The sequence below is a fragment of the Leptodactylus fuscus genome, chromosome 8 (genome assembly GCF_031893055.1).
Source record: "Leptodactylus fuscus isolate aLepFus1 chromosome 8, aLepFus1.hap2, whole genome shotgun sequence".
NCBI classification, from domain to species: Eukaryota; Metazoa; Chordata; class Amphibia; order Anura; family Leptodactylidae; genus Leptodactylus; species Leptodactylus fuscus.
In genome coordinates this window covers 7,935,471-8,079,649 of record NC_134272.1, presented here as the reverse complement: position 1 = coordinate 8,079,649, position 144,179 = coordinate 7,935,471, and the positions used below count along the sequence as shown (strand labels likewise).

Here is a 144,179-nt window from a genome sequence, read left to right as displayed (position 1 = left end):
ATCCCCCTAGTGCCCCACACAGTATAATGATATCCATAGTGCCCCACACAGTATAATGATCCCCATAGTGCCCCACACAGTATAATGATCCCCTTAGTGCCCCACACAGTATAATGATCCCCATAGTGCCCCACACAGTATAATGATCCCCATAGTGCCCCACACAGTATAATGATCCCCATAGTGCCCCACACAGTATAATGATCCCCATAGTGCCCCACACAGTATAATGATCCCCATAGTGCCCCATACAGTATAATGATCCCCTAGTGCCCCACACAGTATAATGATCCCCATAGTGCCCCACACAGTATAATGATCCCCTAGTGCCCCACACAGTATAATGATCCCCCTAGTGCCCCACACAGTATAATGATCCCCATAGTGCCCCATACAGTATAATGATATCCATAGAGCCCCACACAGTATAATGATCCCCATAGAGCCCCACACAGTATAATGATCCCCATAGTACACCACACAGTATAATGATCCCCATAGTGCCCCACACAGTATAATGATCCCCATAGTGCCCCACACAGTATAATGATCCCCATAGTACACCACACAGTATAATGATCCCCATAGTGCCCCACACAGTATAATGATCCCCATAGTGCCCCACACAGTAAAATGATCCCCTAGTGCCCCACACAGTATAATGATCCCCCTAGTGCCCCACACAGTATAATGATCCCCCTAGTGCCCCACACAGTATAATGATCCCCATAGTACACCACACAGTATAATGATCCCCATAGAGCCCCACACAGTATAATGATCCCCTTAGTGCCCCACACAGTATAATGATCCCCCTAGTGCCCCACACAGTATAATGATATCCATAGTGCCCCACACAGTATAATGATCCCCATAGTGCCCCACACAGTATAATGATCCCCTTAGTGCCCCACACAGTATAATGATCCCCATAGTGCCCCACACAGTATAATGATCCCCATAGTGCCCCACACAGTATAATGATCCCCATAGTGCCCCACACAGTATAATGATCCCCATAGTGCCCCACACAGTATAATGATCCCCATAGTGCCCCACACAGTATAATGATCCCCATAGTGCCCCATACAGTATAATGATCCCCTAGTGCCCCACACAGTATAATGATCCCCATAGTGCCCCACACAGTATAATGATCCCCTAGTGCCCCACACAGTATAATGATCCCCCTAGTGCCCCACACAGTATAATGATCCCCATAGTGCCCCATACAGTATAATGATATCCATAGAGCCCCACACAGTATAATGATCCCCATAGAGCCCCACACAGTATAATGATCCCCATAGTACACCACACAGTATAATGATCCCCATAGAGCCCCACACAGTATAATGATCCCCATAGAGCCCCACACAGTATAATCATCCCCATAGTGCCCCATACAGTATAATGATCCCCATAGTGCCCCACACAGTATAATGATTCCCATAGTGCCCCACACAGTATAATGATCCCTTAGTGCCCCATACAGTATAATGATCCCTTAGTGCCCCATACAGTATAATGATCCTCATAGTGCCCCACACAGTATAATGATCCCCATAGTGCCCCACACAGTATAATGATCCCTTAGTGCCCCATACAGTATAATGATCCTCATAGTGCCCCACACAGTATAATGATCCCCATAGTGCCCCACACAGTATAATGATCCCCATAGTGCCCCACACAGTATAATGATCCCCATAGAGCCCCACACAGTATAATGATTCCCATAGTGCCTCACACAGTATAATGATCCCTTAGTGACTTCATGCAGCATAATGCCCCCATATTGTGCCGCAGAATATAATGTGCCCCACACAGTATAATGTCCCCCAGTGCAGTAACACAACATAATGATGTCATTACATCGCACCTTTCTGCGTCCAAGATGCCGTCAAAAATGGGCAGTGATGATGGAGCAGCGAGCCGATGTCGCCTTGATTCACCAACATATTTAACTCTATCTGCAGCCTGAGGAAACAGATAGAGTTGAAGTCGGGAACCACTGGACAGCACCCGAAATCGGGGACTGTCCCCCTGAATCCAGGACAGTTATCACTATAGCCTACAATATAATATATGGGATTGAGCTTGCATAAGATGAAATTCACAGCAGAAAAAGTTCCCCGAACGTGGACTCCTCCTAATATCTGCATAGAAACCAGGCTTGTGTGTGATCCCTTGTGAGTCGACCGTCTTCGCTGCTTCCCAGTAATGGCTGATATCTTGTACAACAAAGATTCATTCTTCTGGAAAACTTCCCTTCAGCAACAGCATGAGACAGCGGTACAATGTACGAGAGGGACGCAGACTCTGCCGATGGCCATATTTATCATGTAGACGCAGATGCTGGAGAAGATAATTCAAGTGGAAAAGTGGAGTAATCTGTGTTCCAGCTTCGCCTCCATTACTATTCATGATGGAACCGGCGAGAATTCACCTACTTCTGGAGAGAAATCTTAACTTTCCTGTGTCTTGCATTCATTCTTACCGATAATTACCGGGATAATCTATTCTTTAGTGAATGTTGTTAAAGGGATTGTCCAGGATTAGAATAATTGGACTGTTTATGCAAATAAACAGCGCCACTAAAATCGCACAGGTTGTGCCTGGTATTGCGGTGTATACTTTCAATGGGGTCTGTTAGGTCCAGAATGTCTCCCAAACCAAGAATCGTTCCACAAACCAGTGAAGTAATAGAGAACGTTGTCTAGTAGTGGCCCCCCGAGGAGAAATGCAGGGAAGGGGGTTGGTCATCGTTGGGCTCACTGTGGCTGTAGTTGGGTCAACCAACTCTCTAGGCAAGGGGGCCTGCAGTGTGGGACGTAGTCAGAGTCGTATCCAGTGCTTTCCTGAGCCTGATGGTGGTTGGAATGTCCTTGATGGTGAGGACTCGAGACCAGGTGGACTGGAATAACAACTGGTGTAACAACTCAGGTTACTTGCAATAAGTCGGGCAACGTAGTAGCAAATCTCCTGATACATGAAGGCACGGCTCTTAGGAACCACAAGTCTCCCTCTTCTCCAAAAAGTGTGGTCTAATCTCATGAAAACGCCAAAAAGCACCCTCAATGCTCTAGCTATGGGATGCAGATTCCGAAAAGGATGTCCAACCATAGATAGCTATGAAGTCCACCCAAAATATTGGGCAGGGTGTCAGCCCATCTCCTGGCTGTACTATGACGTCTCTCTTGTCAGCCTAACCAGACCCTCCACTTTACTCCTCCCTAGCTGGGGATGAAGAGGACAACCAGGTCCCCTCACCCTAACAAGAATACCCTAAGTAACTATAGCCAGAATGGATGGTCCCAACCAACGCTAACCAACTCGATATGGTCGGTATAGAGTCCACCATAGATCTTTCTAAACGTTTGGCTGCCTGTTGTGATGTCATGACGGTGGGTCTGATTACATCATTAAAAGGTCAGATGATGGGACATTTTTTTAGGGGAAGGGGGCATTTTCACCATATCTACCTGTCCATTAAAGGAGTTAGGAAATAGAGAAAGCGTCTTCATAAAGGGCAACTCATCCCCATGCACTTGAATGTGGCTGATCTGTGATACTATGCACAGCTGATGGAGAGTGCTGCTTTTTCCAAAAAAAAACCCCTCTCCTTTCACCACCTCTACACACTTTACTAGGCGCCCCTCCACTGATTCCGGCGTAGTTGGAATTTTTTCTCTAGCCCCCAGCATTCCTGAGTTATCAGTGCTGTTATTCTCAGCAGCCAATATGCAAATTAGGCTCTCTACTGTCAGTTGGGCGGTCCTTGGTCGACATAGAGAACATATTATGTGCTGTAACTAACAACACTGATTACTCAGGAATGGTGGGGGCTAGAGAAAAAATTCCAACAGTGCAGGAATCACTGGATAAGCAAATATTAGAAGGATACGTGGAGGTGGTGAAGGGTCCTGCCAGCTATCCCAGCGTGAACATCATTTTCTCTGAACACTGCATTGCGTAATTCCTCTGTTATTCCGAATCGACAATTGGGTGTTACCAGTTGCTGTTGTGTCCCTGCACATTCTGACACTGTCCTATCCAAACCAGATTGTGCAGGGACACACCCCATGGAGAAGAAAGTGGTAGCACCCAGTTGTCAATCTATTCATTCATTTCCAGGAGCAATAACAGAGGAAAAGCACAAAGCGGAATCATGAGAACAGAATTGTTATTACATGGGGAATACAAGCATTTACTAAAAGAGTCATCGGAAGAGGCGACAGGTTGTCTTTAAAGTGAATGAGCGTTATCTAACCCCATAGACAACACATACATAGGTCTCAGTTGGATCGATTTCAGTTGTATTTGATGGAGAGACGGTTGCATGTGCGTGGTCATGTGTGGAATAACTCTTTAATGACCGCAATCACAGGCCGATAGGAAGCAGCGCCCATGAGATTTATGTCTAGGAGTCGGATTATTACAGCACACACTTCACAGTCCACTGGATCTGAGCCATTAATAGTCTGACAGTCCCGAGTAATTATGGCACCACATGGAAGTATATCATGTCGGTGCATTGACAGACTGGTCCATGGCGTTCCTGTAGTGGCTGCTTAGGCTTGGCACACAGCGGAGGGATGGATCACTCATTTACTGCTTTGGATTAGTTATTTGCACCAGGACACATGCAAAAATTCACCATCAGTCATTTGCACCCCCATTCACCCAGGTTAAAGGGAGTCTGTCTGTACAACCGAGGATATCAACCAGCCATCTGCAGATAGATAGGTTAGGGCTACCTGAATCAAATGGTGTTTTTCTCTTGTGAATCACTGACTCTGCTGCCGAGATATTACTGTCCTCATTGCTTCAAAGATCTCACTTAACACTGACAGGAACAGTGATATCCCGGCAAAGGAGACACCGATTCACAAGGGAAGAACACTGAGTGAGGTGACAGTAACCTATCTATCTGCATGGCTGGTGTGATATGCTGGGTCTGGTGACAGTAACCTATCTATCTGCAGGGCTGGGGTGATATGCTGGTTCTGGTGACAGTAACCTATCTATCTGCAGGGCTGGGGTGATATGCTGGTTCTGGTGTCAGTAACCTATCTATCTGCAGGACTGGGGTGATATGCTGGGTCTGGTGACAGTAACCTATCTATCTGCAGGGCTGGGGTGATATGCTGGTTCTGGTGACACTAACCTATCTATCTGCAGGACTGGGGTGATATGCTGGGCCGGTGACAGTAACCTATCTATCTGCAGGGCTGGGGTAATATGCTGGTTCTGGTGACAGTAACCTATCTATCTGCAGGGCTGGGGTGATATGCTGGGTCTGGTGACAGTAACCTATCTATCTGCAGGGCTGGGGTGATATGCTGGGTCTGGTGACAGTAACCTATCTATCTGCAGGGCTGGGGTGATATGCTGGTTCTGGTGACACTAACCTATCTATCTGCAGGACTGGGGTGATATGCTGGGTCTGGTGACAGTAACCTATCTATCTGCAGGGCTGGGGTGATATGCTGGGTCTGGTGACAGTAACCTATCTATCTGCAGGGCTGGGGTGATATGCTGGTTCTGGTGACAGTAACCTATCTATCTGCAGGGCTGGGGTGATATGCTGGTTCTGGTGACAGTAACCTATCTATCTGCAGGGCTGGGGTGATATGCTGGTTCTGGTGACAGTAATCTATCTATCTGCAGGGCTGGGGTGATATGCTGGTTCTGGTGACAGTAACCTATCTATCTGCAGGGCTGGGGTGATATGCTGGATCTGGTGACAGTAACCTATCTATCTGCAGGGCTGGGGTGATATGCTGGTTCTGGTGACAGTAACCTATCTATCTGCAGGACTGGGGTGATATGCTGGTTCTGGTGACAGTAACCTATCTATCTGCAGGGCTGGGGTGATATGCTGGTTCTGGTGACAGTAACCTATCTATCTGCAGAGCAGTGTTGATATGCTGATATGTGCAAAAACAACAAAGTGGTGCACCATTGGTCCAAATCGTGTGACAAAGACGTACCACATTTTTGCCCATCTACTCCAGCTTTCCATAAATTCCCCCATTAAATTGCGCTTCCATTTACAAACCAATATGTCATAAATGAATATAAGAAACTTTGTAATATATCTTGTTTCCTCCTCATCTCGTTGTCAATTTGTTTATCCAGTTCACACACAGAGACCTATTGAGAGGGGAGGGGAGAGAAGGAACCTGTAAACCGATTTATTGTCTCATTTTTGCACTGGTAGACTCTATTCTTAAAATATAACAGTGTCAAAAGAGCTCATTGAGACATATTTTTTGCAGATTGTAGCAGCTGCAGTTATTTGCGTGTATTTCCCAGCTGCTTCCTCCCCCTTCCCCTCTCCATAGATTAATATGTAAAAAGTAAATCAGCTTGATAAATAGAGAAGGAAATAGATTTCTTAAATATGTTTTATTACAAAGTTTTTTATATTCATCTGTAATATTGTTAGGGAATTGCTAAGACGACAATTCCCCAGTAGCTGCTGAACCCTGGAGGAAGGGGCACAAGAGACAATGAGCCCTGGTCTGAAGCCCCCCACTATCCCTTCCTGCTTGCCTAGTCCTATCCTATGTAATAGGCGGCAACTTGGAGACGGGCCTTTCCTATATACGTGAAAAACAAAACGCAGACAAGACAAACCACAACCAAGGGAGGTCAGCTAGCCAGGGGTCAGTAACAGTCGAGCAATGCAGTGTCAAAATCGATATCCAAAAGAGTAGTCAATAGGGAAAGCCAGAGGTCAAGAATCAGAATACACGACTAAACAGCAAGAGAAAGCCAGCACGCACAAAGCAATAGCAAGCACCAATGTGAATGTGAGCCAAGCATAAATAGGGAGGAAGAACGCGCCCTGGAGTTAATAGGTGGAGCGGCTGTCAATCACAGGGCAAGACCAGAATTGACCACTTAATGAACAGAGGCAAACAAGGGCAGAAGACGGGTGTGGTAGAAATAAAATCACAGAACTAGAGCCGTGTTCACACAATGCAAGGAACCAAACTGCACACGCCTCCTGCATGTGAGCAGAGGGTGGCGCAGCGACCCGAACAGGCAGAAACGTTAATAAATATTCATATATGAAAAATTATTTTATAGTTTGGGGTTCGCTTTCCCATTTCCTCTACACTTTTTGTGTCAGCGCCCCCTGTAGGACGTCGTAGTCTTGTGACAGAACCTCCATAACCCAATCGTTTGGATCACATCTCAGAGAGGACTTAAAATTCACGTCCCGTCACCTTCTAAGTCCCTTCACCATTCGCTTCTATCATCCTATTCCTGTCGATTAGAAACTCATTTTTGCAGGTCTCCTCTGCCCCTTGTATCGTGTTTGTTTAAACTATTTAATTAATGATGTAATTATAATAATTACCCGAGTAATCCCGAGTCTGAACGGCTCTGCAGGAGACGCCGCGATATCAATTCAGAGTGAGTCCAATGTCTGCAATAATGTCCTTCAGACAAAAACTTCGAATAAAACAAATATATCCATAGTAATGAGTATTTCAGCTCGGGTGTTTTCTAGGAGGGGGGTGGCAGGTTTGTAAATAGTTGGGTCCCCTATTCTATCTATTGGATACAGCATGTATCAGCATCTCCTGCCCTGGAGGACCGGCAATCCTCTGATTATAATGAGAGCTGTGTAATACTTCATTTGTCCTGCAGAGGTGCTGTAGGAAAACTAAACACTTGCTACCAGGTTTGCCAGATGTTTTCTGGGGACCATTTGATTGAGGACACGTTTTCGGCCAATATTCTTAATATATTATGGAATTGTATTAGGTTCTGGGAATAATGTTACTCCCTAAAGAGAGACCACCTTCTCAGGCGTATGGAGTCTTACAAAAAGCTATTTTAGCTTCACTGGAGGGGATTATGGGAAAAATATTATGAATTATGTATTATGAATAATTCCCAAATATAATATTATCAGAATCAATGATGACTGTCACAGGCCCAAAACTGTAGATGTTGGGGATTGACGACCATGCTGTCCATGGATGAAATGACAATAATCCAAACGATCTTATCCAGGGTATTTATACACTAGTCTAGGGCAGCATTTGCAATCTTTTTTTCAGGTGGAGGAAGCACTTTGATGTCTTCAGCATCCCAGCAGAAGCCATGGGTCTATTCATCCACAGAGGATCAGTTACACCTATTCTCATGATCGGTTGGAGTCCCAGTGGTCAGACAGCTATTCCCTATCCTGTGAAGACGGGATAAATGTCTATAGTAGGACAACCGCTTCAGTGGCGTAAATAGGAATGGCGTTGTGTGTCCCCCCCCCCCCCCGACCTCGACCGACGACTTTGACCGACCCCCTCCTACGCATTCCTGCGTGCTCTATTTTCCCCCATAGTGGCCCCTGCACACAGTATTATCCCCCATAGTGGCCCCTGCACACAGTATTATGCCCCATAGTGGCCCCTGCACACAGTAGTATGCCCCATAGTGGCCCCTGCACACAGTAGTATGCCCCATAGTGGCCCCTGCACACAGTAGTATGCCCCATAGTGGCCCCTGCACACAGTATTATGCCCCATAGTGGCCCCTGCACACAGTATTATGTCCCACTGTGGACACCCATAAACAATTATTATACTCTATATATCTTTTCTGACCCCAGAGTATAATAATCGGATTCCCAGGGGGAGAAAACATTTTTATAAAACTCTGTTACTCACCTATCTCTCGTCTCCTACGCTGTCGGCCTCCGAAGTAGTCCATCTTCAATGATGTCAGACGTCACATGACCCGGGACGCAGGCCGGGGACATGAGATGTCACACGACTAGGCCGAAGCCTGCCCGGATCGTGGAGAGGTAAGTAACAGTGTTTTTTATGTTTCTTACCTCTCCCAGGCTGCTGATCATTATACTCGGGGTCTGAAAAGTATTATTCCCCGAAAAGACCCCCTGAGTATAATGATAGCAGCGGTAGCGGCTGTTGCTGGGCCCCTAATGTCCCGGGCCCTGTTGCAGCTGCCTCTGCTGCTACGGCAGTAGTTACGCCACTGAACCGCTTGTTGCGTCATCCAGACAATTTTGGTGGACTGGTTCATTGCCTAATGGGGGGCCTTTGAGCATTTCCCCGACGGCACAAAACAAGGATCACGTTGTTGGATTTCAATATCGATACCGATCCTTTTGTCCCAAGGCACCACCAACATCCAGCTCTCACACAAGTTTCACAGCTAAGACTCGGCCGTGTGAATCCATCCTTACAATGAGGACAATTCGAAGGCTTGTTATGGACATCAGTCCTATCCGGAAACTAGCGATTCTAGTAGATAAATCTGGAGGCAGCCCCCTATACAGTATATAGTGTCACGTGCCTCTATGCTGAAGCTTTCCTCCACATTCTTATTATGCCGCCACGTTTGAAGACTTGCATTCCTTTTTCAACTCCTTTCAAGATAAAAACAATATAGAAAAGTATAGATTTCTCCATAGAACAAGAAGCCATAGTCTTGGCTGCCGCCCAAGCTCGGTTGTAATGAACAGGGAAGGGAGGGCACCCGAGGACTTGGACTCGTATGAGTTATAACATGGCAGGTGAACTCTCCGTCTCCGAGTCATAGCAATTTTTTTCCTATAATGGGGTAGTTCTGAAAGGTTATCCCTTAATTACCACCAGGGGCATCACTGGAGTTCAAAGGGCCCCATAACAATCACAGAACGGGACCCCATAATGGAATACAACAGAACTGTGTTGGTTTAAAAGCTCATTGTCAGCGCTCTAAATAATATACGTATCATAGAAACTGGACACAGGACTACTATAAAAGGACTCTAAACTGCCCCTCCTAATAGTGTGCTACCTACACCCACCAATAGGGGGAGGCATACCGCTCCCACTCACTACAATATTATCTGTATAATTTCATATACAGTTAGCTCCCCCTAGGGGTCATGTGTCTTGTGTATTTATCCAAAATTATATAATTTATCAAGTGGTAGACAGCGCCAGGTGGAGATGAAGCCAGGGAGGAGATCCAAGATGGAAGCTACTCACTACTTCTTGTGTCATGGTGGCTTTGGTGCCAAATTCTATTACAGACCTCAGGGAGAATTGAGTGGGTCACACTTGGTTGATGGTGAAAGTGTCCCCTAAGATACTCCCAGCAATGAATCTCCTAAGTGCTGACAAATTGGAGTTCCTTTGATGGTGGGTGTGAATGAGCCACAGGAGTTATGGTGGCAGTTGAACAAGTGAGACTCACAGCACAGTTTACTAAGATTTTTCCGTCACAAGTAACCTATCTATCTGCAGGGCTGGGGTGATATGCTGGTTCTGGTGACAGTAACCTATCTATCTGCAGGGCTGGGGTGATATGCTGGTTCTGGTGACAGTAACCTATCTATCTGCAGGACTGGGTGATATGCTGGTTCTGGTGACAGTAACCTATCTATCTGCAGGGCTGGGGTGATATGCTGGTTCTGGTGACAGTAACCTATCTATCTGCAGGGCTGGGGTGATATGCTGGTTCTGGTGACAGTAACCTATCTATCTGCAGGGTTGGGGTACTATTCTGGGTTCTGCTCACCGACTCCCTTTAAACCCAACAAGTGCACTTTCTTTTCTCTAGTTGAAGACAGGGGTTGATCAGTAACAAAATTAAAAGTAAAGAAACAGATCCATCCGGCCGGTAATTAATAGACTGTCCTTCGAGCGGATCAATATTTCTGATCAGAGTTATAATGGGAAAATCTATGGCAGCCTGTGATGAGATTCTGGCAGCAGCGAGGATTTCTCTGACTCCCACCATTGGCTTTGATTTATCTCCTGGATGTGGCAGGTAGGTGCTCGGCAGGCCTAGGAGCTATACGGAATGGGTCAGCAGGGAGCTGCATCAGCCAAGATCCCGCTACTTGAAAGCTACTCGTAGCGGGGGAATACGCTGACTTAGGCCACTGAAGAGCAGCATATTAGCATAGCCATGGGAGAGTACACTGCCAGCACTGGAGCTGATTTGTGCTGTCCTAAGGCTTCCTGACTAATGTGCTAGTGATTAATATCTGCGCAGCGCTCAGGATACTCCTGCCAAATGCTCCTTCCAGGACTCTGGCGCCATCAGTAGGTGACACACTTGTACCGACGGCCATAGTGCTTAACGACCTGGAACAAATTAAGTGTCTCATAATGGAGATTATAAATGCAGGGGGAAATGGGAATAGTTTTTCTTATTAGCAAGGAGTAAAACTTTGCAAATTCACTTTGCTGGTGTTTGGGTAGATCCAGAAGCGTTCTTACTTGTAATGTCATTTCATTTTTTTGGGTAGTTCTAATAATAGGAAGGGGCTTCATGACTTGGGTACAGATGTAGCAAACTTTAACTTGACATAGACTTTGTTAAAGGGATTTCACACACATTTCTATGTAATTGGGGAACAAGTGTCTGGTAGTTGGGACCATGAGAAGTGAGGCGTCTGTGCAGGGATTCCAGGGCCCCTTATACAGGAGATCTTGGGTTTGAGACCCCGGACAGACCTTGTGAAAGCAGTAACATTAGACAGCAACTCCATTGATCTGTGACAGTGCCCCTGATGGTGGTACCTCCAATACTGTCCTGTTTCTGTTCACCCCTCTCTGAATAGAGTTGCACAGACAATCTACTGCTTCATTTAGGACTATGGGACTGTCAAAGGAAAGCCAAGTACAGAACTCGATGCACCTGCACAACCATCACTCCCTTCCAATAGGAATAGGCAGGACCCGTTTTCTTCTGGATCAGTAAGGATCCCTATTCTATATAAGTGATGGCACATTGGTAAGGAATGCGATCACTTGCTGATTGATCGGGATCTGACTGCTGGACCCCCTTGTTCCTCAGATTTAAGGGGCTACAGTACCAGTTGAGTTGTTCCTCCATTGCTGATTTCCACTACATGGCGTATTCCTGGCCACCGGAAATACAGCACAGCCCCGCTCACACAGCGCACCTTGACCATCACACGTTGGCAAATGCCTAAAGGACCTGACTTTATCCTCCAGGTCTGTACTGTGCCCACAAGTCAGTCCTTTACATAGTGTTGAGTTATGGCATTAACCAGTAATACAGGGGTCTAGGTGGGGGGTTAAATTGGGTCATGAGCTCTAGGCACAGCTAGGAAACCTATTGCTGCCCAGCCTGAGCTACATGAATCTGGTAGGACCCCCTTCTGATAGGGATTGAAGCTACGAATGGGGAACCCTTAGGTTTGTGGCTTAATGGAGCCCTATGGGTAAAGTAACATTGATGCTACCAGAAGGGAATATGCAAGATCTCATTATAATGGAGTCAGCCAGGAGCCATAGACTAGACCCTTGTCCTGTAGGGTCTCCACTTGGCTATGATCCCAGATCTGAAGGGTTTGCAGGTTCTTATGAATTTCTGCCTCTCCTAACCTAAATTTATAGCACAGAGACAAGCCTGATATATTCACATTGTTGGATGCTTTGGGCTACAGATGAGTTTACTTCGTTCCACTTATTCCATCGTCCTTAAGACATCGTACTGATCTACCTAACGCTTTTACAAACATTGCTGCTCTTTGCAGGCGAGACCGCACAAGCAGGCGCGATAACCTTTGCCGCCTCTTGCCGATGTGTGCATGCATGTTATGTCTGCGAGCTGCTTCTGTAATCCTGCACGCTTGTTGTGCCAGCCAAAGCTTTGTCCGGGAGGATGGTTGTAAGCATCGGCTGACGGGCCTTATTGAAGATGTAATCTGCAAATTTCAAGGTCTCCGTGGCACGTCACTCACGTATCCTAGATATGATGTAGCTCCTAAATAATTAAATAAAAGCCCGAGCGGTCCACAAGGGACTTCACTTTCCTTCGAAGATGATTCATTCCTCGGCGTTTTCTTATAGGTCTGTCAGGGAATCTAAAGGATAATGACGTTGTTTCTTCGGCAGGCGGTTTGTTAAAGGAATTTTCCAGTTATGTAAAGATTATCTTCTCGTACACATGAATTGTGCGGGGTCTGAGTAGTAATATTCTCTCATGACAGTCCATTTGCTGTTCTTATGGCTTTATATAGAAGTTTTAGTGACTCTCAAAGTCCCCAACACCATCAGATTGGAGTCTTGTATGCTGGTTCTGGTGACAGTAACCTATCTATCTGCTGGGCTGGGGTGATATACTGGTTCTGGTGACAGTAACCTATCTATCTGCAGGGCTGGGGTGATATGCTGGTCCTGTTGACAGTAACCTATATATCTGCGGGACTGGGGTGATATGCTGGTTCTGGTGACAGTAACCTATCTATCTGCGGTGATATGCTGGTTCTGGTGACAGTAACCTATCTATCTGTAGGGCTGGGGTGATATGCTGGTTCTGGTGACAGTAACCTATCTATCTGCAGGGCTGGGGTGATATGCTGGTTCTGGTGACAGTAACCTATCTATCTGCAGGGCTGGGGTGATATGCTGGTTCTGGTGACAGTAACCTATCTATCTGCAGGGCTGGGGTGATATACTGGTTCTGGTGACAGTAATCTATCTATCTGCAGGGCTGGGGTGATATGCTGGTTCTGGTGACAGTAACCTATCTATCTGCAGGGCTGGGGTGATATGCTGGTTCTGGTGACAGTAACCTATCTATCTGCAGGGCTGGGGTGATATGCTGGTTCTGGTGACAGTAACCTATCTATCTGCAGGGCTGGGGGGATATGCTGGGTCTGGCGACAGTAACCTATCTATCTGCAGTGCTGGGGTGATATGCTGGTTCTGGTGACAGTAACCTATCTATCTGCAGGGCTGGGGTGATATGCTGGTTCTGGTGACAGTAGTCTATCTATCTGCAGGGCTGGGGTGATATGCTGGTTCTGGTGACAGTAACCTATCTATCTGCAGTGCTGGGGTGATATGCTGGTTCTGGTGACAGTAACCTATCTATCTGCAGGGCTGGGGGGATATGCTGGGTCTGGCGACAGTAACCTATCTATCTGCAGGGCTGGGGTGATATGCTGGTTCTGGTGACCGTAGTCTATCTATCTGCAGGGCTGGGGTGATATGCTGGTTCTGGTGACAGTAACCTATCTATCTGCAGGGCTGAGGTGATATGCTGGTTCTGGTGACAGTAACCTATCTATCTGCAGGGCTGGGGTGATATGCTGGTTCTGGTGACCGTAGTCTATCTATCTGCAGGGCTGGGGTGATATGCTGGTTCTGGTGACAGTAACCTATCTATCTGCAGGGCTGAGGTGATATGCTGGTTCTGGTGACAGTAACCTATCTATCTGCAGGGCTGGGGTGATCTGTTCCCAAACCAAGACACCTGCATAGGTGAGAAGACAAGTTATTGCAGACTATATTACTTGACCACCCAGGACAATATACCACCAGTGGAGATACTTCTGTTCTTTACCAACCTCAGGAATGGACATCTTACCCAGCAGACTGTTGGTGTGTCCTTGTGCTAGGAGAAGCTCTGATGCTGTTCAGTTGGGAACAGATGCTGAGAGTCTTAGCAAAAGAGACCTTGGTAGACGATGCTCGGGAGAGTCTTAACCCATTTATGCCGGAGGTTGAGTTGTATGCTATGAGGCTGCCGTTCCAATAATGGAACTGTAGGCACAAACCGGTCAATACGAATGACCCGGGAAGAGGACTCTCATGAGTCTTTTGGTCTTTGTAGAGGATCAGTCTTGTGATACACAACAGATACTAATGGCAGATCCAGTCCATCTTGGTGGGATCTACCAGGAAGCTACCAACGACATTCCACCCTAGAAATTAGATTATCTACAGATTCCAAGATACAGCGAAATCTCATGGAGATGGCCACCAGTGGTGGTAGTGATGGCCGTCTTCTCCGAGAAGATAGTCAGTATACATAATATAATCTGTTGGAATAATTACTGGAATGTATAGGTAGGTGTCACCTCCGAGAGAGATTATAACGTTATTTACCAGTTACATCTCCTGTCTGTGGCCACGGTAAGGAATTAGTAAGGTCCAAGTAACGTCCAAGTCCTTGCTTTATATTCCTCATTCCTTTTCTCTTTCTCAATCCTCTCTTATATGAAGAGAGTTAATATCCGGCTGCGTTGAGTTGATTGGATGAAGCCAATGTATACGTGTGGCCTGTTAGCATCGGGGACGGTCCCTTGGGTCATCCAGTCGTTGCCTCATTTACAGTAACAATGTGGTTTGTACTATTATAAGACCCATCGCTGAGGCTCCTCTATTCCCCAAGGCTCCTCCATACCGTGTTATGTAAGAGCCTTATCAGATGTATATACAGAAACATACGGATCTTCCAAGGAATGAGACGAGCTTGAAGCAGATGCAATAATATTGTGCAATGTTTTTGGCGTTTCTTCCTCCAGCTTCTTTAAAGGAGTTGTCAAGAATTTGGAGAAACCTCAGGAGATGGGCGTAAAGGAAAAACAGACATTCCCCGTTAACCCCAGCACTCCATTGTCCCCTTTCCTTTACATGCCAGGACCATTAAAGGCGTCCACATATATGAGGCCACTGATTGGTCAGGATAGGCCATTGTTTTTGTTCCTGAGAAATAACCCTATATCAGATCATGTGTCCCCCCCCCCCCTCCCCTTCCCCATGCTGTATCTGGAAATTACAGTCCTCTCTGAGCTGGGATAAACTGCTCACAGGAAGTAGAGGAGAATCTGCTCCCTGACTCTCTTAGAAACAGCCACAGGATCATGCAGGACATATATAGAGAAGTACCAACCTGTACAGATGTGAGGATGTAAGAGTTGTGATAAGATGTTTAAGTTTAATGTTGGGTTTTCTCTCTCTCTCTCTCTCTCTTTCCTGCTTTCACTTTTCCTTTCTTTCCTCTCCATAAACTTCTATAGAGATGTGTCATCTGAGTCATGTGACCTGCAGTCCATCCTGAGATCGTGCAGTGATTTTCACAGTGAAAGTCATTTTAGCAGAGGAGGGGGAGCAGGGAAACAGACAGAGGCATTTCTCTCTTATAATATAGGTTACAAAATTTCTTACAATCACCTGTACTCTTCATTTATGTTATGTTTGATAGGCAAAAACTGCAATTCCAGACGCAGCCTGAGTCCAAGAGTGTCACTGTTTCTGAAAAAAAGCAGATCCAATTTCTAATACTGAACAACTCCTTTAGGTCAGAGAGGACAACTAGCACACACGTTATTTGGATATATCTATTTTTTATGTTATGTTGAGACAGTTTTCCTTTCTTCTGTAGGAGAGATTTTGCATATTTTACCCAGAAAGCATTGCCTAAAATCTGCTTACTCTCCATTCATATGCAAAGGCAGAACATAAATTCTGCTTGTTGTTACTTGGAATACATCTGTGGTTTATCTACATTGTCGCACACAGTTAACTGACCTAACAGCTTAGCTCCAAGTATATAACACTCATCTCAGCTCCCACAATGCACTGCGCTCCTCTAACAGAAAACATGTAGCATGTAAACAGAGAAGAAAACCTCATGAAATTCCCAGGATACAAATTATCTGTTGTCAATAAAGGGAGTCTGTCAGCAGAACCAGCGTATCACCCCAGTCCTGCAGATAGATAGGTTACTGTCACCAGAACCAGCATATCACCCCAGCCCTGCATATAGATAGGTTACTGTCACCAGAACCAGCATATCACCCCAGTCCTGCAGATAGATAGGTTACTGTCACCAGAACCAGCATATCACCCCAGCCCTGCAGATAGATAGGTTAGTGTCACCAGACCCAGCATATCACCCCAGCCCTGCAGATAGGTTAGTGTCACCAGAACCTGTATATCACTCCAGCCCTGCAGATAGATAGGTTACTGTCACTAGAACCAGCATATCACCCCAGCCCTGCAGATAGATAGGTTACTGTCACCAGTACCAGCATATCACCCCAGCCCTGCAGATAGATAGGTTACTGTCACCAGAACCAGTATATAACCCCCGCCCTGCAGATAGATAGGTTACTGTCACCAGACCCAGCATATCACCCCAGCCCTGCAGATAGATAGGTTACTGTCACCAGACCCAGCATATCACCCCAGCCCTGCAGATAGGTTACTGTCACCAGAACCAGTATATCACCCCAGCCCTGCAGATAGATAGGTTACTGTCACCAGAACCAGTATATCACCCCAGCCCTGCAGATAGATAGGTTACTGTCACCAGAACCAGCATATCACCCCAGCCCTGCAGATAGATAGGTTACTATCACCAGACCCAGCATATCACCCCAGCCCTGCAGATAGATAGGTTACTGTCACCAGAACCAGCATATCACCCCAGCCCTGCAGATAGATAGGTTACTATCACCAGACCCAGCATATCACCCCAGCCCTGCAGATAGATAGGTTACTGTCACCAGAACCAGCATATCACCCCAGCCCTGCAGATAGATAGGTTACTGTCACCAGACCCAGCATATCACCCCAGTCCTGCAGATAGATAGGTTACTGTCACCAGGACCAGCATATCACCCCAGCCCTGCAGATAGATAGGTTACTGTCACCAGAACCAGCATATCACCCCAGCCCTGCAGATAGATAGGTTACTGTCACCAGAACCAGCATATCACCCCAGCCCTGCAGATAGATAGGTTACTGTCACCAGAACCAGCATATCACCCCAGCCCTGCAGATAGATAGGTTAGTGTCACCAGAACCAGCATATCACCCCAGCCCTGCAGACAGATAGGTTACTGTCACCAGAACCAGCATATCACCCCAGCCCTGCAGATAGATAGGTTACTGTCACCAGAACCAGCATATCACCCCAGCCCTGCAGATAGATAGGTTACTGTCACCAGACCCAGCATATCACCCCAGCCCTGCAGATAGATAGGTTACTGTCACCAGACCCAGCATATCACCCCAGCCCTGCAGATAGATAGGTTACTGTCACCAGAACCAGCATATCACCCCAGCCCTGCAGATAGATAGGTTACTGTCACCAGAACCAGCATATCACCCCAGCCCAGCAGATAGATAGGTTAAGGTCTTGTGAATCACTGCCTCCATTGCCAAGAAATTGCCGTATTTGTCAATATACAAATCAGCTCATTGGAGCAACAAGGTATTTGCTCCTTAGCTGTTTGAAGCAATGACAGTGCCCTTATTGCTCCAAAGAGTTTATTTACATATTGACAAAATAGCAGTATCTCTACGACAGAGGCAGCAATTCACAAGGGAAGACACCATTTGATTCAGGTGACCATAACCTCTCTACCTTGCAGGTTCATATGCATAGACTCTCTTTAAATATATATTTAATGTCAAAACATATCTAATGTGAACTACACATAATTCATCTTTTACATTGGGAACTCAGTTTATGCTGGAATCTCCTGCTGTGCTAGAGAGAGATAGAGCTGCCTTAGTTAATGTTTAGAAACAAACTTACATATCTGCTGTTGAAAATGTACAGTTAAGTTATAAGGGAACCTATGATTTTGCAAGGGGCTGAACAGAGACTGCGAGAGTGCCGGGAGCATCACCTCTCACTACTGAAAGCATTACCATTGGGCCTGATGGGATGGAACTTGCACCCACATTCTAACTGTAGTGTTAATTGGGCATGGTCTCATTGTTTTATTAAAGAAGCACTCCCTTTTATTTAATTTTTTGTTTTGTTTTAGTGCACATAAGCATGAAAAAAAAACATTACTCCCTTCTATATACAGGTTCCCCACGGGTGATGTCCCATTTGTGCAAGGGGACCATTGCAGCCAATCACAGGCCTGAACAGTGACCTCATCACAAATCTCATGTCATAACAGTCATGTCCTATTTGTGAAGGCCTCACTACTGGGGCCTGTGATTGGCTGCAATGGTCCTCTAGCAGCAGTGGGACGTCGCTAATGACTTGATCCGGGGGAACAGTATACAGAAGACCCGAACTCTAGGACTTAGAACAGTTGCAAGATCTATAGGAAACATCCTGCACGGAAATTTTTTCTATTCCATTGACTTGAATCACTTGAGTTTTATTGCAGTCCAGTGAATATACAGGAGAGGGCCGGTAATCCACAGGGAAGGAGTCAGGGTCTCACCGGCTTATATAGCCGACCCCCTAATTGGAGCCTGAAGAAGGGTCGGCTGTAACCCTGTTTTTAGTGGCGCTCAAGCAGAGAAAGCAGATCTGGCCCTATCTGATGGCTGCACACGAGCGGCCGCAGTAATTTCCAGGCTCCTCTCACTGCACAGTGCGGATGCGCCATACACGGATAAATCTTCATCCCGACAAGCTTTTGATTAGGAAATAATTGCAGCAGCTGTAGCTTATTATGAGGGGTTTTAATGAATGGAGCTTTGCTTTATCTAGGTTGGAATTTCACCTCAGATTAATTACTTTCAGACAAATTAACTGCACATAAATGCCTGTCTAAGTAAGGCAGAGACGGGGCGAGGAGATGGCAGCCCGCGCACATCCACCGTGGATACTCTGTCGGTTTTAATGATTTCTAGCTCCGGCGGGTGCTAAGAGGGCTTCATGTGTTTAGATTCTGCAGACTGGCGGGGTTTGATTAATTAGGCCTAGGCCGAGTCACGGGTGCGAGCAGCTGTCACCGCCGCCAACAATAGCGCCGGCCGGTCCTAAGGTTGAGTAGCGCAAGGATCTGGACCCTTTAACATCACCTGCGGAGCTTTGGATGAAGTTTCCGATGAACCCTTTAAGGGCTGTGGAATCGGTAGACCAAACCACCGACTCCGCCATTTTTGCAAAGCTCGATTCGGACCGAGCCCTGGCCATTCAGAAGCCGTAAAGATCCTCAAATTCATTAGATATCTAGTGATTCAAATCCTATGAAAGTAAATCTGTAGCAAACTGTACATCAAATTAATTAGACATTATTTATTGCACATTTATTGAACATGCAATATACTACATACATGTGAGCACGCAGCCAATGGTGAATGCAATGTGTAGCTATCATGAGCAGCGATGGAGACTGGTCATGTGATTGGAAAAACCAAAACTGAGACCAAACTGTCGGAGCCACGTTGGCCGTGATGTTGACACTATAAGGACACAAGCATATCCGTACTAAGGTGTATTTGTGTACTGAGTTCTAACTATGAGGTCACAGCTGTATCCGGACCTGGAAGCTAAGGGGCCCCCATACGTCATCCTCACTGCTCTAGGGCTGGTTAAACATCTTTGATCTTCTTTCTGTGAATTGTAAATGTATTACCTCTGTCCTCTGGTGCACTGGAGTGAGAAGATTTATGATACACAGCCTGCCACTGTCAGAGAGGAGAAATGTATCCCTTTCATGGCAAAAATATCAGTGGATTTGCAGCATACAGTCAAGGAGGGACTCCGGGGGAAGGGGGGGTGCATGAAAGTGGGCATGTTTGCTATATGGGGGGCACCAACAGGGGATGGGAAGTTTGTGTGTACAGACATGTTGTGAACAAGTGTTCATGGTGGTCTGGGCTAGATCGAGAAGAAAAGGGAATGTAAATGTTGCAAAAATATGCGGATGGGACACGGAGACTTTGTATAGGAAGCCCAAGCTAAGATTTTGCATCAGGGCCCATGAGCGTTTAGTTACACTGGTGATTGTAATAGTGGTGTGTGTGTCTCCTCTAGATTCTCAAGAATGAGTTTAAGGCCCCATTCACACGGGGCGCGGAATGGTGTGTTTTGGTCCCGATTCTTACATGGGAAGCCACTTCAGTTTAGGGCCAAAATGCACCTGCCACGACTATTGCGGCTTCTGACAGTCGCGGCTTCCCGCTCCGGAGTAGGCCCAAATGAATGGGCCTAGACTGGAGAGTGCTGCTGCGAGGCAGACGCCGGGGATGAATCAGCTGCAGAATCCGCCTAAAGGAAGGGCAGCTCGCTTCCTTCTCGCAACATGCCGCTCACAGAAAAAAGTAAGCTAGCGGTCTACATAGACCTCTATTGTGAGGGGGCGGATTATGACGCAGATTCAGCGCCAAAATACGCCCCCTCTTGCCCCGTGTGAACGAGCCTTTATTGTTGTTCTACAAAGGTTCTAATCTGAGAAAGACCATTTGTCAAGATTTTATAAAAATTTCAATTTTCTTCTCTTCAAATACAGAAACCTGATGCCTCGATCCGTGGACCGCCAAATTACAGTAGAGAAGACCCCCAGCTACTTTGTGACACGGGAAGCCCCTCGTCGGATCTCACACATGTCCCCTAGAGTCAAACTCATTGTGGTAGTCCGGAATCCAGTGACGCGGGCCATCTCTGACTATACTCAGACTCTCTCCAAGAAACCGGACATCCCCAGCTTCAGCGAACTGGCCTTCCGTAATAGGACAAGTGGGGAGGTGGACACTTCCTGGAACGCCATCCGGATCGGACTGTATGCTTTACATCTGCAACCCTGGCTTAGCCATTTCCCAATATCCCAAATGCACTTTGTAAGCGGAGAAAGGCTGATCACTGATCCAGCCGGGGAGATGGCGAGAGTACAGGACTTCCTTGGCCTCAAACGTCTGGTGACGGAGAAACATTTCTACTTCAACAAGACTAAGGGGTTTCCTTGCCTCAAAAAACCTGGTGGTGGAGGGGCGCCACGTTGTTTGGGTAAATCTAAGGGTCGGGCTCATGTACAGATCAACACAGAGGATATAGAACAGTTACGGGAATTCTATAGGCCTCATAACATAAAGTTTTACGAGACCGTTGGGCAGGACTTTCACTGGGAATAGGGGACCAACGAAAACCCAGGGGACAAAGTCTGTCAAGAAGGAGAAAGACACAGGGTAACGACAAAAAATAAGTGGGCAAACCAAGAGACTTGAGTCTTATGAGATACTTGGAATTTTTTGAAAGAAGGGTGGATCAAGATAAGAGGAACGAATGGTAGGAGGTCTTCACAGAAAGGCTAAAAATCTTCACATCCCAAAAATCTTAAACCACCATGGACGGACTAATCCCACATGTCAACGAGACATGAAGCACGATGCACTTTGCTCTTCCACTGCAAGTACCAGACAACATGATCCATAGATGAAGCCAATAGCATTGGAACTAGAAGGTCCCGGCACCCGAGGCACAATAAACAAGTCATCCATTATGAGATCTGGTCATTCCACGTTGTTCTCCCAAAAACTAGGAAGGTTCTAATCATTGAGAAAATCTCAGCTAAAAAAAAAAAAAGTTTTATGTAAAAGATTGTAAATGATAATATAAAAGGCATTATTAAAGAATCAAATTCTAATACAATGAATGACTAAGAGTTGGGGTTGCCATCAATATCGACAATTGCCGGGAATACATGTTGAATGTTGATGGAATTTTTGCTTATGTGAATGCTTAAAGGGGTTGTCCAGGATTCCCCGGTTTCCAGATATTTTTTTTAAACATCCTGGACAATCCCTTTAAGTCTGACTTGAATAAAGTGAAGTGGAGTTCTGACCCAGAACACGAGGACGCACTTTAAATACCAATGTCTCATGCTTTAGATGCTGTGCTCTTACATTGAGATTGTAAGTTGTCCATAGAAGGGTCCTCTGCATTTCGTGACCCTAAAGACTATTAATAGGCATCATCAACAACTTCTGTGTCGCCACCTTTAAGTGGACCTGTTATTTCGTAGTGAAGTGGTTCCATGCGAGCTTGAAAATAGGTCCAAGAAATGCCCCTTTTAGCATCAGATATGCAAGGAAGAAGCAAAGGCCATTATGGTCTCAAAACAAAAAGTTGCGTGGGAGTCTTCATTGTTATTTTTGGTACAAAGAAAATGTTGACGCTTAAAGAGAGTCTGTCACTCCCTATCTATCTGCAGGGCTGGGGTGATATGCTGGTTCTGGTGACAGTAACCTATCTATCTGCAGGGCTGGGGTGATATGCTGGGTCTGGTGACAGTAACCTATCTATCTGCAGGGCTGGGGTGATATGCTGGTTCTGGTGACAGTAACCTATCTATCTGCAGGGCTGGGGTGATATGCTGGTTCTGGTGACAGTAACCTATCTATCTGCAGGGCTGGGGTGATATGCTGGGTCTGGTGACAGTAACCTATCTATCTGCAGGACTGGGGTGATATGCTGGTTCCGGTGACAGTAACCTATCTATCTGCAGGACTGGGGTGATATGCTGGTTCCGGTGACAGTAACCTATCTATCTGCAGGGCTGGGGTGATATGCTGGTTCCGGTGACAGTAACCTATCTATCTGCAGGACTGGGGTGATATGCTGGTTCCGGTGACAGTAACCTATCTATCTGCAGGACTGGGGTGATATGCTGGTTCCGGTGACAGTAACCTATCTATCTGCAGGACTGGGGTGATATGCTGGTTCCGGTGACAGTAACCTATCTATCTGCAGGGCTGGGGTGATATGCTGGTTCTGGTGACAGTAACCTATCTATCTGCAGGACTGGGGTGATATGCTGGTTCCGGTGACAGTAACCTATCTATCTGCAGGGCTGGGGTGATATGCTGGTTCCGGTGACAGTAACCTATCTATCTGCAGGACTGGGGTGATATGCTGGTTCTGGTGACAGTAACCTATCTATCTGCAGGGCTGGGGCATGTTCTACCTCATTCATGTTGCCACCACGTATCTGCCTCCAGTAGAAGAGACATACGGTACTTTTTGCAGCGAGCTGGTTTTTCTCCTTTCCCTAGGTTAATATCTTGCGCCGTTGCTGTGGTCTGGGGGATTACAGCGATTATTCGGAGATAAGACTTGTTTGCGGCACGGTTCCAGATCATTTATACCAATCCTTCCTAGTCTCAAAAATCTTCACTCAGAAGAAATTAAACTTTGGGAGTAAGGAGCCTTGTCTGTCAGGAGGCTACGGCACATTACGAAACAAGTAAATCCAATAAAACCCGCCTGCGATGCGCTGTAGATGTGTGGCATTTAATCTCTTCCTGTCTCTACTTACCCAGCATGCATCGCACCACTAAGACGTTGCACCAAGGGTTCTTTTTTTGGTCAGCATTGATTCCACAAATTGTATGGTGTCTGCCAGGTAGTAGACCGCACGGCGCAGGATAAAAGGTTCGCTCTTCTTCACACCTGGTTATTAGAGGAGGTCTCTAACCCCCGGGAAAACCACAGGACATCACATAAAATGTTAACTGTGTGTACAAACATCGTAAAATCTACAGACGGTGACCTCTGTATATGACATTAACTCTACGACATGACGCCTATTTCCTACAGTCCACCCAAATGGGGTTGTCTAGTTCAAAAATCGAATTTCACATACCCTACGAGGGTGGGATTCTCATCGGTTAGCCACAATAGAGAGTAGTTGTAAAGAGTGTCTCCTGCGCTGGAGGAACCCACACGTCCATACATGGTGCAGACAGGTTATTGATTTGAATATAGACTGTGTAATGCTTTATTTAACCTGTGGAGGTGCTGCAGGGGAATTTAACTCCTCCCTTCTAGAGGTTTTTATGGTCTCCCTGGTATTCACCCTTTAACTTCCAGACAAGGATCTGAAATTTGCTAAAAGAAGACAATCAGGTTGCAGACTTTTCGGAGCAGTGGTGGTGGCTGACCAAAGGCCAGAGAGTATCTGGTGTCTAGAAAGTCGTCTTAATATGGGCCGAGTCTGTGGACAGGCGCATACCGAGCAGAGTCGTAGACAGGCTGAAGGTCAGGGTGGGTGGCACAGGTTCGGTAGTCAAAGGCAAGTCAAGGTCAGGAACAGGAGCCAGGCATATCAGGAAGAACAGATACATATGGAGCCGGATACAGAACAAAACCAGGACAAAGCTGCAGATACCCTCGCGGGAACAAGCTAAGGCGGAACGTGGACAAGGCTGGCGAGGAAAGGTAATTCTGTATCTGTACCCGCTGGAGGAGACAGTGTTCTTGTGGGCACAGAGTAATGGTTTAAGGGTTGGGCAGGGTGATGGTTGCCATGTGAAATACCCCAGTGGCGGGAACCAATGCCGGCTTTACACCTATGTTCTAATTACAACGCATAAGAAGAATAAAGTAGAACCACTTTGTAAGTATCACATGACTTATTCTGCACCCCGGAGCTGTATTCACAATGTTCTGTCAACAAATTTGTCCATAGACGCGTACCTAAAAGCTAACCTGAGTTCCTATAAAGCAGGGAGGGGTGAGCAGACAGGTTTTCCTTCACCATCTGGTGTGAAGATGACAATTCTCAGCATGAAAATCACCGGAGCGACTTCTTCATGAGCCAACGAAGAATCAGTACTAAGGAGTGCAGCTCTGGAGAATAATACAGGTCGTAGCTGAGGATTACTAGAAAGTAGCCAATGTGATATGTTTCCAAAGTAAACTCTCGGGGCTCCTGGTAAAAAAAAGTTGATATAGCAAGTAGAAGAAGAGTCCATGGCCCAGTGACTCTACAGGAGAAATGTGGTATTACATGGTGGCCATTCAGATGTAATGTCAGATTGAGATTATTTGGGCCCACCAGATGAAATTATTTTAAAGGACCACTCTCCAACGACTGACAAGAAATAGATTTATAGTACTCTTCACAATTGGCTGTCTTCTACCAGACCATTATTGAGTTAGGGCCTGGGCCCACCAATCTAGTGGGCAAGTCCAACACTTGCCAGTTTGGGTTATTTTGGAGCGTCCAGAATAGGAAACATCTCCCCCTTCCTATGATGTTCATGCACCCTAAGAGGGCATACACAGAGGGGTCTACCTGATGGGACATCTTCTTTGAAGACTTGAACCTGATGTCTGGATGTTACGACTCTAGTGGTTACCTAAGGGGACCATGTAGGCTGGTCTCCAACGGGTGTGCTCGGTAGCTTTTGAGAGACGCCAACTCTCCGTATGCCCTAATATCCTGTGGCTGTCGGTGCATGTTGGGATTTGGGGTTTCCCAACACTTGGAAAGTCACAGCAAATTACTAAGATTGGAGTCTCCATCCAGGGCAGGGTACAGTCACGAAAGCCCAACTTTTACGTCTACTGAGGACATCTGACGGCCCCCGTTCTAGTCAATGGGATCCATTGCTGTTATTGACCATCTTTACGTTCTCTGGTCTGTTGCAGAAGACAACAGCGTAGATGTGAGCAAGTCCTAATATAGATAAATTGACCGTCTCGGCCATATTTTTGTCTGTCTTTCAGTCCAATGGTATGATGGATGCCTAATGGGACGGACGTGCCCTATCGATATCTCTAACCGTAGACTTTATGCATAGTTTCCACCTAAAGAAGTCTGTAAGATGCGGAGTTTGGAGTGGTAAGATCTATGTGCGGTAAAGAAGAGGTAATAGATGGATTTAATATTATACGTGACAAGAGACCCGTTCAGCAACCTCCAATACAACCGTCAGCTCGCTGTTCTGTCAGCTCATCGGCGGCAGATTAGAAGGTGATTGTTGTATCTTTTTTTCGCCACATGAACGTTTATTAATCATAGTTCCTTCTGGTTGATCTTGAGATCTGGCGCGGGAGAAGGTTGGCTCTATATTAGCCATTACCATTTACAATATATGTGTCTAGCATCTGCGGGGAGAGATACCGGAGCAGAGTCACTTGTGCATTGTAAATAATAGTCTTCCCCGGATAATGAGTTCTGCCTGTGTTCCGGATAAAATCTGCGCACCCCTGAAATGTAATGCAGGTAGGCGTGAAATGACTTACTGTACGCGTCTTATGACTTCACTTATCATGAGGCAAGTCGGAGAGGAACTCAGGCTGAATTTGGAGAACAGTCCTTCACTTCGGGTCGTGCTAGCTGCAGAACAACTCTGCCGCATCGGCTGTGTTCGTGACAGAGCAGTATGGGGTGAACGATTGGAAGACGGAAGTTTCATTGCACATTTGGAAACCAGGGGGAGTAAAGGTGAAGTTGTATAAGGCGCTGCGGGTTCATATGTTAAATAAACCACCATCCTGACTGCACCTGTACCTGTGATGAGTAGCAGAGTGACTAGTGATAGTGTCACTCTACCCACTGGCTAACACGGTACGGTATAGTACGAGAACAAACATTTTCCTTATAGTGATAGTGTTAGTTAGTGTTAGTGTTAATAGAGTTAGCACAAGATGGCGCAGGGTGGTTTATTACTTACATTACGTGTTATGATATACTTGTCCTAAGTTATATGCAAATGACTCTGTAATTGGTGGAAGTTGCATCACATGGTGACTCCATAGAGGCGAAACATAGTTGTGCTTGTGAGATGTATCGTAGGAGTCGTTGTTTCTTGCTCCCCATTATGCTACTCCCTGGGGTCAGACATTATCCAGGTTGGGAATGGCTCCCTTTTTAAGGCCCGTTCCTGAGTTCTCACCAATGAGTTGGAATGGAGAATAGCTTGGAGCATGCCCAGCTTGAGCCTGAATCGGACAGCTTAAGAAAGGAAGCCTCTTCATGGACCAAGAGTGTCATCTGGTTCTGCAAACTGGACAATCTGGGATACCTATGAGTAAGAGAATGGGTCCTCCAGTGATGCCTGTTTCCATCATTGCTAGTGGGCAACCTCAGGTGATCTGCAGGGGTCAGTGCCAGGGTACCAGCTGGGAGGAAATGGGCCAGACGCAGTGGTGCACAGGCCGTAGCCATATTGTCACTGTCCTGGTACTGGTAGTTGCTGGCACTTGACTATATCTGGAGGAACGCGCCCATTTTATTGGGAATGGTCATCCATCTTATGTGTATGGCAACTCTCCCCAACAGATTCTATCCAAAAACACATGGATCAGGCATGTTGAATGTAAACACGCCCAATCCCTTGTACATAAAGGAAATCAGTGTATGAGAACCGGATGCCAGAAATAACTATTATCACTTTGTCCTCAAAGTAATAATAGACACCAGACTATAACAACAATTTGTAGGGGGTGGGCTCCCAAAATTTTGAGTCTGGCCGAACCTGAAATTTTCGGAAGATTTGTAAAACAAATCTGGTTTGCTACGAGCCATCTCTTGAAATAACATTTGTGTCACTACAGTCACCGGCTGCTACAATGTCGATACGATAATGCAACACTACAGAGAGGGTACAAAGCTTAAAGGGGAACACTAACACAATTTACCATTAAAATGCTATTTTAAGTAAGTTTTCAAGTATCATTTGATGAAAGGGTTAACCAATACAGGTTTACTACCAATACAACCGCCAATATAGAGTATTTTGGGGTAAACGCTGGTAGATGTATCACATGGACATGGATAGGGATTTGGTTCCAGAGATGGATCACCAGAGACCTTGGCTCTGACTGCGCTTCTAGTTCTGTTCTGGTGACTCCTTTCATGTTTTGGGGGATTTTTATCCTGTTTTTAGACGTCTTGTACATTTGCGTCGCCAGATATCGCTCCCGCCACCCTCCATGTTTTATCATGGTTTCTTCCCGATCACTGGTGTTCGGTATAGAATTGTGTTATATCTAATTACATTGTAGAAATTATATTTATTAAAACGGTTCTATTGCGGGGCTGATAATCCTTATTATATTCATTCCCTTCCCTGGAGGATCTAGAGGAGAGCGCCAGCGAGCCTTCATATATAATGATTGACCCATATTCTACTGTCAGACTAATGGGATTGTAGTCTAAGCTAGTCCTGGTATCGAGGATGAGCTCGTGTGAGCCTTGGGTCCCCATAATATTGTAAAACACTTTTAAAGGGAGTCTTTGGCCAGAACCAGCATATCACCCCAGCCCTGCAGATAGATAGGTTACTGTCACCAGACCCAGCATATCACCCCAGCCCTGCAGATAGATAGGTTACCGTCACCAGAACCAGCATATCCCCCAGCCCTGCAGATAGATAGGTTACTGTCACCAGATCCAGCATATCACCCCAGCCCTGCAGATAGATAGGTTACTGTCACCAGTACCAGCATATCACCCCAGCCCTGCAGATAGATAGGTTACTGTCACCAGAACCAGCATATCACCCCAGCCCTGCAGATAGATAGGTTACTGTCACCAGAACCAGCATATCACCCCAGCCCTGCAGATAGATAGGTTACTGTCACCAGAACCAGCATATCACCCCAGCCCTGCAGATAGATAGGTTACTGTCACCAGACCCAGCATATCACCCCAGTCCTGCAGATAGATAGATTACTGTCACCAGAACCAGCATATCACCCCAGCCCTGCAGATAGATAGGTTAGTGTCACCGGAACCAGCATGTCACCCCAGCCCTGCAGATAGATAGGTTACTGTCACCAGACCCAGAATATCACACCAGCCCTGCAGATAGATAGGTTACCGTCACCAGAACCAGCATATCACCCTAGTCCTGCAGATAGATAGGTTACTGTCACCAGAACCAGCATATCACCCCAGCCCTGCAGATAGGTTACTGTCACCAGACCCAGCATATAAAATAATCCTTTAATAGTCCCACAGTGGGGAAATTTCAGTATATCACCCCAGCCCTGCAGATAGATAGGTTAGTGTCACCAGATCCAGCATATCACCCCAGCCCTGCAGATAGATAGGTTACTGTCACCAGACCCAGTATATCACCCCAGCCCTGCAGATAGATAGGTTAGTGTCACCAGATCCAGCATATCACCCCAGCCCTGCAGATAGATAGGTTACTGTCACCAGACCCAGCATATCACCCCAGCCCTGCAGATAGATAGGTTACTGTCACCAGTACCAGTATATCACCCCAGCCCTGCAGATAGATCGGTTACTGTCACCAGTACCAGCATATCACCCCAGCCCTGCAGATAGATAGGTTACTGTCACCAGTACCAGCATATCACCCCAGCCCTGCAGATAGATAGGTTAGTGTCACCAGACCCAGCATATCACCCCAGCCCTGCAGATAGATAGGTTACTGTCACCAGAACCAGCATATCACCCCAGCCCTGCAGATAGATAGGTTAGTGTCACCAGAACCAGCATATCACCCCAGTCCTGCAGATAGATAGGTTACTGTCACCAGTACCAGCATATCACCCCAGCCCTGCAGATATATAGGTTACTGTCACCAGATCCAGCATATCACCCCAGCCCTGCAGATAGATAGGTTACTGTCACCAGTACCAGCATATCACCCCAGCCCTGCAGATATATAGGTTACTGTCACCAGACCCAGCATATCACCCCAGTCCTGCAGATAGATAGGTTACTGTCACCAGAACCAGCATATCACCCCAGTCCTGCAGATAGATAGGTTACTGTCACCAGAACCAGCATATCACCCCAGTCCTGCAAAAGAAAGGTATCACTTTATTATTCTGCCCCTCCCCTGGGCCTCCAGTTATTATACTCGGAGTTCTGAAGAGACCCTAGAGTGTAATATTGATTTTTGATGGCAAGCTCCAAAAATTTCAGGTTCAACCAGGATTAAATTTTTTGAGAAAATTCATAACAAACTCAGCTTGTTGCAATGGACCCAGGTTTGCTCATCTCTAATCCTAATATGGTTTTCCAACACCCACAAAGAAGAGACGTACTGAGCCTATCCATCATGTACCTCCAGTCAGTATGTAAGTATGTGCCCCTCACCTAGATGTTACCTCTGTTCTCTCTTTGTGTCTAAATTATTAGAACCTTCTATATCTTTGAGATAAATGTAATTAAATTCTCGGCTTTGATTTATTAATATCTGATTGGATTAAAGATTTAGTTGTGTCGCCCGCAGCCGGATGGGATTATGTTAATATGATTTCTCTCCTGGTTGGCAGCCCTAATAATCTCTAACATTAAGAAAGACAATTCCCGTATATAGTACCGTATGATCTGCATATACCTGGCTGGCAAATCCGTCCCTGGATATTTCATTATCTGTATGGTAAATGTAGAACATTGTTCTTTGGCCACCATAACGCAGTCTTCATGATCCATTTGGCTTCATATATCAGGATCTGAACATGACAACATGGGATTAAAGGATTAACTTTTACTTATTTAGCTTCAATGCTCCCCAGCCATGATGTCCTTATTGAGGACAGGTTATCAGGAGGACACTACATGTATGAGAAGATAACCCGACCATAATAAGGACATCATGGCTGGTTATCAGGAGGACACTACATGTATGAGAAGATAACCTGACCACAATAAGGACATCATGGCTGGTTATCAGGAGGACACTACATGTATGAGAAGATAACCCGACCACAATAAGGACATCATGGCTGGTTATCAGGAGGACACTACATGTATGAGAAGATAACCCGACCACAATAAGGACATCATGGCTGGTTATCAGGAGGACACTACATGTATGAGAAGATAACCCGACCACAATAAGGACATCATGGCTGGTTATCAGGAGAGGACACTACATATATGAGAAGATAACCCGACCACAATAAGGACATCATGGCTGGTTATCAGGAGGACACTAAATGTATGAGAAGATAACCTGACCACAATAAGGACATCATGGCTGGTTATCAGGAGGACACTACATGTATGAGAAGATAACCTGACCACAATAAGGACATCATGGCTGGTTATCAGGAGGACACTACATGTATGAGAAGATAACCCGACCACAATAAGGACATCATGGCTGGTTATCAGGAGGACACTACATGTATGAGAAGATAACCTGACCACAATAAGGACATCATGGCTGGTTATCAGGAGGACACTACATGTATGAGAAGATAACCCGACCACAATAAGGACATCATGGCTGGTTATCAGGAGGACACTACATGTATGAGAAGATAACCTGACCACAATAAGGACATCATGGCTGGTTATCAGGAGGACACTACATGTATGAGAAGATAACCCGACCACAATAAGGACATCATGGCTGGTTATCAGGAGGACACTACATGTATGAGAAGATAACCCGACCACAATAAGGACATCATGGCTGGTTATCAGGAGGACACTACATGTATGAGAAGATAACCCGACCACAATAAGGACATCATGGCTGGTTATTAGGAGAGGACACTACATGTATGAGAAGATAACCTGACCACAATAAGGACATCATGGCTGGTTATCAGGAGGACACTACATGTATGAGAAGATAACCCGACCACAATAAGGACATCATGGCTGGTTATTAGGAGGACACTACATGTATGAGAAGATAACCTGACCACAATAAGCACATCATTGCTGGTTATCAGGAGGACACTACATGTATGAGAAGATAACCTGACCACAATAAGGACATCATGGCTGGTTATCAGGAAGACACTACATATATGAGAAGATAACCCGACCACAATAAGGACATCATGGCTGGTTATCAGGAGGACACTAAATGTATGAGAAGATAACCTGACCACAATAAGGACATCATGGCTGGTTATCAGGAGGACACTACATGTATGAGAAGGTAACCTGACCACAATAAGGACATCATGGCTGGTTATCAGGATGGGACACTACATGTATGAGAAAATAACCCAACCACAATAAGGACATCATGGCTGGTTATCAGGAGGACACTACATGTATGAGAAGATAACCCGACCACAATAAGGACATCATGGCTGGTTATTAGGAGGACACTACATGTATGAGAAGATATCCTGACCACAATAAGGACATCATGGCTGGTTATCAGGAGGACACTACAAGTATGAGTACAAGTCACGGTCCCAGTACTTCTCCCAACACTGCAGTCTCTTCTCTGCAGGGGTCCCGGTTTTCGGACCCTTCTGATCATCATTTGATGACTTATCCTAAGAATAGTTTATCATTTGATAACTCCTTTAAAGGGATTGTCTTATCTGTGCTCCTTGAAGCCCCTCATTGGTCATGTTGAGTCCACCGCCCGCAGTAGGGTCACCTCTTTGCAGTGTCTTTCCACTATGGCTCATAGCGGCAGATCCATATCCCCTAATGGGGCCCATAGAAAGGGGTAATTCAGACGATCGCACCTCCATCTTGGGTATTGTTACGGTTTCCTTTTGATCGTTGATGCTTGTCGACCTCTTCTCCGAGCAGAGATGTTCTCGCTATCTGAAGTGCTTCACGTGACTATGATTGCGGTATTTTTCGGAGACGTATACCTTCACCCCCAGCTTCATTGTACCTGCTTTTTCCATGCACCTCTCTTCTGGCCTTTGAATCAAATGTTTTTCGCAACCTCTAAACGAGATTATTAAACGCGCTCCCCAGGTCCTCGGCAAAATCAATTCTTATTGATCCACTTCCTGAGTTTCCAGATGCCTCCGAACAGCAGCTGAAAGAATCCTCAGAAACCGTCCTCGCCAACCAATAAAAGTATATCTGTTTAACAAGAGACAAGTCCGCTACGTGCGTGATCCGCGGCCCACAGAGGAGCGCCGCTCTGCACACGGCGGCACATGAAAGTCTACAACCGAACCAACGCACAAGGAAAATCGGTTCTATTTGTTCTATGGAGTCAGAGAGACGCGCAAGGTCACAAGGTCAAAATCCTAAAGAGCGAAGAATAAGACTAAGCGTTCATGGCGGTAGAGATGTAAGGAAAACGGTGCGTGCACCGGAAACGCGCCATATTCTTGACCACTTCAGTACCGGGACAATGTCCTTTCTTCAGGACCAGACATATTACAGGGTTAGTATTTGGACCCAGGAGTTTCAGGTTCCACATCTGAGACCAATATCTATAAGAGGCGCAAGAGCCGTAAAGCGAGACCTGGCGATCACCCAAATAGTGCTGTAATGATCACAGATAGGTCACATTAACAATAAGTACTTGATGCGTTTCGGCCAGGAGATCAGTGACAGGACCCAGAGGACACAGCTAATAAATATTCCCCCGCTAACATGTCATGAGAGGGAACGTTACAGTGACAGCGACTCTCCGGGGGCCGCCACTCATGTCTGTACTAGATGCCGCTAAATCCTGATTATATTAAAGTGATTAATAAAATTATCATCATTAATGGACCCGACCTGACACCTGTTTACTGGCTGAGCGGAGGAGTATACATTACCTATGTACAGTATATATACACACACACTCAGATTTGAAATTGCAACATCAAGGGAAAGTCTTGGAATCCGGGAAATCCGAAGATGGATAATAATATGCAAAATGATACAAATTGGAAACAAAATATTCCAATGATCAGGATTTATTCAGTATGGAGTATGAGCGCCACGTGCAGAGATCCTCGCGCTTACACACCTTGTTTTCAATACGGTTACTAATGGTTGTCCTGGGAATGTACCATGCAGAATACGCCGGGGCCATGAAGCATCAAGATTGGCTCCTGGAATCTGCTTTTGCAATTGCAGACCAACGACATCCAAGATCTGCTCTATGGGAGACAAGTCTATGGTAGCACGTTTAGGTTGAACAAGGTGCTCATGGTAACACGAACCTGGCATTGAAGAAATGGCCATCCAACTGGTTCCACGATCCCATCAATACAATGCCGAGCTGTTGGTGTAACTGAAATGAAGACTTGAAGGGTCCACCAACCATAGCTTAAATCACTTCACACTATAATCCCAGGACTGGGGTGATCCTCTCTTGTGAAGGCATCTTCATGGCTTTGCCTACGTGGTCTCCAAACCACTCTCTGACTATCTTTGTGTGCTAGATAAAAGCATCTACATCTGGCCCAATGACGCCCAAACGTCTTCTGATGGTTGTGTCCATACAGCTTGTCACCCTGGGTTTGCGATGTGACGTCCAGTTTCACTTGCACTACAGATTGGATCACCACTCGCCAATAAGATCTGTCCATGTCTTGGTTCATCTCTTGTGGCCAAGCACCAGGACACGTAACGTTGACCAGCACTGACATCCCGGCCTAGGCATGTTGTGATCTACGCGAGGTATAAACCAAAGTCTCTCAAGCTCAAGGATTGAGTCCCTCTTGATAAGTGGCGATACCTGGCACATCGATGGAGGAGACATCTTACTATCAGTCCACACACAGGATATAGAACTGTCAATCTGGCTTTTATGCCCCTCCTATATGACACAGATTGAGAATTTGACCATTTGCAGATCTTAGCTTCTTCCTCCTTACATCTTGTCCTCGGTGCTGCAGTTTCAATGTTGCGGACTGGATATTAGAGTTGCAGAACTTTGCACTAGACAATGATTTAGGATTGTGCAATTTGTACAAAATGTTTGGGGCTGAATTCACGTGAAGGGGGATAAGCTGCAATACCAGACACAGCCAGCTGACAAGTGTGGCGCTGTCCATACTTTATATCAATACGATTCCGATAGTTATATGCCATCTGTATACACACATTATATACTTTCCTATACACCTTCATGTAGTTTAGCGCTTACACTGGGGATCTGTCAGGCAATGTCTCCGACTACGGCTTCATCCTACAAGCTGTCGGCCTTACTTGCTGTGTAGGAGAGCGGCTCAGCTTGGCAGAGTCTCTTCTAAGGAACCGCAGGGTCTTATAGTTGTACATGGATGACTGACTCACATAGTAACCTTGCCTTCAGCCATACATCCTTCTATAGGAAACCCCCAATCCCCCACCGAGAAGGATCGCGAGATAATAACAACAATGTAGAGCTGGATATGAATTATTAAATGGCCGGAACAGCGTCAGGAACTATACGGCAGCATTTCTTTACTGCTGGGGAATGTCCATGAAGCACTCGCTGTATAAGACGGGGTGTCTTAGTGTCACTTTATGGGGCACCTGACACTATATATGAGGGGTCCTCTTCCTATCACAGTTATGGGGTTCCCATGTCTGACACTATATATTAGGGATCCTCTAGCTATCGCAGTTATGGGGTTCCCATGTCTGACACTATATATTAGGGATCCTCTAGCTATCGCAGTTATGGGGTTCCCATGTCTGACACCATATATGAGGGGTCCTCTTCCTATCACAGTTATGGGGCTCCTGTCCCTGATACTGTATATGAGGTTCCCATGTCTGACACTATCTATGAGGGGTCCTCTTCCTATCACAGTTATGGGGCTCCTGTCCCTGACACTGTATATGAGGGTTCCTCTTCCTATCACAGTTATGGGGCTCCCATGTCTGACACTGTATATGAGGGGTCCTCTTCCTATCACAGTTATGGGGTTCCCATGTCTGACACTGTATATGAGGGGTCCTCTTCCTATCAGTTATGGGGTTCCCATGTCTGACACTGTATATAAGGGGTCCTCTGTTGCAGTTATGGGGTTCCCATGTCTGACACTGTATATGAGGGGTCCTCTTCCTATCAGTTATGGGGTTCCCATGTCTGACACTGTATATAAGGGGTCCTCTTCCTATCACAGTTATGGGGCTCCTGTCCCTGACACTATATATTAGGGGTCCTCTTGCTATCACTGTTGTCGGGATCCTTCGTCGAGCCCCCTTTATAGGCAATGTCCATTATTACCAACAACAGCGCCACTCTTGCTATAGGTCTGGTATAGGGTTGAGCCGATCTTGAGATTTCAGGATCGATTTTAAAATCCGATTTCCGATCATTTTCCAGCCGATCCCGATCATGAAATTTGCTCGATTGCCGATCGGGATCCGATCTTTCCTGATCCCAATCGCCCAACCCTAGTCTGCTATTATAACTCAGCTCCCTTCACTTTGATTTTTGGGGAGACAGAAGCCTCACCAAGTACCCCATGGGGGGTATCTACGTTGTAAATGCCCAGCAGCAGGGGCCGAGGATTTTATCAATTTTAGGTTATCCAGAAGTGATTTCACAAGCGACATAAAGAGACTATGGTGGGGTTGATGTGTCGGCGCAGCCTCCGCTTTTACGTCTATGACCCTTCTTTCCGAAGTTCGAGCCTCCCGCCGCCTTTACTGCCTCCCTTTATTAGATTGGGCGCATTTCTCCATTTCCCGTAGTTTGCCGATTAACCGAGCATCGCCTTCTTGTGTGCAGGCCTTCTCCGCAGTCCGGGCGGATGATCCATTCCTTCCAGTGATCTGGCATGGCTCCACTCTCCCAGCACTCCATTAATGTATTATTACCAGCCGTGTGAGCGGGGGTCTGCCCGAGTGCGGAGCGCTCCCAGCTTTGTCACAAGTAATTCATGCTTGCAGTTGTTAATCAGATTGGTGTTCATGGGACAGTAATTCCTTTCTCCGGAGATTATCCGTCTGATCGGCTGCAGCTTGCAGGGGGAGGCTCGGAGCGGAGAAGAGATTTGTTGTTTTCTAATTTCTTCTAACGTGTTGTGTTTACAGGGATGAGGACGCTCAAGACGACAGGACGCGGCGCTTTATAGACCCCACAAAATCCTCCCCAGCCGGAATATTCCCCAAAGCGCGGCAGAAATAGGATGAACGAGCTTAGCGGCCGTATTGAGTACAGTGACATTTACTCAGCCATTCTGTATCGCAGGAAAACGCCGTTTATCGCCTTTTCTTTTCCTTGACGGCGCACAATTCTCGCTGCATAATTCGTGCAGACGCCGCGCGGAAACACACCGACCCCATTATAGTCTATGGGATCCATGTGGTTTCTTAGCTCCAAGCAGACTCCCCGAACGGAATACCGAACGCAGATGTAAACTAGGCCCGAGAAATTTTCTGCAATGTGTGATTCCTCTGATATTCCTCCTGGAAATTTATGAACAGCATAGTGTGACCCTACATTGCCACTGCCCATTGGCTTTGTATTGCCTCCCTCATTGTCAAGGGCAATGGTAACACCTAAAATTTCCAGGAGGAATAAAAGAGGAACAATTATGTAGAATCCTAAACAAAAACAAATGCTCCAGTTGGTTAAAGGGCAACATAAATATATACTAAAACTGACATGTCAGGGGGGATGACAGGGACTCGAACAAAACATCGAGGGCATCTCCATCAACCCCAACTCTTTGCGTCCTTCAATAGGCGCCGTTTCACCGATTCCGGCGCAGGTGGAATTTTTTTGTCTAGACTAGAGATGATTTGAATACTTCGCTCCCATAGGAATGCAACAGCGAGGGGTTAAACACCAGCAGCCGGCCACTTCCTATGGAGCGAGGTATTCGAAACTGCAGTTTCGAATACTATTGGATCATCTCTAGTCTAGACCCCACTATCCCCGAGCAATCAATATGCTAATTTGGCCCTTCTATGTCAGGTGGGTGGGATCAGACCACCTGCTCTATTCTAGGCCCGCCCATCTGACGGTAGATAGACTAATTAGCATATTGGGTGCTGAAACCAACGGAAATGATTGCTTGCGGATGGTAGGGGCTAGAGAAAAAAATTTCAACTGTGCCGGAATGAGCGGAGCGGCACCTATTAACAGAGAGGGATCTGGTGGAAGCGGAAAGAGGTAGAAATGGACAATGTTATATAAAACATCCAGGGAATGTCGACATTTACTTACATAGAATGGCGCCACCTGTTGGAGGTGCTTAGCAATGTGCACGTCCACATAATAAGCGGAGTGCTGGTGGACGCACATGCTCAATCACTCTCATTCTCTTTCTCTTCGTAGTCATCCTCTGCTCAGTGAACAGCAAACCAATCGCTCCTAATCTGCTTGTCAGGGAAGAAACAGAGCAATAGACAGCAAAATTCTGAGGACTGACTTGTGAGCAAAGGTTTATAGTCACTGATAATCGCTATGGTGCAATTATTATCCAGCTATTTGCAGAAGGAATTACTGGGGAATAGTCATAGCTGCCAGAAGATGAAGAAGACTGATTGGGGAATTTTCTAGGAATTACATTTGCAAGCGCCAGAGGGGGAAGGAGACTGACTGAGTGATTATCGTGGACTATATATACAGGCGTCTAAGAGGGAAGGAGATTGACTGAGAATTTACTGAGGATTATAGTCATAGCTGCCAGTGCAGGAAGAAGACTGACTGGGGTGCTCATGGAGGACCATATTTATAGCTGCCAAAGAGAGAAGGAGACTGACTAAGGCTTTACCTTTGACTATATTTACAGCTGCCAGAATGGGAAGGAGACTGACAGAGTACTAGATCTACAGGTGCGAAAGAGGGAAGAAGACTGAGTACTTACTAAGGGCTATATTTCCACCTGCTTTACTGGAAAAGAGAAGGACTGGGGTGCTTATGGAGAACTATACAGGTGCCAGAGGAAGGAGGAGACTGACTGGGGTGCTATGGAGGACTATACAGGTCCCAGAGGAAGCAGGAGACAGACTGGGGTGCTATGGAGGACTATACAGGTGCCAGAGGAAGGAGGAGACTGACCGGAGTGCTATGGAGGACTATACAGGTGCCAGAAGAAGGAGGAGACTGACTGGGGTGCTATGGAGGACTATACAGGTGCCAGAGGAAGGAGGAGACTGACTGGGGTAGTGATAGAGGACTATATTTACCAATGCCAGGAGGGAAGGAGACTGATTAAAACCTCACTGAAGACTATATTTACAGCTGCCAGAGTGGGAAGGAGACTAACAGGTGGTGATAGGAGAAGAGGAAAGTGAAAGATATGCCAGGTGTTTTGGGAGTTGCAGGCAGAAATCAGAAAAATGAGTCATGTGACTCTGAAAAGCACAGATTATTATTAATTATTATTTGCTGTGGTTGATAAAAGCAATAATTTCTAATAATAGAAATAAATAACAATAATAAAGCATAATAAATAATAATATTAATTCCTTTCCATTCTGGATCGTAGCAGGCGGGGCTGTGGCGTCGTAGTCAGAAAAAAGTTCCCAACTCCAAAATTGTATAATTAATTCAATGCATAGTTTGTTACATATTTACCTTCATAGGAATCAATTACCGGCATGGTCCGTCTGACCAGGACCGTCAGCCATTAATGAAGGAGTCGGAGTCAGGCGGTGGAAAAATAGAGGAGTCGTATTCGGTGGTTTGGCCTACGAACTCCACAGGCCTGAGGCCAGGGCTGGAGTTGCCCTTTAAGCAATTCCCTGATTTGGAACCTCACATCCCTATTTTATTATGCGATCCCACAACCAGCCGGCGATGGGAAATCACAGAGAGTTTTCCGAGATTACTTCACCCGGCTTTAATCTCGACTTTCCTTCATTATAAAACTTCATTTAATTCCATCAGTTAATGCGTTTGAGGAAGAAATAAAAGGTAGAAGTGCAGCGGCGCGGGGGGGGGGGGGGGGGCGTAATATTGCTTATCTGTAACCGTGCGAGCGCCAAAGAAAAAGCTTGTGTTTGATTCGTCTCTCGAGCATTAGATTAGGTTCGAGGCAGCACAAAAGGGGAGAGAGGAGAAGGCGCGCTGCAGTCTATCATATTTCTGGAATTAGTCTGATAAAAGCTTTCAAAAATAATTTTAGGTTATAAAGCACATTCTAAAAATGGAACCTGCGGTGTCAGATCCAGGACCTTAATGAAAATCAAATAAACTCCATGAAGCAAGCTCTGCGCCTTAAAGGGATGGGGATTAACACAAGATGTCGCCGCGCGGCCGCAAGGATTATAGCCGAGTACTCGATACATTCATAAGAACAAGGCAGGAGGACTAATGGGGTGTCAGACTGGTCAGCACAGGACACGGTCTCTTATCTGACAAGGGGAATGGAAACTACCAATGGTCCATAGTATGCCGCCCCCTGGTGGTCACCGTGTATAAGTAATGTGCACGTCCACCTAATGAGCCGAGTGATGGACGACACACAAGCAAAAAAAATTGATGGAAAACCAAAAAAGTACATTTTGTAATAGAAACCCCCCAAACCCCAGAGAGCAGGGATTAGGGTATGAAATAATTCACAGTTTTTTTGGAGGAGACTTAAATGGTCAAGGGGGACAAATTCTTACATCGGAAGAGATGGAATCGCTCATTGCCTTGTGTGGGGAGTAAGAGATGGTACAGTCATCATGATCACTGGCTGAAGGGGCAATGGAGTCTGGGGAGCTACATCTGTAACTCAACTCTCTACCTGGGGCCCCGCCAACAGAGAAGAAGAGGCCATTATACTGTGTATGGGGACATAATGGAGTCACTATACAATACAAGTGGTCAAATGGGGATGTCTTTACAGTGAGGGAGCAGGAGGGTTTACACTGCGTATGAGGGAGAATGGTAGGCATTTTACAGAGTTTGGGGGAAAAAGGTGCCCAATAAACAGGATGAGGGGGTCATAAGGAGGACATTATACTGTGTGGGGATCATAAGGAGAACATTATACTATGTGGGGATCATAAGGAGGATACTATACTGTGTGGGGATCATAAGGAGGACATTATACTATGTGGGGATCATAAGGAGGATACTATACTGTGTGGGGATCATAAGGAGGACATTATACTGTGTGGGGATCATAAGGAGGACATTATACTATGTGCGGATCATAAGGAGGACATTATACTATGTGCGGATCATAAGGAGGACATTATACTATGTGCGGATCATAAGGAGGACATTATACTATGTGCGGATCATAAGGAGGACATTATACTATGTGCGGATCATAAGGAGGACATTATACTATGTGCGGATCATAAGGAGGACATTATACTATGTGCGGATCATAAGGAGGACATTATACTATGAGGGGTCATAAGGAGGACATTATACCGTGTGCGGACCATAAGGAGGACATTATACCGTGTGGAGAACATAAGGAGGCCATTATACTGTGTGGGGATCGTAAGGAGGACATTATACTGTGTGGGGATCGTAAGGAGGACATTATACCGTGTGGGGATCACAAGGAGGACATTATACTGTGTGGGGATCACAAGGAGGACATTATACCATGTGGGGATCGTAAGGAGGACATTATACTATATGGGGAACATAAGGAGGACATTATACTGTGTGGGGGTCATAAGGAGGACATTATACCGTGTGGGGATCATAAGGAGAACATTATACTATGTGGGGATCATAAGGAGGATACTATACTGTGTGGGGATCATAAGGAGGACATTATACTTTGTGGGGATCATAAGGAGGACATTATACTTTGTGGGGATCATAAGGAGGACATTATACTGTGTGGGGATCATAAGGAGGACATTATACTGTGTGCGGATCATAAGGAGGACATTATACCGTGTGGGGATCGTAAGGAGGACATTATACCGTGTGGGGATCACAAGGAGGACATTATACCATGTGGGGATCGTAAGGAGGACATTATACTATATGGGGAACATAAGGAGGACATTATACTGTGTGGGGATCGTAAGGAGGACATTATACTGTGTGGGGGTCATAAGGAGGACATTATACCGTGTGGGGATCATAAGGAGGACATTATACTGTGTGCGGATCATAAGGAGGACATTATACCGTGTGGGGATCGTAAGGAGGACATTATACCGTGTGGGGATCACAAGGAGGACATTATACCGTGTGGGGATCGTAAGGAGGACATTATACTATATGGGGAACATAAGGAGGACATTATACTGTGTGGGGATCACAAGGAGGACATTATACCATGTGGGGATCGTAAGGAGGACATTATACTATATGGGGAACATAAGGAGGACATTATACTGTGTGGGGGTCATAAGGAGGACATTATACTGTGTGGGGGTCATAAGGAGGACATTATACTGTGTGGGGATCATAAGGAGGACATTATACCGTGTGGGGATCATAAGGAGGACATTATACTGTGTGGGGATCGTAAGGAGGACATTATACTGTGTGGGGATCGTAAGGAGGACATTATACCGTGTGGGGAACGTAAGGAGGACATTATACTATATGGGGAACATAAGGAGGACATTATACTGTGTGGGGGTCATAAGGAGGACATTATACTGTGTGCGGATCATAAGGAGGACATTATACCGTGTGGGGATCACAAGGAGGACATTATACCATGTGGGGATCGTAAGGAGGACATTATACTATATGGGGAACATAAGGAGGACATTATACTGTGTGGGGGTCATAAGGAGGACATTATACTGTGTGGGGATCGTAAGGAGGACATTATACCGTGTGGGGATCATAAGGAGGACATTATACTGTGTGGGGATCATAAGGAGGACATTATACTGTGTGGGGATCGTAAGGAGGACATTATACTGTGTGGGGATCGTAAGGAGGACATTATACCGTGTGGGGAACGTAAGGAGGACATTATACTATATGGGGAACATAAGGAGGACATTATACTGTGTGGGGGTCATAAGGAGGACATTATACTGTGTGGGGATCGTAAGGAGGACATTATACCGTGTGGGGAACGTAAGGAGGACATTATACTATATGGGGATCATAAGGAGGACATTATACTGTGTGGGGGTCATAAGGAGGACATACTGTGTGGGGATCGTAAGGAGGACATTATACTGTGTGGGGATCATAAGGAGGACATTATACCGTGTGGGGAACGTAAGGAGGACATTATACTATATGGGGAACATAAGGAGGACATTATACTGTGTGGGGGTCATAAGGAGGACATTATACTGTGTGGGGATCGTAAGGAGGACATTATACTGTGTGCGGATCATAAGGAGGACATTATACCGTGTGGGGATTATAAGGAGGACATTATACCGAGTGGGGATCATAAGGAGGACATTCTACCGAGTGGGGATCATAAGGAGGACATTATACCGTGTGGGGAACATAAGGAGGACATTATACCATACGGGGAACATAAGGAGGACATTATACCGTGTGGGGAACATAAGGAGGACATTATACTGTATTATGCAAAATCCTACACTACTTCCAGGCGGGATTGTCACAGCAAAACTACCCAATTACAGAGGATTTTTGCAGCTGCAGTTTTGAGAACAACACATGGTCACTGCATGAGTAGCCAAGCAAGGGGCCCACTGAGGTTCTATTGCTGAAGGACCCCCACAACCCTGGAGCTGGTCCTGCTGACACTCTCCTATCACAGCCAGCAATAAGTTTTACAGTCTTCGTTCTACTGTGACATCGGACCAGACAGCGTCGCCTTTGCTGTTATGGATGAGGAGTCTGCACATAGATCAATCTCTCGCCTTTGCACACCCTTTCTTGACCATGATCGAACCACGAAAACGAAAACTGGAGCAAACAAGACTTTCACCCAACGATGAATCAATATTAAAACGTCTCCGCTGCTCCATTACAACTCATTACCGCCCTCTAGGGGGTGAATAAGGCAACACACAACGTAAAAAAAATTTACAAAAACTCTCAGGAGCCGGTGTGAATTTTTGTCCATTTTGATGCTTTAATTTTGGCATTATAATATTTCTCAACTACAGGTTATCAAACGTGTCTCCCACAAAGAAGCATTCTTGAACGTAAAAAATATAAATTCTGCATATTAAAAGTGCATACACCTGGCATAATAAAACATAAAAATAAATAAAAAGGCAATTGTTACACCGTCATGCACCAGGCCCGACATATTAGAACCAGTGTTCCCAAAGAGCAGAGTAGGAGAGGTCCGGGAAGGCGAGCGACCCCGTGTCCGTCACACTCCCCTCCCCCCACCCACAAACCCGCAGGTAGCAATTTATTCAGATATCTACAATGCAAAAATAAAAAATAAAATAAAAAAAAAACAACATTGGAATATACTGCATAAATGAGAAGGCAAATCGGTAATGACAATGTAACAAGGAAAATATAGGAATCAAGTTGGTCACAGCCAATATACAGATCCAGTGTAGAAAGAGGGGTACACGTTGTTCTCGAAAGTGGAAGGTTGGAAGGCCCATGGCACAATATCTTCACCCTCGGGTTGGAGGTATGAGAACTTGTAGTCCTCCAAGACCACGAGGGCCGATCCTGTAGTGTATATAGAAAAGGTTCCAACCTCGGTTTTGTCTTTGTTTTCCAAGCAGGGGCGTAAAAACCATTGGGAACACTCGAATCGGTCAATGCCGGCCCATGCTGGACAATGGAGGCAAGCTAGACCAGAAAGTTGTGCTATGAGGCCACCGTGAGAGACCACGCCGTCCAGCACATGATGTCCCCCATAGGGATCAATGGCGGAACGGCTCCTGCCCCGAAAACACGACTGAACAGAGGCAACGAATGAGAGAACATAAAAGGGAATGTCAATCTTTATCATTAGCAGCAACAGTTACAAAAGGAGTATAAAGGAACGTAACATAACACTTGGCAGCCGGGTATCGGAAGGGGTCCACATGCCCACCATGGAATTAAAAAAATAGGCTATCCCGCACAACTCGAGTAGTATCAGTTTTCTAATAAACAGCACCATTTTGTCCACGAGGGATACCTGGTATTGCGGTATATCGGACTGAGGTGCAGTACCAGACCCAGCCTTGTGGAGAAGAGTGGCGCAGTTTCAGGTTTACAAAAAAATAAAAGCAGTGGCTGCAGAGAGCGAGCCCAGGTCTGACAGCAACTTCTAAATCATTACCGACATGCAAAGCAAATATAGGATGGAGGAACCCAAGAGAAAACGTGATGTGAAGAGCATATCCACAGATATAGGGGAACTCTACCTGCAGCAGGCCAAGCATGGAGACCGGGATCCCCCTGCACTTTAGATCAGTGCCACAATGATGCAAAACACAATAGAAATGTATGCATGGTCCGGGACTTTAGGGCACCAGGTGTGGTCAGCACGTGCACCCACATTTAGTATTGGTTTCCACATAACACTTGTACCCTACCCATAGGATAAGGGTTAGTGCACAGGCATGGCCGCTACTCCATTCACTTCTGTTTGGACGTCTCCAGTAGTCTCATAGAAGTGAATGGAGCGGTGGCGACACGTCCACTACCACGGGATGTAGGGAACAATGCCTAGTCCAGGGCTCAGTAACCTTGTGACACCAGCGCGCTTCGTTCATTCACTTCTATGGGAGGTTTGAGTAGAGCTGAGAAAGCGTGCATGCTGGGAGTTGTAGTCTCCCAACCGTTTGGAGTACTGTAGGTTGCGTCCCCTGTGGTATGGAGGCCGCTGCCGTGTCCCACCTTGTAATCGCTCTTGTAAGGCCTTATACAAAACGCACATCAAATAAATTTAAACCCATTAACAAGAAGAGAAAAAAAAAAACTTTATAGAAAGGTTTAAAGCCGAAAGTGAACGTCCCACTGTCAGACACCATTATGTCCAGGGCTCCGAGTCTCCTGCATTACTAGAGAGTTAAACCCTATCATGGAGACTAACAGAAGCCACCACTAGAGGGAGCTCTTGAGCTCACCGCATACTGGACCAATGTATAAACTGTAGACAACCCTCTCTTAAAGGCTTTGTCCATATTTTATTATATTTAATTTAAAGGGTCTATCGCTAGTAAAGGCCATGAACATCGAATAGTGGGGGGGGGGGCCGACGCAGATCAGCTGTCTGGGGGTGCACAGATGGCTCTGTATCCTGTTTAGTGGCCAAGGTTCTGGTTCAGGCCACTATATGGGGCGTGGAGACAACTACACCCGACTGTGCACTGTCTAGTACAGAGACCACAGCTGATCCATGCAGGCGCCATAAAAAGGAAAGATAAAAAATCATGAACGTTCCCTTTAAGCTCCCCCTAGTGGTGGATCAGACAGAGGATTTGGAGCTCTGTATCACAATAATCGGACATGATTTTGGACCCTGACAATGACAATGAAGGTGGAGATTCACTCAGACACCGCCGAATAAGCGGCACAAATCCAGTCTGAACTTCCCATGGAATAAAACCGCTGGACAATAAAAATGACCCGGGGACGCAATAAACCTGAACGGTGAGAAGGAAGGTTACACTCCGCTTCACATCCACAAGTTTCTGCCGCCAGACATTTGATCAATAAGGTCTTGGAAAGTGCGACCTTGTACAGCTGGCACAACACATTGACTTGGAAAGCCTGGGGCAGCGCAACGATAGCGAGCCAAAAAAACAAAAGAAAAAAAAATAAAAATTGCAGGCACCGGCGCCGAGCTGCCAACGTGAGGAAGTGCAATGCAAATGAGGCTGGATAACATTTGGCGGCGCCTATTACGAGGCGAGATTCTCTTTAACCTTTAGCACCGGCTCTTTAGTGTTGCACATTTTAGGCCGTTTTCTAGATTGGCTCTCATTTGCATAATATTTGCATTTGGCGGCTCTGAGCTCCTCCAGCCTTTTAAGCTAAGCTACCAGTCTTTAGTGTACGCGCCGGATAGGGGAAAAAAAACAAAACAATGATCTCTGCTACGAGGCCAGACGAGGAAAACGTAACGGTGCGGAGAGAGCGAGCGACATCATCAAACCCCAGGGAAGAGACGGAGAAACTTCTAGATTAGCGGATAAAAGAGTCACTTATTTGCTAAAGGGGTTTTCTAGGCTTATTAATGGATAGGTCATCAAATGAGGATCAGTGGGGATCGGACACCCAGCGTTTGGATGAGGACTGTGATCTCCACACTGGAAACCAAGCAGTGTTGTATATTGTATAGCGGCTGTGCCTGGAACTGAGCTGCGATCAGGCCAAGTGTCCGATGAGCTTTAAAGCAGAAGGCGCCCAGGGAGCACGACTACCAGGACTGATCCGCGAGGGATCCTGGTCACGACTTGAACCGATTTTCAATTACTGACCTATACAGGCTGTCAAATACAAGGCTATACTCCCATTCTAGTTGGTGTTGGGGGCGGACAGAGGGTCGTGTATGGGGGGGGGGGGGCCTGCAATAGAGCACTTCATCATGCCAATCCACCATTAATTCCATTCAATAGACCGCAGAGAGCAGCACAGCATTCAGGCTAAGGCAGAAAAGGTCCCGTACCGAAAACACGATTACAGTATAGGACTATACAGGGACTCCTCGCATCAGAGGGGACTAGGATTGGTATCAGCTCCAGGATCAGTCCACGAAATACTCCGACATCCCATATGTATTCAGTCTTAGATGACAGTGGTCCTGCCTAACCTTCTATATATATGTTATATAGATGCTATGTCCACCCCTAGGCCCCTGCACATGGTATATAGATCCTATGTCCGCCCCTGGGATCACCAACATTCCCCACCAGATGTTATATGGAGCAGGTCGGGTGTGCCCTGCCGATCGGTAAAACTCACTAATCTATACTGAAACTTCAGCTCTGCCGCCATGACATCCAGCAGAAATTTCAGTCCAAAATAGGTGAAAAGAAAGAATTGCAATAGTTAGAATAGGAATTGATCAGCTGAAGAATCTGGGAGAAACGCGTTGGTTGATAACAACGCCAATCTGATCCGATGGATCCCTAGACTATAAAGCCTGTTATTACGAACACCTCCGCTGCAATAACCAGACAGAAGAGCAAAACGCCGCCAATAACCGTAGATGCAAAGTAATAAAACGAGAACCCAAGTCTAACAATGACTGGTCAATGACACAACACACACACCAGAGATGCCGGCCACTTGCGGAGAGGGGAGAGCACCGAGTCCATTTCCATGATTAGTTTGCATAGGTTACAAGTGCGAGCACATTCAAACACTGCCATGCAAAAAAAGTGCCTGAGCCAAAGGGACAGAAGACTAAAGGAGGGGTCCGGCCGTACGCCGGCGGGGAGGGGAGTCCTACACAGCTCTACTCCGCATCCGAGCAGCCATGAAAGTATACAACGAAAGAAGATAGAAAACTATTCACGGTGTGTACGGGGGGATTTAGTGTTCTACTCCAAAATCGGCACCCACAACGTTTACACCTAAACTAAATGGGGGGGAAGGGGGAAGAAGAGCACCATGTGATTGGCAAAGGAATGGCGGTAAGAAGCCAACCGTTTGGAATGTCAGTTGCTGTACACGAAATGTATCCGAAAATCTCCAATACTGCTACAAAAGCTGCCCGGGGGTCTCCCAAATCCTTCCTGAGGTCAAGCATGTGGTTAAACACTGGGATGGTGCAGATATATTGTTCGTCGGCTACGATAACCCATATACCCTACGTCATACGTTACCATACGCCCAAAGCACGTATGGCGTCAGTCTTGCAGGGCGGCGACTATGATAAAAGCAGCTTCGGACTCTATAGGGTGCATGGAATAGCAGAGGGGATTTACAGATTTAACCCCTCCCTGTGCTTACCGGCGCTTTATATACAGAAAAGCGGTGCAATGATACTGCATAGACCGTATGACGAGAACACGAGGGCGCGCTAAGCAGTACACGATCCTACAGGGATGACGGGATCTGCAAAAACCACCGTTACAATGGGGCAAGGTGATCCGTTACTGACCGTCGGCGTTCGTTGGTTAGCTTACAGAATTATCTATACCTAGACGTAGATTAACATCGCTATTATGATATCAAGTAATATGACGGCGAATGAGCGGGATATGAGAAGTCGACACCACGGCCGCTTACCAAGGTCCTATAGGTTGCCCTAGAGGGGTGAGAATGACATAATGGAGGAAAGCCTGAAGCGTCGATGGAAAGGAATCGCTCCAAAGCCTTCCAGGAAGGGTCTGCCGTCTGGAGAAGTCTCCCCCATCCTTCATCCTACTCTCCTCGGTGCTAGAGTCATAGCCGGGCTTTGGTAAGGAAGGTAAGAGATAAAAAGCAGCAATCTGTTGACAGAAGAGAAAACAATGGTTCCTCCTCTTCCCTTGAGAATTAGGACAAGCGGGCACAGTTCAGCAGGACCGGCTGAGTAATACAGTTCATCTGCCGGTAGGGGGCGCATGGCTCGCACCACCAGCAGGTTCAACGCAACAAAAGTCAACTTCCATGCGCAAGCAAATGCTGGGAGAATACAAGGACAGGACCCTCACCCCCACAGAAGTTCTTAAAAAAAAAGAAAAAGTGCATACATTCCCAAACGACAGCGTAGGCAGGGGTAGCCTCTCAGGACTCGCGGTAGGGCTGCCCCTGCACCCTGGGTTACTGAGCTTTAGGCAATGGCTTTGACGACGATGGGAATTTTTTAAGGTACTTGTCCGAAGTCTTTTTCCCACCAGGAGATGACTGGGCTTGTCTTTCATCAGAGGAAGACTTGGCTTTATTTTGAGGTAAGGCAGAATGCTTTTTTGGACTTGGGGCCACCTCAGCGGTCGACGAAGATGTCCCGGCCTCTGGTTTGTCCTGACCTACCGCCTTGGTTCCTGTTGGTTTCTTAGATAACAGGCTCGTCTTCCCCAAGTCTGCCGACCGTCTATTCTCCTTCTGCCTTAGGGCAGACTTAAAGAAGCTCAGTCCTTTATCCTCCGACTTGCTGTCCCGCTTGAGACTGGACCGAGCTGCGGTCTGAGGTGTGCGGAGGCTAGCCATGGAGGAACTTCGTACAGTCCGACTATCTGCTGGAGTTTCGACGGTCTTGGGGTTCGCAGTACGGCTGCCACTACTGGCTTTGGTAGCGCAGGTCTTGTCGGAGCCCAAGCTGACTTTCGATCCCTCCCTGCTAAGAGTCTTTTCGGGTGCTCTATGCTTACCAGATGAGCTGGATATAGAAGAGGTTCTAGAAGAAGGAGCAGGCTTCTTAGGTGCTGGAGACGAGGTGTTGCCATGTGAAGAACTTGAGGATTTTTGCCTCTGCGGACACACAGGGGTTGAGGCTTCCTGTGGTTTCCCAAGATCTTTTTTCTGCTGTGTAGATGAACGACGTGTCGGAGTTCTGACTTCGCTCCTCTTGGTTTTGGAGACGGGTTTTGTACTACTGCTAGGTGGTGCGGACGTGGTCTTATTACCCTCCTTTTCTGGGGTACGTGTGGTCTTCTCCTGCCCAGACGACACTTTACTGGTTACAGGCTTCTTAGGCTGGACTTCTTCGCTCTGCGGTGACTCTCGGACTGGAGAAGAACTCACTGAATCACTTTGATCCACAAAGGCGATGTGGTTATTGTTATCGATAGGATCCAACGGGTTACTGCTCACGAGCTCGGCCGCCGTCTTTACCGGTGGCTCCGATGTTAAGGGTTTCTTAACTACCGGATCTTTCTGAGCACCACATTCAGCCACGGCCAACGGGGCTCGAGAGGCCGCACGATGCTCACGCCGAACACCTTCAAGATGATCGTGGAAGCTGCCAGACAAATTGCGAAGGCTTCCAAAACAAGACGTTGATACGTGGTCATCTGCCTCCCCGATCTTACTAAGAGAAGACCCGTGTATGGGGGAGTCTGAGGGGTGACGGCAGGACGTGGCTGCACGCAGGTGAAGTTTTGCTGCCAGTGACCAGGAGGGTCTAAAACCGTTCTCATTGGAGACAAGGGGACTGGTGACGGAGGCTCGGCCAGAGCTCTGACGCTGAACGCTACGGACGAATGGCCGGGAGGAGAAGCCACCTAATAGAGGAAAAATATGTGAAAAGTCAATGAATGTATAACACAATGCAGCAAATAAGAGAGGGAGGAGGGAAATTATTAAAGGGATTCTACCATTAAAATCGAATTTTCTTCTGAGTAACACGTCTATTCTTCTCCTACCTTTAGACGTCTTCTCCACGCCACCATTCCATAGAAATCCCGGTTTTCGTCAGTATGCAAAGGAGTTCTCTCGCAGCACTGGGGGAGGGCCTCAGCGCTCAAACAACACTGGGGGCGTCACCAATGCTGCGAGAGAACTCTCCAGCGCCGCCTCCATCTTCTACAGGAACGCCCTCTCCTCGCGTCTTCTTCTGACGCTGGGATCAAACTTCTAGGCCTCGGGCTGAGCCAACTGCACATGCCAGCGGCCACAAGAAAAATGGCCGCTTACACAGTAAGTAAGCGGCCATTTTCTTGTGGCCTGTGGGCATGCACAGTCGCTCTGCCCGAGGCCTAGAAGTTTGAAACCAGGACGGAAGACAACACAGGAAGAGGCCGTTCCTGAAGAAGATGGAGGCGTCGCTGGAGAGTTCTCTCGCAGCATTGGGGACGCCCCCAGTGCTGTTTGAGCGCTGAGGCCCGCTCCCAGTGCTGCGAGAGAACTCATTTGCATACCAACGAAAACCAGGATTTCTACCAAACGGTGGGGCAAAGAAGATATCTAAAGGTAGGAGGAGAATAGACTTTCTTAAGGCTATTCCTACGTGTGATCGACAAAAAATTCAATTTTAATGGTAGAATCCCTTTAAAATTTTGTGTGGCCACTGTCTATTTTCTGAACTGATCACCGCAGAAAACAATAATAATTCTGGCACATCCGCTGCCAGTGCCGGTCTTATTAAATTCGCTGGCTGGTTACAAACACGAATGACCCATAGCGCACCTCGTATAGGGGCAGTCACCAGCTTTCCAATCTCTTAAATAAACCTACAAGTCCATCACTGCAAAAATAAGCAGACTTACCAGCTGCGAGCCTCAGAAAGCTTGGTTGCAACCAAATGCAGTTCCCCCGTACCAAAGGAGTGGTCATGTGCGTGCAGGATCGCTATTGCATTCACTTCTAATACGCTGAGCGACACAGACAAGTACTGAGCTCCGTCAGCTCCATAGAAGTGAATACACACAGGGGATACAAGTTCCTGTGATCAGTGGTCAGATATGCCCGCTATCCTATAGGGTATATATAATACTGCTATATCTCTCACCATCATCCTCACTCCTCTCCCCTGTCAGTTCCACAGACTCCGCTAGTGATGCCAGAGACGTTCTTCTAGACGAGGCCGCTGAAGCAATACTGGGTTGTCGGCTCCCGGGAAGTCGAGAGATCCAGTGATCACATAGTGAGGAGCTTGTGGAGCCTGCAATGTACAAGGAGAAGGGTAAGCTTGATGCTGTACCAATATAGAGGTCAGCTTCACATTACGGTAAGAGAGAACTCACCTGCCACAGAACTGTTGGCGGACCAGGATGGCACCGCTGCTCTGCGCTGGTAGAAGAGGATATAGGCCGCTGGTTTACACACTTCATCCTCTGCCAGGGCCTGGACCTCGCTGTCGTCAAAGCAGTACCACATGCCGTCCACAGAGTTCTTACAGTATGCTGAGATACAAACAAGACGGTCACTACAAGTCGGCCTGCTGCAGCGGTTCCCATGACGGATATATTCTAAAACGCCAGGTGAATGAACTCTGCCTCTACCTACCTGTATAGTGCCCCCCCTGCATGGTCCCATGGTGGTTGCATACAGCATATAGATCATAGATGAAGTCCTCAGGGTCACGGCCCAGACCATAAGGACGTCTCCAGGGGGACCAGTGTGATGGGAGACTCCAGGAACTTTGACTGCGCTTGACCACATGGGGCGTCATATCCAATCCTACCAATGGGAAGCGGACCATGTTCTGCAGCTTCACCCTGCGATCTGCATCCTAGGAGAGCCAAGAAATGAATAAAATTACAGACAGGCAGATACTGACCACATTTAAGGCTCTTCCAGGTTTGTTAGTAAAGATAGCAATGAATTTGTACTAAATAGGATAACAGGAGATTTGACCTCCCCTTTTAGGATGTAAGAGGTCACCATTGGGCATTGTGGTCCCATCTGAGGTTTTGGCTAAAATTGAAATGGCATGAAATACTGAATAGCGGATACCAGCCTCAAGGAGGGCGTTCCGGGACTCACTTATTGGAGACCAGACCTTGGGGTAGGTCTTCATTACGTGTTATGTCGAGCACCAAGAACCTGCACAGATCATCTGGCTGAAGGAGACAAAGCTGTGACCAAAAACCCGCTGTCATCTGCAAGGAAACCTGGCACCAAGTGTTTCATTTACCTTCAGCGCCACTGGCATTACATGGCGACCATTGCAATTAATGGCTGTCCATGTAGCGTGCAGGGTTTCTGTTCTGATGATGAAGGACCCCAATGTGGAGCTTAAAACCTGACACCTGTAAGTGAGCAGGCGTTAGCGTCTCCGTCAGATCTATGGTCGGTAGGTTAGTAAAGCTTTCAAGCCTTATACACAGACAGCAAGTAAGCAGCAAATGGCTACGGTGACCATTAGCTTTACTGTTGCAGCGCAGACGCCATCTTACCTGTCGGAACCTTTTCAGGTGTAGTATGAGCACGTCGGGCAGGGTCCACAGGCTGAGTTTAATGCTGCCCTGTTGAAGCTGTTTACAGTGAGGGCAGCGCCAGGCATTGCCGGGAGCCAGCTGCAAATAGGCGGCACAGGCAGGTCAGGCAGATGGATTTAGAAGCATAAAATACACAGCATGGGCAGCAAAGTTATAACTTCTACCCAAAACAAAGTATGAGCTCTATCCGTCCAGCTCTGGACTGCGTCGTATATAGACATGCACTAACCTGCTCCTCTTTGGTATACAGCTGGAAACACTGCGAGAGGCTGCAGCACTGAGGCTGGTGATGTAGCTCCCGCTGCAGGCGCACGCTCTCAGAATCAGGGACATACTCCTCTTCTGTGTTCCCAAAAAGGCTGCAAAGATCACAGAGCAAGAGTTTTCAGCCATCAACATAAATCAGATTTCTAGTTGGATCTATAGAGAATCGGAGCATGTAATGTCCAGGCCCAAAATCTTAGCCATGATACCGTCAAAGACTAGAGCAATATCTGGTAAGTAGCACAAGAAAATTTTTACCTGGTTCTATGCTTTTGCATGGGAGAATGGAAGCAAAGAACCACCGCATGGATCCTGCACGAATATAACCAAAGACAAATGATCCAAAGCTACTACTATACTGTACTACCTGCAGGGACCTAAGAGGGGATGCCCAGGACCCCTTCATGTCATCACCCCTCCCATCAACCAGTCTATAGTCCTCGCTCCCCTGTACAACCTCTCGTGACCCCAGCGGGAGGATGCAAGAACCTTTCTCCAGGTCTGTTCTCCAAGGAACAATCCTATACTTTGCATTCGTTTCATTTTTACAAAGTTACATTCTGAAGCAAAAATGCAAGAAAGTGCCCATAAGTGTAGAATGCAGGGTAACATTGTTATAGTATTCCGGGTGTATAGGAGGGTATTATGCGATTTTAGTCGAAGAAGATGGTTTAAGCTACACCCATAGTAACTCAGTGGTGACCTACAGGAGATGACAGCACCACGAAAAATCTGCGTAAACATGCACAATAGGGATAAGTCCTTGTAGCCGCTCTCCGGCTACAGTCACGCGTAGCATCTTAAAAAAGCAAATGCCTCGAGACGGCCACTGCTGTGCTTGCGAACATCAAAATTGGTTCTTAGGGAAGAGGATTAAAGCGGCTGATGAGATGCGAGTTTCCCGCAAGCCTGTCATTACTGTGGGTAATGCTGTAAATGAGGAGGGATAAGGAGGAAGTGCTAGGCCGACTCTGGCTGCGAGCTGTCAGGGCGCGCTCTCGTGGAGTCTACAGGTTTCCTTCTGACTTCTCGTCACGTCATTCTGCCGGGCGCGACAACGTGTGACTGAAACGTGACGCATCCTACGTGTAAGCGAACTGCACTCACAGCATGGAGCGGGTGGGAGAAGGGGCTGCAGAGGTAACTAATACAACGAGGGAAGAAAAATTAGGCTAAAAGGGGTGACCCATAAAGAACACTTACCCACAGGATAAGTGAGAGGTGTCTGGACGCTGGGGGGTCTCACCGTTCACTAGAACAGGGTGCACAAGTCCCTATTCCATGTCACTGCAGGGTACTTTGTATTTCAGAAAGGTTTTCTATTTTCCATAGTATTAGGTAACACATATGGCAGACCTATAGTCTTTTATTAACCCACTGGCTGCTGTAGAGTTGTAACACAGGCTGGACTTCAGTACAAGAAGCTATATGTTATATGTACTCACCTCCTGCTCTATATCTTAACACGGCATCACTTAAATGGATATTGCCATGTGAAAAAGCTTTGGCGTATTGCAAGTATCCTTTCCCGGCTCAAATGGCTACGCGTGGACACACGGCTCTATTTAACGATGACTGAGCGCCTTGGTTTTGACACACAGCTTGTCGCCAAGTACCGTAAGACACTCACAACATGTCTAATTCCAGACAGCAACAGATGAGCGCCTCACAAGGAAGAGGCGAATCTGCCTGGAGAATCTTCAGACAAGCTTGTCACCGAGGCAATTACAGAGCAGCGCCGAACACCACAACTTAGTAGACATCCTTCAGAAGCCGCCTAATAAAACCAGACAGGTGTAACCTATACCAGCTGTGCTATCAAAACAGCGGCTCAAACTCGACAAGGCCGAGCCGGGATCCTGCCTGCGCACGGTTAGTCCTGACTCTGCTCACACCTTAGTCGGTTCTATTAGCGCTCATTAGAGTTTTGCGCTTCTTGAAGATTTTGGGTTTGAGCCTTGCAAAGCAGAAGCATGGCCGGCTCGGAAGTGTCTAAAGTGTATTCTATCTTATCTAATGACTTTGCAGCTACAGCTTTCTGATGTCAGCCATCGCAGGCTGCAGATAAACCAAGTAAAACGTATTCTGTAATGGGATGGATGGTCACAAACAACCAACCTTTCATGGCCCCCTTCGCTCTAGGTATTGCAGGCTGAGGGCACACGTTGGCAAAATGCAGCTATTAGCTAATGCCGAAACGAAGAAACGCAGCGATTTGCAGCACCAGCAAAGTGAGTGAGAAACGCAGGGGAGGCAAAAATGAAGCTTTTTTATCTGCATTTCACTACATAAGGCCGTACAGACTCCATGTTTAATGTAGTGCAAGGGTACAGGGTGCATTTCCATACTCACTATTCTTTAGTTTCGCGGTCCCATTCCACCACCAGCTTTACATGGGCTGCCCCACCAATACCACAGGATTTGAGAGCCCTGAAAGCATACAAAAATGCATGTTCCCATAAGAACAATCAGTGGGGGTGGGGAGATTTATCAAGACCGACCTTCACCCCACCAGTCTTTGTAGAATGGGAGGAAATCCACGCAAACACGGGGAGAACCTACAAACTCCTTGCAGATGTTGTTCCTGGTCGGATTCGAACCCAGGACTCCAGCGCTGCAAGGCTGCAGTGCTAACCACTGAGCCACCGTGTTGCCCCTTACCCCCTTGATAAGCCCCCTCGCCGGCCTCATTTATGATAGGACAGACACCTCCTCATAAATCCGGTGCATCAATGGCGGGGCCGCTGACCTCTAAGTATGTAGGGACAACCCCCCCAACACCCGGCTGACAATTTATTCCTAAATTTCGAGGAAGGCTAGCAGAGGAACACCACATTATATTATGATAATAAAGTATTCACTAAGCCGGACATGTCAGGAGCGGCGATCGGTGGCTTTGCTCCATCCCAGGTTATTATAGAACATCGTGAACCCCTGTATCATAGGAAGTGAGAAATCAGAGATGAGGACTTACCTTTCCACTGTGGGGTGGCACAGAGGTTTTTCTTCCTGAGGTAAGAGGTAAGTTATTCCGACAGCCGTAACCACCCGCAGGCTGAATGGACACACCTAGTATTGAAAGCACACATAAAACATGAGCAAGAATGGAAGGCCTGGCTAGTAAGAACATCAGATGATTTATGGGACAAGTCACCAGTATGGGGGTAGGACAACTAAACACCTAATAAATGTCCGTCCTGATGTGTAATGTAGTGCAGGGAGGAGAGGAAGCTCATGTCAGCCCCATCTTTATAAGAGCGGATCCTTGAGGTGCGGCTCGTATCCATCACCAGACCTCGGTCACCTAGTAAGGAATGGAGAGGCGGCCATGGCTGAGCGGAGCTCTTCATTCCGTAATATGGGAGGTCAAGTCGGATAATAAAAATCCAACTCAGCGTGTCCGTCGAGGTTAGCGGAGCCAGAATTGGGCTGATTTATTGGCCGAGTTTTATGACCCAAACTCAGCCGTGTGAGACAGGACCTGGCCAAGCATGCCATAGAAGTGAATGAAATGCACGGCCACTGAACAGCCAAACAGGGAACCCCTATTCTGGAGACAGCTGCAGGCCCAACAATGACAGGTTTGCCTCTGCCATAAAGAACTTTGAAGGGAACACGCCTTTAAAGGGATCCTATCATTGGACACCCTTTTTTTCTAACACTTAGCCTTATGGCCTTAAGAAAGTCTATTCTTCTCCTACCTTTAGATGTCTTCTCCGTGCCCCCGTTCTGTAGCAATCCGGGTTTTCTTCGGTATGCAAATGAGTTCTCTCGCAGCACTGGGGGCGTCCCCAATGCTGCCAGAAAACTCTCCAGCGCCGCCTCCATCTTCTTCAGGAACGTTCTCTCTGCGCATCTTTTTCTGTCCTGGGTTTCAATCTTCTAGGCCTCAGGCAGAGCCGACTGAACATGCCAGAGACCACAAGAAAATGGCTGCTTACACAGCAAGCGGCCATTTTCTGTGGCCACTTCCACAGCTTACTAAGTGGCCATTTTTCTTGTGGCCACGGGCATGCACAGTCGGCTCTACCCGAGGCCTAGAACATTGAAACCCAGGACGGAAGAAGACGCAGGGAGAGGGCGTTCCAGAAGAAGATGGAGGCGGCGCTGGAGAGTTTTCTCGCAACATTGGGGACGCCCCCAGTGCTGCGAGAGAACTCAATTGCATACTAACGAAAACCCGGATTTCTACCGAATGGCGGCACGGAGAAGACATCTAAAGGTAGGAGAAGAGTAGGCTTTCTTAAGGCTATTCCTATGTGTTAGTCAATGATAGGATCCCTTTAACAAAATCAGACCCCACTCACCTGAACACACACTGAGGGCCGCAAGGAATACTGCATTTTCTCCAAAATCTCCTTCTGCAGGACATCCCATGTGATGTTTCTCTCCAAATGTAGAACGAATGGCTGACCGAACCTATAGGAATTCAAGGAAAGTCATAAAAGATTAGGGCGCTGTAATACAGAACAATTACAGGACGCAACTCCCGGCTGGCGCGCGCTCCTACCTCTTGCCATGCTGCCCGCTGTAGGACCTGTTACACACCAGGATCACAATGCGATCTCCCACTCCGAATCTATTCATCGAAAGCCGTGTGGAGCCGGAAGAGTAGTGGGAAGACCGATTCTGGTCAATCCCGTTCCTTATATAGTTTTGGTTATTGTTCACACAGACTCCTGTTAGAGATGGGAAAGGGACTGTGAATAGCAGCTTCCCAAGGCTTTGTTCACACCATACGCGCCCTGTGTACCGCAGACATTTGCATTATCAGTAATATGTACTGTTGACATTGATACTCTGTTTATATTCCTGAAGCCGCCACGAGGGGGCGCTAATGAATGCATTCAGCTTAATAACATTACAGAATGCAACAAGTTCCATCTCGTCGTGATAGAATTTTAGGATTTCGCTCTAGGGTTTTGGAACTTTTTCAGAAAAACAAAGCGATAACTTATAAGATGTAGTAAGAAAATCAGCATAGGAAGTAGCTGACCCCCTTAAAGGGGTTGGCCAGGGTCCTTAATTCTGATTCTAAGGGTTCCGACTGCGGGTAAGGTCAACAGAACCGACCCTTCGTCACTCACTGATACCTGTACTATGGGATTGGCTTTACTATAGTACATTGGTGCATGGTAATAGGACAGGAGGGAGATAGCAGTGAAACCCAGGCGCTGGTTCTGATCACATAACGCAGGGTCGGGACCAGCCTAGGTAACCCCTGTAACTATCAGGGTCGGGACCAGCCTAGGTAACCCCTGTAACCATCTCCCACCTTATGTGATACTATTAATCAGGAGAGAAATCCGCGTAAGTGTGACGGTATCGAGACCATAAAGGGAGAGGATACAAACTGTACGGTCCTCCATGTTATTACCTCTCTGGCCTAGGATTCCTTCAGAGCTGTAGATCTCTGGGGTCTCAAATGCAAATATACAGTCGCTCTCCTGGATAGTATCCAAGTCATCTGTGTCAGAGAAGGAGCGGTGGAAGCCATCAAAATACATTTCAGTTATTACTATCTGGAGCGAGAGGGAGAGAGAAAGAGGAGACGCAAAAGATGTAAGATGGACACAATAAAGAGAGAAAACCTGCCCCCGCCCTAGTGCTTACTGCAGGACGCTCTGGAATAAAAGCGGTTAACACGGACATGTGTATACGGTATATACTACTGCAATGTGTACCAAGTGAGACCTAGTGAGATATGGCGGAGAAAATCCTACTAATATTATAAAGGTGAAAGTTTATGTTTGTTCCTCAATCACGCAAAAACTGCTCAACCAATTTGCGTGAAATTTTCCACAAACATAGTTCATAGGCAGGACTGAAAGATAGGCTACTTTTCAGAACAATCATGGACATACGTTCTTGGCAGGGGCCGCCGAAAACCAGAACTCATAGCAGCAGGTCTGCAATCTCACACACTTCACTCCCTATTGCGGCCTCCGGGCTAGCCCCTAACCCCAGGCGATAACATTTACATACGCTTTCACACTTCCCCGCTCACGTTAAGGTTACTCCAGCCGCTTCCATGCTCCGGACCCGGCATCTTTGCCGAACACCAGTGCAATCGGGATCCTTGACACCGCCCGGCCAGCCACAGCAACTACACTGCATTTGCAGGCGCATGCGCACATTGCCGACGTACACAACGTCTTCCGGGATGCCACCACTTTGCAGCTGTAGCCTAGGCCGCAGCGCCGGAAGTCTTTGGCAGCCCACGATAGTCCCCGCCGCTACACTAACTTACTGGCCTTACACCTTTCCGACCCTCCAGCTTAACTATGGTGAGTACGCCGTGTCATTCAGCAACGGGACAGTGCATGTGCCGGCAGGGGAGTGAGGGGATTTTGCGGAGGGGGCTAAACAGGGGGTTTTTTTTTTTTTGGGGGGGGGGTGCCCGACAGGATGGTGGCCTGCAGAAAAAGGGGGGGTGGGGGGAGGTTGACCTGGGGTGCTGCGTGCCAAGGGAGAGGGGGTCTGGGGCGCTGCAGGGGGAGGGGGGGGCCGCGGAGAGGATGGGAGCGTAGGGGGTGCCCGGGGCCATGGGGGAGAGAGGGGTGCCAGGGTGTGAAGGGGCACGCGAGGGGGGAGGGTGGCTGCGGGGAGCCAGGAGCAGCCAGTGGATAAAAAGCCCGCGGGGACAGCAAGGAGCAAATGGGACAGGGGCGCCCAGGAGAGGACATGGCGGATCATAACCAACGGCGAATAGCGAAATATCAGCGGCTCAGCGCCAACTCCAACCCGCAGACGAAGTCGCGGGCAGACGCTAGTATTCACATAAATACATACATAAGACATTACATGTTGTGATTCTGCACTAGGAACAGCTTATTGTAGTCTGTGATTGAGTAGAAGTCCACAGAACCGGACGACAACTCCTGTCGTGTCATGTGTTGCTCGACACACCCTGCAACGCGCCATTCAGGACTTGTGTGCGAACCCAGCCGAAAAGCGAGCCCCTAAGATCCCCCGTCGTCATCGGCTTCACTTACCTGGTCTGTTGGAATCTTAGTCTCCATCGATATGGCTTCCCGTAAACGCACCACGTTTCCAGACAAGGGAACGGCAACGCCGATGCGCATGCAGTGCGAGCACTTCCCCTGATAAACCACAGTCACGTAGAGAGGCCTAGGGACGGGGAAAATATAAAGTCACAACTTACTGAAACACCAAGCAGGCTATGGTAGGACAAAGAAAAGATGCGGCAGAATTCTTATATTATATTGGGAAATACAAGAATGGACGTCTATAGATAATATACACAACAGATCTACAATACTGGGGAGCAGTAAAGGGGCTGAAGAAGGATCAGACAAGTGAATATCTCTTCTACAATGTATCGCTGCCTAATGTAGGCCGCCCCACCTTATAGCGCTAACATCAGGCCCGAAACTGACCACTATAGATTCCTATTCAGACCTAAGGACATGGGGGCTGGGCACAGACACAAGACTGAACGCAGGGATGAGGCATCTGCAGAATCACAAGGAACAGATACAAGCCTGATCCATTCTTTAAGAAGATTAGATCTGGAAACACAATGTCTCGGCCTCATTCATTAGGTTAATACCTGAATTACAGACTTCTGTAAATCCGATCTAATCTTCACGACGGAGCTCCAAAAATGAGAAAATATCAAGTAATTCCATAATATAATGTTATCTGCGATATTCCAGGACTGATCCGCTAATACACTCAGACAACCAGAACAATTCACGTGCAACACGCTTTCCCGACGTCTCCGAGGGTGCAGTATATGGAGTGAAGCCTCTATAGAGTCGTATGGAGCCCTTGTGGGGGAGGGTAACGTACAGGGTCTGTGTGCGCCCCCCACTGTCTCTCCTCTGTAATGCAGCAGGCTCCGTACTATGGCGCACACAAGCCATGGCGTAGGATAAGACGGAGGTGCAGAGTGGTACAGGAGAGCTCCGGACTTCTATGTGCATAGTATGTGGGGGTGTACGCCACAGGGGGTTTATGTGGGGAATAATATTTTTAGGGATTCTACTCACTGCACCAACTGAATAGAATGTTGCCAAGATTCACCTCTGTCTTTGTCTTAAAGGGATCCTATCATTGGATTTCTCGATAACACGTAGGAATAGCCTTAAGAAAGACTATTCTTCTCCTACCATTAGACGTCTTCTCCGCTTCACCGTTCGGTAGAAATCCGGGATTTCTTCAATATGCAAATGATTTATCTTGCAGCACTGGGGGCGGTCCTCAGCACTCAAACAGCACTATGGGCATGAACCAAGAAGTCTCCAGCGCCGCCTCCATCTTCTTCTGGTACAGCCTCTCCCTGCATCTTCTTCCATCCTGGGTTTCAATGTTCTAGGCCTCGGGCAGAGCCGACTGCGAATGCCCAAGCCACAAGAATATGGCCACTTACACCAGCTTACTGTGTAAGCAGCCATTTTATTGTGGCCCTGGCATGCGCAGTCGGCTCTGCCCAAGGTTTAGAAGATTGAAAGCCAGGATAGAAGAAGACGCAGGGAGAGGACGTTCCTGAAGAAAATGGAGGCAACACTGGAGAGTTCTCTCGCAGCATTGGGGATGCCCCCAGTGAAAAGAAAACCCAGATTTCTACCGAACGGCGGCGCAGAGAAGACATCTAAGGGTAGGAGAAGAATAGACTTTCTTAAGGCTATTCCTACGTCTTAGGGAGAAAAAAAAGGGTATCCAATGATAGGATCCCTTTAAGGAATGTCTCTGTTAGGAGCTGTTTACACAGAGGAATTTGCAGCTGAATTTGAGGCAAATTTTTCCCCAAAATCACTTCGAAATTCCACCTGGAATCGACCGCCCAATGTTTTCAGGATCCTGAAAAAGGGAAGCCCAGAACCAAGGCATAAGAGTCCGGTCGGGACACTGGGGCTAAAATCGCAGCAGAAAGCCAAAGTTGTGCTCCACAGGAGAAAATTTCAAGATCGCCATCGGAATTCCAAACACGATCTTTTTAGGTGGGATCGAGATCTGTGATTTCTTCCCACAATGCTTTGCTACTGGCCAAGCATTGTGGGAAAAGCTAACAATGTTAGCCTTCACACTGACTATAAATTCCACTCATTCTGAGCAGAGTGTATACTCAGTGTGAAGGCTCCGCTGCAGTTCCATAGGAATGAATGGAAGCAGCCGGCACACAGCCTTAACCCCCTGTGCGCCGGCTGCGTCCATTTATTCTAATGGGAGACTAGCTAACATCTCTGGTAGCTACTTACCTGCAGAGATGGCTGGTCTGGTGCTCAGTGTTCTTGTTCTTCTTCGCCTCGCTGCCCCCGCCTCCCAGGTTAGTGTTAAAGAGCTAGGAAGAAGGCGGGGCTTGTGGCTTAGGAGAGTGTGGGCGGGTACAGGGCGGGGAGACGTGACATCTCCCCTCCCAGTACCCGCCCACACTCTCCTAACCTGGGAGGCAGGGGCAGCGAGGCGAAGAAGAACGAGAACACCGGGCACCGGACCAGCCGTCTCTGCAGGTAAGTGGACACCAGGGGGGACTAAGTAGCCAGAGGATTAAAAAAAAAAATCACTACACAGCGTGGATTCTAACAATTAAAGCTTTCAATGGTTAGATTCCATGCTGTATAGTGAATAGGATTGTTTTTAAAATCCGATCTCCGATTAATAAAAAAATTCCATTGACTTGCATTGGGATTGGAATTGGGATCGGGTTCAAATGAAAAATAATCGGATTTCAAAATCGATCCTGAAAAGTCAAGATCGGCTCAACCCTAATCCTCACTCCTCTGCTGATACTCCAACTCTGGGTCACATGACGGACCCCGATCTACTCTAAGCACAGCAGGGTGATCATGAGCGCCCCCTCTCTCAGCAGTGTGAGAATACAATAGGGGGTAAGTGTCTTTAATGGCACAACTCCTTTAATAAAACCATATACACAAGCCTATATACGGAGGCAATATAATTCATAGTATTTAAATGTCCATAGGGAGCGGGGGTAGGGAGCGCCCATGCAGTCCATAGCGTTGTGTCCGACTAGTCATACATGATATACTGAAGACACAAGCCTATTCTTACCGTGTATGAGGCAAAGGGATTGGTAGAGAGATGCAGAGGAAAGGGTCAAAAGTGTTACTCTGTTTCTGACAATGGGGGCACGTCAAGGAGGACCTACAAGGAAAGAGTTAACAGTGAAAGCAACAGGTTACGCATTAGAAGGACGACACGAGAAGAGCCGTGGGAGAGGTTATCACTAATATATTACACAGATAGATCGGCAGGGTGATAACAGATCCACATACAGGAGGGGGGGGGGGGGGGAGGAGAGCGAGACTCCGCGCGGACAGACAGGGCACCCTACCTATACTGAGCCTGGAAGAGTTCCTGGACAAAGGTCCCGCTGGTTGGAAATGGTGGACCCCCCCCGGTCAGGTCTTCCTCCACTGGTGGCTGTAAAATAATCAGATATATTAGGGTCTCATAGACATTTATAATTGGTGTAATAATGTTCTAGCCTATGGATATCGTGAACAGGAGGGGGAGGGGGGTGTTAGGCCCCCTACTAGATATAGGAAGCCCCTGTGTCCCGCCATGCACAGGGCTCCGTGGTATGAATGAGACACAATCTAATTCATATGCAGCTTCTCCCTTTTAGGCCACAGACTGGCTTTTTCCATATTGATCCCCCATGTGCAGCACACCATGTACCTCACCGCCCAAAATCTGTCTCTTGGCTGCGGCTGATAATGATTAGCTCTCATGACTCACGGGAAAACTGCCCACATCATGGCAGAAGCACCGCAACGATCAAAGATAATAACGGGCAACTATCCCGACGTCTCTGCATGCCGTGCCATCTATCCGAGGCGCCGTTACAGAGCTCCAGCTGTTCTTAGTTCAGATAAATGATCTGTTTCCATTTCCATATTTTGCAGAATGTGTATACAGTGGATTTACGTTTACCTACCCGCGGCTTGTGCTTGACGAGAATATTTAGGTCTTCGTGCACCCGGTCCAGAAGCCACAGCAGAAACTCCTGGGCATCGTGTTGGGAGGTGCCTCGGTACTGAAGGGCGTTCCGGGACACCACGGTCTAAGGACACAGAAATAATAAAAACTAAAGTTATGTAGTGATGATCAAGAATCAGAGAGTCAGCGAGCAAGAGAGCAAGCAAGAGAGAGCGAGAGCAAGAGAGCAAGCAAGAGAGCGAGAGCAAGCAAGAGGGAGAAAGAGCAAGCAAGATGGAGAAAGAGTACAAGCAAGAGAGAGCGAGAGCAAGCGAGAGCGAGAAAGAGAGCGAGAGCAAGCGAGAAAGAGCAAGCAAGAGAGCGAGAGCAAGCAAGAGGGAGAAAAAGCAAGCAAGAGATCAAGCGAGAGAGAGTGAGAGCAAGTGAGAGCGAGAAAGAGAGCAAGCAAGAGAGCAAGCGAGAGAGCGCTAGAGCAAGTGAGAGCGAGAAAGAGAGCAAGCAAGATGGAGAAAGAGCAAGCAAGAGAGCGAGAGCAAGCGAGAGCGAGAGAGGGCAAGCAAGAGAGCGAGAGCAAGCGAGAGAGTGCAAGCAAGAGAGAGCAAGCAAGAGAGAAAGAGTGAGAGTACAAGCGACAGCAAGCAAGAGAGTGAGCAAGCAAGAGAGTGAGCGAGCAAGAGAGAGAAAGAGCAAGCGAGAGGGAGAAAGAGAGCAAGCAAGAGGGAGAAAGAGCGCAAGCAAAAGAGCAAGAGCAAGCAAGAGGGAGAAAGAGAGCAAGCAAGAGGGAGAAAGAGCGCAAGCAAGAGAGAGCGAGAGCAAGCAAGAGGGAGAAAGAGCAAGCAAGAGAGCGAGAGCGGGCAAGCACGCGAGCAAGAGCAAGCGAGAGCGAGAGAGTGCAAGCAAAAGAGAGCAAGCAAGAGAGAAAGAGCAAGAGAGAGCAAGAGAGTGCAAGCGAGAGCAAGCAAGAGAGCGAGAGCAAGCAAAAGAGAGAAAGAGCAAGCAAGAGCGCGCGAGCAAGCAAGAGGGAGAAAGAGCAAGCAAGAGAGAGCAAGAGCAAGCAAGAGAGAGTAAGCAAGAGCAAGCAAGAGGGAGAAAGAGCAAGCAAGAGAGAGCGAGAGCAAGCAAGAGAGAGCAAGCAAGAGCAAGCAAGAGAGAGCAAGAACGATTAAGCGAAAGAAGACAAGAAAAAGCAAGCAAAATAAAGTAAGCTAAAAAGCAAGCAGCAAGGTAAGTACCACATCAAGAGAGATCAAGGGAGACCAAGAGCGCCAAGCAACAGCGACTATGAAAGACAAAAGCGGGCACCAGCCGCCAAGGGAGCCCAGGACAGGTGCCAGCCGCCAAAATAAACCCAGCTAGCAAGATGGCAAACAAATATAGGCAAAAGTAAGATCGCAAGGGCAAAGCTAGAATGAGCAAAAGAGGGCACAAAGGGATCAAACAGCAGTGAAAGAGATATGTTGGTCCCTTTAAGAGCCGTAATCTCCAAAGACGTCTCAAGCAGCAGGTTTGCAACAGTTGGTGAGCCACAGGTTACAGGGTCCTCGCCCGTAATGATGGCACCGACTGGCGTCTACTCTATTCCTGAAGCGCCTGCAGCCTAAAAGCATTCTGCGCTATTCATTAATATTCCGGGCACTCGGCTTTTAAGCGACTTCCTATTTAATAACCGCCTAATAGCGCACCTCAGCCGGATGTCAGAAGCACTTTACGCTGGATGAGACGGAGTATGCTGAAGGGTTGGCCCCTGCCTAGGAGGGCGGACAGAGCCAAGGCTGGCGCACAAACAATGCAGAAAACCCACATTAAATAAACAGAAACAAATGAAAAACCGTACAAAGTGGCAGGACGGCGATCCAAGAGCGCCTGAACGGGAGTGATTAGCTGGAGATAAAAGAAGTAAGAGAGCGCCCAAGAGAATCCAAAATGAGTCTTATCACCGTTTCCCTGGCAACAGAGCTGTGCCCGGCGTTTGCACACTGGCATTAGACTGGAAGGGCCCTTGCGAGAGCGTAATTGCTGGTTGTCAGCGTGGCGTCCGACTGCCATGTCCTTTGCAGCCAACGCTTTTAACAACAAGCCTCCCTCGGCCCTTCCCGGCGGCGGCACTTAACGGCTCAATTGCTGCGTGATCACAGATTCCCGCGTCAGGCGCCATCGCCGTGCTGGAGCTTTACGTTTCTAGCCGCAGATAAAACATCCAGTAATTACTGGTATTAGAGCGGAGAGGCGGCATGATCTAGCATTACAGGAGAGCGCACGTCTTGTGCCTCAAGCCGAAAATAAACACCGCGGACGAGACGCTGACTCCGCAGCAGACAATAAAAAAACATAAGTGATCGATGACATCGGCTCGTCTCCTGATCCGACGCTCTCCAATATGCCTTACGTTTCACAGTCTGACATGGATCTCCATCCTTACATGATCAACGGAATCCGAAATTATTGTAAAGATCTCCAGATTTCGCCTTGGAGCAGCAATGACATCAGTGGCGGCATTCAACTGAAAAGGACGTGAGGGTGGAGCAACAGCGGAGGCATTCAACCGGAAAGGACGTGAGGGAGGAGCAACAGCGGAGGCATTCAACCGGAAAGGACATGAGGGAGGAGCAACAGCGGAGGCATTCAACCGGAAAGGACGTGAGGGAGGAGCAACAGCGGAGGCATTCAACCGGAAAGGACATGAGGGAGGAGCAACAGCGGAGGCATTCAACCGGAAAGGACGTGAGGAAGGAGCAACAGCGGAGGCATTCAACCGGAAAGGACGTGAGGGAGGAGCAACAGCGGAGGCATTCAACCGGAAAGGACATGAGGGTGGAGCAACAGCGGAGGCATTCAACCGGAAAGGACATGAGGGTGGAGCAACAGCGGCGGCATTCAACCGGAAAGGACGTGAGGGAGGAGCAACAGTGGCGGCATTCCACCGGAAAGGACGTGAGGGAGGAGCAACAGCGGCGGCATTCCACCGGAAAGGACATGAGGGTGGAGCAACAGTGGCAGCATTCGACTGGAAAGGACATGAGGGAGGAGCAACAGCGGCGGCATTCAACCGGAAAGGACATGAGGGTGGAGCAACAGTGGCGGCATTCAACCGGAAAGGACGTGAGGGAGGAGCAACAGTGGCGGCATTCCACCGGAAAGGACGTGAGGGAGGAGCAACAGCGGCGGCATTCCACCGGAAAGGACGTGAGGGAGGAGCAACAGTGGCGGCATTCCACCGGAAAGGACGTGAGGGAGGAGCAACAGTGGCTTCATTCGACTGGAAAGGACATGAGGGAGGAGCAACAGTGGCGGCATTCAACTGGAAAGGACATGTGGGTGGAGCAACAGTGGCGGCATTCAACCAGAAAGGACACGAGGGAGGAGCAACAGTGGCGGCATTCAACCGGAAAGGACATGAGGGTGGAGCAATAGCGGCGGCATTCCACCGGAAAGGACGTGAGGGAGGAGCAACAGCGGCGGCATTCAACCGGAAAGGACGTGAGGGAGGAGCAACAGCGGAGGCATTCAACCGGAAAGGACATGAGGGTGGAGCAACAGTGGCGGCATTCAACCAGAAAAGACACGAGGGAGGAGCAACAGTGGCGGCATTCAACCGGAAAGGACATGAGGGTGGAGCAATAGCGGCGGCATTCAACCGGAAAGGACAAGAGGGAGGAGCAACAGCAGAATTCAACTGGAAAGGACATGAGGGAGGAGCAACAGCGGAGGCATTCAACCGGAAAGGACATGAGGGTGGAGCAACAGTGGCGGCATTCAACCGGAAAGGACATGAGGGTGGAGCAACAGCGGCAGCATTCAACTGGAAAAGACATGAGGGTGGAGCAACAGTGGCGACATTCAACCGGAAAGGACATGAGGGTGGAGCAACAGAAAGGACATGAGGGTGGAGCAACAGCGGTGGCATTCAACTGGAAAGGACATGACGGTGGAGCAATAGCGGCGACATTCGACTGGAAAGGACATGAGGGTGGAGCAACAGTGGCGGCATTCCACCGAAATGGACATAAGGGTGGAGCAACAGTGGCGGCATTCCACCGAAATGGACATAAGGGTGGAGCAACAGCGGCGACATTCAACAGGAAAGGACATGAGGGTGGAGCATGACAAGTAGATCCCCGCCTTCTGCTTTCAGCCAATCAGCATCAGTGAGATCACTCCCGAAACAGCTGATTGGCTGGGAGTAGCTCTCTTAACGATGCTCCTCCCCTTCTCAGTTTGAGGGTAGATATCCATGGTAACTTCTGGAACGGCAGCGGATATTAATAAGGAAAAGAAGAAACAAAGTTTTATTTGAAAACTGCAAAAAAAAATTGTAATGAAACTGCCCCCCTATACCGAATGCAAAAGGGGGGCCATTCTAATGTCTCTTGGGGTGTACGCCACCTAGAACTGCGGTGGAAGAAGCGCGGGGATTCCCATTTTTTAATACGTCCACCTTGCTGGTCGTATCCTTTGGCAACCAATCAAAACAAGAGCTGGTTAGAGGAAATCTTTACGATTCTGCAAAATTTGGAACGATTTACATTTGCAAAAACGTTTCACTTTTCTTTGTCCGCCAGTGAATGAAGAGATCAGTGCACCTGTGCGGCCACTACTCCATTTACCGTTCTCCCGGACGCAACCGCCACGCGGGGCCCGGCATTAAGCGTAAAAGTCTAAGAAAGTCACCGCCCCTTTAATAGAGATTACCTATAAAACCCAAACAACGCACAAGCCATTAGCGCAGACCTCGTCACGTAGTAAACAGCGACTCCGACAGGCCGTAAAACCCCTGCCATACACCGCGGACGCTCACACGCCACAATTTATGGCTCCCCTTATAAATATAGACATGACAGACTGCAAACCGTCATCGCGAGCCGCGCAGTTATGCAATAATTTACGAGGGCGTAAATGGCGGAGGCAGGTCTGTGACGGGTGTTATATAAGCAGGAGAGTGCGAGTCGTCTCCAGGCGCTCGTGTGCTCGGCCGCTGACCATCATTCCTGTTCATTGGCTGATATTAAGATCTATGGATTTCACTGACACCGACCGCGTCAGATCTAGTACGAATGGTGATGTCTATGGTTGTCAGGATGCGGTGAGGGTGCGTGTACCCTAGTGGAACCGGGGTCTCGCCATGAATTGTTGCATTTCATAGGTTTGGATTGCGCCGATGTTCCTGTTGTCCCTATAGAGACCAGACTACGGTACAGCAGCGGTGATGTCACGGGATGAGGTATATAGTTGGGTATCATCTGCATAAAGATGGTCTTGAAAGCCAAATTTGCAAATGGTTCGTCCGGGGTCACCTGTGCAAGTAGTAGGGCGAGAAGACGACGGGATCTGGAAGACTTCTTCTGTTACTGGGTCAAAGAACTAGAGTTCACAACGAGGAAGGAAAGGGACGGATACGGCTTGGAAATTGGGTTTTAGCCTTGGAGAGGACAACATTGAAGTCTTATGCAAATGAGACAGTCGGTGCACTAGGGGCGGAGCCTCAGCACTGCTCCTCCCATCTTCTGCCTGGACGGTGGTCGACTCTCCTTTAAGGTTTCTGAACTCTCCTAAGTAAATCTATCAGGAGATCTGCACTGAAGCAAATTAATTAAACCAGATTAATAAATGAATAATATATTTAATAATCATTTCATGTTGAGCCTGGAGAAGGAGTCAACGAAATGCGGCACGCCGTCCGTCAGACGTACAAAATAATAAAGCTGGTGGCGAGAAAACCAATTTCCCTCTCCCATTAGGAAACACCTACACACTTGGTTCTGCAGAGAGTGCATGTGCATGTGGGTGTCAGAAGGAATAGCCATCATGCAAACAGCTATTGAAAGCCGAAGTCCAGAGATTGTGCAATACACACAGGGCATGTATGAGAGGAGAAGGCGACATACACAAGGGAGATATGTATTCACATGTTCAGGGATGGCGTGTGGGTGATATTACACGCCTAGGGGATCCGGCGCCACACCCGGCACAGCCGTACCCTGCCTACAACCTTCACTCTAGGAATTTTTATTAGGTTTGTGCAGATTAGATGCGGTTCTTGTGACAGCAGAACAATGGCGGGATATCTTACATGGCAGTGGGCGAGCGCTGAGCAAACATGGAGTCACCGCAGGCGGAGCGGGAAACTGACAGACCCGTGACAAAATCTCACCTGACAGCCGGGACTTTCACAATCCTTGTTTCATCTTACAAAGAGACTTTCCAGGAAAGGACTAAACACATTACACATCTCATAGAGGAAAAAAGCACCAATGTAGTTTTATACAGCTCTACTGCTTATGTTGGCGCTCTAGATACGTGCACTGCGTGGGAGAAGACTATAATAAAACATATAGTAAAGGGTTATCCACAGCTGGAAAGGTATGGCTGATTTTTTATCAGCAACAGCGCCACACCTGTCCATGGGTTTAGTCTGGTATTGCAGTTCAGCTTCACTGAAGTGAATGAGGATGAACTGCAAAACCATAAGTATGAGGTGCGGGTGGCACGGTGTCTGCAGGGAGCGCACAACCCCACTTAATATTTCTTGGTTAGCATGTAATACCACACTTTCCCTCTAGAGGCCACTGTGAGAGAGGTGAGTGACCAGCAGCAACTGAACCCTGACACAGCAGGGTCGCTACCTTTAAAAATGAATTTCCTGTGATGAAAAACCCCAAACCCTGCTGAAGCTTCCTCAAAGAAAACCAAGGACTTCACTGCATTTTATATAGAGACTGTTGTTGGTAATGCAGCTCAGCTCAGTCACTTGAATGGGACACAGCTATGAATAAATCACGTGATCGATCCATTACATCGCAGCAATGGAGGCAGCAACTCACAAAGAGAAAACTTAATTTAAAACAGGTGACAGTAACCTATCTATCTGCAGGGCTGGGGTGATATGCTGGTTCTGGTGACAGTAACCTATCTATCTGCAGGGCTGGGGTGATATGCTGGTTCTGGTGACAGTAACCTATCTATCTGCTGGGGTGATATGCTGGTTCTGGTGACAGTAACCTATCTATCTGCAGGGCTGGAGTGATATGCTGGTACTGGTGACAGTAACCTATCTATCTGCAGGGCTGGGATGATATGCTGGTTCTGGTGACAGTAACCTATCTATCTGCAGGGCTGGAGTGATATGCTGGTACTGGTGACAGTAACCTATCTATCTGCAGGGCTGGGGTGATATGCTGGGTCTGGTGACAGTAACCTATCTATCTGCAGGGCTGGAGTGATATGCTGGTACTGGTGACAGTAACCTATCTATCTGCAGGGCTGGAGTGATATGCTGGTTCTGGTGACAGTAACCTATCTATCTGCAGGGCTGGAGTGATATGCTGGTTCTGGTGACAGTAACCTATCTATCTGCAGGGCTGGGATGATATGCTGGGTCTGGTGACAGTAACCTATCTATCTGCAGGGCTGGAGTGATATGCTGGTACTGGTGACAGTAACCTATCTATCTGCAGGGCTGGGGTGATATGCTGGTGACACTAACCTATCTATCTGCAGGGCTGGAGTGATATGCTGGTTCTGGTGACAGTAACCTATCTATCTGCAGGGCTGGGGTGATATGCTGGTTCTGGTGACAGTAACCTATCTATCTGCAGGGCTGGGGTGATATGCTGGTTCTGGTGACAGTAACCTATCTATCTGCAGGGCTGGGGTGATATGCTGGTTCTGGTGACAGTAACCTATCTATCTGCTGGGGTGATATGCTGGTTCTGCTGACAGTAACCTATCTATCTGCAGGGCTGGGATGATATGCTGGTTCTGCTGACAGTAACCTATCTATCTGCAGGGCTGGGGTGATATGCTGGTTCTGGTGACAGTAACCTATCTATCTGCAGGGCTGGGGTGATATGCTGGGTCTGGTGACAGTAACCTATCTATCTGCAGGGCTGGGGTGATATTCTGGGTCTGGTGACAGTAACCTATCTATCTGCAGGGCTGGAGTGATATGCTGGTTCTGGTGACAGTAACCTATCTATCTGCAGGGCTGGAGTGATATGCTGGTTCTGGTGACAGTAACCTATCTATCTGCAGGGCTGGGGTGATATGCTGGTTCTGGTGACAGTAACCTATCTATCTGCAGGGCTGGGGTGATATGCTGGTTCTGGTGACAGTAACCTATCTATCTGCAGGGCTGGGGTGATATGCTGGGTCTGGTGACAGTAACCTATCTATCTGCAGGGCTGGGGTGATATGCTGGTTCTGGTGACAGTAACCTATCTACCTGCAGGGATATGCTGGTTCTGGTACGTCTGGACAGTGCAGTACTTCGCCTCCTATCCCAGCACTGACATGTGACTTGCGCCCGGCCACATTCCCGCTGCCTCCGTCATAACAACGTCTCAGTAATAAACAACCACATGCCGGGCTCCGCCCATTATACAAGTAGCCCGAGGTGTCAGTCAGCAAGCTGGAGCATGACTCTTTCTGGCTGCCAGCCTCACATTCTGTATGACTGCAGTCTCACTGCCCTGCACGACTATGGCTGATGTGCAGGTAGAGTCCCGGCCTGTTATCTATTGATTTATGCAGGAAGTGGCAGAGCGGCAGTCAGGGCGCAGCGGTGGCATTGACGTGACCTATTCCACCGTACGGAACATGTACCTTATTAATTCACCGGAGCCGATATCAAGTCCCTACAAATCATCCTATTAAAAGGTTATTTCTATGGGTATGACACGCCATCACTTTATGATAGACAGGGGTATGACATGGGGGTGATCCTGAGCGTACAGGGGTCTCAGCACTGCGCCCCTCACATTAGGTGACACAAAGCATTGCCATGCTGGGAATCTAAGGGCTATGCCACATCAAATGGGTTGTCTGAGACCATGAGGAATGGATACTGATGACCCATCTACAGTACGAGATCGGTGCAGTCTGGCACCTGGACCGATCAGCTGACTTGGCTGCCATACAAAGTATACAGAAGTTCCCAGCACAGTGTAAGTTTCCAAATATATGGCTTCCAACTCTGTACACTGTAGTGGTGAATAGAGGAGCAGTAGTACCCAGCACAGTGGTGGTGCCCAATACCATGACCCAATGCAAACTGCCTATGTTAGTGCCCCCCTTTATACTGCTGATCAGCGGGGACTTCACCTATAAACCATCAATGTAAAATCCTACAAGGCGCCGTTCATAGCGGAATTTGAAGAGAAGTTTGTGACCAACTTCTGCCTCCGTCCCTGTGTAACCTGGGGTGGAATGATGAAGCTGAGCTTGGTCTTGATGCCGTAGGTTTGTTCATCGAGTGTCAGACACAAGGGGGGCCATTCAGTGCCCATCACCTGCCATGGGATCTGCTTCAGAGTCATCCACATTTAGGACACTCATCTCTGCAGCCTCCTGAGATAACAAGGCTCCATCACTGCCTCTCATTGCAATCACAATCCAGATGGAATTTAAAGCGGAGAGTTTTTTTTTTTTGTTTGATCAAATTGTGCTGCAGAATTTGCAAATTCCGTAGCAGCCAGGTGGAAATTTTCAATGGGAGTTATGAAGCGGAATCCACCAGAGGATCGAGCATGACGCAGTTAATCACTGAAATGAATGAGGGCGGATTTCAGACGGACGTAATACTCTGCAGGTAATTGCACTGCAAAATCCCCCTGATGGAATATTCCCATTCTTATGAAATGAAGGCCTAGGATATTTTATCATTCCCTCAATAGCGGGGTGACTAATGTTTTGGGACCCTCACCAATTCTGTGAATGAATATTATTGGGTAGCGTGGCCTTATCTCCAGATTAGTGGGTACTGCAGGTCAGGCCCTTGGTTTATAAGATTAGAATAACCCTAGAACACTGATCTGGGTAAACCCAGAGGCGAGTTGGCCAATGCACCTGGCAGATCGCCCCTGGTACTCACCTGCAGTTTTGGACATTTTTTTCCCAAAGACATAGAACTTTAAAAGTTGAAAGACAAAAATGAGGGTCAAAGGACAGGAAGGGCAAGAACTGGGACTAGTATTGGTTCTGGGGTAAGCAGGGCAAGTGCAGAGATAAGGGGGCATGCACCGAGACTAGTGGTCCTTCTATAACAAGGTAGGCCGCAGGACCCCTGGCCCTTCAGAGGAATATTGGGACTAGTAGTCCTTCTAAGGCATGGAGGCAAAAAGTACAACTAGGCTGAGGGTGCTAGGACTACTAGTCCTTCCAAGGCAGGGAGCCATGCACTGGGACTAGTAGTGCTCTCTGGGCAGGGAGTCATGCACTGGGACTAGTAGTGCTCTCCGGGCAGGGGGCATGCATTGAGACTGGTAATTCCTGCTGGTTAGGGGGAGCGCTGTTAACTATTTAAGGGTCACACATGGGCTGATTTTGGGGGCCTATTGGGTAAAGAGGTGCCAGGACTGAATGATAGCTCTGGATTAGTGAGCACTGTAGTGCCCCGGGCTTTGCTCTAGTGCCCCGGGCCTTGTCGTAGTCGGGGGGGCGGGGCAGCACCTCGCACATGGACAGCTCCTTACCTTGAACTCCCGGCTGTGCTGCGGGGTGTATTCCAGGGTCCACAGGGAGCGCAGCAGTTTGGCCAGCTGCTCAGTGACCTCCCCCCGGTCCTGGGCCCCCGGGCTGGGCAGGGGGCTCCCCGAGGCCTCGCTCTCCTTGTATTGCTCCAGCCCCAGGAACTCTGCGAACAGGTCGGTGTTGCTGAGGCACTGCAGCACGGCGTTCATGAAGCAGGTGTTGCCGTGGTTCTTCAGGCCGGACAGGCCGGGGACTCGGCTGGGGCTCGGGGAGGGCAGCGGGGGCGGCAGCAGGTGCGGGGACTCCGGAGCTTGCGGCTGGGGGCGGGCCGGAGAGCCGCTCTTCTCCCGGGCAGCGGCGGTGGCAGCAGCATCGTCCTCCTGCTCGGTGCTGAGGTGGGACAAGGCGCTGAGAGTCCGCAGGAAGCGGCTGACTAACCCACCGCGCCGCCAGAACAGCTTCTTCCCCAGGGAGACCTTCTTCTCCTTCCCGCCACCGGCCGCCGCCGGGGCAGCACCCGACACCTGCGACATGAGGGCATTCCCCTCCGGGCCCCGGGGCTGCCTGTCACAGGGAGGTGCAGCACTCACTTCCGGTTCGGGGGCACCCTGCAAAAGTGTCCCCCACCGCGGCCGGGGCCAGATTGGAGCTGCTCCTGGATGCTCTGCTGACGTAGGTGTCACGTGGTGTAGGCCGGTCACATGACCTCTGCTGGATCCCTCGTCTGTGTAGTGGAGGAGGATGTGGGGGGTTGTAGTCCTGTAGGGTGATGGGGTGACCAGTCTGGGGGGGTCACAGGAGGGGTCGTTATGGTGCAAGTGCATGCACAGCAGGCTGCGACCCCAATAACAAGGGTGCAGCAGGGAATCATGGCCCACCCCTCCATTCCAAGTCTTCAGGATTGATGGCGACCTACCTATAGCACTTGGCTGCTCCAGGGTCATGGGGTCTGAGCACTGAGACCCCCAGCGCCAAAATATGTCAGTTACTCTGTGACTATGGGGTGGGGGCGGTGATGTAGCAGAGTTAAAGAGATCACGTTATACCGCGTGGGGCCACAAGGGAGCATTATAATATGTGGGGACCACAAAGGGGGCATTATATGTGGGGGCCACAGAGGGGGCATTATAATATGTGGGGGCCACAAAGGGGGCATTATACCTTGTCGGGGCCACAAAGGGGGCATTATAATATGTGGGGGCCACAGAGGGGGCATTATAATATGTGGGGGCCACAGAGGGGGCATTATAATATGTGGGGGCCACAGAGGGGGCATTATAATATGTGGGGGCCACAGAGGGGGCATTATAATATGTGGGGGCCACAGAGGGAGCATTATAATATGTGGGGGCCACAAAGGGGGCATTATAATATGTGGGGCCACAAGGGGGCATTCTAATATGTGGGGACCACAGAGGGGGCATTATAATATGTGGGGCCACAAGGGGGCATTATAATATGTGGGGGCCACAGAGGGTTCATTATACCTTGTCTGGGCCACTCTATTCTATGGGGGGGGGGTGCACAGAGGGATTGGGCAGTGCAGACGGCCACATGGGTGGGGTAACACATGGACTCGGACAGACCCTGTAGACTAGAATGGTGCGGCCCCACACAGCGCAGCTTCTGCCCCTCTTTTGGACCCCTAAATCTATACGCTAGGATTCATTGATGGGATAAACCATCGGCGCTCCCGGGTATTACACCTCTGACCATCTACTTAAAGGGGTTGTCCAGGATAAAAGAAAAATATTAGGCAGGTGAAGGTGAAACCCCCCCCCCCCCCCATACTCCCCAGTTCCCCGTGCTTCGGTGTCTCTCGGTGCGCTCTGGTGCTGCTCCTCTGATGTTTTCATCGCACGTGACCACTGCGACCAATCAGCGTTTCGATTTTGGAGCCAAAGTCCTACAAAAGGAATAAGAAATCTCTGGGAATCTTCTTATACTTCTCCCTGCTGCTTTATCCACTTCTGGCTGCAAACAAACAAAAAAAATCTGCATTTTTGCAACTTGGGGCCTCATCCTTAAAGTGCACCTCTAGGTATTAACATCTTTGCTTAAAGGAATAGTTCAGACGACTGTAAGAAACTTTGTAGCAGAACTTATTAACCCTTTCCCGCCGATGGCATTTTTTGATTTTCCTTTTTGACTCCCCTCCTTCTAAACCCCATAACTTTTTTATTTCTCCGCTCCCAGAGCCTTATGAGGTCTTCATCTTTGCGGGACAAATTTTTCTTCCTGATGCCACCATTAATTATTCTTTATTATGAACTGGGAAGCAGGAAAAAAATCAGAATGGGGTGAGTTTGAAGAAAAAATGCATTTGTGCGACTTTCTTACGGGCTTCGGTTTTACGGCATTCACTGCGCAGCCAAAATGACCTGTCCCCTGTATTCTGTGTTTCGGTACAGTTCCAGGGATACCAAATTTTATATGGTTTTATTTACATTTTAACTCCTTAAAAAAAATCCAAAACTGTGTTAAAAAAAATTTTTTCTAAAAGTCGCCATATTCTGACAGTCGTAACTTTTTTATATGTCCGTGTACGGGGATGTATAAGGCGTCTTTTTTTTGTGGGGGGTCGGGTGTACTTTTTAGTTCTACCATTTTCAGGAAATGCTATTGCTGTGATCACTTTTTATTCTAATTTTTATCAGAATCAAAACGGTTTTGCACTTTTGATTATTTTTCCCGCTACGGCGTTTACTGTACAGGAAAAATATTTTTTTAGATTTGTAGAGCGGGCAATTTCGGACACGGGGATACCTAACGTATGTGTTTCACAGTATTTAACTACTTTTATATGTGTTCTAGGGAAAGGGGGGTGATTTGAATTTTTAATACTTTTTTTAAAAAATTATATATTTTTTTTACTATTTTATTTTTTTGCATTTATTTGAACCCCAGGGGGTCTGATCACTAATGCCATGCATTACAATGCTAATGCATTGCAAAAAATCATTTCTTTTGCAGGCTGCATAGACCAGCCTGCAAAAGAAAGAGGCTGCAGACCAGCCAGGAGCCTTTACAAGGCTCCTGGCTGTCATGGAGACGTGATGTCGGCCCTGGAGCTTGCTCCAGGCACCGGCGATCACCGGCAAAATGGCGCCTCCAGCACCTTTGACCGGGGCACCAGAGGGGTTAATGCCTCCGTTCAGTCCGTGGACCGATCGGAGGCATTAGCGCTGGCTGTCTATTGTGTAACATAGTAGACACCTGGCGGCTATGGCGGCCGCCGTCCATCCCCCATACTCTGGAACTCCTTACCAAGACACATAAGACTGACCCTCACAATCACAAGAAGGCCCTGAAGACTCACCTATTCAGGAAGGCCTACACCCCCCAATAACACTATCACAGCACCGCCATCTGTACAGTCTCCCCCTCTCCTTCTGTCTCTACCCCCCTCCCCTCATAGATTGTAAGCCCTCGCGGGCAGGGCCCTCTACCCCACTGTGCCAGCCGATCACTGTCAGTACTATATCTACCTGTATATTCTGTGTATTGTATGTAACCCCCAAATGTAAAGCACCATGGAATTAATATAATAATGTACAGCACTATGGGATTAATATAATAATGTACAGCACCATGGAATTAGTATAATAATGTACAGCACCATGGGATTAATATAATAATGTACAGCACCATGGGATTAATATAATAATGTACAGCACCATGGAATTAGTATAATAATGTACAGCACCATGGAATTAGTATAATAATGTACAGCACCATGGAATTAGTATAATAATGTACAGCACCATGGAATTAGTATAATAATGTACAGCACCATGGAATTAGTATAATAATGTACAGCACCATGGAATTAATATAATAATGTACAGCACCATGGGATTAATATAATAATGTACAGCACCATGGGATTAATATAATAATGTACAGCACCATGGGATTAATATAATAATGTACAGCACCATGGGATTAATATAATAATGTACAGCACTATGGGATTAATATAATAATGTACAGCACCATGGAATTAGTATAATAATGTACAGCACCATGGAATTAATATAATAATGTACAGCACCATGGAATTAGTATAATAATGTACAGCACCATGGAATTAGTATAATAATGTACAGCACCATGGAATTAGTATAATAATGTACAGCACCATGGAATTAATATAATAATGTACAGCACCATGGGATTAATATAATAATGTACAGCACTATGGGATTAATATAATAATATACAGAGCACCATGGGATTAATATAATAATGTACAGCACCATGGGATTAATATAATAATGTACAGCACCATGGGATTAATATAATAATGTACAGCACCATGGGATTAATATAATAATGTACAGCACCATGGAATTAGTATAATAATGTACAGAGCACTATGGGATTAATATAATAATGTACAGCACTATGGGATTAATATAATAATGTACAGAGCACCATGGGATTAATATAATAATGTACAGCACCATGGGATTAATATAATAATGTACAGAGCACCATGGGATTAATATAATAATGTACAGAGCACCATGGGATTAATATAATAATGTACAGCACTATGGGATTAATATAATAATGTACAGAGCACCATGGAATTAATATAATAATGTACAGCACCATGGAATTAGTATAATAATGTACAGCACCATGGAATTAGTATAATAATGTACAGCACCATGGAATTAGTATAATAATGTACAGCACCATGGAATTAGTATAATAATGTACAGCACCATGGAATTAATATAATAATGTACAGCACCATGGGATTAATATAATAATGTACAGAGCACCATGGGATTAATATAATAATGTACAGAGCACCATGGGATTAATATAATAATGTACAGAGCACCATGGGATTAATATAATAATGTACAGAGCACCATGGAATTAATATAATAATATACAGCACCATGGGATTAATATAATAATGTACAGCACCATGGGATTAATATAATAATGTACAGAGCACCATGGGATTAATATAATAATGTACAGAGCACCATGGGATTAATATAATAATGTACAGAGCACCATGGGATTAATATAATAATGTACAGAGCACCATGGGATTAATATAATAATGTATCACACCATGGGATTAATATAATAATGTACAGAGCACCATGGGATTAATATAATAATGTACAGAGCACCATGGAATTAATATAATAATGTAAAGCGCCATGGAATTAATATAATAATGTACAGAGCACCATGGGATTAATATAATAATGTACAGAGCACCATGGGATTAATATAATAATGTACAGAGCACTATGGGATTAATATAATAATGTAAAGAGCACCATGGAATTAATATAATAATGTAAAGCACCATGGAATTAATATAATAATGTACAGCACCATGGAATTAATATAATAATGTACAGCACCATGGAATTAATGGTGCTATATAAATAATAATAAAGGCGCGCATCTCCTCCACTAGACCAAGGACTAGTCAGAACCTGAAAACGTATCCTTGATCTTTTTCCCTTCCTAGATGAAGTCAGAAGGTAATTTTTGGAAGGCAGCTATGCTCACCACTATACCGCCAACACAGAAAGCAATTTTTGTATTTTGGTCAAATAGGAGTTAGGGAGGGAATGACCTCTGTACAGAATAGATAAAGCCACCATCATCTTCACTATGGCAATCCTACTCGACCAGGACAAGATAGACATAGAGATGCTGGCCAAGAGGGAGGACACCCTGATGAGCAACGGAATATAATTCACAGAAAATAAATTGGGACTGTCAGTGAAATCCCCAAATAAGTGACACTCTTCTCACCCCACTGGAATGGATATTGGCTACTCAGCTCCTTTATTAAGGATGGGGAGATACCGATCTGTGACTTATTAGGATTCACCTTATAATAGGAGACTGTACTAAAGGTCTCCAAGGCATCAGTGGTTGCTTGCAAGGAAGCCATAGGATTACTCAAAGAGAGGAAACCGTCATCGGCATATAATCCTATTGCCCAACAGAAATATCTGTAATATTGTTATTTAGGCTGGTCTTATATGGCAGTAATGTAAGTCCGCAAATGGTCCGCAATTGAGGGTTTTCAATTGCGGACACATTATATTCAATGCTGCAAAGTGGATGGGATTCTGTTTAATTCCATACACAAACTGCAGAAAACAATCTGCAGCGGAAATCCTGCGATATAAAGAAAAAAAATAACTACCGTAAGTAGAAGTTTTCCCACCAGTTACACTTAGCGCCCAGCAGAGGGCCTCAGCCATCAGTCATTCTTCACATTTACAAGCTAACATTGCGGCCGCAGGGGAAAGAACTTTACTACCATTAAAACCTTTTTTTGTGGATAAGACTTTAGAAAGTCTATTCGTCTCTTACCTTTAGACGTGGTCTCCGCTGCGCCGTTCCTTAGAAATACCGGTGTTTACCGGTATGCGCATGAGTTCTCTTGCAGCAATGAGGGCGTCCCCACCGCTGCCAGAGAATTATCTCCAGCGCGGCCTCCTTCATCCGCAGCATCATCTTCAATGTCTTCTTCCTGCGCAGGCTCCTAACGCCTAGACGTCGGGCCTTGAGCAGACTGCGCAGGTGCACAGGTCACAGGAAAATGGCCGCTTGCACAGTATTGTTAATATTGCTAATATTATTTCTTTCCAGTATTATAGTGGATACACTCCTGTATCTGTTTCTATATACCTAGCGTCGTTATACACACCACAACCATTTGGCTTGATTTTGTTCCCTTCTTTTTGTATACCTGTGGCTATATATGCTGTACTCTCTCTTTTCTATATCTACCCATGTATATTCCCATGTACCTACTGCTCAGACCCCCACTGATCTGCAGACCTTTTCTCCCCTGTTGGATGGGGAAGGGTGCACGCTGCTTTATTAATTCTAATGCTGAATTACATTGCTTGGCTATCTCCTGCGGCCATACAGTGGTGTCTGCTACTTTAGTGGTCCAAGTATCCTCCAACAGATCAGAACAATGGACAGAGCAGCATAAATGTGAGCTTAGCGTAACCTAGCAATGAACGTTTAAAGTCTAGAACTGTCGCAGCCCAAGACCAGGGAATTTTTAAGAAGCTATAGCACCCCACTAAGTGATTTGGGGCTTCTCAGGGTATCTTTAGCTTTTAAATAAAGCTCAATTCCAAATACTGTAGAAGTGAATTATATAAAGTGGGTTAATTTGTAAATGAGCCATTAGGAGGCGCTGCAGGACTAACCTGAGCCCTGGCTATGAGTGATGTAGGACATCAGGATACAAGAGGCCGGCAGTGATTGTACAGGCACAGATGGAATCTGCAGGGAGGCAGAGCTCGCACCTGGACCTACCAACACACAAGCCCAGTGATGCACAACCTGAGCCTGCACATGGAAAATTCCCAGGACTGAAGGATTAAAGCAAGAAACAGACTCTTACCTGCAGGGTGTGCAGATCCAGAGCCGTATACATACTGAGAGCCTGGATTATACAGGTGAGACACATGTAATGTATATACTATATACCACATACACTGAGAGCCTGGATTATACAGGTGAGACACATGTAATGTATATACTATATACCACACACTGAGAGCCTGGATTATACAGGTGAGACACATGTAATGTATATACTATATACCACACACTGAGAGCCTGGATTATACAGGTGAGACACATGTAATGTATATATTATATACCACACACTGAGAGCCTGGATTATACAGGTGAGACACATGTAATGTATATATTATATACCACACACTGAGAGCCTGGATTATACAGGTGAGACACATGCAGTGTATATACTATATACCACACACTGAGAGCCTGGATTATACAGGTGAGACACATGTAATGTATATACTATATACCACACACTGAGAGCCTGGATTATACAGGTGAGACACATGTAATGTATATACTATATACCACACACTGAGAACCTGGATTATACAGGTGAGACATGTAATGTATATACTATATACCACACACTGAGAGCCTGGATTATACAGGTGAGACACATGTAATGTATATATTATATACCACACACTGAGAGCCTGGATTATACAGGTGAGACATGTAATGTATATACTATATACCACACACTGAGAGCCTGGATTATACAGGTGAGACACATGTAATGTATATATTATATACCACACACTGAGAGCCTGGATTATACAGGTGAGACACATGTAATGTATATACTATATACCACACACTGAGAGCCTGGATTATACAGGTGAGACACATGTAATGTATATATTATATACCACACACTGAGAACCTGGAATATACAGGTGAGACACATGTAATGTATATATTATATACCACACACTGAGAACCTGGAATATACAGGTGAGACACACGTAATGTATATACTATATACCACACACTGAGAACCTGGAATATACAGGTGAGACACATGTAATGTATATATTATATACCACACACTGAGAGCCTGGATTATACAGGTGAGACACATGTAATGTATATACTATATACCACACACTGAGAACCTGGAATATACAGGTGAGACACATGCAGTGTATATACTATATACCACACACTGAGAGCCTGGATTATACAGGTGAGACACACGTAATGTATATATTATATACCACACACTGAGAACCTGGAATATACAGGTGAGACACATGCAGTGTATATACTATATACCACACACTGAGAGCCTGGATTATACAGGTGAGACACACGTAATGTATATATTATATACCACACACTGAGAGCCTGGATTATACAGGTGAGACATGTAATGTATATACTATATACCACACACTGAGAGCCTGGATTATACAGGTGAGACACATGTAATGTATATATTATATACCACACACTGAGAGCCTGGATTATACAGGTGAGACACATGTAATGTATATACTATATACCACACACTGAGAGCCTGGATTATACAGGTGAGACACATGTAATGTATATATTATATACCACACACTGAGAACCTGGAATATACAGGTGAGACACATGTAATGTATATATTATATACCACACACTGAGAACCTGGAATATACAGGTGAGACACACGTAATGTATATACTATATACCACACACTGAGAACCTGGAATATACAGGTGAGACACATGTAATGTATATATTATATACCACACACTGAGAGCCTGGATTATACAGGTGAGACACATGTAATGTATATACTATATACCACACACTGAGAACCTGGATTATACAGGTGAGACACATGCAGTGTATATACTATATACCACACACTGAGAGCCTGGATTATACAGGTGAGACACATGTAATGTATATACTATATACCACACACTGAGAACCTGGAATATACAGGTGAGACACACATAATGTATATATTATATACCACACACTGAGAGCCTGAATTATACAGGTGAGACACATGTAATGTATATACTATATACCACACACTGAGAACCTGGAATATACAGGTGAGACACACGTAATGTATATATTATATACCACACACTGAGAACCTGGAATATACAGGTGAGACACATGTAATGTATATATTATATACCACACACTGAGAGCCTGGATTATACAGGTGAGACACATGTAATGTATATACTATATACCACACACTGAGAACCTGGATTATACAGGTGAGACACATGCAGTGTATATACTATATACCACACACTGAGAACCTGGATTATACAGGTGAGACACATGTAATGTATATACTATATACCACACACTGAGAACCTGGAATATACAGGTGAGACACACATAATGTATATATTATATACCACACACTGAGAGCCTGAATTATACAGGTGAGACACATGTAATGTATATACTATATACCACACACTGAGAACCTGGAATATACAGGTGAGACACATGTAATGTATATACTATATACCACACACTGAGAGCCTGGAATATACAGGTGAGACACACGTAATGTATATATTATATACCACACACTGAGAGCCTGGATTATACAGGTGAGACACATGCAGTGTATATATTATATACCACACACTGAGAACCTGGAATATACAGGTGAGACACATGTAATGTATATATTATATACCACACACTGAGAGCCTGGATTATACAGGTGAGACATGTAATGTATATACTATATACCACACACTGAGAACCTGGATTATACAGGTGAGACACATGTAATGTATATATTATATACCACACACTGAGAACCTGGAATATACAGGTGAGACACACGTAATGTATATACTATATACCACACACTGAGAGCCTGGATTATACAGGTGAGACACATGTAATGTATATACTATATACCACACACTGAGAACCTGGAATATACAGGTGAGACACACATAATGTATATATTATATACCACACACTGAGAGCCTGGATTATACAGGTGAGGCACATGTAATGTATATACTATATACCACACACTGAGAACCTGGAATATACAGGTGAGACATGTAATGTATATACTATATACCACACACTGAGAACCTGGAATATACAGGTGAGACACACATAATGTATATATTATATACCACACACTGAGAACCTGGATTATACAGGTGAGACACATGTAATGTATATACTATATACCACACACTGAGAACCTGGAATATACAGGTGAGACACACATAATGTATATATTATATACCACACACTGAGAGCCTGGATTATACAGGTGAGACACATGTAATGTATATACTATATACCACACACTGAGAACCTGGATTATACAGGTGAGACACACATAATGTATATATTATATACCACACACTGAGAGCCTGGATTATACAGGTGAGACACATGTAATGTATATACTATATACCACACACTGAGAACCTGGAATATACAGGTGAGACACACATAATGTATATATTATATACCACACACTGAGAGCCTGGATTATACAGGTGAGGCACATGTAATGTATATACTATATACCACACACTGAGAACCTGGAATATACAGGTGAGACATGTAATGTATATACTATATACCACACACTGAGAACCTGGAATATACAGGTGAGACACACATAATGTATATATTATATACCACACACTGAGAACCTGGATTATACAGGTGAGACACATGTAATGTATATACTATATACCACACACTGAGAACCTGGAATATACAGGTGAGACACACATAATGTATATATTATATACCACACACTGAGAGCCTGGATTATACAGGTGAGACACATGTAATGTATATACTATATACCACACACTGAGAACCTGGATTATACAGGTGAGACACACATAATGTATATATTATATACCACACACTGAGAGCCTGGATTATACAGGTGAGACACATGTAATGTATATACTATATACCACACACTGAGAACCTGGAATATACAGGTGAGACACACATAATGTATATATTATATACCACACACTGAGAGCCTGGATTATACAGGTGAGACATGTAATGTATATACTATATACCACATACATTGAAATCACATCTATCTATAGGAAAGTTCAAAGCAGCAAAGCTATCACCTTTCCAGAGTGTGGGTGCAAATCTGATTGGAAGGTGGCTACTTTTTATCTATCTAATATCTATCTATCTATCTATCTATCTCCTATCTATCTATCTATCTATCTATCTCCTATCTATCTATCTATTTCCTATCTATCTATCGATCTGTCTCCTATCTATCTCCTATCTATCTATCTCCTATCTATCTATCTATCTATCTCCTATCTATCTCCTATCTATCTATCTATCTCCTATCTATCTATCTATCTCCTATCTATCTCCTATCTCTATCTATCTATCTATCAATCTATCTCATCTCCTATCATCCATCTATCTATATCTATCTATCTATCTATCAATCTATCAATCTATCTCATCTCCTATCATCCATCTATCTATCTCCTATCTATCTATCTATCTATCTATCTATCTCTTATCTATCTATATTTCTATGAAATTAAAGGGGTTTTCCGGCCCCTAATGTCTGGATTTTACTGATCACCTATCCATAGGATAGATTATTCATATCTGATCGGTGGGGTCCAGAACTTGCGGTTCTGGCAGCCCCTGGGCCCAGAGAGCTGCTGCAGAGGATGAGGAGCAGGAGCAGGTGCAGACCCTCCTACTCCAGTAATAGCAGCGCTGCAGCCCCGTGCACTGTATAGCGGTGGTTCCGGGAAATGCAGCTACAGTATTACTTGGATTACTCGGTTTCCCATTCACTGCAGAAAGTCCCTGAACCCAGCGGCTGCCGGAACAGCCGAACTATGTGCAGACCTGCGCTGATCAGATGACTATCCTATGCAATGGTCTCAGTATAAATCATGCATTAGAGGATCTATCTATATCCTATCTATCCATCTATCTATCTAAATCATATCTATCTATCTATCTCCTATCTATCTATCTCCTATCTATCTATCTCCTATCTATCTATCTATTTATCTATCTATCTATCTCCTATCTATCTATCTATCTCCTATCTATCTCCTATCTATCTATCTATCTATCTCCTATCTATCTATCTATCTATCTATCTATCTATCTATCTCCTATCTATCTATCTATCTCCTATCTATCTATCTATCTATCTATCTATCTATCTATCTATTATCTATCTATCTATCTATCTCCTATCTATCTATCTCCTATCTATCTATCTCTATCTATCTATCTATCTATCTATCTATCTATCTATCTATCTATCTCTCCATTATATACTGGTAATCCAAAATCCAAAGAAATGGCAGTGTTCCACAGGTAGAACAAGTAGAGGAAATAAACCTTTATTCCCCCATCTGTGCCGGGTTTCAGCTCTTTTACAGAGTCTTTATCATGCAAAACTGTCTGGAGACGCTGTGGATATGCTGAAACCGGGCACAGATGGGGGAATAAAGGTTTATTTCCTCTACTTGTTCTACCTGTTTATCGGTCCTTGGCTTGGATCTTCGGACATGCACCATTTTCTACATCATAGTGCAGCCAGTTTTTATCTTCTTTCTTATTTTTTCATCATATAACCTATCTATCTATCTATTTATCTATCTCCTATCTATCTATCTATCTATCTATCTATCTATCTATCTATCTATTTATCTATCTATCTCCTATCTATCTATCTATCTCCTATCTATCTCCTATCTATCTATCTATCTCCCATCTATCTATCTGTCTATCTATCTATCGCCTATCTATCTATCTATCTATCTATCTCCCATCTATCTATCTGTCTATCTATCTATCGCCTATCTATCTATCTATCTATCTATCTATCTATCTATCGCCTATCTATCTATCTATCTATCTATCTATCTATCTATCGCCTATCTATCTATCTATCTATCTCCTATCTATCTATCTATCTATCTCCTATCTATCTATCTATCTATCTCCTATCTATCTATCTATATATCTCCTATCTATCTATCTATCTATCTATCTATCTATCTATCTATCTCCTATCTATCTATCTATCTATCTATCTCCTATCTATCTATCTCCTATCTATCTCCTATCTATCATCTATCTATCTATCTATGTCACAGTATGAGCCTGCAGTCAGTGTATATATATATATATATATACCGCCACCTTGCTGTGTCATTGTCCCTGCTATATATAACACACCTCCACCTGTGCGGCACATGCTATAATAACCTCTCCTCCTGGGATAATAATGAGTCTATCCCAGGTCCTCCCAAATGTTCCCTCCTGCCGCATAGCATCACCGCCCTGGAATCTGGAGCCTGCTGCCATAGTGCCGGGATATAATAGGTGGCGGAGACTTTGTGGAGATCACATCTGGAGCTCCTCCAGTCTATGAGTAAGGAGATATCTGCTATAGACTAGACTGGCTCTACCTGTCAGGGGATCCTGTCCTTACTGCCTCAGACCAGACCTGGCCAGGTGTATATAGACGAGAACATTCAGTTCATAGTTGGACAATCTTTATGAGTGCTGAGGGTGAGATAGAGATCCTGCTCTCATTCACCATCCACATCCCTCAGACAGGTGAGGTCTATCTATTTGCTTGGCACCCCCCCCCTTATCCCCCCATATTGCACATCTATGGATAGCACAGGGCAAGGCTACTGTTTTATTACTGTATTACATATATTGAGTATTTTATGCTTTATATTTCTATATATTGCTAATGCTGTTATATATATAGTTCATGTTGCATGTATATGTATTTAGCCATGGACTCAACAAAAAACTATTTTTGACTATTTTTCGTGGAACATCTATAGATAGTCAATGACCAGCAGCCACCAAACAGCTCCACAAGGCTCAGCACATGTGATCCCTGGGAGCGTGCACGCCGGGCATGGGGGCTATAAAGGGGGGCATGGGTGCATTTTGCATTTTTAAGTATTTTTATATTTTGCATTATTTTATAGCACCAACATATTCTTCATCACTTTACACACATTGTTATCACTCATTGTCCACTGCAGGGTTCACAATTGTCAGTATGGATATCCTATCTCAGATAGATAGATAGATAGATAGATAGATAGATAGATAGATAGATAGGAGATATAGACATAGAGTGCATTGAGTATATGATTGATTTTTTTTATTAAATGTTTTTATTTTGATGCACAATTGAAATATTAGACTTCTATGAAAATCTACAATGCTCTTCTGGAATCCCATGCCAAGGTGGTAGTAATGGGTAGTAATGGTTTCCTAAATCAGACTTGGACTGGGCCACCCACCAGCTTAGATCGAGTCTTGGGCATCAGCCTGCAGGTTGGAGTACCTACAGGGCACCATCCTACAACTTAGACTCACACTAGGGCACCATCTTACTGCGTAAACTGAAACTGGGGCACCATCCTGCAACTTGGGGCACCATCGTACAGCTTAGACCGGACGACCATGCAACTTTTTGGATTTGCTCTGGGGCACCATCTTGCAACTTAGACTGAGTGGGGTACCTTGCCATATCTTAGACTAACAGTGGGGCGCCATCCTACTAAATGCACTCAAATGGTGGCACAATCCTACAGTTTAGACTGAGTCTAGACTACCATGCTACATTTGGACTCGCACTGGGGCACCATCTTACACCTTAGACTAACAGTGGGGCACCATCCTACTAAATGCACTGAAATTGGTGCACAATCCTACAGCTTAGACTAGACTACCATGCAACATTTTGGACTTGCACTGGGGCACCATCCTGTACCTTGGGCTAACACTGGGGCACCATCCTATACCTTGGGCTAACACTGGGGCACCCTCTTACAGCTTGGGCTACTATCCAGCAAATTCACCTGATTCTAGGGCTCCAGCCTGCCCTTTAGATTGACAATGAAGCCCCTGAATAGCTGGACCTGCTCTTAGTGAGAATTGTGCATTTTACCCACTTTTTTACTGGGACTCGATGCAATGTTATTGTGTCCTATATGAGGTTGTACTATCAGTTTCCTGGAATTACTTGCTCGCGTGCTCCACGGTTACATCACATTATTCAGCAAGTCTTTGCAGCGCCGTACAATGGACAATGCAGGCGCATTCCACAGACACAATGTAATTGGCTAATATTAGAAATGATAACAATTAGATGGCTGTGTATTTGTACCAGGCAGGAATATAGGACAATTACGTTCTATGGGGGAATTGCTAACTATGGGAATCTGATGTGTCACCCTCGGGAGGATTCAGTCGTAGCCTGGGCTTATAGTAGTAAGTTTTGTACCCAATGGCAAACTCGGCTCTGCTGCGTCTGACCATTTGAGTTCCAGTGCACCGATTGCAGCTCTCATTTCTGCCAGCCCAGTCTTGACTTGATAATTGAGAAGGAACTATGTGTGTCTAGGTATGCGCTTAGACAAGCAAATGCCTGAAAATCTGCCAAATATTACATATTAAGACGCCCAGCAACTCTGTACGGCAAATGCTAGACACCGCACTGTGCCTAACCTGGTATCTTCCCTCTTCCAGATTCATCATGTCTAATGGTCCGAAGAAGAAACTTACCCAGAAGCTGAAGAAGACCCTTCCAGTGACGGGTCCCCAAGCCCCATCCTTGTATGAGTTGATGCAATGGTACTGCCTGACCACCAACACTCACGGCTGCCGGAGGATTGTGGTGTCCAAGGGTCGTCTACGTAAATGGATCTGGATTGTCCTCACGTTGATCGCGGTGGCGCTGATCTTCTGGCAGTGCGCCTTATTGCTGATGTCCTTCTACAGCGTCAGCGTGTCCATCACTGTCAACTACCAGAAGTTGACTTTTCCAGCCGTCACCATCTGCAACATGAACCCTTACAAGTAAGAACGTTGGGGATACCTGTCATTGTGAGGGGTGGTTGATGTTCTTGGATTTGGATTGTATTCGTATTAGTAAGGGGTCATTTTCTGTACGAGTGATGTCCGTGATACAAGCAGGCCCATTGTAGTCAGTGGAGCAATTCACACATCCGTCTATTTTTTTACAAGGATCATATTGTAATGCTTGTATTGCATTCCCGTTGCAATATTGGATATTTGCATTCCCATTGCAATGTTGCATATTTGCATTCCCATCTTGTACAGCACCCCATAGTCATTTTGTTGTTCCCCTTTCACCTATCGCTCTTTGTTGTGTTGCCTATGGAGGCTTTGGGGCATAACCCAGTTTGGCCTTATAGCCTTCCAGTAAACCTGCCCTGGTTTCCCTCGTTCCTTCAACAATGCAAAGACCCTCAGGGGCCGCTGTAGACTCCTTCCTGATACTCGAAAGCGTCTGAACCTTTCAGACAACTCCACCAGTCCTGGAGGGAATATCTTCTTTATTCTTTGTAGACACTTTCAAGGAGTTTCTGGGACTATTCAGGATCTTTCCTTAGAATAGTTCATCAATATTCGATCAGCGGGGGTCCTACAGCCCCTTCATTGTTCACCTGGTCCTACAGCCCCTTCATTGTTCACCTGGCCTGTTTGCCGCTCAGTCATTTTCAAGTGAATGGGGCTGAGCTGCAATACCAAGCACAGCAGCTATACTAGGCATGGCGCTAGCGCTGTGCAGGATGAGCAGTGCAGAGGCCCCGAATCACTGACTGGTGGGGGCGCTGGGTGTCGGACGCTACCAATCTGACATTGATCATCTACCCTAAGGATTGGTCATCGGTATTTTACCCCTTCCCTAAATCTGTGGATAAAAGTCACGCAGGTGCCTATAGAAAGCGATCAGCCATGTCTGTGCAGCGTGAGAGGGAGGGGAGCGGAGTGGTGGGGGTTCTTCCAGGGTTGCTGAATGAGAAAGGGGCCGGGTAATATCTGGGTGACCAAGTGACAAATTAGACATCTATTTCCAGTTTCGAGATCTTAAGTCCTCGGAGTATATTGGTAACGACTGGAGATCCCGACTACGCCAATGTAGTCAGGACAGTCAGCTTGACCCGTTTTGGATGGTTCTCATGGTATAAAAATAGATCTAGAGGATAAAAAGGAAATCCGTCTGCTTGAAATAACTAATGGTTATAAAAGCGATGAGAGTATGACACGGGAATATAATTATGCGCTTGTGAAAGCCGTGTGTCATCGCCGTGCAGGGATTATGTGATCTCACGTGGGAACGTCCGGACACGTTGGGTGATTGCAATAAGCAAAGAGATCTGCATACTCGGAAAGCCATTCCAGTCTGGCTAAATCGTTGCAAAAAAGTCAACAAGTGACTGCTAAGAGCTAGAACCAGGGGTATAGATACATCCATGTTGCTGGATATAGCACGTACAAGAGATATAGTAAGGGGCTGCTTGGGAAATACATTACTAATCATGTTCTGTTACGGAGTTTACAGTCTGTGCTATCACCCACAGCTGAATTCTAAATTCTGTGTCCTTCAGAGCTGAACTCTGCCAGGATTCTCTGCTTGTTTGGCGTCTGCAAAGGGTTTGCTATTGTGCAAAGTAGCTCAGATACATTGTTAGGGGTATGGCTGCCAGCAAGCTTGCTGACTGTTTCCTATAGTAGTTTTGAAGTATAACATGGTCAATATAAGAGTAGCAATGCTATTTATTAACAAGGTTACTGGACTGTAAAGTGGCGGACATAGCAAGCGTCAGATGGAGGTTCCTTGAGCCCAATGGGCCCGTCTGGTGTTCTAGACCTACACATTCCTGGTGTGTCCCGGGACTTTATGGACCGCTCAGCCATATGTCCATATGTATGAAGTCTTGTATAACCAGCAGGAGCCGATGCCTTCTTTCTGCATTGTGCACCTTCCCATACAGCACAGATAACCATACGTTGCGTGTCATCTATAATTACTGTCTGCTTCTTGAAGGCCCAGTACAAACACATCGATAACATTGTAGCTGCCAGATATAACCCGCGGTTATAGATGAGAAGAAGGAATGCATTGTTCACGTTTCTGTGTCCCGGGGCTATAGAATAAAGTGATATTGTGACAACTTCCTCTGCCCTTTAAACACCCATAATGTGTCCTGCCTAATAACCATACAGGAAAACAAACATACGGCGTATACCGCCTGTCTATTGACATTGCATCTGTATTTCACCTGCTCAGTCAGAATAGGACGACTCCAGGCTATTTGTTATACTGGATTTCTCAAGGTGCATGTGACGTCTCCATTTGGGAGTTCCAAAAATGGCCAAGCAAGTAGGCGCAGAAATTCTCGAAACTGCCATAGAAGTGAATGGAGATCCTTCACTTTGGTCAGTGTGGACGCGAGATGGGTCCATTGCTTAGGACTATGGAAAAATCGGTCATCAGGATCGGACTGGTCGGGGGTCCGACAGCTGGACCTGCGGTGAGGTCATCAGCATCCATTTTTCCATAGTCTGGGCTTGCTGGGAGTTGTAGTTTTGCAAAAGCTATAGAGTACATTGATCTGGCCCGATTGCATATGACTTGAGTGACACAAGGTATCTGCAGACTGGTTGAAGCGTTACTCAATATCTGCATATGAATGTGAGGTTGTGTGTGCGCTGTATGATCCTAGATACATGACCTATATATATATGATGTATATAGAGTAATTTCCTGTGTATCTTGCAGGTATAGTAGAATCCAACAATACGTGTCTGGATTGGAAACGCAAACTGTACAGGCACTGAAGGAGATATACGGATTCTCGGAGGAGTCCTCGGCGCGCAGGCGCAGAGACGTGGAGTCACTACCAGACGTCCGGACACCGGAGCACGACTACCTCAGCCAGATTCAGTTGTTTGTGGTGAAAAGCGTCCATGGCGATGAGGTGGATACCGAGGAAATCCTCACGCGGAAAAGGAGCAGAATGAGCGCCAGGGTGGATCACAGGAGTACAGAGACCTCCCCTGGGAACATGGTGGGGTACAAGCTGGTGAGTAGCACAGGCGCTTCTTAGCTTCTCCTCACACTGTCTAACTACAGACTACGACCACAATACGATCTATAAGTAGCCATAGCCCCACACTATACCCAGGTCACACGCAGTAAATCTGAGACACAAAGAGGTATTCTTCACAGATTCACCTACAGTTGCTTCCAGGGGACTTCATTGGCCACGGGTCTACTTTATGTACCAGTGCGCCGGGACTTTTCGCCACTTCCAACAACTCCAGTTTTTTGCATTATTCAATAAGTACCACTCCACTGACTCCAGCCCAGTTGGAATTTCTTCTCTATCCCCTACCATTCCTGAGTAATCGATGCTGTTAGAATATAGTAATTGGGCTCTCTACTATCAGGTGGGCGGTCCTGAGCTGGGGACAGGTAGTCAGGGACCGCCCACCTGATACTAGGGAGCATGATTGTGCTGAAACTAACCAAAGTGATTGCTCAAGAACGGTGGGGTGTAGAGAGACCGTTCCAACTGCGTCGGAATCAGTGGAGCGGCAGCTATTAAATAATGCAAAGAATCGGTGACAGGTTTTCTTCTTAAAGTCTTTCCTGAGGTCAAAAATCCGTTGAATGCTTCTAACAAAATACTTGAAATACTTTGTAGCTCTGCAAATACCAAATGTTTTCTAGGACATAATTTTCTAAAAATACATTCACAATTCTACAGGTTGATACTTTGTATCAGTCAGCGCTCGCTGTCATACTGCATTGCCTTCTGGGCAATATATTACTATACATATATCGTATACTACACCCCAATCTTTATACTGAGTTTTCAGCTTTTCGGATATTAATATGTGACATGTTCCCATTTCTGTCCTATAACAGTGCAACCCCAACAACAGCAGCGACTGCACCATATTTACTTTTAGCTCGGCCATCAATGCCATCCAGGAGTGGTACCGGCTACACTATATGGACATCCTATCCAAAATACCAATGGAGGAGAAGATCGCGATGGGTTACTCTGCCGATGAGCTTTTGATCAACTGTTTCTTTGATGGCAAGCCCTGCGATGCCAGGTCAGTACTCGGGAAAGATGGCGGTCAGGGAATTTTTACCTTTTGCTTGGATAGTACTTGTAGTTCCTCATTAAACCAACTCAGCGTTAAGATATGTAAAATAATAACATTATGCAAATTTCCAGATAATGCTGCGGTATAGTCATGTAGACAATGCCGGATATGACTCCTCATTGCAATCACACATATGTGCTGAGCGTCTTCATTCCACCGCTCTTGGTAATTGATGGGAATGAGTCGAGGTGATCGTAGGGCGAGATTGGCGGCCAGAACTGAGGACAGATGGTCGCCATCCACCGTATATAGATTCGGGTGTATCCAGAAATTTCTGGGGGGGGGGATTTGTCCAAGGTTGGCTTGAACTCTTCTCTAAAGGCATTTTACCAGGGAGTGGTCCTTGTTCAGGACCATCTCTTTGTGAGGGTGGAGAGTAGTGACAAAGAGCGTCTCTCACCCTGGAGGACCCAACCTGTCCTGCATCACACAGACAACTCATTGACTTGAACGGACATGGTGTAATGCTTAATCTGCCCTGTGGTGGCGCTGTAGGAAAGTTATACATTTACTCCTTGTCTGCAGATGGATTACAGCTGATCGATGGGGTTCTCAGCAGAGAGACCATTTCTGATCTGCTTGTTTTAAAGGGACCCATCTAACAAGTAGGGAATGTCGAAAGTGGTCAATTCCTTTAAGTTTCAATGTAAAATATTCCGAAGAACTAACTAAGATATTTGTCCCATCTTTGTGTAGATAATTGTCTTAAAGTTTGACCGCAAATTGTAAGAGTATGTTCATTTCCATTGCAGAAATTTTACCCTGTTCCATCACTCATTGTATGGCAACTGCTACACCTTCAATGATGCCCAACAGGACCAGCTGGTGGAGTCCTCCATGGGGGGTGCCGAGTCTGGTAAGAACTATATAGATGCTGTATACGTCTTCCACTATATAAACTATCATATCTATCTATCTATCTATCTATCTATCTATCTATCTATCTATCTATCTATCTCCTATCTATCTATCTATCTATCTATCTATCTATCTATCTATCTATCTCCTATCTATCTATCTATCTATCTATCTATCTATCTCCTATCTATCTATCTCCTATCTATCTATCTCCTATCTATCTATCTATCTATCTATCTATCTATCTATCTCCTATCTATCTATCTCCTATCTATCTATCTATCTCCTATCTATCTATCTATCTATCTATCTATCTATCTATCTATCTATCTATCTCCTATCTATCTATCTTCTATCTATCTATCTATCTATCTATCTCCTATCTATCTATCTATCTCCTATCTATCTATCTCCTATCTATCTATCTATCTATCTCCTATCTATCTATCTATCTATCTATCTATCTATCTCCTATCTATCTCCTATCCTATCTATCTATCTATCTATCTATCTATCTCCTATCTATCTCCTATCCTATCCTATCTATCTATCTATCTATCTATCTCCTATCTATCTATCTATCTATCTATCTCCTATCCTATCTATCTATCTATCTATCTATCTATCTCCTATCTATCTATCTATCTATCTATCTATCTATCTATCTATCTATCTCCTATCTATCTATCTCCTATCTATCTATCTATCTATCTATCTATCTATCTCCTATCTATCTATCTCCTATCTATCTATCTCCTATCCTATCTATCTATCTATCTATCTATCTATCTCCTATCTATCTATCTCCTATCTATCTATCTATCTATCTATCTATCTCCTATCTATCTATCTATCTATCTATCTATCTATCTATCTATCTATCTCCTATCTATCTATCTCCTATCCTATCTATCTATCTCCTATCTATCTATCTATCTATCTCCTATCCTATCTATCTATCTATCTATCTATCTCCTATCTATCTATCTATCTATCTATCTCCTATCTATCTATCTCCTATCTATCTATCTATCTATCATCTATCTATCTATCTATCTATCTATCTCCTATCCTATCTATCTATCTCCTATCTATCTATCTATCTCCTATCTATCTATCTATCTATCTATCTATCTATCTATCTATCTATCTCCTATCTATCTATCTATCTATCTATCTCCTATCTATCTATCTCCTATCCTATCCTATCCTATCTATCTATCTATCTATCTATCTATCTATCTATCTATCTCCTATCTATCTATCTATCTATCTATCTATCTATCTATCTATCTATCTATCTATCTCCTATCTATCTATCTCCTATCTATCTATCTATCTATCTATCTATCTCCTATCTATCTATCTCCTATCCTATCTATCTATCTATCTATCTATCTATCTATCTATCTCCTATCTATCTATCTATCTATCTATCTATCTATCTATCTATCTCCTATCTATCTATCTCCTATCTATCTATCTATCTATCTATCTATCTATCTCCTATCTATCTATCTATCTATCTATCTATCTATCTATCTCCTATCTATCTATCTCCTATCTATCTATCTATCTATCTATCTATCTATCTATCTATCTATCTATCTATCTATCTATCTCCTATCTATCTATCTATCTATCTATCTCCTATCTATCTATCTATCTATCTATCTATCATCTATCTCCTATCTATCTCCTATCTATCTATCTATCTATCTCCTATCTATCTATCTATCTATCTATCTATCTATCTCCTATCTATCTATCTCCTATCTATCTATCTATCTATCTCCTATCTATCTATCTATCTATCTATCTATCTATCTATCTCCTATCTATCTATCTCCTATCTATCTATCTATCTATCTATCTATCTATCTATCTATCTATCTATCTCCTATCTATCTATCTATCTATCTATCTATCTATCTATCATCTATCTCCTATCTATCTATCTCCTATCTATCTATCTCCTATCTATCTATCTATCTATCTATCTATCTATCTATCTCCTATCTATCTATCTATCTATCTATCTATCTATCTCCTATCTATCTATCTATCTATCTATCTCCTATCTATCTATCTATCTATCTATCTCCTATCTATCTATCTCCTATCTATCTATCTATCTATCTATCTCCTATCTATCTATCTATCTATCTATCTATCTATCTATCTATCTATCTATCATCTATCTCCTATCTATCTATCTCCTATCTATCTATCTCCTATCTATCTATCTATCTATCTATCTATCTCCTATCTATCTATCTATCTATCTATCTCCTATCTATCTATCTATCTATCTATCTCCTATCTATCTATCTCCTATCTATCTATCTATCTATCTATCTCCTATCTATCTATCTATCTATCTATCTATCTCCTATCTATCTATCTATCTATCTATCTATCTATCTCCTATCTATCTATCTCCTATCTATCTATCTATCTATCTATCTATCTATCTATCTCCTATCTATCTATCTCCTATCTATCTATCTATCTATCTATCTCCTATCTATCTATCTATCTATCTATCTCCTATCTATCTATCTATCTATCTATCTATCTATCTATCTATCTCCTATCTATCTATCTATCTATCTATCTATCTCCTATCTATCTATCTCCTATCTATCTATCTATCTATCTCCTATCTATCTATCTCCTATCTATCTATCTATCTATCTATCTATCTATCTATCTATCTATCTATCTCCTATCTATCTATCTATCTATCTATCTATCTATCTCCTATCTATCTATCTCCTATCTATCTATCTATCTCCTATCTATCTATCTATCTATCTATCTATCTCCTATCTATCTATCTATCTATCTATCTATCTATCTATCTCCTATCTATCTATCTCCTATCTATCTATCTATCTATCTATCTATCTCCTATCTATCTATCTATCTATCTATCTATCTCCTATCTATCTATCTATCTATCTATCTATCTCCTATCTATCTATCTCCTATCTATCTATCTATCTATCTATCTATCTCCTATCTATCTATCTCCTATCTATCTATCTATCTATCTATCTATCTATCTCCTATCTATCTATCTATCTATCTATCTATCTATCTATCTATCTCCTATCTATCTATCTATCTATCTATCTCCTATCTATCTATCTATCTATCTATCTATCTATCTCCTATCTATCTATCTCCTATCTATCTATCTATCTATCTCCTATCTATCTATCTCCTATCTATCTATCTATCTATCTATCTATCTCCTATCTATCTATCTATCTATCTATCTATCTATCTATCTATCTATCTCCTATCTATCTATCTCCTATCTATCTATCTCCTATCTATCTATCTATCTATCTATCTATCTATCTATCTATCCCCTATCTTGACAGTGTTGTCACTTGTTGTCCTTAGGGCTGAACGTAGTCATCTATATTGATGAGGATGAGTACAACCCGTACTTGGTTACAGCTGCAGGAGCTAAGATAATAGTACACGATCAAGCTGATTTTCCATTCATTGAAGAATCAGGAACAGAAATTGAAACAGCCATGGAAACCTCTCTCGGGATGCTGCTGGTAGGTGAAGGAACAATATTAAGTGTAACCCTTGAATGTAAAGGGGTTTCCTGGGCTAAAGATATTAATGACCTCTCCTAAAGATAAGTCATCAGTATCAGGTCGGTGAGGGTCCAGCCCCTGACACCCCAGGGATCGGCTGTTGTCAGTAGCTGATAGAATTGAGCAGGAAGCAGACAGCGCCGTTCTTTGTGTAGTGGCCAGACTAAGTACTGCAGATCTAATTGTGCACCGCTACTAATATAAACTGGGCACAATCTCTGCCGTGCGCACCACACAGCCCTGCAGCTGCTGCTATGTACTTGGCATCAGGGCGCAACATAATTGCAAATTACTATCTCTAACTGCACAAATTAATTGGAATGCATATTATTAAAAGTAACATTTTAATTAATTTCCTACATTGCTACTCCTCCTTCACTTCTCCCTCCCCATAAGTGATTGTCACATATAGGGCCAGTGGCGCACGCCCAAGTTAATTTTGACAGAGGTGAAATAACTTTAGGTTTAGGAGACATTAAATACGAGGCCGCTCATTGATGTCTATCAGGTCCGTCTGGTCGTTCTGGATTGTAGAGAGACAAGATTAAGATATTGACAAGTAATGAACGAATATACTGAGATTGTTCTATTGCTATTCCAGACAAATTCTACAAAGCTGAGCAGTCCGTACAGCGACTGCACCATCGATGGAAGCGACGTCCCCGTCCAAAACCTGTACAATAAGAACTATACCTATCAGGTAAATATCAAGTTGTAATAATGTGTTGTTGTAGTTGTTGATTTACTTGTTCTGGTTCTAACTAATATCTATGTCCGTCCTCTCCTAGATCTGTCTGTACTCCTGTTTCCAAAAGCAGATGGTAGAAACCTGCGGATGCGCTCACTATGACCAGCCATTACCTGATGGGGCGAAATACTGCAATAATGATGAATTCCCTGGTTGGAGTAAGTTGTATTCTCTATAATATTATTATTATTATTATTTATTTATTTATTTATTTTCTGAATTCTATCTATCTCCTATCTATCTATCTATCTATCTATCTATCTATCTATCTATCTCCTATCTATCTATCTATCTATCTATCTATCTATCTATCTCCTATCTATCTATCTATCTATCTATCAATCTCCTATCTATCTATCTATCTATCTATCTATCTATCCATCTATCCATCTATCTCTCTCCTATCTATCTATCTATCTCCTATCTATCTATCTATCTATCTATCTATCTATCTATCTATCTATCTATCTCCTATCTATCTATCTATCTATCTCCTATCTATCTATCTATCTATCTATCTATCTCCTATCTATCTATCTATCTATCTATCTATCTATCTATCTATCCATCTATCTATCTCCTATCTATCTATCTATCTATCTATCCATCTATCCATCTATCTATCTCCTATCTATCTATCTCCTATCTATCTCCTATCTATCTATCTATCTATCTATCTCCTATCTATCTATCTATCTATCTATCTATCTATCTATCTCCTATCTATCTATCTATCTATCTATCTATCTATCTATCTATCTATCTATCTATCCATCTATCTATCTCCTATCTATCTATCTATCTATCTATCTATCTATCTATCTATCCATCTATCCATCTATCTATCTCCTATCTATCTATCTATCTCCTATCTATCTATCTCCTATCTATCTATCTATCTATCTATCTCCTATCTATCTATCTATCTATCTATCTATCTCCTATCTATCTATCTATCCATCTATCCATCTATCTATCTCCTATCTATCTATCTATCTATCTATCTATCTATCTATCTATCTATCTACTACTTGCTTTGTATATCATGCCAATAATTTTTTTAATTGATCATTATTCCATTCCTTCTCTTCCAGTTTATTGCTACTTCAAGCTACATAAAAGATTTGTCCAAGAAGAGCTTGGCTGTCAGAGTACTTGTCGCGAGACTTGCAGGTGAGACTAACCTTGAAGTCATATATTACATATATAGATTTCCATGGAGGTTCCCTATAACTTTCCCAAGTCCCCAAGCAAAATATTAATCCCCTGCACTAGCTATAATACAGTATATAAGTTGTTTCCCGAGGCTTCCTTTTCAGCAGCCATACTTGTACGTTCTAAGACGTCTTAGCAGTTAGATTTGCACAGAAAGACCAAGAACAATGGGTAGGCTCCGGCTGACCTTGCCAGTTTGATTCTTGATCCCTTCCTTCTTCCTCGGGACTTCTCTAGTTACTGTTGGCCTATTGTTCCCATCTAGCCTCGTCTTTACTTTACTTTAAGAAATGATTCAGATAAGTAGAATATATGGTTTTGTCTCCTCAGTTTTAAAGAATGGACGTTTACGAGAAGTGTGGCTCGGTGGCCTTCAAAAAATTCCGAGGTAAGACGATCAGGGCTCCTTCTTCTGAAAGCTAATCATACAGTAGATACCATGTCTTAAGAAAACCACTAGTTATCCATTACATATTACACATCTTGTAAGGTCGATAGAGCGCCTACAGGTCATGTTGATATTCTGCGTGCTGCCATATGAGGACGCTATGAGGCACCATAGTCTACTCTAGAAGCAATCCTTCATAAGAAGAAAAAACTTCCATGACTTTAATGAGGGCCTTTCACCACCTTCACCAACTCCAACTCTTTGTACACTTCAATGGTCCACTGATTCCGGAACAGTTTGAATTTTTTCTCTAGCCCCCGCCCTTCCTGAGCAATCATGTCCGTTAGTGTTAGCTTCCAAGTAAGCTCCCTACTGTCAGATGGTCGGTCCTTGGCTGTAGCAGATAGTCTGGGACCATAGCCTAATGGTAATGAGCATAATTAGCATATTGGGTGCAGAAACTAACAGACATGAGTGCCTGGAAAGGGGGGAGACTAGAGAAGAAATTCCAACTACGGCATCTATTGAGCGAAGTTGGAGTTGGTGAAGATGGTGAAAGCACATGGTGGTACCATATGGGCCCATAGCAGTCCATAGACATCATGTTATGGATACCTATAACACAAATCCTTATTTCATCCATGCACATAACACCCACCTAGGCCAATATAAGACGCAAGGACCTCAACCAATAACTTGGGCAACCTTGGGAATCTCTAACCGTAGTCTGTAAATTTTATGGGATCGGAACTCTATCTGGCTTTAGGTAGAAGAATGGCTCTTACAATTGTATCTGACAACTTTTCCATGTCTGTTTTTTCTTAGGATTGGACACTGCGAGTTCTGTCCTGGGAGCTGGGAAGCAAATTAGAGAAAACGCTGACCAAGTAAGTGTCTTCAGATACCTGAGGTGGCCCTAGATGGCAAAAAACAGTAGCCAGAACCATGATCAGTGCATCTAAATTATTGGCCGAATTATTAGTCAATTATTAAATGCTATTACTGTAGACACAACGGCCATGATTGTTATTGGGGCTGTCTGGGTTAGAAGACTCCTTCAGTACCCCACCTATAAGCCAGAGCTGGATGGACATACAAGGCTTATTACTTGTTGTGGAGGACTCGGCACGTCCATCTGTTCCATGGAGAGCCCATTGATTTCAGTGGACAAGGTGTAATGCTTCATGTCACCAGTGGTGGCACTGTTGCAAAATTGATCACTTGCTGCCCGGTTCATTACATAATTTAGTAACCTCAGCATTATCCGGCTTATCTGATCTGGTATTTTTTACCTCCACGTCATGCTCCTAATAAGACGGTTTACATTGTTGGCTCCCTATAACATAACAATCTTCCTATGTACTCTGTATCATGATTGTAATAATTACTCCTTAATTACCCAGAGATGTAATTCTATGATTACTAACCCGTCTTTATCCAGAAGGCCGGACACAATGCCATGTGTCAGGAAATTACTAGCTATTTGCTTAAAAAAAATTTCATGACAATATATCAGGCCAGTTGCTACATAAACAGGGAAGTGCTTGGAAGGTGGCGATGACATTAATGGGGTTCTCATCATCCCTACCTGTTAGCCTGAACCCCCATCTATAATCTTTGGGGAAATCTGGCAAGTGTTTCATTTCCCTGCAGTGCCCCCACAGGGCAAACTAAGCATTACATAGTGTCTCTGGTTATGGAAGACAATACAGGTCCTCCAGAGATAGAGGAACTCATTGTAACCACTCCCTACGTTGACCAAGTTGGAGATGTCTGTCTATAGGGTGTATAAAAATGGGTTTTCCATACCAGACAACCCCATGTGAAGTTTTTACATTGTTTGCACCGGGTTTATATAGGTTCACATACTTAGCCTTCTATTCTTCCATTTTTTAGAAATGATCTAGCAAACCTGAACATCTTCTACCAAGACTTGAACCTCAGAACGATTGCTGAAAGTCCTTCCTCCAGTGTAAGTCCTTTCTTACCCATTTCCAAGACCCTTCCATAGGCCATTGATGATACTGGTATCTTCTCATGGGGCATAGGGTTCTTTGTTCCCCTCACTCGCCAGGGTCCAGTTGCATCTCCTACAGTTCTAGTTTCTCCCAAGTCTATAAAATTCTTGTACTAACCGACCTTCTTTTCTTTCCACAGCTTCCAAATCTTCTTGCCAACTTCGGAGGTCAACTGGGCCTTTGGATGAGTTGCTCTATGGTTTGCGTGCTTGAGATTGTAGAGATATTCCTCATTGACTCTTTTTGGGTGGTCTTGCGTGAGCAATGGGAGAAGTTCAGAAAATGGTTGAAAAATGGTCAACAAGAAGAAGATGCGGAGCAGCGTCCTCAGACTATTACTGGTCGTGACAACCCTTGCCTAACAGAAGAAGATCCACCAACCTTTAACTCAGCTCTCCAACTACCTCACGCAGCCGAAGTCCCGAGAACGCCGCCACCCTTGTACAGGTCTCTTCACATACGATCAGATTTTATTGAGCAACCCACGAACTTTCACAATGAAATCGAAATCGAACAAATGTAATCGTTCCATAGGTTCCTCAAGGAACGACCTCGTTGCCAGACTTTTGTTGAGAAGCCATAGTTCAAGTTGAAGAAGAAAAGAAAGACTATGTAAGAATGGGTTGTGTTTGAAACCAATCCAGAGACAACTAATGCTTTGGAAGACTCCAAGACTGTTTCTATCTAAACGTTTTATATATGGTGCTAGATTGGTATTTAGACAATACCAATGAGACCTCTTTGAGATGACCACCTCGAAAAGGGTCTTCTAGGTAGGCAATGTTCTCAAAGAAGACGGACAATATCGTAATATGTGGTGGAACTGAAGGTTGTAGGAAATCCCGATTCTAGATGAGAAAGTCGTTTATCCAAAGAGGTTTCATTGTACTACGAAAGGTCTATCCCTTATAATGTGCCACAACTGTGTTGACACAAGAGTCAATGTTTGTTACTGTAGCTAAGTTCTCTGACCGCTAGTTCTTAAATTATTGTACATTACTCTGATTCTTTTTGCACATCTTGATCGTCTTAAGTAAATGCCTGGGATGGTGATACCTAACTACTCCATACCAGTAGATCCTCCATATCAGTAGGTTGGCCATGGACAGTCAATGTCATCATCTTGGAAATGGTCATGGTATGCTATCACCATATCATTGGACATGTTGGAATCTGGTCTCGGTAGATGGCCAATTACATGCGCTGATTCAACGATAATGACCAGATGACAAACACTGTCCACCTCGGTAATTGAAGTGTTTCTATTACGGCATCACTCTCATCCCATGACGTTGTATGGGTCAGTGACGTTTCTGCCACTGGGCACCAAAGCAATGTAGTCCTATGTGTGGTGTTTATGATTTGTTGATAATTTCCAAATTTTTCCAATGTATTCCAAATCGTTGTCTTCCTAATCTCCAATGGTGCCCCAAATTTTTTGACCTTGGTATGGATGAGAAGTCTAGAGCCCGATTGAGATGAGATGAATTATCTGGACCACAAGGTTGACTTCATGAATACATGAAGATCCCTCAAAATTATGTTGGGTATCCAAAGCCAACCCCAGTTTACCAAGTCTTCATCTTCAGCCCTACGGCTATGTATTGGGTGCCCTGGATCGCTGCAGTATATAGGGCAAGTCTTATATCTCTTCTTAACCTTCGGTTACCCTAGGGAGCTGAAGATTATTGTATCGTCTCTGATCTTTTTCGATCTGCCCTACTCTTGAGTTTCAGGAGATCCTGACAACTTTAGTGACTTCTGAGTAATTTTTGTTGTATTTTTATACCGATGTCAATATGCTATCGGACAATTGTGCTGTGCACAGAATGCTGCTATATACAATAGTTATTGGCCTGTTCTATGGCCAGAGAAGAAGGGGTCAATCGCAATGTATGTACGTTCAGGTTAATAAGAAGATGTTATGTGGCATATATGTACAAGATGTATTTAACATAGATGGATGTGAATATTTTTTTAAATAAAAGTTTGAAAACATTCCTGCTAGCGTATCCATGAATCCACAACGACGTGGTCTGTGGCCGACCGTCCTGAATTAGGATCCTCCAGTCAATGGGAGCTGGAATGAGCTGATGGAAAAGGTTCTGATGGGTAAAAATATGGAAGTCTATTAGGACAATCTCAGGACTATTAGGACATCGCCAATGACTTCGCCTTCGTTCACTTCCAGTCATCAGATAAACCAAAACTGGTCATATGTTGCCGAGTCCTTATAGTCCTTATTGGTCAATATTTTGATGCCCTCAGAAACTGTCTTTAACGCCAGCCCTGCAGATAGATAGGTTACTGTCACCAGAACCAGCATATCACCCCAGCCCTGCAGATAGATAGGTTACTGTCACCAGAACCAGCATATCACCCCAGCCCTGCAGATAGATAGGTTACTGTCACCAGAACCAGCATATCACCCCAGCCCTGCAGATAGATAGGTTACTGTCACCAGAACCAGCATATCACCCCAGCCCTGCAGATAGATAGGTTACTGTCACCAGTACCAGCATATCACCCCAGTCCTGCAGATACAGTACAACCCTAGAATCTATAGAAGCAACACGGTTCCACCTGCGGGGAAATCATTGCACCGGCTCCTTCCAGAACATGCTAGAATAAGAAATGATGAGACAATAAAGTGACGGTATCACAATGCAATGATTCAGTATAACAATGCAAATATACACTTGACAATGAAACTGAAAAACCAAGAAGGACAAGTTGTAATCTTATACAAATGCAGGAAGTAGCCGGTGTCGCTAAGATCTGCTCATTATCAATTTTTCTAGCTGTAGTTAGATTGAAAGCAAAGGGTTTTTAGCCACAGGAAACCTCAAAAATTGGATGAGGTGGTGCGGATGACTGTGAGATGCCGCCATTGACGCGCCAATTAACACCTCTAGTCACAAACTGAGATGGACAGCGTTCATGAACTTAGATACCGTGGGTTCTCACTCTGCAGGTCACTGCTCGCCTTGGCCGAGATCTTCACATTGCGCTTCCCAGTGGTTGGGAGAACAATAATGAATGAGAATGACGACGAGATCATCTGATCCATCCTGTACTGAGATTAAAATTGGATATCACATCCCAAGTCTAGGGCAGTGTTGACCATCAGAAGGTCTTTGCATGATATTGGACTATGAGCTAGACGTCCAGTTATTGGTGCTCTACTGATCTCACACCAATCCTTCTCAAAGGCTATCATGGTGCACAGCAATATGGCAGTAGAGGTTGACACAAAGGTCTGTCCTCTACAGAGATGAGTCCTGCAATGGTAGCCATAGATTGGTCTGGAGGCCACATGGGCATTGCCATGCAGAGGCCTTCACATGGGATCGTTAAACTGGTCCTACTCTTGGAATTATAATATACGGCAGTGTTACATTGATGTGATCGTATCACCGGTGTTACAACCATTTCTTCCCAGTCTTCCAGGAGCCGTTTTTCAACAGGACAACTCCAGGTAAGATGTTATCCGTGCTACTACGAGGCCTAAATGTGAACCATGGCCTGTAGCATCACCATACATGTCTCCCATTAGTCACATCTGGGATATCATTGGGTGGTGCCAGTGGCCAATCTTCTTGATTTACATGCCCAAGTGTATTCAACGTGGCTTAACATTTCTCAGGCAACCATTAATAAACAAATTGATCCCATGCCAGGATGTGTAATGTAATTTCATGTATTTTCCATGACGCTCATACACGATACTGGATAAATGGAGATGTTTTGAATATTCTGTTTCCTTTTATTCATCTGGATATTATTACCATATCTGTGCATCCTGTAATTTCCATAATCACAAGAATTTTCCTTCTTGGTGTTGCAACTTCAACGTTGTCATCGGTAATAGCAGACGAAGGTGACGTCCATATCAGCAACAAACAATACTAAGGCTCCACGTTGCAGAAACGCAACTTTTTTGTTGCATATTTTGTTACAGTTTTTTGAGCTAAATCCAGAAGTGGTTACAAAAGGAATGGGAAACATCTAGGAAACTTCTTATATTTCTAACGTCTGATCAATCCATTCCTGACTTTGGCTCATAAAATTGCAGCAAAATCTGCAACAAAAGAAGTTGTGTTTTCGCAAAGTGGGACCAAAATCAAAAAGTTTAAAAATTTTTTCTTTTCTGTGCTATCCCTATCTGCATTGGCATTTGTGATCTATGTCTATCAGTCTATGTGAAAGGTATGGATACCCAAAGGACCCCAGTATAGTGAATGAGATCCCTTGGGATCCATTGTTGTCCGCCATATTATGGTTTAACCCGTTCTACTGGTCCTTCGATGGACCAGAAGAGTGGAATAAGAGACATAGAAGTGAAGGCGCCCAAATAATATACACAACAAAGTGCTTTCTTATCACAACCTGGGGAATAGACGTGCAATAAACTGTACAAGCCTGTCTAGACTGGAGACTCCTGTAAGTCCTGCTCTTCTCTGGATGTAGGTTCCACCACCTTACAATTGGACAAACCAGAATAAAACAAGAAAAGCTTCAGGGAACTGATGTTACGAGAGATTTTTCAGCAGAATTCCATTCCAAAATTTGCATCACTGAGAGACTATGAAGTCAATCTCTTCTTTGGAAAGGCAGAGCCGATGATTGTTGAGTGTTGCAACGGTTGGGCGATTGGAAGGGTAAACATTATAATGGAATGAAGATGACTAGTTTGTTTAGACCAGATGGGATACATTAGATTTGTCATGTTGGATCACTCAGGTTATGCAACTGTCAATGTCTCAATAATCTAAAAATGGCATGATATAAAATGGAAATGATCGGATTAATCTCCGAGTAATGAAAGAGTAGATGATGGCTCGGTACGCCATAAATCAGATCGAGAGAATGGAGTTGTTTTCCTTGTAGGCAAATTAGACCGGTGAGGTCATCTCAATCGGGTCTCGTCGTGACCTAGGATATTGGTTAGACCAGTTCATGCAAGGGGTTGTAGGTTTGCAATAACCGCAGGTCATGGCCAAAATCGGTTATATCAAGTCTCTTGACTGGTCAAAGACAGCCAGGGTATGCTGAGGTTGGCATTTTAAGGACTGGGGTCTGATTCATTTTAGGGGACGATCTGGGTTCAAAATTAATTTAGCAATCTGGTCTGGGATCTGAACAACAACAAGTTGTTGGGGTTTGTAATGGGTCTGAATATGTTTAGGAGTCTGGGGTCTTCATGAAAGGGGTTGGGCTGGAATTTTTATTTATGACCTATCCTTAGGATAGGCCACAAACATAGGATTGGTGGGGGAGCTATCCAGCTGTTAGGGACCACTTCCAACACCCATACTATACACTGCACAGAGCTGGAACCTAATAGCTCTGTCTAGTGGCCGGGGCCAGTACTACAGCTCAGCTCCCATTGCACAGAGCCAGCTCAGAGTCATTGGAAGTGGCCCCTAAACAGTCCATGTATGCAGGGGCCCCCACTGATCAGATATTTTTGGCCAGTCCTATGGATAACCCATAAATACATTTCAAAATTCCAAAATTTCCATCTTTTGTTTGAGCCCCTAGACCGATGACTTGGAATGCGACAAGGTCAGGTGCGATGGTAGGAGATGGTGCTCATGTAGTATGTGTGAAGAAAGGGAGAGTAAGGAAAACATAAGGAGTGTGCCAGTGAAATATGACTGAATACTAAGGAATGTCATTAGATGGGTGGATCCGAATGTTCCAAAAGTGCAGCCTCAATGGCACGAGGCACGATGTCCTTGTATCAATAAGCAAACACTGCACAATTCAGATTCGGCAAGGCATGTAGAGTGGCCTCTCTCATCTGGGGCCATAGTCTTTTTCTTGTCTTGAGTTGGTTTTTAGGTGAAGAGTTGTTGACAATAGTTGAACGTTAAACATCGAGGATCTGTCTGACATGATATAAGATATCGACTCATTGTTTCACACTGTACATGTCGGTAGTGGTGGTGAAGAGTGGAGAGATGGTCATTACCCACCAAGGTTATCACCCTTAGACCCTATTCACACTTCCAATTTTAAGATTTTCTCTAATCATCTTACTGGTGACATCAGTTGTCTTGATTGATTTCCAATGGGTACCACCATGAAGGCAGGAACTTTGTATTGTCTTTGGACTTGTCAGAAACCCAGCCATGATGTCCTTTTTTATGGATAGGTTATCAGGAGGACACTACATGTATGAGAAAATAACCTGACCACAATAAGGACATCATGGCTGGTTATCAGGAGGACACTACATGTATGAGAAGATAACCTGACCACAATAAGGACATCATGGCTGGTTATCAGGAGGGGACACTACATGTATGAGAAGATAACCTGACTACAATATGGACATCATGGCTGGTTATCAGGAGGACACTACATGTATGAGAAAATAACCTGACTACAATATGGACATCATGGCTGGTTATCAGGAGGACACTACATGTATGAGAAAATAACCTGACCACAATAAGGACATCATGGCTGGTTATCAGGAGGGGACACTACATGTATGAGAAGATAACCTGACCACAATAAGGACATCATGGCTGGTTATCAGGAGGACACTACATGTATGAGAAGATAACCCGACCACAATAAGGACATCATGGCTGGTTATCAGGAGGACACTACATGTATGAGAAGATAACCCGACCACAATAAGGACATCATGGCTGGTTATCAGGAGGACACTACATGTATGAGAAGATAACCCGACCACAATAAGGACATCATGGCTGGTTATCAGGAGGACACTACATGTATGAGAAGATAACCCGGCCACAATAAGGACATCATGGCTGGTTATCAGGAGGACACTACATGTATGAGAAGATAACCCGACCACAATAAGGACATCATGGCTGGTTATCAGTCGGGACACTACATGTATGAGAAGATAACCCGACCACAATAAGGACATCATGGCTGGTTATTAGGAGGACACTACATGTATGAGAAGATAACCTGACCACAATAAGGACATCATGGCTGGTTATAGGAGGACACTACATGTATGAGAAGATAACCCGACCACAATAAGGACATCATGGCTGGTTATCAGGAGGACACTACATGTATGAGAAGATAACCTGACCACAATAAGGACATCATGGCTGGTTATCAGGAGGGGACACTACATGTATGAGAAGATAACCTGACTACAATATGGACATCATGGCTGGTTATCAGGAGGACACTACATGTATGAGAAGATAACCCGACCACAATAAGCACATCATTGCTGGTTATCAGGAGGACACTACATGTATGAGAAGATAACCTGACCACAATAAGGACATCATGGCTGGTTATCAGGAGGACACTACATGTATGAGAAGATAACCTGACCACAATAAGGACATCATGGCTGGTTATCAGGAGGGGACACTACATGTATGAGAAGATAACCTGACCACAATAAGGACATCATGGCTGGTTATCAGTCGGGACACTACATGTATGAGAAGATAACTCAACCCAACCACAATAAGGACATCCATGTTGAAAACCAACTGCCCAATTCTTCCCAACATCTAGGGAAAGTTAGAGGGTCAACTGAAGGCCGGTCCAGCCAACATTACTCAGATACGTATGGCCAACTTTATTTGGTGGCCTTCCATTGAAGGAAATTCCAGGTTTCGGGTCACCCTCTACATGTCCATATGCCTAGGAGAACCTATGGGAAAGGCTTGTGATTATGAGTCAACCAACACCTACCCTGGTTGAGAGAATCCTTCACCTCTTCTGAGCACAACCACAAATAATCTGTAACACTCGTTTACTTCTCCTCTACTCCTCATCATCTTCACCGTGTCTATGTTCTGCTTATCTAACCGTGAGCAGAAATCACATTACCTGTTTAATAAAATTCAGTAACTCACGCCCATCCGTTACCTTGTGGAGTCCTTTACTACAGGACATTACCTTCTGTGTTCCTCAAAACTGCTAATGACACGTTACAGAGTTTACAAATATCATGTAAACCTAATTATGTCTCCAACTTTGTGTTCCATAGCAACATAAACTTCCCGACACATAGTAATTAAGAAGAGACCATTGCAAACCCTATGATTAGCCCAAAACGTGGTCAATGTTAAGGCCAATTATAAAGGTAAATTAACAGGCTGATAATTAGTGGAAAACGTTTGGTCATAATGTAACATAAGAGATGAGAATGGCGCCCAAATGTCCACATTGCATTTACTTCCGTTGGGTTCCGAGATTTAAAGGAACAGTAACCTAGACATGTATGATCAAAGTAGACTGGAGAAGAGGTTGTCCATCATGTAGGAGGTTCTACATGTTCCTACAAAAGTCTTGAAGGAAATACAGGGGTTCAAAGACTGAAAGTAGATCAGTGGGGGAGGGCTCCTGCTATAGCCAGTTGCCTTACAGTCATCACCAATAGATTTTTCTCCTTTACTTGAGATTAACCCAGATTTAAAGATGACCTTCACCAATTTGAGTTCAGCACAGTTGGGATATTTTCTTTAGCCCCCACCATTCCTGAGCAATCAGTATAGTTCGGTTCTTGGTGTACTAACTAGACTTGCTAATGTCAAGTGGGTGGTATCGGGAAGAAGCAGGCAAGAGAGTGTGATTCTTATGTGAGACGCTGTCCTCTGATTGGAGCTCTGAGTCACGCCTTCCTGTCTGACTCCACCCACTTGACATTAGAAAGTCTGGTTAACTCAGATGGCTCAGGAATGGTGGGGGGGCTAGAGAACAAAATTCAACTGCATCGGAATCAGTGGGGCGGCACCTATTAAAGGATGAACTGAGCTGGCGTTGTGGGTAGTGAAAGGTCCACTTTAGGTTAGTCACTTTTCCATTCCATGTTACTAAACAGAATAAAGACAACAATAGTCATGCAAATAGTCGGTTGTGTTGCATGATAATGGATGATCATTGAGATGAAAGAACCTATGATGTTAATATTGTGCTATTAATTTTACGAGGGTAGATGAAGGTGATCCCACTAACAAAGGTCCGGTAACAGTTTGTTGTGTAGACACCAGGTGGAACACATTGCGTTGTGCAGACTCAGCTCTACAGCCTTGGCCAACGTGAAAAAATTGGGTGACAAAGTCATGGTGAGCTCCCAGGTAACATGTTTAGCATATACATACCATAGATGCAACCCATAGGGCTCATGAACAGAAGGGTCTCAATCACGGTTGGTCCATCCTCGTGTCTTTTCGTTGGCAATGACCCCGGAGGAATTACACTCTTAGCAAATAATAGATTGTAATAATAGATTGGCCTATTGGAAGGTTCGGGTGCTGAAACTATAACCCATGCTTTGGGGTCTCTTCTCACTATGTCACTGCCTAGTTTGCAGTGGCCGCCTGAAAACCTAATGAGCTTTGGAATCTGCTCAAGTTTGCCCAATACTGACACCGGCTCGGTCTATGAAAGGGAGACCAAACCAGAACTGGCATGAGGTGGAGAAGAACTAGTGTGGGCAATAGAAACTGGAGAACCATCACCTAGATTGCAGAGTATCATGCAGGAGGTATGTTCCAAGTTTAGATTTGTGTCATAGGCAATTAAGTGAGAGCCTGAGGCTGGGTGTCAGTCAGCAGAGCTCAGGTGTGGCGTGACCCTCCCACAAGCCAAGAAACTGCTGAGCTACCTGAACCATCTCACATATGGCTCATGAGTAGAAGTCATGGTCTACAATTTCCAAAAGCTAATAGTGGTAGTGTTGCCTTCAACCATGATGTATATTGCACTAAATAGGATCTATTGCTCCCTATCTCCCATCCACTGCTCCCTATCACCCAATGTCGTAACACAGTACAGCTATACACCACCTAAAGAAAGACAGAGGTAGCGCCCAACCTAAACTATGGTCCTATTTAGAGCAATACACACTCCAACCCCTCCACAAGACCTCAAAAAAAATTCTGCCACAGGATATGAATTGCAAGAAATCACCTAATACCTTTCACTCGTCAATGGATTTCAATGGAATAACCAGTACAATGGTCCCTCACATGGTCCCTCACGTCACAATGGCCTCAGGATAGAATATTTTCAGCATACAATGGGCTTTCCGTAGGCTTTGCAACTTGAAACTACTCTTAGCATATAATGCCGCAAGTGCTGAATTTTCCAGGTAGTACACCTATATTACTGAAAGGTTATCTAGTGGCCGCATTACAGTATGTTCTGAACGGCTATATACCTCTGCTAGCAGGATGGACTCCTTTGGACAATAGGCGAGGGTGATTTTGTCTTAGGCCCCTTGCAGATGACCATGGTGTGGGTCAGGGTGCTATCCGTGTATTTCACGGGGGACTGTCCTATTCTGCAGCCCGTGCTTCCATGTCTCCTATTCATTTAATGAAAGGAGCCGCACAAACACGGCCCCTACATGGGCGGGACACGGGGACATCCCCATGTTCCCCGTGCGCAGCCCTTGCTTTTAATTCACGACAGTCCGGTTGCAGCCTTGTTGTAGGGGATATTCACAGAATATTTTATTGACTTGGAAAAATCCACTGCAAAAACTGAAGACATTTTGATGGGGTTCTCCAGTCTCCCATTGACTACGGAAAAATTGTGTGTCCGTGAGCAAAGGATGAAACTTCCCATTGTAGTCAATCAGAGCATTCTGAGAGTTTTCCATGAGGATTAGAGATTCTATGCAGAAAATGTCCCAAATTTTCATAGAAAACCATCTTCTTATTTTCCTAGTTCTAGCGGTAGTGTATGGAGCTAGTGGTGGCTGAACCTCACGACACTCGTCTTGTGAATATTCGCGAGAGTCGCCCAGCAGTGACATTCAACGCCAAACCTTTTGTGATACTTTGTTTCTCTTCACAAGGGAGGTGCCTGAATGTAACAATTGTACTCAGTTCTATGGAGCTCCGTGCAGGTGTCCATCCTCTCCAGGCCTCTTCTGACCTCCTGGATGATGTCAGTGATCCCAGGAGACCATTGAGGCCAGTGATTGGACCTTAGCAGTCTGATGGTTTGTGCCAACATGACACTTGAGATGAGTAATACTATTTGTAATGTTTACTCACCTGTGCTGCTTCCTCCATTTCCGACCCAAGGGTACCATAGTGGTTTGTGCGTCATGAATCCTAAACATTTGTACCAAACTGGGCACATTAATAACCAATTTGCTCATCTCTATACAGGACCCTGAAGAAGCTTCTGCCCGTTGCATAGCAGCTATTTCTGCACCAAGTAAGGACTTGCTTCATCTGCATCAGTTTTGATAAAATTTTTGGACAATTTGGGAGTAATCGTGTTAACGTACAATTCAAAGGGTTGTCTAAGATTGTCTCCATGCCAGGTGTCACCATCTTGGCATCTCCACCGGCACCTACAATCTAAGCCAGATCCCTTCTTTGTCTGTGCATCCACCATGGTGGAGAAGGGTCTGGCCTAGCCATTGAAATGGAACCAACATTAGGAGTGGGATGGAAGTTCTCCATTGCATGTCCAGTAGAGGTTCCTAAGACCGGGTCATTTGTCCCCAAAAACCCTTTGGCCCACTGTATTCAGATTATACCAGACCCTGTAGATCAGTCTTTCTCATTGTTCCTAAGCCCAGTACCCCCTACTCATGACATATATACTAAATACACCCCAGGATAAGACCCCAGACTCTAAATGAGCCAGATGGGGGGGTTGAAACTTCATGGACATCGTATAGTTTAATATATGCATCTATAGGATAAGGAATGCAGTCACATGGGTTTATAGGTGTTCATCCCGAGCACTACCCAGGAGGAGGATATGGCCAGGCTCCAAGTTATTAGATCACATAGCATTCATAGTATTCACTTATCTCATAGTAATGATATGCTTGGCTGCCTATATACATTTCATATCCTATATTGTCCATAGGTTTACCAAGTCCAGTCATGAATATGAATAAAATAACCTACATAAAGGCTTATGGGTTGTGACTTATACGGGTGCTTATGTAAACCTATGCAAATTGGAAATGGACTGGGCGCAGCTGGGAATTGTTTTATTGAATGGATTGTCTCACAATGTAACCCTATAGGACATACGGAGATCATAGAGCGGGTTCTACCTCTCCGGATACCCATCCCTAAGTCAGTAACTCATTCCTCCAACCTCATCCATCGGGAATAATAAAGGGGCACCCATACACATTGGAGAGTCAGCGCTCTTGGATAAGTCTAGCTAATATTTATGGGAGCCTTTAGTACCCTCCTGCTTACTGTGTACCCCCCAATCCTAAAGCAAATTGTCATAAATGAATAGCACATGTGGATATAACAAACTTTGCAATATGTTTCCTTCACTACTGAGTAACTTTTTTACATAGAAGTCTATGGAGAAGGAATAAAGAGGCTGCAGCTGATAAGTTCTGCTACACTGTCAGGGAGCACGGCTGTATCTACAAGAGTCAAGAGCCCTGCACAGAATGAGGCAAAAATCAATTAACGCCTCCTGCTCCACCTACCCTCTCCATAGACTTCTGTCTGTGAGTAAGTATAGTAAGTGGAGAAGGAAATGGGTTTCTTTAATGAAACATGTTACAAAGTTTCTTACTATCAAATATACTATCCGTTTAGGAAAAGTTGTCGTATATTTGGAGAAACACTTTAAGTTGCATCCAAGTATTCCCAAGGCTGATTTTTTTGCACTGATTTGACCCTTGGACTGCTCACCGACAACTAAGAAATAGACCACAGCATCCTTCAAATCTGGATATATTTTGCTGGCCCATTACCCTGTTACAGCCCGGGGCCTCCGGAGGATCCTCGTGTACTCCGCTGGACCAGTCCACCATTGGTGGCACCTCCTAAAAGCCAAGCACAAGCCCCCCGTAGACACTTGGCATGTACACATGCACATACTACAGATTGGGAAAGCGTACAGACACAATGGTATAAGGGTCAGGTGATATCTGGAGGCCTCTTACTCCCTGGATTTCCCGGCTGCACCTGCCAACTGCGCCCTTGACTCAAGTGATTGTATAGAAGAGGTTTCAGCCCTAATGTACAGTAACGTCCTAAATGACGGGAAGTCCTGTAGACTTTATGCCTTAGACTATTGGACTAGCCGCACTTCACATTACATTACAATGTTTGTATTACTATGTGTAAATTCTACAGCTTTTCCCATAGCCTTGTGTACAAATTGTATATAAGGTAGGTAACTGTAAGCTCCTGGGCCCAGCGCAAAATCTGCTACTTACTATGGGCCATTTATAATACTGGTGGCGTCTTATAAGGCAGAGAACCCTATAGGACCCCCTATAGAACCCTATAGGACCCCTCGGGCACCAGAATGCCGATGTGACTGCTACCCCTGCTATACCCAGTGCACGTATATGGTCACAATTTAGCTTCACGTACAAGTACGAGATGAAAGTTTCACCATTTGTCGGCCATATGATTGTCAAGTTTTCAAGCCGTAATGGTTATCCTATTAATATTATAAATGTGAAAGTTTGTGGGTTTGTGAGTTTGGATGTTCGGATGTTTGTTCCTCAATCACACAAAACCCACTCGACCGATTTGGCTGAAAGTTTCCACAAACATAGTTAATACACCCGATTAAATAATAGGCTACTTTTCGTCACAATACCGCACATACGTTTGTGCCAGGACCCCCACAAAACCCAAACTCACACCACCATCTCTGCAATCTCACACACTTTGGACCATAGCAAGCCACAAAATTCATATTGCCCTCTGCAGCCTCGCCCCTAACCCCACACAATCACATATACATATACTTTACCACTTTGCCCCTCACCTTAACGATACTCCAGGAGGTTCTCTTTAACGCTCCGGAGCAGCCATGTTTGCCGACCCCCACCGCTCTGACAATCCGCGACACCGCCCACCCATGTCAATACCCCTAGGAGGTCTAATAAATGCAAAAAAAAAGTTTAAAAAAAGTAAAAAAAAAATATAAAAACAAATAAAAAGGATTAAAAATTCAAATCACCCCCCTTTCCCTAGAACACATATAAAAGTAGTTAAAAACTGTGAAACACATACATGTTAGGTATCCCTGTGTCCAAAATCGCCCGCTCTACAAAGCTATACAAATATTTTTCCTGTTCGGTAAACGCCGTAGCGGGAAAAATGGTCAAAAGTGCCAAACTGCCGTTTTTTCAATGTTTTGATTCTGATAAAAATTTGAATAAAAAGTGATCAAAGCAATAACATTTCCCGAAAATGGTAGAACTACAAAGTACACCCGGTTCCTCAAAAAAAGACGCCCTATACATCCCCGTACACGCACGTATAAAAAAGTTACGGCTGTCGGAATATGGCGACTTTTCAAAAAAAAAAATTTTAACACAGTTTTGGATTTTTTTTAAGGGGTCAAAATGTAAATAAAACCATATAAATTTGGTATCCCCGGAATCGTAACGAAACACAGAATACAGGGGACAGGTCATTTTGGTTGCACAGTGAACGCCGTAAAACCAAAGCCCGTAGGAAAGTCGCAGAAATGCATTTTTTCTTCAAATCCACCCCATTCTGGATTTTTTCCCTGCTTCCCAGTACATTATATAGAATAAATAATGGTGGCATCAGGAAGAAAAATTTGTCCCAGGAAAAATTAAGACCTCATATGGCTCTGGGAGCGGAGAAATAAAAAAAGGTATGGGGTTTAGAGGGAGGGGAGTCAAAAACGAAAATCAAAAAATGCCATCGGCGGGAAAGGGTTAACTTCAAATCCTTCTGTCCCAAAGTCACTATGTAAAGTTTCTCACAACACCGTATATATAGCAGCTCAAATACAAAGTAACTGCAACACAAAAGTCTCACGTATTCTCTGAATTACAGCAAAAACAAGATACAAACTTACATTTCATATCCCATCCCTTATACACAGTACGAAAACCTTACCCGCACCTGTATATACCCACTGCTACAATCACCGCAGACAAAGTCGCGGGTACCAGCTAGTATGTAAATATTTCCTCTAGTGAGTACTTATTGTTAGATCCTATAGTATCTATGAGAACAATAAGCTGTGATATCATCTATTACTCGTAATGGAAACAATGATGGCTCAATGGGTTTATCTGCAGAGGTGTTATCTTCTGTTTTAATCCTATTTGCTATGTAAATGAGGTGACTTCTGCAAAGAACATCTATACAAAATTAGAAAGTATCAGTCTATTCTTAGGCTTAGTGGCCAGAGGGAGAATTGCAAAATAAAAAAAAAATTGATAGTGACATGGAAAATTAAAAATAAAATCATACTTGGGAAGGTGTATGGAGCTTCAATTAAAATGAATGATAAAAACATCTGGACAGAACATGCAAATCGTATTCAGAGAAAAGTCCCAACGTGCTGGCATTCTGCTGAATATGGCTGGAAAAGCCAGTCCATCCACCTTACCATGGATGACAATGCAGCAATACATCACAAATGTGACATCAAACCCAACAGCTGCTCCATCCGCAATGATGTAAGACACATCGACATCATGTACCACATAAACAAACTCCGACGTGGCCCAGTTCTCCCTGCAGGCAACATCCCAATGTCAGGAACAGCCGAGTCTCGTGCACTGCTTGTGTCAGGGAACGCGCTGTTCACTTATAGTAACATCAATGCCAAGTTGGCTGAAGCAAAGCATTTTATTTAGCAACTTTGTAATGTTGTTATTTATAGTGCACAAAATGTTCCCAATAACATCCCCATTAGATCCCGAAGCATCTGGAGATGTCTATTAAATGATCCCTCTAAGGTATCATTTTTGGATCCTTGGATTGCAGTTTTGCCCAAGTCGAATTAAAGTGTCGATCCAATTATACAATGTTTCATAAATAAATAGAGCAGGTGACCGTGCGGAGACTGTGCGGAAAGCACACGGACCCCATTATAGTCTATGGGGTCCATGTGCTTTCACTGTACACCGCTTGCCAATGCATTCGGTAGTCCGTTTGAGGGGGGTCCCCATGCAGACTGACACAGAAGTCTATGGAAAGGGAGGGGGAGGACGAGCCAGCTGGAAAAGACACATAAATACTGCGACTTCTAAGCTCTGCTACTCTACACAAGGGAGACACTACTATATATTGTAAGATAGCGCTCTACCACTAGTCAGAAGCAGCCTCCTTCTCCCCTTCCACTCTCCATAGACTTCTGTATGGGTACTATTAGAGATAAGAGTCTAAGTGCTAAGTAGAGTAGGAAGTATTTTTATCCTGCAGATAATTGATACTTTGGATTATTCAGAGTCCGACACCCAAACCATGTCCTGCTTGTTCATATGGCGTACTCTGTATAAGCCTAAAATATTTAAAGGGAACCTATCATGTAACATTTGGACACTAAACCACCACAAGGACTAGTGGTCTAGCATCCCCAAAAGTCTTCATGTTTACTTAAAGATGAGTCTCATCACACCCATCTCTGTTACTCCCGGCGCATGCGCAGTAAAACCAGAGAGTCCTTGCATGTAGTGCGTTACCCAGGAGCCAAGTGAGTATTGGCCGTGTAGGCGTACAGTGAGAGTACTGGGATATTTGGGAGGTTCCCTTTAAAAACTGAACTGGAAAAGTTACCGATATAAATTCCACATATGGGTCTTAGCGTTAGATACGGGAGGGTGTATTTTTAGGGTTCATCTAGATCATATTATAACATTATTGTCGCGGTAAACACCACCTAGACCTGTTTTGCTTTTCTTTCCCGGAGAAGTTAGATACGTAAGACCTGCAGCCAGGACGCCAGCCAAAAATCAACAAAGTCTATGCTGGGGGGAAAAGAGTTTTGCTATTTGTTCACCTGCCTCTTGTGGCAGCAGACATTCCACCTGCGCATTGCTGTACCCTGCTGGGGGCACGCTGCTTGCACAAATGTCTGGAATGTGGTTGCTGTAATAAATTTGCTTTGTCTTACACTTCTTAGTAAGAGAAAAAAACAAAGGGGAAGAGCGGAGACCGAATCATCATAAGTCATTAGGTTTGCTATGGGCTTAAGGGTTACTTGTTACACCCCAGTGTGGGAGAGAAACTTAGAACAGCTACTTAGTTGGCCACTGATGTGCAAAACTGTTTCCCAAAGACCCTTTTATAGATTGGGGTGACAGCATCCCCCATTGCTGTACCCCAGGTTGGAAGTACATTTGAGACTCGAACTGGAAGCTGTCTTATAGAATGGAGTGTATGCCATCTACAAAAGAGAGACAAGATGATGAACTCTATATCATTCTTATATGGAATCTTACAATATAGTGCAAATACATCAAGTGCTATTCAATGGCCAGGCAAACTTATTGTTGGCAGATGTTGCGATGAATCTAAATAGATCACAGATTTTTGTAGTTGTCGTCTAGATTGAGTCAAATTATAGATAAGGAAGTTAATGTCGTCTAATCAAGTGGATTGTTAATAATAAGTAGAATCCATTTCGATACTTTTAGATATTCCATTGATAGCCTGGACTTTTTGTGTAAATGTTACCATTGGAAAGAACCTTCAAAGTAGTCCTTATGTTTGTAACCAGAAGGTTGTAACAAATGGATGGAGCTAAAGCTATCCATACACATTGGATAAGTATTGGCCAAGCCTGCCAATTTTGGTGGGACCAGCCAAACATCTATTGCTAGGTTCACACTCTTTGAGTCAGATTGGAGACCCGAAAAACAGAAACCCTTAAAAAGCAGTTACCCACAGAAACCCGCAAACCCCATAGACTGTAATGGGGGTCTACTGGGTCTCAGCCCGTAGTGGAATGGGGGATGGAGTCTCCAAATGCTAGTGTGAACCGACACTAATATGTAGGGAAGATGGAAGAGTTGGCTATGATGGATTTCAAGGCACTCAAAACACTTTTCTTCTCCCCATATAAAGAAGATGGGCTCATTTGAGAGTGTCCAGAGAGTAAATTAGTGGTGCTCAGGGTACGGGAATATAGAATGGTATCAGGATCATTAAAGAGGTTGGCCAGTGTAGTCTTATTTTTATACAAGGGGAGGTAAAGACCTCAATCATATAATCTTCTTAAAATGTCTCCAATGCATAGGCTCAACCCCCCATCCCTCTTGCAATGTAGTCTTCTCGAACTGTACAGAGTTCCCATCTGGTAATGGCCGGTCATGTGGCTGGACCAATCCAACACTCACCTCCGATGAAAAACAACTGTGCTTGCTGTGCTTGTGAAACTAGTCCGTGCACAGTGTCAGGGGGCGGAAGGACAGGTCTGGTAAGCTGCCATCCATTATTGGTCATCATCAGATGAGATTTCTGAGATAGTCTGAGGACACTGCATTGCCCCAAGGAGGAGACCATTGTATGAGTCAAAACCTTTACATTCAATGAAAATAAGTGGAGACCACTTTGATTGCCGAGCGGGTGCGCCCATTGTGACCAGATGACTGAATAGGGTTACATTTACATTTATTTATAGAAAATGACCTGGTAAGTGTTGGCTTCCTTATGTGGTCGAGCGAGTTTAGAAACAGATCCAATTCTTTCTCATGGTCCTTTGTTAAGAAACATAAAACTATCATCTTGAGAGCAGAAACTTATTAGCATATCAACCACCGAAACAACCTGCACTTGTTACTAGGGAATACTGGGGGCTTTGTCACAAACTAGTGTTTCAAATAGGAAGAGGTTAAAAGGAGAGGACCTCCAGGGTCTACAATTCGGAAAATTGGGAGACAATGAAAAGTGAATTCCATTGTATACACTGCAACGCCTTGGCATCTTTCACTGCTGATACTTGTAGTGGTGGTCAAATCTTTCCTATGATGGATGTGGCCACCATGACAAGGTAGCATCATAGCATTCTCTCTGCAAGCTCCGTAGTGACCATGGTGCCTAGTGGAAGATACAATGTGGCCACCATGACAAGGTAGCATCATAGCATTCTCTCTGCAAGCTCCGTAGTGACCATGGTGCCTAGTGGAAGATACAATGTGGCCACCATGACAAGGAAGCTTCATAGCATTCTCTCCGCAAGCTCCGTAATGACCATGGTGCCTAGTGGAAGATACAATGTGGCCACCATGACAAGGAAGCTTCATAGCATTCTCTCCACAAGCTCCGTAATGACCATGGTGCCTAGTGGAAGATACAATGTGGCCACCATGACAAGGAAGCTTCATAGCATTCTCTCCGCAAGCTCCGTAATGACCATGGTGCCTAGTGGAAGATACAATGTGGCCACCATGACAAGGAAGCTTCATAGCATTCTCTCCACAAGCTCTGTAATGACCATGGTGCCTAGTGGAAGATACAATGTGGCCACCATGACAAGGAAGCTTCATAGCATTCTCTCCGCAAGCTCCGTAATGACCATGGTGCCTAGTGGAAGATACAATGTGGCCACCATGACAAGGAAGCTTCATAGCATTCTCTCCACAAGCTCTGTAGTGACCATGGTGCCTATAGTCATGGCGGTGGTAGAAACAATGTGGCCACCATGACAAGGAAGCTTCATAGCATTCTCTCCACAAGCTCCGTAGTGACCATGGTGCCTATAGTCATGGCGGTGGTAGAAACAATGTAGCCACCATGATAGCCTCTTCTTCACACGCAGGTTCTATTCCTTCGATTTGCAATTCCAGCACAAACAATTTAATGAAGGACAAGCCAACAGGTTTGGGAATCCATGAAACCACTCCGGTGAAGCACCGTCTGCTCCTAATGATAGTGACTCCGTTTCACATCAAAGCAATTTCATCAATAAATGTATTGAGATTGATTATCTGGAATCCTGGAGCAGAGCGCCGACTATAATAAGAGTGAGGCAATAGCAGTAGACTTGAAAGCTGTTCTTATTATGGGGGACGCTGTAATGACGGGGTTGGAGAAAGGAATTGCAAACTAATCCAGCTGCAGTTATTGCATTCCCATAGTGCACCGGGGTGCGGGAGAAATTACAGCTTTCCTGCCCACAATTCATTAGAAGAACGGTCGTACGATTGCCTATAAAAAAGAAAAAAGAAGCATTTGTGTAACTATGGGAAAAGATTTATCAATGTCAGGTATTTAAGGGGCCTGAAGAGGGTCACTTTTTTTGTGAATCACTTGGTGAAGGGATCTCCCAGGTGGACGCCTCTGCAGACACCAGCTGATCGGTGAAGGTGCTGTATGTGGCACCCCCACCAGTCTAATATTAATAACCTATCCCGAGGATTGTTGGTTGTCAGATCACCCCTGGTGCACAATGACCCCCCTGCCAACAAGGGGACCCCAGCACTAAATGACGTGTGATAGGAGTTGTACATAAATGGATCCACATTATAAGTATTTTCTTCATTACGACCGTTTCCTTGGTGACAACTCCAAGACGTTTCCAAGACTTTCCCATCTTAATGTTCCTCTTGTGGGGGACATTTGTCGTCCTCTCACATTGACACATAATACTATGAAGTGCACTCAGAGATGAAGTAACAATATTCTCACGTGAGAACAGCGCCAAGCAAAGCGTCTCAAGAACTGACATGGAAATGAAGGACGCTATTCTTTTCTGTTTTCAGTTTTTGCTCTTGTGGGAAGACGAGTTCCTTATAGGGATCAACAAGTTCAGTGGGACATAATGTCCTATAAGCAGCGAGAACAACATGTACTACATGCACATAGCACCTGGACCATAGGAATATATTGCTTCATCTTCACATATCACTGGATAGATAGATAGATAGATGGATAGATAGATAGATAGATAGATAGATAGATAGATAGATAGATAGGAGATAGATAGATGGATAGATAGATAGATAGATAGATAGATAGATAGATAGATAGATAGATAGGAGATAGATAGATAGATAGATAGATAGATAGATAGATAGATAGATAGATAGGAGATAGATAGATAGATAGATAGATAGGAGATAGATAGATAGATAGATAGATAGATAGATAGGAGATAGATAGATAGATAGATAGATAGATAGATAGATAGATAGGAGATAGATAGATAGATAGATAGATAGATAGATAGATAGATAGATAGGAGATAGATAGATAGATAGATAGATAGATAGATAGATAGATAGATAGGAGATAGATAGATAGATAGATAGATAGATAGATAGATAGATAGGAGATAGATAGATAGATAGATAGATAGATAGATAGATAGGAGATAGATAGATAGATAGATAGATAGATAGATAGATAGATAGGAGATAGATAGATAGATAGATAGATAGATAGATAGATAGATAGATAGGAGATAGATAGATAGATAGATAGATAGATAGATAGATAGATAGGAGATAGATAGATAGATAGATAGATAGATAGATAGATAGGAGATAGATAGATAGATAGATAGATAGATAGGAGATAGATAGATAGATAGATAGATAGATAGATAGGAGATAGATAGATAGATAGATAGATAGGAGATAGATAGATAGATAGATAGATAGATAGGAGATAGATAGATAGATAGATAGATAGATAGATAGATAGATAGGAGATAGATAGATAGATAGATAGATAGATAGATAGATAGATAGGAGATAGATAGATAGATAGATAGATAGATAGATAGGAGATAGATAGATAGATAGATAGATAGATAGATAGATAGATAGGAGATAGATAGATAGATAGATAGATAGATAGATAGATAGATAGAAAATATAAACAGTGAATGGTAGGTCTGATAATAAGCAGGTGGTTCTTCACTTCCCGACATCTCTTCAAGCTCCAGAACACCAATAACCTATAATTACTGATCTCGTAAACACAGATTTGGAGGGAAATAGGTCACAGTAAACTATCTCTGCTGCTATTATGAAATTGATACATAAACTTACCATTACTCGCTGTTCTGTACAGATGAATTACAACGCAGTGTTTCCATTACAGAGATCTGATATATGGAGAATTACAGCATGTCAGTAATAATCAGTGTGTACCAACCATAAATGTAACATTCCTTACCTAATGTGAATGGGCACCAAACAACCTGGACCACTTAGCTGGTCCTAAGAGTGTCATACACTATGTATTATAGATAGGTTCCTAGGAGCCCTGACAGTGTCATACACTATGTATTATAGATAGGTTCCTAGGAGCCCTGACAGTGTCATACACTATGTATTATAGATAGATTCCTAGGAGCCCTGACAGTGTCATACACTATGTATTATAGATAGATTCCTAGGAGCCCTGACAGTGTCATACACTATGTATTATAGATAGGTTCCTAGTAGCCCTGACAGTGTCATACACTATGTATTATAGATAGGTTCCCAGGAGCCCTGACAGTGTCATACACTATGTATTATAGATAGGTTCCTAGGAGCCCTGACAGTGTCATACACTATGTATTATAGATATACAGTCCTAGGAGCCCTGACAGTGTCATACACTATGTTTTATAGATAGGTTCCTAGGAGCCCTGGCAGTGTCATACACTATGTATTATAGATATGCAGTCCTAGGAGCCCTGACAGTGTCATACACTATGTATTATAGATATACAGTCCTAGGAGCCCTGACAGTGTCATACACTATGTATTATAGATAGATTCCTAGGAGCCCTGACAGTGTCATACACTATGTATTATAGATAGATTCCTAGGAGCCCTGACAGTGTCATACACTATGTATTATAGATAGATTCCTAGGAGCCCTGACAGTGTCATACACTATGTATTATAGATAGGTTCCTAGGAGCCCTGACAGTGTCATACACTATGTATTATAGATAGGTTCCTAGGAGCCCTGACAGTGTCATACACTATGTATTATAGATAGATTCCTAGGAGCCCTGGCAGTGTCATACACTATGTATTATAGATAGTTTCCTAGGAACCCTGACAGTGTCATACACTATGTATTATAGATAGGTTCCTAGGAGCCCTGACAGTGTCATACACTATGTATTATAGATAGGTTCCTAGGAGCCCTGACAGTGTCATACACTATGTATTATAGATAGGTTCCTAGGAGCCCTGACAGTGTCATACACTATGTATTATAGATAGATTCCTAGGAGCCCTGGCAGTGTCATACACTATGTATTATAGATAGATTCCTAGGAGCCCTGACAGTGTCATACACTATGTATTATAGATAGGTTCCTAGGAGCCCTGACAGTGTCATACACTATGTATTATAGATAGGTTCCTAGGAGCCCTGACAGTGTCATACACTATGTATTATAGATAGGTTCCTAGGAGCCCTGACAGTGTCATACACTATGTATTATAGATAGATTCCTAGGAGCCCTGACAGTGTCATACACTATGTATTATAGATAGGTTCCTAGGAGCCCTGACAGTGTCATACACTATGTATTATAGATAGGTTCCTAGGAGCCCTGACAGTGTCATACACTATGTATTATAGATAGGTTCCTAGGAGCCCTGACAGTGTCATACACTATGTATTATAGATAGGTTCCTAGGAGCCCTGACAGTGTCATACACTATGTATTATAGATAGGTTCCTAGGAGCCCTGACAGTGTCATACACTATGTATTATAGATAGGTTCCTAGGAGCCCTGACAGTGTCATACACTATGTATTATAGATAGATTCCTAGGAGCCCTGACAGTGTCATACACTATGTATTATAGATAGATTCCTAGGAGCCCTGACAGTGTCATACACTATGTTTTATAGATAGGTTCCTAGGAGCCCTGACAGTGTCATACACTATGTATTATAGATAGGTTCCTAGGAGCCCTGACAGTGTCATACACTATGTATTATAGATAGGTTCCTAGGAGCCCTGACAGTGTCATACACTATGTATTATAGATAGGTTCCTAGGAGCCCTGACAGTGTCATACACTATGTATTATAGATATACAGTCCTAGGAGCCCTGACAGTGTCATACACTATGTTTTATAGATAGGTTCCTAGGAGCCCTGGCAGTGTCATACACTATGTATTATAGATATGCAGTCCTAGGAGCCCTGACAGTGTCATACACTATGTATTATAGATATACAGTCCTAGGAGCCCTGACAGTGTCATACACTATGTATTATAGATAGGTTCCTAGGAGCCCTGACAGTGTCATACACTATGTTTTATAGATATACTGTATATAGTCCTAGGAGCCCTGACAGTGTCATACACTATGTTTTATAGATAGGTTCCTAGGAGCCCTGACAGTGTTATACACTATGTATTATAGATAGGTTCCTAGGATTCCTGACAGTGTCATGCACTATGTATTATAGATAGGTTCCTAGGAGCCCTGACAGTGTTATACACTATGTATTATAGATAGGTACCTGGGAACCCTGACAGTGTCATACACTATGTATTATAGATATATATATAGTCCTAGGAGCCCTGACAGTGTCATACACTATATATTATAGATATATATAGTCCTAGGAGCCCTGACAGTGTCATACACTATGCATTATAGATATATATAGTCCTAGGAGCCCTGACAGTGTCATACACTATGTTTTATAGATATACAGTCCTAGAAGCCCTGACAGTGTTATACACTATGTTTTATAGATATATATAGTCCTAGGAGTCCTGACAGTGTTATACACTATGTATTACAGATAGGTTCCTAGGAGTCCTGGCAGTGTCATACACTATGTATTATAGATAGGTTCCTAGGAGCCCTGACAGTGTCATACACTATGTATTATAGATAGGTTCCTAGGAGCCCTGACAGTGTTATACACTATGTATTATAGATAGGTTCCTAGGAGCCCTGACAGTGTTATACACTATGTATTATGGATAGGTTCCTAGGAGCCCTGACAGTGTTATACACTGTGTATTATAGATAGGTTCCTAGGAGCCCTGACAGTGTTATACACTATGTATTATAGATAGGTTCCTAGGAGCCCTGACAGTGTTATACACTATGTATGATAGATATATATAGTCCTAGGAGTCCTGACAGTGTCATACACTATGTATTATAGACATATATAGTCCTAGGAGCCCTGACAGTGTCATACACTATGTATTATAGATATGCAGTCCTAGGAGCCCTGACAGTGTCATACACTATGTATTATAGATATACAGTCCTAGGAGCCCTGACAGTGTCATACACTATGTATTATAGATAGATTCCTAGGAGCCCTGACAGTGTCATACACTATGTATTATAGATAGATTCCTAGGAGCCCTGACAGTGTCATACACTATGTATTATAGATAGATTCCTAGGAGCCCTGACAGTGTCATACACTATGTATTATAGATAGGTTCCTAGGAGCCCTGACAGTGTCATACACTATGTATTATAGATAGGTTCCTAGGAGCCCTGACAGTGTCATACACTATGTATTATAGATAGATTCCTAGGAGCCCTGGCAGTGTCATACACTATGTATTATAGATAGTTTCCTAGGAACCCTGACAGTGTCATACACTATGTATTATAGATAGGTTCCTAGGAGCCCTGACAGTGTCATACACTATGTATTATAGATAGGTTCCTAGGAGCCCTGACAGTGTCATACACTATGTATTATAGATAGGTTCCTAGGAGCCCTGGCAGTGTCATACACTATGTATTATAGATAGATTCCTAGGAGCCCTGGCAGTGTCATACACTATGTATTATAGATAGATTCCTAGGAGCCCTGACAGTGTCATACACTATGTATTATAGATAGGTTCCTAGGAGCCCTGACAGTGTCATACACTATGTATTATAGATAGGTTCCTAGGAGCCCTGACAGTGTCATACACTATGTATTATAGATAGGTTCCTAGGAGCCCTGACAGTGTCATACACTATGTATTATAGATAGATTCCTAGGAGCCCTGACAGTGTCATACACTATGTATTATAGATAGGTTCCTAGGAGCCCTGACAGTGTCATACACTATGTATTATAGATAGGTTCCTAGGAGCCCTGACAGTGTCATACACTATGTATTATAGATAGGTTCCTAGGAGCCCTGACAGTGTCATACACTATGTATTATAGATAGGTTCCTAGGAGCCCTGACAGTGTCATACACTATGTATTATAGATAGGTTCCTAGGAGCCCTGACAGTGTCATACACTATGTATTATAGATAGGTTCCTAGGAGCCCTGACAGTGTCATACACTATGTATTATAGATAGATTCCTAGGAGCCCTGACAGTGTCATACACTATGTATTATAGATAGATTCCTAGGAGCCCTGACAGTGTCATACACTATGTTTTATAGATAGGTTCCTAGGAGCCCTGACAGTGTCATACACTATGTATTATAGATAGGTTCCTAGGAGCCCTGACAGTGTCATACACTATGTATTATAGATAGGTTCCTAGGAGCCCTGACAGTGTCATACACTATGTATTATAGATAGGTTCCTAGGAGCCCTGACAGTGTCATACACTATGTATTATAGATATACAGTCCTAGGAGCCCTGACAGTGTCATACACTATGTTTTATAGATAGGTTCCTAGGAGCCCTGGCAGTGTCATACACTATGTATTATAGATATGCAGTCCTAGGAGCCCTGACAGTGTCATACACTATGTATTATAGATATACAGTCCTAGGAGCCCTGACAGTGTCATACACTATGTATTATAGATAGGTTCCTAGGAGCCCTGACAGTGTCATACACTATGTTTTATAGATATACTGTATATAGTCCTAGGAGCCCTGACAGTGTCATACACTATGTTTTATAGATAGGTTCCTAGGAGCCCTGACAGTGTTATACACTATGTATTATAGATAGGTTCCTAGGATTCCTGACAGTGTCATGCACTATGTATTATAGATAGGTTCCTAGGAGCCCTGACAGTGTTATACACTATGTATTATAGATAGGTACCTGGGAACCCTGACAGTGTCATACACTATGTATTATAGATATATATATAGTCCTAGGAGCCCTGACAGTGTCATACACTATATATTATAGATATATATAGTCCTAGGAGCCCTGACAGTGTCATACACTATGCATTATAGATATATATAGTCCTAGGAGCCCTGACAGTGTCATACACTATGTTTTATAGATATACAGTCCTAGAAGCCCTGACAGTGTTATACACTATGTTTTATAGATATATATAGTCCTAGGAGTCCTGACAGTGTTATACACTATGTATTACAGATAGGTTCCTAGGAGTCCTGGCAGTGTCATACACTATGTATTATAGATAGGTTCCTAGGAGCCCTGACAGTGTCATACACTATGTATTATAGATAGGTTCCTAGGAGCCCTGACAGTGTTATACACTATGTATTATAGATAGGTTCCTAGGAGCCCTGACAGTGTTATACACTATGTATTATGGATAGGTTCCTAGGAGCCCTGACAGTGTTATACACTGTGTATTATAGATAGGTTCCTAGGAGCCCTGACAGTGTTATACACTATGTATTATAGATAGGTTCCTAGGAGCCCTGACAGTGTTATACACTATGTATGATAGATATATATAGTCCTAGGAGTCCTGACAGTGTCATACACTATGTATTATAGACATATATAGTCCTAGGAGCCCTGACAGTGTCATACACTATGTATTATAGATATATACAGTCCTAGGAGCCCTGACAGTGTCATACACTATGTTTTATAGATATACAGTCCTAGAAGCCCTGACAGTGTTATACACTATGTTTTATAGATAGGTTCCTAGGAGCTCTGACAGTGTTATACACTATGTATTATAGATAGGTTCCTAGGAGCCCTGACAGTGTTATACACTATGTATTATAGATAGGTTCCTAGGAGCCCTGACAGTGTTATACACTATGTATTATAGATAGGTTCCTAGGAGCCCTGACAGTGTTATACACTATGTATTATAGATAGGTTCCTAGGAGCCCTGACAGTGTTATACACTGTGTATTATAGATAGGTTCCTAGGAGCCCTGACAGTGTTATACACTATGTATTATAGATAGGTTCCTAGGAGCCCTGACAGTGTTATACACTATGTATGATAGATATATATAGTCCTAGGAGTCCTGACAGTGTCATACACTATGTATTATAGATATATGTAGTCCTAGGAGCCCTGACAGTGTCATACACTATGTATTATAGATAGGTACCTAGGAGCCCTGACAGTGTTATACACTATGTATTATTGGTAGGTTCCTAGAAGCCCTAAGAGTATTCTACACTATGTTTTAAGCCAATTTGAGGCGTGGTTTGCACATAACCTATTCAACCCAAAACAAATCTTGGACTTGAACCATCTGAACCTGACAAGAATCCTGAAAGGTTTGCTTATCTCTAGTAATGTTTTTAGGTAAAATCTCAAAAAGCACTAAAGGTTAACATTTTAGAAGTTGCTTGTTGTATAACCATATGACCTCCTGCATATATTCCCCTGCATTTGCTGATACTAATTTGCTTTATGGCAGGTTGTCAGTGAAAAATTAATGGAGCATCATTTTTTAGCGGTTGTAGGAGTCCTAGTCTGGTCGAGCCGGTTCTGGAAGGTCGTATAGCATACCAGTAAAAGTGTTGAGAAATAGTCAGGATTACTCATCTGCAATTCTAAGAAGTTTTTACTATTATAATGTATGTTCTGATATCTGCGCCAACATTCCTTCTCACCGATTTTTCTGATTAGGAATTGAAAGCCAACTAGGACAAGCAAATGGGAGAAGAGAGGAGTTGTAGGACATCGTGGACATAGGACTCATAGAAGAAATGTTTACCTTGAGGACTGGCCTAATTCTGGATGACGCCCTTCGTGGTTATGGCTACTTCATTTGCTACATTGATCACGCATCCTTGTACAAAGTCATAGGAGCAGGCACCTCAACATGAGAAATCAAGGAACTACAGTGGCCCTTTCTGTCTCCAATAGGGGTTTGCCATGGCCTATACCAATATGAGCTACCGTTTTAATTTTTGCCATGGCGCAAAAACTTGTAGCAATAAAGACATAGAAACCACAAATTCCAGCTGAGACCCAAATACAATTATTTTATTCTGTATTACATGGATTTAGAGGACGCCCCTATTATAATGGCCTAAGGGTAAAGCCACCAATGTGGATCTTCCAGCATTGGATTGAGGTTACTTGAGCACCCTAGATGACATTATTCTGGAAGCCCACCCCTCCAATAGCCCATAGTTAAATGGCCCAGACTACCCTTCTGCTGGACCATAATTGAGCCTGGGCACACTGGAGGGTCCTCTGGATTTCGGGTGGGCCAGTCCAACACTGGGATATGCTGATCTCCTGCCTTATCCAGACTCAGCCCGCCACTGCCATGTCAGCCCATCAGTCTCTTTTATACCTCCCTTATGCCCATTGTTGCACTGGGGTATCTTGTGCCCACCAGTGGAATTCATCCAAGGGTCCCACTGTACAGATAACTACAAATAGCCCCTCTGGGTCTCCATCCAGCGCAGGTCCCTATGACTGTTCTTGCATAATTTTGGATACAATGTATAGAATGGAACATATATGTATTCCGGGGCAGATGAAGAGTTGACCATTGTCCAGTTTGCACCCTTTATCTGCTCTCATGTTCTAGACCCTCCATTATAGTAACATCGATCTCCATACTGTCCCATCCTACAGGGGACATATGCGATGTCTCGTGTGCCTACCCCAGTCCTCACTCATCGATAGCCCTCACTTCCTACGTCCTTGGGGCCTGACAAACTGGTTCTTATAACAGATCAGATCAGCAGAGGTGACTCACATCGCACATACGTATAACCTTGACACGTCCCCGCACATCCGTAGAGGTGAGAGTTATTATTCTAAGCAAGGTTACTTATGTATGGTATGCTTTCTTTATTACATACATTGTGGCTTCCTATGAACTCCATTCCAGCTAACAAAAACAATGTAAAATGTCTAAAGTACACCGAGGGACATCAAAAAGAGAGCTGTTTACAACTGGAAAGTTACAGCGCTGTGCAAAGGTTTTAGGCAAGGCGTGGAAACGAAATGCTGCACAATAAGAACGCTTTCAGAAATAGAAGGGTTAATTGTTTATTTTTCTAAGTTTGAAAAATGATAGGAAGGAAGAAAAGAGAAATGGAAATCCCATCAATATTTGGCGTGACCTTTACCCTTTGGAGGGGGAGTCCTGGACAGGATGATCCGGCCACCACAGATATAGCCCTGATCTCATCATCATCCAGTCTGTCTGGGATGACATGAAGAGACAGACGGATTGAACAAGCAACATCCACAGAAGATCTGGGCTTAGTTTTCCAAGATGGCGGCAGGAACAACCTCCCTGCGCAAATACTGTCTGCAAGTACCAAGAAGAACTGATGGAAGGCAAAGGGCAAAGGTCACACCAAATATTGACTGCGCATGCCCGCGGCCATTTTCTTGTGGTCACTTACCCCATCTTACCGTGCAAGCGGTCACAGGAGAATGGAGATGGAGGCGGCACTGGAGATTTCTCTCGCAGCATTGGGCCCGCCCCCAGTGCTGTGAGAGAACTCATTTGCATACAGAAGAAAACCGGGATATCTACGAAACGGCGGAGCGGAGAAGACATCTAAAGGTAGGAGAAGAATAGACTTTCTTAATTCTATTCCCGCATGTTAGGGAGAAAAAATTGCATTTTAATGATTGAATCCCTTTAAGTGTTAATCTAGGCTCGCCCCACCACAGGGGCTCAATATTCTCAGGCACACGAAAGATTCGTCACACATTAGACTTCTAGGTAACAGGTGTGGACGGAAGACCCGAGGATACGGAAGAACCTTCCATTGATATGAGAGTTTTCCCATCAGGTATGACAAGGCCCCAGGTCGTAGAGTGCGAAGACTGTACGTCAAGCCCTGCCAGAGGGACAATGTCCTCAGAACAGATAATACGTGCAAACAGGTTTGACCCCTTTTCCCCAGAAAGTACAAAACCAAGGTAGAACCAATGAGTCAGGAGCCGAACAACAAGAGACAGAGTTACATCATAGGGTGCAATACGTCATCGGGATATCAGAACAAAACACATCAGAAAATGCACAATAAGATGACACATAGCGCAACTAAATATACAGGGACACAAGCCAATGGTGGACTAAGAAAGTCCCCGACCTATGGCCATGGCAGAAGGTGATGGCTCCTCACACATTACAGCCGTGCTTGGTATTGCAGCTCAGTCCTATTCGATTGACACGTGACAAATGGTCATGACGTCGCTATGAAGTGGAAATAGCCCTTAGCTGAGTGTTACAGCAGCTGATCTATGGGGGTCCCAGATATAGGACCCCCCACCAGTCTTTCTTAAGAACAGACCATCAATATTTCACCCCTTTAAGGCATCCCTCCATGGTCACTATCATATTTGGCCACTTCCACCAGGACTGGACACATTTCTTTGTCTCTGTAGCCATTGTCATTGGATTGCAACATTGTTTTACCCAAAGATCTATTCTGTGTGACAATGCAAACCCATCCAGACATCACCAACCATATGAAGCTTTTGTGGTCCCCATAAGGTGAATGGGGGGCTATGGGTCGGTTTACATGGTAAACTAAAAGCAACATCTTGTGGTGTGAAAGACGTCCGAACCTGATAATAAGGGACAATTTCTGATTCATCCCAATGACCGGCCTTTCATTTTGACAACTTGTACCATGTATTATGTCATCATTCATTGTAAAATCTCATCACTTGTCATCATAAGTCTAAATGTTCACGATCTTTGCAACATTTTGTTATAACAACGATCTTCCTTGTATATTTTAGGAGAAAGGTGGCCATTAGTAGGACATAGCAAATCGGTGGCCAACTCTTAAAATCTCTATTGACCGTCTGTGATGGACAATCTCTGGTGAACCTTTCAGCTATACTCCAGACGTAAGACTCCAACATCTTTGCCCACCATAAACCAACCCATGGTGGTGAGACCAAGCTGTATTTCCAGATTCAGATGACCCTAGTTTATCGTGGCCATAATATCTGGATCTCCTGGGGGTCTGCTGAACCAATCTTCATGGGGATATATCAGATCGCATAGGTTACATTACCCGAGGTAGCAATGGACAGAGGCCATGATGCCCTCACAGAGTAGACCATAAGACATGACAGAGCCCCAGAACGGTATGATGGTTGACGTAAACAATGGTGGGTTTGGAGACAACCATATAACATCTACTTTTTACCTGCCTTCCCACTTACCTAGGTTGCCTAACCATTGACCACAAGCTACCAGAGAAGAGTGAAACCATCCGCTCTACTTTTCCGGTCAAAGTTCTAATAGTCACCTCCATACTGTACCATCTTTGGAGACTGAATATAGTCTTGAACTTTGTTGCTGTACACAGTTAACCAGCGTATTACTCATGCTAAAAGTGTACAAAAAATTCATAGCTGAACCGACACAAGCCGGTTTGAGGTGGATATTGAGGCAAAGCCGTCCATACGTATTTATTCACTACTCCCATTACAAACATAATTTAACACATGGCACAATGTTCTAAACACAAACACAATTGCTATGTTGGTTGATAAGAACTCGGAGCACGCCTTGTCCTCTCCACTAACCTATTTCATTTTGTACAAGTTCCGTGTCGGTATGATGATGCCCTGTCATTTTCCGAGGTGACAGGTTTGTTACTAAAGTGACAAGAATTTTTTAATGTCCAAGCAACACCTAATTGCATCTATTATAGAGAAATGGGAGATAACTTTGACCTGACCTGCTCTCGACGAGACTTCCAAAAATGCAAAGTGGACATCCAGACGCCATTACCTTGGGGTGCTTTGTTAAAGCCAGAAAATCTGCACCTTGGGGGTCTGGCTGAGAACTTGGGTGTCCTGTCTTCTCTTTATTATACCGTACTGTTCGTGTCATCATAGAATACGTGGGCTTAGGAGGAGGTGGGCAGGAGGAACCTCTGAAGGACGTTGTCCTAAATTAGTCCCCACCATAGAAGTTTTTATGGTGTGTCTACTCGGCAACTGGTCTTCTCATCCATTACATAGTAGATGAGGTTGGATAAAGACATTAGTCCATCAAGTCCAACCTATAACCCTATGGTCTGTACCTTTAGAGATGAAATCAACATTGCACATGAAAAATGTGTGAGCCATTGGAATAGAATCTTGGCTAATGGGACCTCCACCAATCCAAGATTACCCATTACCATCAGAGAAGTGGCAATGAATATGTTGGTTTTATACGTCAACATGCAAGTTGGATGGACCTAGATGGCTTCATATAATATCTAAGGTTCCGTCAATGGCTTATTGTTGGGATGGCTCTGAAATAATAATATATACCAAATTGTAACACTGTAATATATTGAGCTGATCTACATGAACTCCATCAGTCAACCAACACTGAGATCACCAGGATAGTGACCTTCCTCCACTGGAGACGATCCCCAATTTGTCAGGTCCCCCTCTGCAAGCTGACCGGGGGTAAGGAGTTCTTACTTACAGTCATTGCTTGCAGCCTGGAAAATAAACAGTTAAATGCCGAGCCTTGCAACAACTCCACCCTGTTGGTCTACATTCAGAATCAGTAAGAGAAGTTTTGCTTTCTAATGCTTTAGGTTGCAAAGCAAGAAATTTTAGCATTTCCTTTAACAATTTTGAGCATTGCACACAAATCGCTCCCAGTGCATAGAGATCCCTCCATAGGAAGGCCTAGAATGCCATGGACATGGGCGGTCATTGGGGATAGTGTATTATATGCCTGGTGGGGTTGGTAAAGGTCTATGGAGGAGGCAGCAGAGGTGGCATTGTGGTAGGCAGTTATGGGGTGATGTCCATTGGCATGTCATATAGCAACATACCAATAACCAGGAGAGAATTGCTGGAATAGGAAATCCTATAATGAGATTGGCACATAATGAGGAGGGTGTTCCAGATGGCAGGATTTAGGAGACTGTATAATGCAGGGCATTCATGGATAATGCTAATACGTAGACTGGTTTATTTAATCCTGACTGCTGTGTGCGGCATTCCTCAGGTAACTTATATAATGGATGGGGCAAGTGATATGTAAGTATATCACTGTATAACCAAACATAAGCCTGAACCAACATCATCCCCGGTCAGCCACTGTGGTGTCAGTACAGCTGGTCCAACCTGGCCTGCAGGGGGCACTACATACTATATGGAGGGGATCAGGTCTACAACCCTCATAGGCTCAGATCATCTCCTAGTCTACAGGTCTTTCCTTTTCCTTTCCTCATCATTTTCTTTTTAAAATCCTTTCCGTTCCCTTCTGGTTCTTTTATTTCCTCTCTTATGTGTTTTCCATTCTGTTCTCTTTCATTTTCATGTCCTTTCATTTACTCTTTTATCTTTCTCTCTCCTTCCTGTTCTCTCTTCTTTTTCTTTCTATTTTATGTTCTTGTATTTTCATTCAATTTTCTTTCTTTCTTGTTCTCCCTTCTTTTCCTTTTCTTTCCTTTCCTCCTTCCCTGTTCTTTCCCTTCTTTCCCTCCTTCCCTTCCTTCCTTCCTTCCTTCCTTCCTTCTTGTCCTTCCTTCCCTCTTCTTTTCCTTCCTTCCTTCCTTCCTTCCCTCTTCTTTTCCTTCCTTTCTTCCTTCCTCCTTTCTTCCTTCCTTCCTCCTTCCTTCCTTCCCTCTTCTTTTCCTTCCTTCCTTCCTTCCTCCTTTCTTCCTTCCTTCCCTCTTCTTTTCCTTCCTTCCTTCCTTCCCTCTTCTTTTCCTTCCTTTCTTCCTTCCTCCTTTCTTCCTTCCTTCCTCCTTCCTTCCTTCCCTCTTCTTTTCCTTCCTTCCTCCTTCCTTCCTTCCCTCTTCTTTTCCTTCCTTCCTTACTTCCCTCCTTCCCTCTTCTTTTCCTCCCTTCCTTCCCTCTTCTTTTCCTTCCTTCCTTCCTTCCCTCTTCTTTTCCTTCCTTCCTTCCTTCCTTCCCTCTTCTTTTCCTTCCTTCCTTCCTTCCTTCCCTCCTTCCTTCCTTCCCTCTTCTTTTCCTTCCCTCCTTTCTTCCTTCCTTCCCTCTTCTTTTCCTTCCTTCCTTCCCTCTTCTTTTCCTTCCTTCCCTCCTTCCTTCCCTCTTCTTTTCCTTCCTTCCCTCTTCTTTTCCTTCCTTCCCTCCTTCTTTCCTTCCTTATCTCCCTATACCTTTTCATTTAGTTTTATCCTTCACTTCCTTTCATTCTTTCTTATTGTCTTACCTTCCATTATTGTTTCCTTCCATTTCTTTTTCCTTCCCTTTCTTTCCCCTTCCAGTTCTCGCCTTCCCTACTTATTACATATTATTGTCTTCCATGTCTTCCTCCCTCTCCCGTTCTTACTCTTTCCTCCTTGCCTTCTTCTTGTATTTTCTCTTCACTTTCCTTTCTCACTCCCTTTGCATTCCTTGTTCCTTTCCGTTTTGTTTTCTTCCTTTTCTATTCCCTTCCTTGTTCCTTTCCTTGCCCCTTCCATGTCCTTTTCTCTTCTACCTCTTTTTCTTTCCTATTTTTCCTACTCATTTCCTTCTCTCGTCTCTTCCTATTCTTCGCCTTCCTTCCTGTATTCTGGAAATACACCACTTTCTACTTCATCACCTTCCTTTCATAGACTTCAGCTCTCCATGTACTGACGTCTTGTTCCGTATGTGATAAAATTAAGCAGCCAATCTAAAGAGGTAGAGAAGCCGGGGGGCGGGGAGAGAAGCAGCCTGTACCAATGATAAGACAGGGGGTGTGTCTCAGACCACCTCAGACTCCCTGCAACATTGTAGCTAATCTATATGCTATAGTAGTGTTTCCATGGGTCAAGCTAAATAAAAGAAACCAACGGACTTTGTTATAGTCAATGAAGTCCCTAGGGACCTTTTGTTGTCCATCATGAAATGGATCAGTATTACGTCCTTTTGACCCTGCAAGGGGCAGAATGGAGGGAACAACACAAATGTGAACACACCCTAATAAAGTTGTTGTGGCAAATGAAGAAAGATACAAAGGCTTGGTCTCCAGAGGGCCAATGGAATCTCCGTTTTGGCCACTGCGGACTTTCTGCTTCCATTATACCCATAGGGAAACTGCCTACATTTCCGTAGATATAATTGACATGCCGTGATTTACAAAACCGCCCTGGTTATAGAAGTCACAATGTTTGTATTTTTCCACAACGTGGATGGGATTCGCCTAAACCTTATTTTCTGAAATATCTCATCCTTATGTAATGCACAAAACATTTCCATCAACAACCACTTGACTGCTGATTCCTCCACCGAGATGGCGGTGACTCGTACATCACATGTCTCCTCCGGCCGTACATATTGTACTGCTCTGTATCTATTGGAACATTCCCTGCAAAGCTGATAATAATAATTCCTGTCCCATAATTCATTGCTTCCACGGTCATTACTCTGCAGAGTCATGGCATGTTGTGGATTTATTGCTATTACATGTAGGTTATCACCCTATAGAATATATATTATAGATGATAACATGCAGAGAGCAGTGGCCGTGTCTGGTGGAAGCCGAATGTGTGATGGGGGGGGATAGACACGAGGAGTCTCAGCTCTTTCACCATCACTACTATTTCCTTTTGCAATACTGCATTTTTGTGCTGAGCATGTCAATACGATTGCATAAAAAAACCCTTGGGTCAACCACTTAGTCAGTGACTAACAGGTGCATTACGTACCAGCTGCTATACTATATAATGTGCTGCTATGGTCATATTGTAGTAGAGTCTGAATCCAACCAAGGACAACATCTTCATGGAGTGTGTAAGTCCTCCTGGTGTTTGGTGGGTTTCCTTGGGGTTCTCTAGTTTCCTCCCCCACAAAGACATACTGATCCTATGTAATGTAACCAGTGCAGCAATGGCCACACTAAGGGTATGTTCACATGATTTTTCTGCCTCCCCATCTCCTGAAGATCGAGGACCACACTTATCAGGTAGAGTAAAAATTCAGCATCTGAGTCCCATTGAAATCAATGGAGGTTGGTTGCAAATGGAATTCAAAGCTGAATTTTATGGGGGCATTCACATGGAGGATTTTGGCACGGATCCACGTAACAATCCGCACAGAAAAAAAGCCTCCCATTGACTTCAATGGGTTCCTCGCAGATAACAGAACCCATTGAAGTCAATGGGAGGCTTCTTTTCCACGTGGATTCCGTGTCCGAATCCAGGCCACCATACTCCGTGTGAACGCCCCCAAAGACTCAGTCTGTGTGTTGGCTGGATTTTCGAGTTTTAGGGTAATTCATATGGTAAGATCTGGCAATGAATTTGAGGTGGATTCTACGTCTATGGCTAAGACCCCACGTTGCAGAAATGCAGATTTTTCTGTTGCAGATTTTGTTGCAGTTTTTAAGCCAAAGCTAAGAATGGCTACAAAAAGAAAGGGAATATCTAGAAAGCTTCTTCTACTTCTCCCTGCTGCTCAAACAGTAACAAAGAAATGTGCGTTTCTGCAATTTGGAGCCTCAGTCTTAGATCCACCTCAAATTCAGCACCAGATTTTGTTGTGTGAATACGCCCGAACCCTGGTAAATCTGACTTGAGCTTGTGAATCCCGGGTTAGGAGTGCTGGAAACTTTAGTTCAGCGATGATGTCATTGAAGGGATAAGCACTGACAGGGTTAAATGCAAAAATGATCCATAAAGTGTCTTAATTGTCACCACAAGCCCTGAGGACAGGTGTGACGCTTTTATAATTCTGAGCAATCCCTGTAAAGCCCTTTTGACATATTGCGTTATTCTCGGCCGGTCCTGCGCACATTTCCTGCACAGACATGGCTGCAGACTCGTCTCACGGATCCTTTTGCTTATTATTTTTTTAGATTAGTATTTTTGAGAATTTCTTCTCATTTATTCTGTTGGTGAACATTTGTGTGCAGAGATTTTGTAGCCGCTGCTCCCTCTAGTGGAGGAAACTGAGAAAAAGAGATCAATGAGATTTACAAGTCTGACAAGTCCCATAAACAGAAGCGACAATCACATCTGTATGAGAGCGAGCGAGGCGGGAGCGACTAATGTCGCCGGCACAAAGTCATAGAATGGCAATGAATAGAATAGAATGGAATAGAATAGCAAGAGAGCAATGATACATAATAGAAGAGAGGGAGCAGTGATACATTGATAAAATAGAGAAGATTAGAGAGCGGGGATATATTAATAGTATAGAGAGCAGTGATATATAGATAGAATAGACAGCAGATTAGAGAGTAGTGATATACTAATAGAATAGAGAACAGAATAGAGAACAGGGATATATTAATAGATTAAAGAGCAGTGATGTATAGATAGAATAGACAGCAGTTTAGACAGCAGTGATATATTGATAATAGAGAGCAGTGATATATTGCTAGAATAGAAGATTAGTGAGCAGGGATATATTAATAGAATAGAGAGCAGTGATGTATAGATAGATTATAGAGAGCAGTGATACATTTATAAAATAGAGAGAAGATTAGAGAGCAGGGATATAGTAATAGAATAGAAAGCAGTGATATATAGATAGAATACACAGCAGTTTAGAGAGCAGTGATATATTAATAGAATAGAGAGCAGATTAGAGAGCAGGGATATATTAATAGAATAGAGAGCAGATTAGAGAGCAGTGATATATTAATAGAATAGAGAGCAGTGATGTATAGATAGAATATAGAACAGATTAGAGAGCAGTGATATAGTGATAGAATAGAGTGGATTAGAGAGCAGTGATATATAGAGAGAATAGAGAACAGATTAGAGAGCAGTGATATATAGAGAGAATAGAGAACAGATTAGAGAGCAGTGATATATAGAGAGAATAGAGAACAGATTAGAGAGCAGGGATATATTAATAGAATAGAGAGCAGTGATCTATAGATAGAATATAGAACAGATTAGAGAGCAGTGATGTATAGATAGAATAGAGAGTGGATTAGAGAGCAGGGATATATTAATAGAATAGAGAGCAGTGATATATAGAGAGAATAGAGAGCAGATTAGAGAGCAGTGATATATAGATAGAATAGAGAGTGGATTAGAGAGCAGGGATATATTGATAGAATAGAGAGCAGTGATTTATAGATAGAATAAAGAACAGATTAGAGAGCACTGATATATTGATAGAATAGAGAGCAGTGATCTATAGATAGAATATAGAACGGATTAGAGAGCAGGGATATATTGATAGAATAGAGAGGATTAGAGAGCAGTCATACATTGAAAGAATAGAGAGCAGTGATATAGATAGATAGTATAGAGAGTGGATTAGAGCTCAGTGATATATTGATCAGATAGAGAACAAGGATCTATATATTGATATAATAGAAATTCTCAGTGGCAGGCACTGGAGGACAGATAGCAGGCAGCAGTAGACAGCAGGCAGCAGTGGCAGCAGTAGATAGCAGGCAGGTAGCAGTGGCAGCAGTAGATAACAGGCAGGTAGCAGTGGCAGCAGTAGATAACAGGCAGGTAGCAGTGGCAGTAGTAGATAGCAGGCAGGTAGCAGTGGCAGCAGTAGATAGCAGGCAGGTAGCAGTGGCAGCAGTAGATAGCAGGCAGGTAGCAGTGGCAGCAGTAGACAGCAGGCAGCAGTGGCAGCAGTAGATAGCAGGCAGGTAGCAGTGGCAGCAGTAGATAACAGGCAGGTAGCAGTGGCAGTAGTAGATAGCAGGCAGGTAGCAGTGGCAGTAGTAGATAGCAGGCAGGTAGCAGTGGCAGTAGTAAATAGCAGGCAGGTAGCAGTGGCAGTAGTAGATAGCAGGCAGGTAGCAGTGGCAGCAGTAGATAGCAGGCAGGTAGCAGTGGCAGCAGTAGATAGCAGGCAGGTAGCAGTGGCAGTAGTAGATAGCAGGCAGGTAGCAGTGGCAGTAGTAGATAGCAGGCAGGTAGCAGTGGCAGCAGTAGATAGCAGGCAGGTAGCAGTGGCAGCAGTAGATAGCAGGCAGGTAGCAGTGGCAGTAGTAGATAGCAGGCAGGTAGCAGTGGCAGCAGTAGATAGCAGGCAGGTAGCAGTGGCAGTAGTAGATAGCAGGC

The 144,179-nt window shown here is 44.6% G+C and overlaps 3 protein-coding genes across 3 annotated transcripts in view; 2 read left to right on the top strand and 1 right to left on the bottom strand.

The window, feature by feature from the left end:
• Positions 1-21,696, top strand: part of LOC142216172 (heparan sulfate glucosamine 3-O-sulfotransferase 2-like) — a 27,760-nt gene extending 6,064 nt beyond the window's left edge. Inside the window, exon 2 of the mRNA XM_075283781.1 lies at positions 21,014-21,696. Coding sequence (XP_075139882.1) covers positions 21,014-21,632 — 619 coding nt within the window. The 3' untranslated portion in view covers positions 21,633-21,696. The remainder of the gene's footprint in view (positions 1-21,013) is intronic.
• A 25,706-nt stretch (positions 21,697-47,402) lies between these two features.
• On the bottom strand, positions 47,403-75,753 carry USP31 (ubiquitin specific peptidase 31). Its single transcript, XM_075283777.1, has 16 exons — positions 75,166-75,753; positions 64,698-64,823; positions 64,092-64,180; positions 63,809-63,901; positions 60,766-60,901; positions 59,148-59,292; positions 58,281-58,449; positions 58,078-58,189; positions 56,745-56,839; positions 56,123-56,200; positions 53,736-53,865; positions 53,465-53,584; positions 52,572-52,797; positions 52,310-52,468; positions 52,075-52,227; positions 47,403-50,848 (listed from the first exon to the last, which is right to left on the bottom strand). Exons 1-16 carry the CDS (start codon positions 75,694-75,696, stop codon positions 49,449-49,451), a joined length of 3,762 nt encoding a protein of 1,253 aa, XP_075139878.1. The 5' UTR covers positions 75,697-75,753; the 3' UTR covers positions 47,403-49,448.
• Positions 75,754-89,118: 13,365 nt separating this feature from the next.
• On the top strand, positions 89,119-104,921 carry SCNN1G (sodium channel epithelial 1 subunit gamma). The gene is made up of 13 exons (XM_075286054.1): positions 89,119-89,149; positions 91,091-91,420; positions 94,152-94,455; positions 95,304-95,497; positions 96,304-96,407; positions 99,824-99,987; positions 100,631-100,729; positions 100,818-100,935; positions 101,872-101,950; positions 102,323-102,380; positions 103,206-103,267; positions 104,277-104,352; positions 104,538-104,921. Exons 2-13 carry the CDS (start codon positions 91,098-91,100, stop codon positions 104,919-104,921), a joined length of 1,965 nt encoding a protein of 654 aa, XP_075142155.1. The 5' UTR covers positions 89,119-89,149; positions 91,091-91,097.
• Positions 104,922-144,179: the final 39,258 nt, after the last annotated feature.

Bases quoted from the DNA above. Each gene is read 5' to 3' on its own strand.
- USP31 (XM_075283777.1), bottom strand. From the start codon at position 75,696: ATGTCGCAGGTGTCGGGTGCTGCCCCGGCGGCGGCCGGTGGCGGGAAG. The intron at 58,450-59,147 runs GTAATAACATGG...CATCTCTAACAG, and splicing joins AGGAATCCTAGGCCAGAGAG to GAGTCTGTGTGAACAATAAC. The intron at 52,228-52,309 runs GTGAGTTCTCTC...TGTACATTGCAG, and splicing joins CGCCAACAGTTCTGTGGCAG to GCTCCACAAGCTCCTCACTA.
- SCNN1G (XM_075286054.1), top strand. From the start codon at position 91,098: ATGTCTAATGGTCCGAAGAAGAAACTTACCCAGAAGCTGAAGAAGACC. The intron at 103,268-104,276 runs GTAAGTGTCTTC...TCCATTTTTTAG, and splicing joins TTAGAGAAAACGCTGACCAA to AAATGATCTAGCAAACCTGA. The intron at 104,353-104,537 runs GTAAGTCCTTTC...TTCTTTCCACAG, and splicing joins CTGAAAGTCCTTCCTCCAGT to CTTCCAAATCTTCTTGCCAA.